Source organism: Marmota flaviventris, chromosome 8 (assembly GCF_047511675.1).
Source record: "Marmota flaviventris isolate mMarFla1 chromosome 8, mMarFla1.hap1, whole genome shotgun sequence".
Lineage (NCBI taxonomy): Eukaryota > Metazoa > Chordata > Mammalia > Rodentia > Sciuridae > Marmota > Marmota flaviventris.
In genome coordinates, this window is record NC_092505.1 from 117,351,067 (window position 1) to 117,495,245 (window position 144,179).

General features: G+C 37.0%; 1 protein-coding gene across 2 annotated transcripts; it reads left to right on the forward strand.

The window, feature by feature from the left end:
- Positions 1-5,102: 5,102 nt before the first annotated feature.
- On the forward strand, positions 5,103-94,326 carry Plod2 (procollagen-lysine,2-oxoglutarate 5-dioxygenase 2). Of its 2 annotated transcripts, XM_027933833.2 has the most exons (20): positions 5,103-5,345; positions 45,462-45,553; positions 48,292-48,428; positions 60,634-60,797; positions 63,382-63,494; positions 65,974-66,037; positions 67,247-67,344; positions 73,792-73,893; positions 77,436-77,561; positions 79,125-79,246; positions 80,891-80,995; positions 83,098-83,223; positions 85,443-85,584; positions 86,930-86,992; positions 88,066-88,179; positions 90,546-90,611; positions 91,225-91,329; positions 92,452-92,598; positions 92,708-92,833; positions 93,009-94,326. In XM_027933833.2, exons 1-20 carry the CDS (start codon positions 5,234-5,236, stop codon positions 93,162-93,164), a joined length of 2,280 nt encoding a protein of 759 aa, XP_027789634.2. In that variant the 5' UTR covers positions 5,103-5,233; the 3' UTR covers positions 93,165-94,326. The 2 variants fall into 2 exon arrangements, with proteins under 2 accessions (XP_027789634.2, XP_027789635.2); XM_027933834.2 differs by lacking the exon at positions 86,930-86,992.
- The last annotated feature ends 49,853 nt before the right edge of the window (positions 94,327-144,179 follow it).

Genomic DNA, 144,179 nt, shown 5'->3' on the forward strand with positions numbered 1-144,179 from the left:
GCAGACACCACAAACGTCTGCCCCTGACCCTGGAGGATGAGTCACAGCCCAGACGGTTCTGTCCCAATCCTCTCAACTCATCGCAAAATGTCTGCTAGGATCATCTTTAGAGTCCTTGTGCACTAACTGGCTCTGAGTGTGATCCTGGCCTGCACATTTTATTTGAACTTGGCTGAGTTTCGTTTTACATCTGACATCATTTTCCTAGGTACAAGGATTTCACAACTCATGTCTATGTAGGAAAAATTCCAGATGAGCATGCTAAGATGGCTGAAACATATAATCAAGGTTTAAAAAGCGATATTTAGTCTAGAAGTGTTGAATGAGAAACCAGGATATGTGTGTGTGTGTGTGTGTGTGTGTGTGTGTGTTTAAAGGGTGCTTATTTTTTTCCCAAAGACAAATCGGGAATCACAGCAGTAAAATATCTTAGAGGAAAACCTATGCTCCTGTGAGAAGTAACTGAATTCCTTGATGAAGAAATCTACTTGGCCGTTCTTGTGTTAACATCTTCATACTGGATTTGTTTGAAAGGATGTCCAACCTAGAAATAGTCACCTGGTAAATTATTCCCTTCAAATTACAGCTTGAGGAATTTAAAAAGGAAATTGCTGGGGCCCACGGAGGATGCTACAAACCTCTCATATATAAAGGGCAGCTTCAGCTTTGTGGCAACTTGATCACCCTAAAATTAGAATGGCCGCACCCTGACGCACACAGGATTTAGACTGTAGAGTCACTGAGTGAAAGCTGTGCTTCACAGGACGCACCCTGCCTCATCTTTAGATCTGTTCCTACCCAAAGTTTGGATGTTCAGCTTGTGTTCCTAATGCTAGAGATCAATGAGCTTCTCCCAGGCTTCTGACTTTGTCAAACTCCTTTCTTGACTTTTTTTTCTCTCTCCCCAAATTGGTTTGCTATCTCTGAGTGTCCATTCTGGCCTGTCTAGTTGTTTTTCCATCTCATCTATTTCATTTAGCTTTTCCCTCCTTGTCCACCCCCATAGTTATTACATGTGTTCTCTAAGGATAATTGCTCATTCTCCCACAGATGTTCATTGAATAAATATTCTTTTTTTCCCTCATACACCCACTTTCGAACCACCAAATTTTGTTGGCTGTACATTCAAACTTCCCTAGAAATGGCTACAACCTGGTTAATGTCACCATCTCTTGGCTGGGCCATGGCATTAGCTTTCAGATTGGTCTCCAGGCTTTGGGTATCATTTTTCCATCCCTCCTCTAACCTGGCAGATGGGATCTGATCCCTTTCAGACCCTCCTTCAGAGTTGGCTCCTACTCTGTTCACAATTATCCAAACAGTTTTCAGTTCATTCAGAGAAAAGGACAAAGTTAGTAAAGGACTATCTTTGCGCCTGTCTGCCTCTGTCCTGCTTTGACCTCTTGGGCTTCATGTCTTGCTCTTCTTACCCACAGTCCCTGGACCCTCCTTGACCTCTTGCCTTTTTACAACACTCCAGATATATTCTGGCTTCAGGGTCCTTACCTATCCCTGTTTCTTCTGCTTGGATCATAGCTCCCCAACAGAGTGCAGCCACCTCTTTTCTCACTGTGGCCTTGCTTGAGTACCATCTTCTCAGTGGGGCCTCCCAGGGCCCTTAGGGTTTCAGCCTACCCCCTCTTTCTTGGTCCTTTCTGTTTACATTTCCTGATTCACTTTCTGGGTATAACTCATTACCATATAGCTTTATCATCTCTTTCCTCACTGGTGAGTAAATGCTCCATAAAGAGAGTTTTTTTTTTCTCCTTTTCTCTGATATTTAAGGAAGTATCTAATAAACTGTCACAGAGGAGAGAGACTTGCTAAAGGATTTAGAAAGCATAATGGAGAACACTAACCTCTCTATAGTCAGGCAAGATCCTCTAATAAGGTGTGGTGTAGGAGGTGACCCCTGAGCTTGGGAGATGCTGGTCTGTGGAAGGGAGGAGAAGAGGTCCTTGGGTCTTTCTTATAAAAAGGCCTGGGGACTCAGCAGCTGCTGCTGGTGCTACTCTCATTTCTCTACCTCCCTCCTCACTTCCAGCAAGCCAGTCTGGCTTCTCATGGTCAAGATGAGAACATCACAGAAGGGCTGATACACCTTTGAGCAGAGAAAGCTGGGAATGCCTGGGAATTAACGAGTGCACCTGAGCCCTTAAATCAACCACCAATTGGTCTTAGGGGGGATATATATTTATTCTAGTTCTCTTGCTCCCTGGGCAAGCTACTTTTGAGGGACAATCTGTATATCAATTCTTTAGGACTAAGCTCTAGGTGCCCACTGAATTAGATTTACACATGCCTCCAGTCCTGGCCATCTTCCCTTTCCTGTGCCACTCTACCTTGATAACATGATTTCCTTTAAAATCCCACAAACTGCTGTTCCTTGAATCTTGGCTCTGGATTGGCCTCTGGAGGAAGTCAAATAAAGACATTGATTCCTACCCAGATTCTTGAGAATAATGACAGTGAACAATTAGAGAGATAATAAAGGAAACCAGATTGGTTGGGTCTAGAATCTAGAAAAAGATGATTTTAGTTTCATAGTGAAAGAATTTGAGTTGTAGGAATTCGAATTGTTTCTAAATACTTAATGAAACCTTTGAGTTTGGAGGTGAAGTAATCAAAAGGATAACTGAGTATGATCCATGTAATTGATCTAGCTGTTTCATGCAGTGGTACTGGGTTGGGGAAAGGGATAGTCTACAGGGTGGACTGCCGGTTACAGAAGAACCCAAGAGTTACCCCTGGGATACATTTGAGAGTGCATCAGTTAGTGAGGTGACAGTGATAATGGAAAGGGAGAAATAGAGATAAAATGTGAAGGGGAAAAAAATGACAGGATTTAGAGTCCAGCTGCATGAGTTGACAGATGTCTGGGGGTGGGGGGCAGAAAAAGACCAAAAAAAAAAAAAAATGTCGGAAGTCAGATGAGTGATAGAGAAGTATCATTAACAGAGATGAAGAATCCAGGAACCGGCTCTTGTTTGGTGAGTTAAATACACAGTGTGGTTCTGCCAATGGAAGATCCAAGTAGAAATGTTCCACAGACGACTGGACAGGCAATTTATAAGAAGGCAGGAAGAATTTGGTTTCAGAATTCGGGCACTTTCAGAGGATCATTGAAGCATCTGGCTATTTCAAAAATCCTAAAGAAGAACTTGCTTTACACAAGCCTTGGAGGCTTGAGCTTGTGATTCTTAACAGAGAAAAAGGAAGGTCATAGTAACCCGCAATGACAGGCACACATTACAGTTAGAATATGTGCACCTGTGCATGGGGAAAGAGGAGGTGTGGGAAGGCAAAATTCCAGATTCTAGCCATGCATGTTCTCCAAGATACTGGAGAACTCAGGAATCAAAAGTGAAGTTCAAGAAATTCAGCAGAGACGGATGTAGAATTATGGAGATTTGGCCAAATCTCCAGCCATTCCTATTAAGATATTGGGACTCTGAGGACAGTTTTCTCAGCTGCCCTTGCTACCCGGTGAAGGATATTATTAAGGAATCCTTCTCTCCACATTTTCTTCTTCAGACTAAATAAACCGTATTACATTTCTGTCCCAGGTCATAATTTCCATTTCTTATAATTATTTCTACTCTTCTCTGAACTTTCTCCAGTGTTCCTTGTCCTTTAAAAATCTAAAATCAGAACTTCAAAACACAGTAATAACTGGCTCAGTTCTGGGCACAGGAAATTATTCTTCTTCTAAAATGTCACTCCTAGGCAAGGTATCTTAACAGGTTTTACTTTCTGATTTTTTTCTTTTTTCTTCCCCTCTTCCTTGCCTTCCCCTCCTCTCCACACCCTCCCTCCATGGGATTGAACACTGGGCCTCCTGTTTGCCTAGCATGTGCTCTACTGCTAAACTACAACTCCACACCTCTACTTGATTTTAAATCTGTCCATTGATATTTATCTTATCATAATATTATGTTGATTTTAGACAAAATGTGATCATAATGGAATATATCTTTTAAAATAAATTTTTTTGTTTGTTTGTTTTAATCTCAAAAGCTCTGAGTTAGAATGGGTGTTGGTTTCAGAGTCTGTTTTTCCAAGTTTCGGGAAGATTTAGGTGGAAGATTATAATCTGTAATGACTTTGATTCTCTTTTCTCCCATGGCAGGGAACGTATGAAGCAAAGTTATCAAACTTTTGCTGTCATCTGTACATTGGCCCCTGCTCACCTCAATAGTTTAAACCCTGGGTTAGCTATAATGTGAGAGAAGAGAGAAAAGAAGGAACATAGACATTTGTCAAAACTGGAAGCAATGTGGGAGCGCCCAGGAGCGCGGAGCCTGTGCTGGAAGAGGTCTTACGGAGTATTTTTCCATGTGGACGGGAGGGAGATCTTGTAGGAAACAGCCCGAGCTTACACACGCTGGGCTCCGATTCCACGGGATTTACAAGCCTCGTTGCTGGAAAGAGTCTGCAGCTCTCATGGCCCTAGCGGTGTATGATGTTCACTGGACAATAAAGTTTCTGTTTAACAGAGTAAAATAAAAACACTGTCTTCCCCTTACAGGGTGGTGAAGCCGGCCCTCTGAATTAAAGGGTCGGGGGACCCTTTCCATGGCTTAGGGCTTGGCAAGACCCGGTTCAGCTAAGATCACAGCGGATCTGCTATCACCCTGACTGCGGGGGAGCCTACAGGTCCGAGAAGAGCAAACCCTCAGCCTCTGGGGCTGCGGTGGAAGGTTCTGGCGCGCAGGCAGCCGAGAGCGTGGGAGAGGGGGGCGCTGCCCGCCAGCCCGGCTCCGGGGGACTCCTCCCCCTCTCCCAGCCCACTCGCAAACCAAAGTACAAGGTCCTCTGTTCCAGCCAGCAGCGCTGCGTGAGCCTCTACACGTAGCCGCAGACAGCGCTTTAAATAGGGTCCGACTTCAGCAAACAATCCCAGACGTGGAGCCCGGGGGGCCAGCACAGGCGACCGCAGCGGCGGCGGGTCAGCAGGCGGCCAATAGCCAGGGCGCGGCCCGCCCTGTCACCTCCCCCTTGGGGAGTCTATAAGGTCCCGGCTCCCGCGGCTGCGCGCCTCCGCCTTGCCCGGCCCTGTCTGCTTTCTCCGCGCTGGGGCTGCAGCCACCGGGTGGGCCCATCTTGCAGGACCGCTGGGGTCCGCAATCGCCAGCCTCGGGCTGACCAGGGGGTCGCTGCGTTCTCGCGAGAAGTGCGCCGCTGCTGGGCAGAGGGGGTGCCGCAGCCGGCGCGGGCCCTTCAGGGGCTGAAGATGGGGAGGTGCTCCGTGAAGTCCCAGCTGCTGCTGCTGCTAGCGCTCGTCCTCCACCCCTGGAATCCTTGTCTTGGTGCCAACTCGGAGAAGCCCTCTAGTATCCGGGCAGGTGAGCATCCCCGCAGTCCGCCGCTGCCCCGAGGGGCTGGGTGGGATGGACGGTCCATTGATCTTCCCGCCCTTTTCATAAGGTTGCCAGGTGAGTAGGGGAGGGCCTATCTCTCCTCCTCAGGACCGCCAAGGTGAGTGGGGTAGACTGACCCTCCGCCCCAGGACAGCTGAAGTCATCCCCAGAACTGCACCCGGGAGGCGCTGAAACCCGTGCAAGTGAGGGAACACTCACCCTCGTCTTCTCTGGGAGTTTCTCTGTAAACTGAGCGCGCCCAGATTGTGCTTCGGAATTAAGTTGGGGTTTCCTTTTGGTCTTAGGAATCCCTGGACACTCCAACACCTTTCCTGCTTCTGCTCTCCTTTCTGCTGCTTGGCATGCTTTATCTGGACCAGGCAGTACTCCCTTTGTGACCTAAACACGGGACTCAGTGTAGTTTCTAATTGATGGTGACACATTCCTTCCAGTGCCCTAGGAAGCTGCTGGTAACACCTATCTCTTGCCAAAATCAATGCTCAAAAACCTTGGTTGTTTTCTGAAAGGCTTCCTGGCCACCCAGCACGTCCAGGAGGCAGCTTTCCTCCTTTGGGATTTGGAGAGGAGACTGTGGACATATCTTCTCCTCTTTGCCACCCTTATCCTCAGCCCTGGCTGTTACTTGTGTTCAGAAGCTGAAACGGCAGCGAATAATGCAGTTATGTTCATGTAAAACAAAATATTTTACGTTTAGCCAAGAGAGACTCTGCACATGCTTGTCTAAACACTCTTCTGCTGCATTTGCTGCAAAGGAGAAATCCTTGGAGTTTTTCACTTTTGTACCTTTCTGCTCAACTCTCTGAAACTGGATATTGCATTTAAATGACCTTCCGATATGCCTTTTTTTTTTTTTTTTTGGGAGGTGGGGGCGGATCATTTTGGCATGTTTTTACCCACTTAAGTTAATTGAGTGCTTTTTTTTTGGGCTTGAGTTTTCTATAAGCCTAAGGACAGACATTTTAACTTCAGGGTTGTTTAGAAAGTGAGATTTGGTGTAGAGACCAGGCAATCCAAAGAGCAGTGGTTTGTCTTAATCTTCAGGTGTTTGGGAAAACTCAAGCAGTCTAATCTGCCTATCTTTCTACATTCCCATGGAACAGTACTTGCTTTGTTAGCCTGAGAAACTGGGAACTCAGGTGGATTTCTGTCAGTTACAGAATGCTTTCCTTTCTGTAACTAATACTGATGGTTTAGAAATGGGTATTTGAACATGTATGATTTCTCTAAATGTGAACTAAATTTTGTCATAATTTAAAAAATAATTCACTTAGTGTAACATCTAGCAAACAGAAATGGAGGCAAAACATAAAAATTTAAAAAGTTAAAAAACTTTCCCAGAAACTATTTTGTTGTTGCTGAAACACCCAAGGAAACTTTTATAGGGAAATAAAATAACCACTGAGGGCTTTGTTATTTTTAGAGAGTCTCTTTCAGCCCTTGTATTATTTTATTCCACCTCATTACCAACCCTTCCTTTTGTAGTTGCCTTTAAAGTCAAGATTTGGCTTCTTCCCCATTCTGGATTTTAACTTTCATGAAATTGGACACTCAACTTTTAAAGTTTTGTAACATCAGAGAAAGGGAATTTCAGATATGAATGTTTCTCTCAGCAAAAGACTAAATACAATCTGAGGAATGGTTACTAGGTAGCTGGGCACAGGGAGTTAGGAATTAATTTGTGGGAAAATGTTAATTTATAATAGATGGAGCCAGCAGTAGCCAGTTTGATTACCAACTATTGTATTAGAGGTTCTTACAGGTTATGTAGTAAGCTCCTAAATGCAAAAGATAAACTATTTGAGTACATGGTCAGAATCATGGACTGTGGTCTATTTTATCCCTTAGGCATTACAATTGAAATTACTATACAAATATCAAGCTTTTCCTTAGGATTCTCAGTGGTCCTAGATTAATAGTGGGTATTTAGAAAGATGGCTTCTCATCTCTAACCCTCTGTATGTGTCAGTATTTTCCAGCTAGTCATTGAGAAATGGACTAAATTAAAATTTCTTGGCCCTGTTGAGATTTGGATCCAGGTGTTGGGGGCTGATCTTTGCATTGTAGGATGTTTGCAAGGCTCCTTGCTCTATGCCCACAAGATGCCAATAGTATCCACTTATAAATGTGAGAGCAAAACATGTCTCAAAAAAAAAAAAAAAAAAAAAATGAACAAATGTGTCCTGAGGAGCAAAATGGCCCAGGCTTCAGAATTGCTGGGCTAGATTAATCTATGTATATCTGAAGTAACGCAGAATTATAGTGTTACTAGAATAATAACAAAAACTTGTTTTTTTGAGATTCACTCTTCCTATGTTGCCCAGGCTGGCCTCAAATTCCTGAGCTCAAGTGAACATCCTTGTTACTTGGGAGCCTCAGCCTCCCAAGTAACACTACCAAACCGGGCAGCAACTGTTTTTTCAAGAGCATATATTTATAGTCATTTTCCATTTTTCCACTGTACTAGAGAACATAGTGTTTTCATCACATTTATCCATTTTTGGAATATAGTTTTTCTCAGCTTTGGTGCTATGTGTTGATCAGAGTTAAGAACTCTGCTTTGTGTCACATCTACTGAGAGTTCCACTGTGAACGGTGTTGGTACCCTTTTGGTTTTCATTTTATTTTTAGATGGAGAGAATCTGAACAAGATTTCGGTTTAAAACTCATTTTCTCCTAGAAGTTTTTTTTTTTTTTGTACTGGGAATTGAACCTAAGGGTGCTCTACTACTGAGACACATCCCCAGCCCTTTTGATTTTTCATTTAGAGACAGGATCTGTGTAAGTTGCCTTAGGGCCTACCTAAATTGCTGACACTGGCCTAAAAACTTGCCATCCTCCTGCCTCAGCCTCCCAAATAGCTGGGATTACAGGCATGTGCCACCACCACCCCAACTTCTCCTAGAATCATTTATAGGAACATTTATAGAAATCATGTGTGAAACATGTTTCCTTATGAGACCTTTCCCAGGTAGAACTCTTTGATTCCATCACTGTCAATAAATCAGGTTGAGACACTGATTTATTTCCCCTACTCTGTGTTCTACATGAGAGTAATACGGGATGAATGTATTCTGGCCAATTCTTTGCAACCAGGATTCCAGACCTGGATCAAGATTTGTTTGTGCTTTCTGCGGCACCTTGACTATTTTATTGATCTAAATTGGGTCGACACCAAGTTTTGGGCAAACATGAAGGAAATGTTTTCAGATGTTTCTGTCAAGACTAGTATTTTTCAACCATGTTCATTTATAAGCTCTTTAATTTGCTCTGGTACATTTGAGGAGGACAGGAAAGTTTTGTCCCTATCTACCAATGCAAACCAGCAATTTACAGGGTGGAGAGGAAAAGAGCAATGCTCTGGAGAAATTGCTGGAAGGGAAAAGAGAGAAAGGCTGCTCCCAGGGTACTTTTTGTGTCTGTTCTTGAAATCCTATCCATTGTTGAAGTCTCACTCCTAGAGAATTCTTCCCTTGACTTTTGTTTGGCCCTCTTTCTTTCTAAATTCTTAATAAAGTTGGTTTCTACAAATCCAACCTGCTTTGTATTCTGGGTGTTGTTTAAGAAGTTGTAAGTTCTTTGACATGAAGGACTGAGTTTGATTCATTTTTAGGCTCTTCACAATGTCTGCCCTGTTCTTTGCCACGCACAGATTCTGGGTTCATGTGTGTTGAACCTAGGCCTCGCCCTGAGAATTCTGGAAATGGCCATGCAGTCCATGAGATGACTAGTTGCTCTCTTTTCCACAACTTTAAATAACTTCTTTTCTTTCCTGAGGGACCCAGACACGGCCATGGCCTAGCAACATAACTGAAAGACCAGGCAGGCTTTTGTTTCTGAGCTGTAATTGACAGTTCTTCTCCCTAGCTTATGGTTTCCCTTCTACCTGCCTTACTTGATAGAAAGTGGCTCCTGCACTATTACTTTCAGGAGCTTCAGTGCCATAGTCCTTTCTTGTAGCTGGTGATGTGGAGCCTTGGAATGCCACATCACTTGCTCAAGATCACACAGCTGGACAGCAGTGGACAGCTGGTGACCTTCCTGCAGCCTCTTCTCCCTGTCTTCATTGTTGTTCAGTTGGACTTTTAGGACCAATGGGAGAGAAGGAGGGTTAGGGCTTCAGTAACTGAGAGAAGCAAAAGGAATGCTTTGCTAAAAGGGAAAGCACCTAATTTGTAGGTTTATGTAGATACAGGGGAAAGGAATAGGGTTAGCACAGCCTTTAGGAAAACAAAGGGCCCTGGGCTGGGAGACAGACTATGCCCTTGGGCCAAATCGAGGAGGTCAAAGCCCGCAATCTTTATTTATTTATTTATTTATTTTTAAACAATTCTTATATTGAATTCAGGACTGAACTCAGAGTTTCTTTACCTCTGAGTTACATCACCAGCCCATTTTATTTTTTTATTTATTTTTAAAATTTTGAGACAGGGTCTTGCTAAGTTGTCAAGGCTGTCCTTGAACTTGCAGTTCTCCTGCCTGGGCCTCTGGAGTCTCTGGAATTATAGGTATACATCATAGTGTCTAGCAGCTACCTGTTTTAATAAGGCCTGTGGGCTAACAGTGATTTTTACATTTTAAAATAGTTGGGAAGTATCAAAAGAAAATTATATGAAATTATACAGACATGTGGAATTAACGTCTTACTGAGGCATAGCCACCCTCACAGGCTCGCCTGCTGTGTGGCTGCTTGATTGCATGTGGGAGGAGTCCTATGTGTGGCCTGCGGAGTCCACACGCTTGCTGCCTTCTCCCTGTGCAGGGGGCTGTGCTGACCTTGCCTTAGGAGGTGACCATCCCTTTTATGCTGTGGCTCATGCAGATCTGCTGCTCTGTTGGAAAGAGCTGGGCTTTGGACAGTAGCAGCTGGCTCTGGGCATGTCCAAGGCCTGTTTTTCATTTTAGACTTTGCTAGTGATTCCCTTGGTGTTCTGAATTCAAACATAGAGCTTCTCTGTTACATCATTTTAAACAACAATGGAAGCTCACTAGATATGTTCTTTAGTGTAATAGTGTTCACATGGTCAAAAATAAATAAAGGACTCTTGTAGCCAGTTGGAAAGGCCATGCATATTTTTTCAGAGTTTGTGTATTTTCTACAAATTTGTTCTCAAAACTTGGTTATGAGTTCGTGACTTGCCTTCTCAGAGGAAATAATTAGCACATTTATCACTGAGCACTTTTATTCTTCTTTAACTATTCCTATACATTGGGCTAAATTGAGAAATTAGTGGCTTTTAAAGTGACATAATCTTTTTAATTTTCCTTGCATTTTCTGTGGAGAGCTTATCTGACTAAATTAAACTTAGCAAAACTAATTTTCTTAGCTATTGAGATTGTAGTTTCCAAAAAATAGTTATTCTTGGTAGTAGAATACAGACAGTGGTCTCCTATTTCTTGTCCTTATTACAACCTTAACCCATATAGTCTATCACTCTATATATGACACAGACAAAAGCTTAAACTGAGCAATTTTATAGGTGTCCTATAACATTCCATAGGTTTTTATAGGTGACCTTTATATAGGACGATTGGCCACAACGGGTGAAGGCCAAGGTGTAGTCTATGTTTATAGTGAGGAGAGCTTTTATACTTAGGATCCTCTTCATGAGTTTAAAATACAGTAACTTCAAGCAAGTTGACTATTTCTCATTCAGGATAATTTTTTAAAAAATTACAGTTGAAGGAACATTATACAATAAGGACAAATTTCTGTTACATATTTTCTTGTGGATTAAAGAGGGATATCTATTTTTTTCAATAATTTTAGTTTTTTATAACATATAAATCTCCCTATTTAAAAAGAAAACTTTAATTCAGGTTAGAGCATTTGCATTTCTAGTTACTGGATGACTTTGAAGTTTTTCAAGTCTTGGTTATATAATCAAGTATTAGCATATTGCAGTTTTAGGAAATTCTTTCTTATTCATATTGACTTGACCTATGGATATGTGCCCTCCCCTTCTTGAATTTGCTTAAAGAAGATGTGATTAATTGAGAAAATGCTTCATTTGTGAGTTTGGAAATATAGCTCATGTTTAGTATTATATTCTGCTATATGAAATTTTGTTTGTTTAGGTTTGGAGTTAAATTCTGTGCAACCAAGCAATAAAGAACTATTTTGCTTTTTAAAAGAGCAGTCAACAGTTAAATATTTTTTTCCCACTGCTCTTTTTGATTATCACTTTTCTCAACAAAGTATCAGTTCTTATGCAAGTTTCTGAGTAACACGGATCCCGGAAGGGTCTCCAAGACAGAGCTTGGAGTCTGCTGCACTACCCTTCTCCTTTTGGGTTGTTGGCTTCTATTTCTGGAGAACAATAATCAAAATCTTCACTAGAAATGCAAATAAATAAATAGATAGTTAAGTAAACAAAATTTGGATGCAATTCAAAAACCATGATTATAACTGTAAATAACCTCTAAAAAAGTTTTAATACAAATAAGGTTTTTAGTAAACATACAGCCAAAGTGAGGGGCTGAATGTGGGGGTGGTCTGAAAAGTGCTTCTACCAAATCTGGGAGAGTTTCTAAACTATGCCAGAGTTAAAATTAAAACTCATTTGTTATATTGATGGTTTAATGGTTTAATACTGTTTTTGTTATTTTGGAGGCGTAAGACTTCCTGGTGTTTATAATGTGGGCGTATTTTTTTTTAGCTTGTTACATTCACAAGTGTTTAAGAGGAATTCCCCATTTGCTTTCTAGTTACTGCCAACTTATTTCAGAGTTCCTTCCAGAAGGCATAAGAAGAGAGGATTTTTCGTCTGACTTTAATGCTGTGGTCCTATTCCTATGCCCTGTGCCTTGGACAGGTTAAGATTCTTTATGGGTTGAAGGATCTTGAAGCATATGTGGTCTTTATCTCTCTCGTTATCATACCCAGTCAGTCCCAGGCAGTCAGGTGTAATCCAGAGATGTTAGCTGTGCCTCCTGCCACCCAGCTTGACCCTCCCACAGGCTCAGCAACAAGTAGAAGAGGTATGTGATGCCTGCAGTCCTAGCCTCCTGACATCAGGAAGACTGTCATGGACTACTCGGTTTTAACTGGTTTGAAGCCATGATTTATGGGGCTTTAGGGTGCTAATTACTTAAAGTAGCTGCAAACTTTAGGGATTTTAAATGCATTCTCTAACAGACTTTTTCCTTCTGAGTTGTAGCTGAATACCAGCAGCTATTTCATTTCAAAAAACAAATCTACAAATACAAAATGTAAATCATTTCTTAAAAAAAAAAAAAAGAAGAGACTGGTCAGCAGTTGGCAGGCGAGCTGGAGTGGCCTCCCTGATTCAGTGTCCTGGTGAAGTGTGGCGGAGCCTTATGCAGAGGGAAATGGGGCTTTGATGGGGTTTTTCCAGTTTTTCCTGAGCCAGCTGTGAGGCCCCTGGTCTTCAGAGGTCCCTTCTCCAGCTCCAGCCATGCTGTCCTTTCCTGGCCTTTAGCTGGCACCACCCCTGTGACCAGATTGGCCCACTCTTCCAAGGCCCTCCGAAATTCCTTTCAGCCACGTCTAGAGAAGGACAGTTCTCCTTTTCTTCTGACTTCAGTGTAGACGAGGCTGGAATTTTTTAAACAGTGACTTTACTAGGTAACCAAGAGCAAAACAAAACAAAACCCAAACTGGAAAATCACCAAAGCAAAGAAATGAACAGACTTACCAAGTAGACAGACCGAGTTCCTACTTTCCTGACTTCAGTATACAGTTAGAGCCGCACAATCCTGGCACATTCTTGGGGGGGGGGTCCATAAATTCTGTGTCCTTTTCCAGCTTTTCCTTCTTCACTCCTCCATCTCATTCCTCACTCTTCCCACAAATTTTGTTTTTTGGTACCAGGGATTCAACCCAAGGGTGCTTAACCACTGAGCCACATCCCCAGCCCTTTTTTTTATATTTTATTTTGAGAAAGGGTCTCTCTAAGTTGCTGAGGCTGGCTTTGAACTTGCAATCCTCCTGCCTCAGCCTTCCAAGCCTCTGGGATTATAGGAGTGTGCCGCCAGGACCGACTTATTATTTTTTTTTCTATTCTTTTTCTTTCTTTCTTTCTTTTTTTTTTTTTTTAAACACAAAGATAGCTCTTCTCCATGGTTGGATCCCACTGGGATCCCTGCATAGATAAGGGGTACCAGATGGATTGTATTTTGTAGTTTCTTAGAGGTCAATAGCATGACTCTAACCATTAAGCACTGAGTGGGTGAAAGTTTTTGCCCAACTTTTTAGTTGTTAGTGGTACTGCGGATTGAACCCAGGGCTTGCACCTCCTAGGTAAGTACTCTACCGCTGAGCTCCATTCCCAGCCCTTTTTATTTATTTATTTTGGTTTTAAGACAGAGTCTTACTAAGCTGCCCAGGCCTGCCTAAAACTTAGAATCCTCCTGCAACAGTCTCCTGAGTAGTAGGATTATAGGCATGTATCACCATATCTGACTTCGTAATTCCTTTTGGATTGCTTTCATTCTTGGTTCTGAGTATGAATTTGTAATTGCTTTATATCTATATAATTTAATAAACTCACATTTACTTATTGAATTAACTAAGCTTTAAAAATTCTTCCCTAATATATTTTTAGAAGAGGTATCTAATAGTATGGTAACTATTTTGATGCAAATGTATTCAAAAAATGATTTCCATTGTATAATACTTAAGTGTGACAATTAATATTTAAACTTTTGAGTATTTATTGAATGACTAGTCTGTGTTCTGTTGCCTTATGTGGAGGAAAAATTTAAAAAAAATAAAGCAAACAAACAAAACACACACCAGGCTCAGTTCCCCTTCCACATTGAAATTCTGAGACTATTAACAGGAAAGTAATGCACATGCAAAAGAAGTCTGAGATGGGCTTAGGATGAAGCAGGAGGAAAAGTGTCCAAAGTTGGTATCAGGAACCCTGGGTCTGGGGTCCAGGTCCTCTACCCACCAATCTCGACCCATTACTGAGCTCCTCCAGATGCCACTAGTCACTTGTTATCTTCTGTCTCTGTTGTTTGGAATTTTTTGAGTTCTAAGCATCAGGATGAGTGGTAGAGACAGAGTCCTGCATGAAGCAGAAAAGCAGCTTCAAAGAATCTTGTTATTAGTTTACTTGTTGGGCCAGAGGAAGCATAGGCACATGTTTGGTTTTGTGTTTTCAATTCTGCTTTTGATTCTAGTTGTAGCAGGAGCTGGATTTGGCTAGAATAGTATGTTACTTTTTTGCTAATTAGCTTTTGATTTAGAGGTAAGAAAGAAAAGCCGAGATTAAGTAGAATTAAATTTGCATTATAAAATATTCTGAGTGTTTTTTATATGAGAGAGGAAAACAGTTCCATGTTCATATGAAACTATTATCTGTCTTCTGAGAGGAATCTTATACTATTCATCATATTTAAATATACTGAGCTGTTTTAAAAAATATAACTGCATATTCGCCTGCTTCCTTTCTATTAAAATGATACATAGATTAAAAAAATGGTGCTGGGAACTTTAGAAGTTATAAAACATCTTTTTATGATATTTGCTCTTCAAATTATTACCGAAATCCAATCACCTGCATGCACCTTTTAGATTTGTTGAAAATCTTTAAAATATGATGGCATTTTGTGAACTAGAACCCCGTTAACTAAAAAAGAAAATCTGTTCGAGGGAGAAAATACACACCCATGTGTTCACTAGTCACAGAGATTACTCTTAAACCCTAAGACTAGAGCAGAAAGCATGAATGCCTTTTGATCTGGACTTTCCTTCTTTGATATGCTGCTTGGTCGTTGTCCTCACGGAGTTTGTTTGTCCTGTGTTTGCAGCTCTGGAATGGAAAGTATGTTGTGAGTGATAGCCTAATACCTGCTCCTCAGAGGAGATCGTTTTGTTCAGTGCCTTTTTCTCTTTTTCTGGCTCTTTTTCCTACAGTAACCAAAAGGATTTGATGTAAGTTGAAGGAAGTAGTTCAATAGAACTACTGGAAGAGAAAGAGTGTAACTTAATTTTGAAAACAGATACAGTTATTGCTTTTTCAAGTGAAGTCATCAGAAACCACAGGAGCATTTAGCTAGAGCATTGCTCTTGGGAATTAACCAGGATTTATTGAATAAGCAACCAAACATCAGTAGTTGTTGCTCCTGTACTGTATATTAGGTTAAAAAAAGAGATTGGTTTATTAAAATGATAAACTAACCTTTATGTTACTCTTAAATATCATGTACTTGATAGTTTTATGTCCCTCAAAAGAAAGCAATTTTTTTATAGTGTAGACCATCCATTAGCAGCCAAGCTCCTCTTCTTCATAGAAGTCATTGAGTAGCTCTGTTACACCAGAACAAATGGCTCCATGGTTTATGATTGAGTGGATTGTGTGGGATTTTTAAGAAAAGTCTGAATTCGAAGCCCCCATGCTAGCAATGGGAAATTTTGGATATATAAAATTGTACAGAAATATGATTTGGTTAAGTTTAGGCCTTGAGATTTATTTGTCAGGTTTATCCTAACTGATGTTGTAACATTTCTATTAATCATAACAAATGGAAGGTCCCAGCTACTTTTTGCCATTCCATGACCCTCAGCCTGTGGTGTGGTATTGTTGGGCCCTGGTGGGACATACACCCTGAGACAGTGTGTAGTACTGTGTTTGCTTCTCATTTGGTTGTAGAAGATCAGCTGGCTGCCTTGGCAAGCAGCAGCAAGCACGCGTGCAGGGATGAGCTCCATGGATGTGAAGGGCACTTCACATCTCTTGGTAATTCTGATAAATTGAGGCACATGGGCAGAGGATATAGCTCAGTTGGTAGAGTGCTTGCCTTGCATGCACAAGGCCATGGATTCAATACCCAGCACCACAAAAAAAAAAAAGAGGCACAAGTCTGTTGTAGCTGAATGATCTCGAGATGGGTTCCACTTTCATTCTGATTAAACATTTGACAAAGAATTCAAGATGACGTCACTTCACTTTTCAGATATTAGGACAAATGTAGAAGCAATATAGAAGAGAGTGCTTTCTGGATATGGCCGGAGAAGGTTCTCTGTAGAGGACTGGGATGAGAAAATTAAAGGTACATATGCTCTTGCCTGGATTGCTGGGCTGCATGATTTCTTTTAAGGTCAAATACTCACTAAAGACACCCCATGGGAGATAGTGTAAGGTAGCAGTTAAGAGGATGATGTTTTAGAATCAGACGTATGAATTGAAATACCATTTCTACCTCTATTTTCAGGGTCCTGCCACCTTCACTAAGGTGGTGACAGTTTGGAGGGATGTTTAAGAATAAGCAACTATTCATGGGCTGTTCTTGAAACAATTTTCTTAACTTCTCTAAATTGTCATAGTTTCTTTATAATAGTAGTTGCTTCATAAAGTTGATTTTTTTGTCTGTTTGTTTTGGATAGTGGGTATTGAACTCAGGGGCACTCAACCCCTGAGTCACATCTTCAGCCCTGTTTTTATCTTATTTAGAGACAGGGTCTCACTGAGTTGCTTAGTGCCTCTCTCTTGCTGAGGCTGGCTTTGAACTTGGAATCCTCTTCACTCTCCTAAGCTGCTGGGATTACAGGCATGAGCCACCTCTTCTGGCCTTCATAAGGTTGATTTGAGAATAAAATGTGAGTATACCTCTAAAAAGCTTGGCACAAGGCCTGCAAACAGATTGCTAGCTATGTGCTCCAAGGCTTGTTCTCATTCTGTACAATATAATTATAATCAGCATTCTTCTAAAGTGGAGCCTAGAATGAGCCTAGCTAATTCTTGTGTTCTGATAATGGGGAGAAAAACGAAGGCTATCAGGGAATTCTAAAAATAAGTTCTAACAATTTAAATATAAAGTCAACTTTTTTTCCGGGGGGGACTCAAAGAAAAAAACATCATGAATGTAGTAGTGCAGATCAGTCTCTTTGGTGATGTTCTTTGATGGTTTACTCAAATTCAAAGCTTTAAATTTTTTCTCATTTCCATGATTTATTCTTGATATTCAGGATTGTCATTGCGCCCACTGTTCTCTCTCTCATTTTAAAATTTTCTTTAATCTATAATAGAAACTTTACATGTATATGTATGTTTGTGTAATTATATATCTGAAACAGATAAGGACTTAAAAAAAACATAGTGCTGTTATCACACTCAACAGAGATTCCTTACTGTCCTCAAATATCCATTCAGTTTCACTTTTTCAGTCCAGTCTCAAAAATGTCTTTTTATAGTTAGTTTGTTTGATCAGGATTCATGAAATTCTCTTCTTAAATACCCTTCCAAACTGTCACCACCTTAGTGCAGGCGGCAGGACCCTGGCAACCTGAGAGTCATATTCAGTCTGCATACTGTATTTCAGAAAACTCTTAATTCTTATGTTTTTAAAATCAGGACATTTTACTTAAAAACCTGATTTTCTTTGCTTGGTGGAAAAATAGAAAAGGAAGCCTGTTAGGAACCCTGGACTTGCCTTCCCACCAGGCAGCAAACGTTGGCCCGAAAGGGCCCTCCTGCGGGTGTGGCTTGTGCACTTCTGTCCCTCCCGGTCCCCAGTGCCCACTTGGCTCCTTCACTAATGGACTTTTGCAATCTCTGGTTTGGACATAGATCACCAAATGAGCTAATGATAGTGCTTCTTAAATTGCTTCTCTTTTGTCATCATTGTCGAGTCCAGTGACTCTTAGCCTGTGGGTGTTTGGTAAAGTCTGTGAACATTTCATTTGTCATTAGTAGTGGGTGCTCTCCTGTGGGAAGGGGACAGGCATGCAGCAAAAACATCTTACAGTGCACAGCACGTCTGCCTGCCAGAAAGGACTACGTGCCCCTAACTGTCAGCAGTGCTGGGGCTGGAAATGCTGCAGTGTGGTGGCCCTTGTCTGATTCCAAGTCCTGCTCTCATTGTTTCCCAGTTTGATATTTATATGGGATTTATGATCGGACTGAATTCTTCACTCTTCAGCCAGGAAGCTATGCTTTTGCCCAGCCCTGACCCCTTCCGGGAATATTTCCAGGTCCCTGGACTGTGAAAATTCTACCTATCATTTTTAAGGCCTCCATTTTTAGTTCTCTGATGAAAAAATTTATGATGACATTTCATCACACTATTCTCCAAAATTCCTTTAAAAATGGAAAATTCTTTGAAGATCTATTTTAACACTTTCCCTTACTACCATCCCTGCTTCTCTAGTTCAAGAAACTAAATTTAGAGATATTAAGTCATACATCTATGGTTTCTCCCATTTCATCCATGGTTCTTTGCTCTCTCTTCTATGCTGAATTCTTGCTAAAATATCATCTCTTATTTAATTAGATATGTAGTGGGCTATTCTCACCTTTTCAAGTGAAAACATTGTATTCCTGGGTGGATTTCAACTACAAGAAGACAGAAACAGCATCTCCCGTTGTTGGTATGAAATCTGTGAACTGCTCTGCCTTAGCACCTAAGCATCCAGAAGCTTCTTTGTCTGCTGGCCCCACAGAGGGACAGTGAGATCACTTATAAATAATGCAAACAGTAGACACTTGCACTGGTCAGGGTTCCATTCAGGAAAAAAAAAAATCAGTTCATTTTAGGTACCTTGAGCAGAGCCAGCCTAACAAAGTAGTTATGAAACTGCATATTTTTTGGAAAGCATGGAAGAAGAGTGGACTTTAGGTTGGGTCTGCAGACGTGACTTCCAGAATGTGAGAGAGCTGACCAGATGAGGAGGTTGCTCCTTCTGTTCCAGTTGAAGGGGATCAGCAGGATGCCTAGAAACATGTGGCTCACACATACACTATTATAAATGTAATCCAGGGTTGGGAAGCCGTCTCCACATCTCCTTATGCCCATGAGGCTGGTGATAGACTCTAGAATGCAGAATTAGCTACTGCCTCTGCTATTTATTTGTATGTGTGTCTTTCTCCCTCTCTCTGCCTTCCTCCTCTGCTGCCATGAAATAAAAGGCCAACCTTGAACTACAAACACAGGGTAGTCTTTCTGCCATGCTTACTAAAAGAAAAGACTGAAAGTAGTAGACCAAACCATGTGTCTTTCAAATCTCAGAGGAATGAATCAAAGGAGGGGAGTAATTTTCATCTAGACACTCAGCTTCAGAGGAATTGGGGAAATGCACCTTTAACATTTTCTTTTTTTTTGGTACTGGGATTTGAACCCAGGGATGCTTAAACACTGAGCCACATCCCCAGCTTTTAAAAAAATTTTACTTATTCATTTTCTTATTTTCTCAGTGAGTTGCATAAGGCCTCCCTAAGTTACTGAAGCTGACCTTGAACCCATGATCCTCCTGCCTCAGCCTCCTGAGCTGCTGGTATAACAGGAGTGTGCCTGGTTAATATTTGATTTTCCTGGAAATTTCTTCAGTAATTATTTTTTCTTGAAGTTTGACAAACCTGTCATAAATTTTGGAATTGTGTGGATAAGTCTTTTTGACAATAGGGTCCCCAGAATGGGCTCAGCATTACAGAAAATAAATACTCATCTTATTGACATGGAGATCTGTGACAAAGTGCTAAGGTTATTTCACGCTTTGTCAGTTTAAAAAATTTTTTTGTAGTTGTAAATGGACAGAATGCCTTTATTTTGTTTGTTTGTTTTTATGTGGTGCTAAGGATTGAACCCAGTGCCTCACACATGCTAGGCAAGTGCTCTGTCACTGAGCTACAGCCCCAGCCCCTCGCATTTTGTTGGTTTTAAGAAAAATTGATGAAGAAAGTGATGGGAAAATTAATAAAACTCTAAAATAAAAGTAACTAAATAATAGGGATTCATGTTCCCTCACTTTGGTTTTTAGACTCAGGGATCATAAGTTATATGAGGGACAGTGTAGAGAGACTTATCTCTGTTTACAATTTTATAGTGTCTTTTTGACTTTTAGTAATTTATTCATTTTCTTGTTTTCTTGTGCTTTGCCTTTATACCGCACCCTATTAACTTTTGGTAAATATTTAGCTGACTAATGTTACTTTTCTGAGATGAAACAACCGGGGCTTGTTTAAGGGTTCTGTAATTTGAGAAGGTCAAGAGATAACAGAAAACTTCTGTCTCATTTGGGAAGGAATTAATTTGACTCAGCCTTTTAAGTACATGACATTAAAAATGCCAAGGAAAACTCTTGAGTACCACCAAAGCGGCACTTTGTAATCATCGATTTGTTTTATGATTTTTATTTGAAAGTTTGGTGTTCCTGTAACTGCTTTTTATGTTTGTCGTTTCTTTGCTCATAACAGATACTATAAATAAGCTTGTGGCAAAAATTCCTATTGAACAAATCTGCAGAGGAGGATTTTGCATTGCAATTAGAATTGGTTTTCCTCATATTACTTTGAATTGGGATATACAAGCACGATTTCACCTTACTCAACTTTTCTAGGTTATCCTAACTACATGTGCACATATTTATTTTAAAATTTCATTTGTTTTGCTTATTGTTTGTGACAGTTCCAGGTGGTAAGTAGATATGCCTCAGTGATAAATGAATGAACAAAACTGCATTGGGAGCAGATGTATGAGAATGATTAAAAAATAATTGTATAGTTTTTTAAATTTATTATATTCAGTTTTTTTAAACTAAGGCATAAAAACTTTAAAGTGTATCTATTAAGGGAGTGCCATGTAAGTAATGTTTATATCAGGTTAAATAAGTTCCTTTTACAAATGTTTTTATTTGCTCTATTTATTTATATATAACAGTAAAGTCTATTTTGACATATTTATAAAAACATGGAGTATATTTTATTTTAATTAGGATCCCAGTTTTGTGTACATGATGTTGAGATTCACTGTGGTATATTGATATATGTACATAGGAAAGTTATTGCAGATTCATTCCACTTTCTTTCCTATTCCTAACCCCCCACCTTTCACTTTATTCCCTTTTGTCTAATCCACTGAACTTCTATTTCCCCCCCATCCCTCCTACACATATCAGAAAGAACATTTGACCTTTGATATTTTTTGGGATTGGCATATTTCACTTAGCATAGTAGTCCACAATTCCATCCATTTATACTGGCAAATGCCATAATCATTCTTCTTTATGGCTGAGTAATACTCTATTGCATATATATATATATATATATATATATATATATATATATATATATACCATAGTTTATCCATTTATCAGTTGTAAGGCAACTGAGTTGGTTCCATAGCTATTGTGAATTGACCTTGCATAAACATTGATGTAGCTGCATCACTGTAGTATGCAGATTTTAAATCCTCTGTATATATACCTAGGAGTGGAATAACTGGATAAAATGGTGGTTCCATTCCTAGTTTTTTTTTTTTTTTTTTTGAGGAATCTTCATGCTGCTTTCCAGAGTGGTTGCACCAATTTTCAGTTCCACCAGTACTGTATGAGTCTTTCCTTTTCCCCACATCCTTGCCAACATTTACTTTTGCTTACATTATTGAAACATGTCTTTTTTCCAAACATTTATTAATTAATTTTGACAAAAAACTTTCAACATTCTTTCTTCTAGCTTTTTGACATAAAAAGGTCATTATTGTTATCTATGATCAGCCTACGGAACAATACCACATCAGAACTATGTGTTGTTTCCAACCAAAACAGCACCTATAGATCAGCACCCCACCTCCCCAGCCACTGCTAGTCACCATTCCATTCTTGACTTTAGGAGATGGGCTTTTTTGAATCTCATGTGGAAGTGGGCTTCCCTTGTGATTGTCTTTCTTTTCCTGAGTATTTTACTCGGCACAGTGATCTCTAGTTCCATCCATGTTGTCCTAAGCAGCAGGATTTCATTCTTTCTATGGCTGAATAGTATCCCATTGCATGTGTGTGCCATATTTTCATTATTCCCCAAAGTGATTTGAAGACTTAAATGTAAGACCTAGGTAGGTTCAAAATGCTGCTATATAGCATATTAGCTTTGTGATTGTGTGTGTGCGAGTGTATGTGTATGTGTGTATTTAAAATGGTACATCTCAAATTGCTTTCATTTTGATGAACATGATAATAAATCTTGGGTGAATGTAAATTTATTTCTGTGATGTGCCTAATACTATAACACGTGTCCATTATGTAGGCTTTTCATCTCTAAGTTGCTGTGAAGACTGTTCTAAAAAAATCTCAATGCACCAATAGGAATCAGTGAAAACAAGAATGTAACAGATTTGATGATCATGGTCTAATTTCATTTAAAAATTGTACTTTTTTTTTTTGGTACTAGAAATTAAACTCAGGGGCACTGGACCACTGAGCCACATCCGCAGCCCATTTTGTATTTTTATTTAGAGACAGGGTCTCACTGAGTTAGTTGCTTAGTGCCTCCCTTTTGCTGAGGCTGGTTTTGAACTCGTGATCCTCCTGCCTCTGCCTCCTACACCACTTGGATTATAAGCATGTGCTACCATGCCTAGTTAAAAATTATACTTTTGATTGCAATAAAATGAATGCTTATAACTGAAAACAAAGGCAGTAAAGAATGAATAAGTCTGTCAACGGCCTTCCCATTAACTTGTAAACAACATAAAATGTTGTGATAATTTTTTCTATGTCTACATCTTCATCTGTCTTTATAAGCATAGGATACACACACATGGATGAGCATTAAGAACAATTTTGTGCTCTGTCTTATTACGATATTGTAAGCATTTTTCCTATCATTTAATACTTTTCAAGCCGTGATGTTAAAGTAACATTTTGACATCCACCTCTGGATGATAACATAGATTGTACAACTGTTAACCCACTATTGGCTATTTGGCACTAATGGGCATGATATTGTAGGGATATTATTGATTGTAGCTTTGGGTTTCTGTCTTTTACTTATTTGCATAGGATTGATTAAAAAACTATTGAAAGCAAGCAGGATTAATCCTTTTTTTATGTCTCTCACTAGGTATTATTGAGTTGTTCTCCAGAAACTTGCGTGGATTGTGGCCCCAAGCCACAGTGTACGAGATGGTGTATTGTATGGAATTCTTGGCAGCAGTACTTTTCAAAAGACTTTATTACAGTTTTTAGAGGAGAATAGTATTGGATTCTCTTTATTTTGATTTTTATTTGTTAAAGTTATAGTGATTTATTCATATCTTTGCCTGCCAAAATAAAACCCCTCTTTTTTTCCCCTTGCCTCTTCTGTGAGTGGCAGCTACATTTCAGGGGAGTGTGCAGTCTAGTCTGGTGAGAAAGCTCAGTAAACGAATCAGAAGAAGGGGTGGGGACAAGGGGGTCGGGAATGTCATTCTAGTAGTTGTTAGGGAAAGGTTTTCTTGTTTCTTTATATTGGAGCAGAGGCTTGCAGAAAGAGATTGCTTCCTGGAGAAGAGGATTACAGGAACCTCACCTGCACTGAGCCCAGGGTGTGCTCTTTTTTGTCTGTGGATGGCCAGGAGTCCAGTGTGCCTGCAGTGGGGGCAGGGAGGGGGCACTTGAAAAGGATATCAGATTGACAGATCACTAGGGACTTGGGCATTGTGGTAAGGAGAACAAGACATCCCCCTGGAACATTCTGAGGAGGGAAGAGACAAGATTAGTGCAAATAAGAATATTACCTATGAACATACGGACAGTGAATACAATACAGGCTGGATTTCAACGCTTCTTCTCCTTGGGGCCCTCTGGAAGGTGTCTTTGGTGTTATCTTGTTGGGTTGTATTATAGTAGAAATATGGGATCAGAAATTAGTAAAAAACAAACTGAAAGAGTGTTAAGTAAATTGTTAGAGGAAGGAGGCATCCCAGTAAAATCAAGAGCAGTCAGGGCATACGTTGATACAATACAAAAATGTAGCCCATGGCTTTTTAAGGAGGAGTTGTTAAATATATCACAATGGAACCATCATGGTGAAGATTTAAAAAGAATAGAAAAGAAAAGCCCAGGGACTCTGCCAGTTGGCACATTGCCATTGTGGACGTTCGTATCTTGTTTGCTTAGTCCAAGGCCTTCAGTTCAGCCAATGGTAGAGGAAGGAGAAGACATATTGATTCAAGTAAAAGAGAAGGTCTCTCAAGTTAGTCAGACAGAGGAAAAGATTCAAGTAAAAGAGAAGGTCTCTCGAGCTAGTCAGACAGAGGAAAAAATTCAAGTAAAAGAGAAGGCCTCTCGAGTTAGTCAGACAGAGAAAGAAAGTGTAAAGCAGAAAAAGCCATCAGGGGGAAAGTTACAACAGGAGACTGCTACTAACACCTTTCTATCACCAGAGAGTGTAAGTGTCCAACCAACAGCACCACCTCTACAGGAGACTGCTACCAACACCTTTCTATCACCAGAGGACGTAAGTGTCCAACTAACAAGGCCACCTCCATATGTTGGGAGGCCCCCAACCCCCGCAGTTGATAGTTGGGATCCTGAGACAAGATCTCAAATATTAACATGCCCTGTATTTGAGGCAGGAGGGCAGCAAGTTTACCATGCTTTAAATCTCAAAACAGTGAAGCAGCTAAAAGAGGCTGTAACAACCTATGGTCCTCAAGCACCCTTCACTGTAAGCATGGTCGAATCCATCAACAACTTGAACATGACGCCAGCAGATTGGGCTAATATGTGTAAAGCTGTGCTAAATGGAGGACAATACCTGTTATGGAAGGTTGCCAATGAGGAATTTTGCAAGGAGACGGCTAGGCGAAATGCAGCAGCTGGTTATCCTCAGAGAAATCTAGATATGTTGTTAGGAAAGGGGCCTTATGAGGATCAGCAGCAACAAATTGCATATGATCCTGGTGTATACGCACAAATTGCTGTAGATGCAATTAAGGCATGGAAGACTTTACAAGGACATGGAGGTTTACAAGGTCAATTATCTAAGGTAATACAAGGAGCTAATGAACCTTATGCTGAATTTGTAGATAGGCTTATTCAAACAGCTACCAGAGTTTTTGGGAATACAGAACAAGCAATGCCATTACTAAAACACCTGGCTTATGAGCAAGCGAATCGTTGGTGCAGAGATATCATTAGACCATGGAAACATGAAGATTTAAACACATATATTAAATTATGTAGAGACATTAATGAACAAGAGCAAGTCGTGGCAGCTGCAGTAAAACAGGCTTTAGATGCCAGAGACATTAATGAACAAGGGCAAATTGTGGCAGCTGCAGTAAAACAGGCTTTAGATGCCAGAGACATTAATGAACAAGGGCAAATTGTGGCAGCTGCAGTAAAACAGGCTTTAGATGCTAGGCCAAGAACATGTTACAATTGTGAAGAAACAGGACATTTTAAAAGGAATTGCCCCATAGGAGGAGGGTTTAACAAAACTAGGTATCAAAGGAGTAGAATACCAGGTATTTGCCCACGATGCCGTAGAGGGAGACATTGGGCTAATGAATGCCATTCTCAAACCACCATAGAGGGAACTCCATTATCAAAAAACGAACAAGGACCAGGTGTTTATCCACGATATCGTGGAGAAAGGCATCGGGCTCCATTGCCAAAAAATGGACAGGGGGGCCCAATGCTCCGGGGCCCAAAACCACAAATATACGGAGCACTGGAGGAACCCAGCAACCCCATCAGGGTAGTGCCCAGGACACATTGTCCGTCAGATCCCTCATCAGACAAACCAGAGGGAGCGCAGGGTTGGACATCTGCGCCTCCGCCAGAGCAGTACTAACTCCAGAGATGGGAGTTCAAATCATTCCCACAGGGGTAAAAGGACCTCTTCCCAAAGGAACAGTAGGCTTATTATTGGGACGCAGCTCTTCTACTCTAAAAGGACTTATGATAAGTCCTGGGGTAATTGATCCCGATTATGAAGGTGAAATAAAAATTATAGCCAGTTCTCCAAAGGGTATATCAGTAATTTCACCAGGAGATAGAATAGCACAGTTACTAATAATACCCAGTCTACATGATAAATTTTCCAGTCATACTGTAGAAAGAGGTTCCAAGGGATTAGGCTCCACAGGTGTAGACTGGGCTATTCTTTCTTTAAATTTAGATTCTCGCCCCATGCTAAAACTAAATATTCAAGGACATGAATTTAATGGGCTACTGGATACAGGTGCAGACCTTAGCATCATCTCTTGTCAAGAATGGCCAAAACATTGGCCATTACAACAAGCCACTCAAACGCTTCGAGGCCTGGGAGTGGCGACTAATCCCCATAGAAGTGCAATGGTATTAGATTGGAAGGAGCCTGAAGGATGTGAAGGAACTATACAGCCATATGTATTGGATCATCTTCCCGTAAATTTATGGGGACGAGATGTCCTAGATCAATTAGGTTTGACATTAACAAATAACATCAACCAAAATGCACCCACTATTATGACTAGACAAGGTTTTAGGAAACGAAAAAGATTAGAAAAACAAGAACAAGGTATAGCAGCACCAATACAAATAGATCAAGGAACAGACAGACATGGGTTGGATTTTCAGAAAGGGCCACTGAGACAATAAAAATTACTTGGAAATCAGAAAGACCAGTATGGGTTCCTCAGTGGCCCCTGACTAAAGAAAAGATACAAGCAGCCCATGACCTGGTCAAACAACAATTAGCGGAAGGACATATACAACCTTCTGTATCTCCCCATAATACTCTCATTTTTGTCATCAAAAAGAAATCTGGTAAATGGAGATTATTGCAAGATTTAAGAGCCATTAATAATGAGATGGTTATTATGGGACCTGCTCAATCAGGGGTTCCTCAATTGTCTGCTTTGCCAAAAACCTGGTATGTTTTAGTTATAGATATTAAAGATTGTTTTTTTTTTTTCAATTCCAATTCATCCTGAGGAGCTGTTTTGTTTGGCGTGTTTGGTTCTAAAAATAAAGTTAGTTTCTTTTGACAAGTGGCTCCTGATTGTGCCCAGCCAGACTGGGGCACATTACAGTTGCTAAACCGGATACATTGTAGCCCTGAGTTGATACAGTGGTTAGCCATATCATTTTGGTGGCATGGTAAAGAATAGATTGATTAGGGCAGGGTTAAATTCAGGGAGAGCCTTTAGGAGACGGTGTCAGTAAATCAGAAGGAGATGATGGTGCCATATTTAAGCCCGGCCCAGAAAAGGTGGTCTGGAGCAACTGGGTTCTGTAATGCTGATAGAATTTGCCAGCAGATTGGTTGGGAATGTAAGAACGCAGGAGTGACTGAGGACTCCAAACTGTGTACGTGAACAGCGCAGTCAGAAGTTTAAGTCTGCATTACGTCCTCACCAGCTGGAAAGTACACACTGCCTGCCACGCTTTCTAGGCTCACAATCAAGAGATGGGAAATTTTTGAGGGTCTTTGGTGACTGTTTTACTGTCATTTTAATAATCAGTGTTATTAAATTTTATAGTCTTTCTTGTATATACAATATTATCCAAGTGTTTATTTAGTAGAGTGCTAGTGTTGAAAAACAGACTTCTGAAACAGAAATCCTGCAAGGGAAGTTGTAGTGTTAAACTCTAGGACAAAGGCCAGCACAGCTGCCGTGACTCATGGGGCTGAGAGTTTGGGAGACAGCGTTCTGTGAAATGTTAGTTCTAGCGCTGAAAAATTACAGAGTCCCTTGAAGCAGACTTTTAAGTTTATAGAATTGTCATATAATCAAAACAAGAAAGAGGGGGAACAAACGAGGGGGGCTATCTGGCTCTCTGGCTCTAGGATCAGTGGTGCAGCGGAGCCCCTGAGTCAGCTGTGGTTTGTGCGGAAGCATCAAGCGTGTTTGATTTGATGGGAGATGGGAATGTGCTGACCTTGCGCCTTTCTTATAATCTAATGCAGTATATTAATTAAAAAGTTGTATTTTGAATTCAGCTTCTATTTCTTGTTATTTATTATGGTTGAATTATGTTTAAATGCAGGCACTGGGAGATTGATGTGTTTAAACTGTGCCTACGGGCAAGCTCTAGGAGACTCAAGTTCCTGGAAAATACTGCCCCCCCCCCCCCACTCTTCATTAAGTTAAGTGAGAAGATCAGTCTTGCAATGCTGGAGGGTTGGGATTCGCAGTACTTATACTGACCATCCTTCTCATAGAAATTCAGCTACCTGAAGTTGAAAACGAACCTTGCTCATTTTGATTTGTGCTACCCCCACTATTGAGAATGAATAGGCAGAGATGAAAATAAAACAGTAGACAGATAGACCAGGACGGAATAGGTTAATTCAGCCAGACAGTGAATTTGGCACTACACTACTTTGCTGAGTTAATCAAACAGGGAAATTTGTTGGGTTACATAATTTTCTATTTACTGCAACAAAGGGGAAACATCCTTTTCATATGGATTTAGGAAATATTTTTCTTGGCAACAAAGAATGTACAACATTTTTCACCTTTTAATAAAGGACATTAAATAAAACAACTTCAGTTGTAGTTTATGTCGAACTACTTTCTTTTTTTTAATATTTATTTATTTTTGCATTACAATTTATCCTTACTATTTACTGCAACTCCCACTTCTACTTGAGCATTTATTTGCTTACACTGTTCCATCCCCAGTGGATGGTAAGATCCATGAAAGCAGGGATCAAGCCTTTCAGAAACAGATGCTGATTGCTCAGCTGTGAGAGTTCAGTGTTTGGGACATTGGGTGTGTACCCTCTCCTAAGTGCCAGGTCTTGCTCTGCATCTCTAGTATGAAGCAGTGCTGCTTCACAGTGAGCTGGAGTGACTGATGCAAGAATGAAATGAGAGCCCATGGAGGACCCTTTGCGGGGCTGCCTGTGGAGTGGCGTCAGGGGTTAAGCATGCAGTGGAGGAAAACAAACTTCACCTGAGGCTGAGGACTCCTTTGCCCCCTCATAGCCTTGCCTTGGGTGCCACTTGGGTGCAGATGATTTTTTCTCCCTGACTGTGGTGATCTTTTCTTCTGAAAAAGGAAAGAGTAGAATAGCTCAGAGATTCTGAATTATTAACTCATCTGGGTGGGTCCTAGGCATCTGTACATTTAAAGCATTTCTGTAGGAGTCTGTGTTATGGGTGAGTGTTCGTAACTGCATTCTAAGGGAAGAAGATGGCATTTATGTGTGTGGGTTCTCTTCTCTTCAGATACCTACTTGTTTTGTTTGGGTAGAGGAACTGGTTGTGTGTGTGTGTGTGTCTTTCTACAGGGGTTCTGAATTTTTTTCATGCCATTAAAATAATTATCAAAGCAACTCAAATTTTCACCGAATGCCATGGAAGCCTGAGGGATTTCTCATTGCTTCAGCCTGGAAGAGTTTTAGGTCAGTGTGACTTTTCTTTCCATTCAAACCAGGACCTCCCTGGGTTGTATCTTTTCTACAAACAGTGTTTAGGACTTGCATGCAGTTTGAGTAAGCCACAGGATTAAATCTCTGAAGACTCTGTAGGGAAGTGGTTTATTTATCACTGGTAAACATTCATGGAATTTTAATTTTAATATAGTTAACTTTGTACTTTGCACATAACTGCATATCAGCTATTTTTAATATTATTTATGACTAAGATAGGAAAGCTATTTAGTGACTTAATTTAATATACAGTGTGAACAAATGAGCTTGCTGCCTCTGAGGCCATTATATATTGTAAACATTGTAAGGGGCAGCGAGGGAGCCTGCTAGCACACTAGCCTTGAGACACTAGAGTGGAGACCTAGAAACTAAATGTCTGAAGCAGCGGGTGAAGAGGCTTCGGTCTGGGGCCTTATTATGGGGCTAAGGACCCTGTAGGGTTTGATGCATTCTGGGGAATTACAGTGGCACTGAAAAGTAGTCAGAAATGATCATGAGACCTTAGGAAGAGGTTGTATTGATTTGCTTAATTGTGGCATGTCACAGAATGATGCCTATTAAAGATTGTTTAGAAGGAAGTCAAGGGCATTGTGATTTTAACTGGTTGGAATGTTTTAGAATGAAAAATGCAGAGGAATTTGTGAATTTGAGAGATTTTTCTATTCTTATTTTAAGCCATATTGCATATTTCTGAAGAATACACACCATATAGTTGAATCTTGATAATGTACATTATTTCCACATAGATTCTTGTGTGTTTCCTCCTACTTTGAGAAATTCTGAGATTGAGATGTATTGGGGGGTCATTGAGGCTAAAGAGATACCGAGTGCTACCCCTGCCAGGTCACAGTGAAGCCAGACTTCATTTGGAACAGTTATCTGATGAGTGAGGTCATGAAGCCTTTTAGTAATGGGACTGTTTGCTTATTTGACTCTCTGGTGTCCAAGTCTTCAGAGCGTAGGTGTTTAAGGAGCTGTGCTAGGAACTGGCCCCTGTGATATCAGCTGAGCTTCCCACCAAGGGGCTGCCCGCTTCCTGCTACAGAAGTTCCCTAAAGGAGCTGCTCACTCTCTCTCTCCCTTATAAGATGCAGAGCAGCCTGACCCAGCACATGGGGAACATCCTGCCCTGTATGGATTTATACTGGTGAGATTAGTTTGCATTCAAAGCAGAGCTATCTTATGAACATCTGCTTTAAATATGTGTTTTGTTTATGACTAATTAATGCCTTGCTATGTTCTTCTGGAGCAGTCCTAGGTTTTGAAGAAACAATTGGTGAGCCACTCATCTCTAATGTGCTGCAGTGAGGAATTAATTGAATGTGACTGGATTAGGCACAGAGAAAGGAGGGAGGAATGAAGACAGGGAGGTATAAGTCAGCTTTTTCACAGTGACCTCCTGCTCACAGTGCTCTTTGCCAAAATAGTTTTTCTCTCCCTCAGTTATGTTTCAACGTACATGTTGTAGCCCTTTTAAGAAAGTTCTTCCTAATGACTTCAAGTGATGGCGTTTAGACAAGAATGTGCAACTGTGGGTTCCCTTGTTCTATACATTGTTTTAAGAAAAGACAGAAACGTCTGAGTATTGATTTCTGCTTAAGTTTAGAGAAAATCCGAGTAAAATATTGTGAAGTGCAGAGCAGTTTTACATTTTAGGATAAGCTCAGTCATTGTCTTGTCTTATGCATTATAATCAAACTCTTAGTATACACGTAGGTTGTCCACTACTCTCCCAGGAGAAAACAAGTGTCAGTGGGAGAAGTGATAGAGACTGTGTCCCCTTTCAGGTAGAGGATATGGCATTCAGATTTCTTATTCTCTACAAACTCACAGTAAGTTCGTCTGATTTAAACATTTTCTTCTCATGCTTTATCCAAGCAGAAGGCTCAGCTTTGCAGGTTAGTCATTTAAATACTTCGGGAGTCATTCGTCACTTCTCTCCTTCAGTCATGAAACTGGTCACTTTTTACCTCCTTCACTATTGCTCTTGGTCCATGGCACCATGATCTCTATCTGAGAATATTGCTAGGAATGCCCCCTTCACCTAGCTCCCTAATTTTCCCTTCACTTCTTTCAGTGAAACCAGAGTAATCCTGTTAAACTTCAGTCAGAGGAGGAGATGCTACATGGAAATTAGGAGCACAAACTCCTGAGCCGGGCTGTCTTGGGTTCACATCCGGGCCCTGCCACGTACTCTATATTGCATTTTGGCCCACACATTCAAATGTATAATTTGGAGAATGGCAGTACTTGGAATGAGTTCGTTAATAGTATTTGTACTTCGTTATTATTGCCAAATCTTATTTTAGAAGCTGTTATGTTGTTCCTTTTCTTGGAATCCTCTGACAACTTCCTGTTACTTGTTGAGTAAAGGCAGAAGTCTTTGCAGAGATGCATCCATTCACTTTGAGTTTTGCACTTATCTCATTTTCTCTTGTTCAGTTTCTTCTGGACATTTGGGTGCCTGTGGTGTCCACCCCTCTCTCTCTCACTGATATATGAGTCCTGGACCAGAACCAGGCACCCCGAGATTCTTTGTATTTATGGTATCCTCCTCCTGGGATGCTCTCCCCCAGGATCTGCTTAGCTCACTTCCTCTACATCAGGCCTCCCTTGCAGAGAAACCTGGAAGGAATTAATGAGCTTATGACACTCTCAGAATGTTAATTCTTTGCCCAAAACCTAATGTGCAGCATCTTTTCCTTGCAGAGCCCATGAGTTCTCTGAGCTGTGGCCTTCACGGCCTGCCTTGTCGGGGCTTCCAGCTGCTCTCTCACAGTTCCAAAGGGTGATTTGCAATTAACCATTTTCTGGCTTTTTGAATACTGAAGATGGTAATATCCCCCCTCCAATTCTGAGTATCTATATCTTATCTTTGAGACCAATCTAAAATTGATTTCTTCTGTGGTGTAACCCCAACTGTTGTTGATTTCTTCTTTGTCTGTGTTATTGCATCTCATTGTTTAACCTCCTCATTGGGCTGTTATCTAGAATCAAAGATGTCTAATGGTGGTCATTCATTGGCATATTTAGGATGATGGTTCATACATCCTAAAGTCCTTAAGATGACTCATCTGGCATTCATCAGCATATCTAGGATGCTATATTTACACATGTATCTAGGATGGTAGTTCAGCATCAGCATAAGATGTTGCTTAGGCTTGTCTTCAGAATTTTTGCCCCAGCACTTCTCATAAATACTGAGTCAGAAGCTTTAGGGCTGTGACCCAGCAATCTATGTTTTAACAAGGATTTGGGTAGTTATATTGCCTGCTCAGGTTTGATAACCACTGAATAAAGACATTGCATGATAAAGGAGACTGGGAAGATCTGAGATAAAGGTCCAGTTGGTTTGTCAGTGTTCAGCAATCCCCAGGAATGGAAGGAATGTAAAGATTAGGAGGGCCAGAGGTACAAAGTTCAGAGACTGAGTAACAAAATCACATTTCACTGAAATACATCAGAAACTGAAGATACAGATACAGGATCAAGAGCATCCAGGGGCATGGAAATCTATTACTGGGTGCCTAAATCTGTGATTTCAACTTTCTTGTTTTGAGTAAATGTTGAAAGTAAATAATTAGCGTAGATCTTAGAAGATCTGAGGGTTAGCTTTGGGCAAGTCTTGCGAATGGTAAGCCTAAGAGTGAGGCAGCCCAATGGCCTGTTCTGAGAGGTGAATGTCTGGGGTACCAGCTCAGAGATTGGAATGTGATCACAGAAACTAATCATTGAAGAAGAGGTTACAAAACCACACTCCAGTCCTCTCTCAAAAGATGATGTCATGATAGAAACCAGAACCCTGATGGAAGAAAGTAAAAGAAAGGCTACCGACTTACTAAGGAATGGGGTACATCTCTGCAAAAGAGCATGGAATAGGAAGAACACACGTACTAAGAGTAAGGTCCATGTGTTCCCCTGACTAAGGTTAAATGGCCTCTGGTGTGGTGATTAGAGTCTAGAAGGGCAAGTCATTAGGGTCACCAAAGTATCTTGTTAGCTGCACATCAGTTTAAATATTTTACTTGAAAAAAAGGTCATGTACACATTAGACATCTTACTATCTCTCTGGTGCCTGGAAGATAATGGTCTGAAATTAAAAAATGGTAGTAATTTTCTGTGTATGAATATAAATCACATTTTAATCACATGTGTTTTTTTACTATATAATTCCAGATTCTTTGATTCTCTCCTTTCTAATTAATAAATTAAATAATTCTGTTCTTCTTACATCTGATGCTGTCCTTCAATGCTCCTGTGTCCACGTCGAGGGGCATGCTTACCTGTTCCTCTCCATCCAAATCTCATGGAATTAGCCTAGATCTGGGAGTGTGTCCAGCATCCCAGGGCTGATGAACCATGCTGGGTGAGGGAGGCCTTATTGGGTTGGGGGTAACTTTCTCACAGTTCTAAGACCATTCAGACACAGAGCAGAGTTGTCAGTGAGAGTTCATATTGTGTCTTTTCACATGTGCTCTGGCTCAGAATTCAAGGAGGGCACTATTGAAAACTGAGTGAAGAAATAGGAAGGGAGGAAAACCAGGCACTTGGACAACAGGGAGCTGATTGAATCAGGGAGTATTACATCTTAGGGGAGTTTTTGCAAATGTGACAAATGGTGATTGTTCCCCAATCAAAATAGTTTTATAAAGCCACTTTCTTAGAAAGGAACTGACACATAACTGAGTTATATTATCTTCTATTATTTTTAATATTTCCAGAGTTGGTATGCTTGGACACATAAAATACATCTTTTAAAAATTCTATTGTTTAAAAAAATGCAGAGTATCTTGTAATCAGAGTTGAAATGAATAATATTAAAATTGTGACATACTAATTCATCATAGGTTTGACAATTCATAAAAAGACTTCGTTGTTTAGAATGAGGTAAAGACAGAGTAGTTTCAGCATTTTGTTTTTTCAGTATAAACATGTAATAAAAAAATACCTATCCAAAAAACTGAAACTCTAAAAATGCTAGAAAAAAATACAGAAGAATCATTTTGTAATTGTAACACATGGAAGGTCTTTCTGAAAGATGAGGCACAAAATCCAGAAGATGTAAGAATCATTGACTGATTAAAAACAATGTTATAAAAAAAGAAATTTCTTTCTGGCGAAATTTGTGCAGTAGAACAAAAAATCAAAAGCTAAATGGTAAATGGGAGGCAGATACTCTACCTAGGAGTTCTACTAGTAATTTATTGTATAGATATTGTCCTATATGTAAGAATTTATTTTTGTATACCATTATCAATTATAGTTTTTAATGGATATGAAACAGCTTAAATAAGTTGCTAGCATAATGGTTAATTCGATTATGGTTCCTACATATAATAGAATAGTGTGCTCCTGTGCTGAAAGATATGTAAAATTTAAAAAGGAAGATATAGATTGGTGTACAGAGTATGCTACTGTATGCTAGTATAAAATATTTACTTGTATATGCATTGAAATATCTCTTGACCATAATCAGAACCAATATCTTTGTTATCTCCTGAGGGGAAGTCAACCAGAGGTCTGGAAAATAATATCATTTTTTTTTTTGCTTCATTATCTACTCCAAAAGTTAAATGACAAAGAAGGAAAAATTAGTCATGTATATGAATATATATTTTTAATCTCTAGCTTGGCACAATGGATGCTGGAAGTTTTCTAATGTTTTCTGGGATATACTCCAAAAAAGACAAAACTTCTTACATAAAGATGAGAGTATAAGACAGTTTGTAGCATAAAATGAATGAGGAGATATTTTGTGCAGTCTTAGAGTAATTCCATAAAAGACCATATCTATTAGTGACTTCATACAATCTTCATTAAATTTTAAGTCCCCAAATCATCTAATATGGCAATTTAGTTTTTTAGTAATGACTTTACAGACCACTATAATCCTATAATCCCTCCAACAATGTGGAGAACTACCAAATTGTTGAGGGAGAATTCAGAGCTGCCCAAGCAGACACCATAAAACTTTAAGTTGGGCTTAGGATGGGCCACCACCCAATTTAAATTTTATGCAAGGTAGAAAAAATGAACAATGTCACCTTTTACAAAACAATTTTCTGATGTGTTCAGGGCAGTGTGGAGTGGAAGAAAGTATGTTTCCCTATAACTGAAGATGATAAATGCAAGCTGCGACTTTTCTTTTATTCCATTTCAGCCACACTATACTTTTGTACATCTGCTTTTGATTTTTCTTCTCAGATTCATTGCTTTCCATTCCTGTAGGTTAGGCAGACTTGTACAGAAAGATTTTTCTCTTTCCATTAAGGAGAAGTGAAGGTTATCTTGGTTGAAGCCCATCACTCTTAGAACTTTCCCTTAGAATGCGGCTTGCTCAGCATAAGTCCTACTGCAGGTGGCAGAGGGCAGCTTTTCTTATCTGTGTGTGAGGGGGCAGGTGTCCTGGTTCCTAACGTGACTCTTTGCGTATGAGCATAGGAAGTACTTTTAGTACCTGTGCAAAATATGGAATAATCAGTAATAGATCAAGTGTGCTTCAACAAGCTACATAACCTTGCTACCAGATTTCTGGGAGGGAGTTCACAGTTTCTGATAAAGCATTTGGCCAACAGATGGGTTACCCCATCTCGGTGGAATAAGGTTCTCATTACTGATACATCTTTCTATTTGCTGACATCTTTGAACCTTTGGAATTTAGCAGAATGAATTCCGTTCTGTCTGTGAAGGTGGTAGATCTTTTTTTTTTTCCTTTGACATTAAAATTATATCTAGTATATAAATTTCAAAATATATGGAGGGATCAAATGTGGGCTCCAAGTCATAAGTTCTGGAAAGTGGTCTTCTGTGCTTTAATGTTTATGAAAAAGGAAACATGCTGCTTTAGCCAGGACATCCCATTCATCTTGGCTGTTTTTGTATTGTACTTGGTATGGATACAAAATTTGCCTTCCCTTAATTATTTCCCCTTCCAACACCCCAGCCAACTCTCTTTTCTAAAATCATATGGGAAAGCTCATTGTTTTTTTTTTTTCCTTCAGATGTGATGAGTTGGTTGGGAGGTAGCATATCTGCTCCCCTCCACACACACACCCTGTAGAGAAATTTTTTTTTTAACTATTCAGTATATGATGTGATTGCCAGATCTATTACTATGCTGGCCAAACTCCATGTTGTCAAATGTCTCTTTAGTATAGTGTGCCAGGTTCCCATACTTTTCACAGGCTATGGAGATGACAGTGGGAGCCACCTCTCCTGTTAGGATCTCTTGGTTCTGCCTTTGGTTTGGCAGACCAACAACTGTCTCAGGTGTTGGCTTGTTTTTGAATTTGTGTTCAAGTGAGGCCCATACTATACATTAAATTTTAACTCAGGTTTTTCTGACTCCCATTGAAACCTTCCTTGGCATGAGCATTCTTGGTTGTTTGGATCTTATGTCCCCCTTTGGAACTCTGGGAGGAATTTGCTGGAACTTTGTGGACAGTTCTTGGCTGCAGTGCAGTCCTTGTGTTTTATCTCTATGTTTCTGGGAGGGGATGATATGGAGGTGGAGGAACGAGTCTCCTTTGTACTCATCTGTCTTGTTTATGATGTTTGGATTGAGTCCTTAGCAGTTAAGTCATCATAGTTGTTGAGAGCAAAGAGGGGTGGCTAGGGACAGTGAAGAGAGTTATTACATGGTGCTTCTGAATAAAGTGTATTTTTTGCAGATTAAATTATATGATTTATATGTCTATATTAATGACTTTCTAAAGTGTGTAGATGATTTTTGAAGTGAGGAGAGAATAAATTTATTTAATTTATTTAAATTGGTCACTGTACTCTATCAGGGTATTCAAGTTATAATTTCCTTGATCGATGTTTGCTGTGATTAATATGGTTGTGAAAAAGCCCATGATATTTTATATTAAAAATTATACCTTGTACTATGAGAAATTGAATCTCTTATTTTGGAGTTTCACTTTTGCCTAGTAATTATTCAAATTTTATTGGTTACAAATACCTTCTGACTTTTTGTAATATGAGGATCTACTTTTATGTTTCTCCTAAATGCCTTTCATAGCACTGTGAGGGTTGCTAGCTACTAGGAATTCTTGATCATAATATTAACCTTGCTTTTAGCTCTGACATGAAATGTGTCTTCCATTCAGTGTGTGGTTGCCCAGTAGACAGAATAAACATGTGCATATAACACCAGAAAATATGGTACCATCTGCCAAAATCAGGAAATCTGAAACAAAGTCTTTAATGTTAGTGTATATTTAGTTTTTATTTGAAGGTTTTTAGGAGTGTTTTACCATTTGAAGTTTTTGTGAGGTTGGGGATGGTCTCTGTGGTCTTCTAGATGTCTGTCACTTCTGTAGCCTTAATTGGGCCCTGTTTCCCTTGTTAGCTGGTGTTGAGCTGGTTCCTCGACTTTGCCTCCTCCAGGATCCCTCATCCTGCAGTGTTTCTGGAAACACTGGAGATTCTTGTCCCCTAGGCCCACTGCTGTGTGACAACCTCCCCCTGGTCTGCCCAGGACTCCCCTAGTCATGAAACTGAGTGTTCTGGGAACCTGCTCAGCCCCGGCACAGTGGGAAGGCTGCTCTTCCTGCTGACCCACCATCATCTCTCTTCATGTTCTGTTTGTCTGTCCATTGTCCAGAGCCAGCTCTGGAAGCCCAGGCATCCAGTTGCAAGTGCGAAGATGCCCTGTGCATAGGAAGTTGTTATTTTTGTTATCTTTAAAGCATTTCCTTTTCTCCCCCGTTTCATTCAAAAATGCTAGGGACTTCTCTGAAGTCACTCTGACACATCCTTATAGGGTTTCTCCTTGGTGAAATTATGACATGAATTGCTCTTGAGGAATTTTTGTCTTGAATTTGTTTCAACAATTCCACAAAATAAAATTTGCTCACTTGCCACCTACACTGCATGGTTTCAGTTTATTTGTCAGAATGCTTTGAGTGACTCAAAGCATTTAATAAAACAACACATTTGTACAAAAAGCCCTAGGAAAACCGTATTTTTTAGTGGTTGTGAATCTCGAGTTCAGTCTAAATTGGTTGCCATCTAGCTGTAGGATCCTGGACAAGTCTTGTTTTCTCCCAGGAGTTATAATTCACTTGAACCCATTAGGTACCAAGATTTCAACTCTGAAAACATGTAGATATTCAAATGTTATTTAAAAGTTATCATATAATCTTTCTAAGTGTTTCTCATCCAGGACAAGAGGGACAAAATGGGTTGAGATGCCTTCAGTGGAGGAGATGACTTCAGTGGAGGAGCAGAATGTGATTTACATCTGGGTCAAAAATTCCTTTTCTTGAGTCTGTTTGATTCCTCTCTATATCTTTCTAGCATGGTTTCTGAGTCCAGAACCCGTGCCCAACCTTGTATCACGTACATATCCAGTTAGCCCTGAAGTGCCTCTTTGAGACGAACCTTGCTGCCTGTTGCTAACAGTACGTCAGGAATCCTCCAGACATGCCTGGATTCAGTGATGTGCTGGGGCCGATAGAATTCAGCATTCATTGTACTGCTGTCTCTATATTTCAGCACAAGGATACAAAGCAAAACAGACAAGGGAAAAGGTACATGAGAGAGGTCTGGAAAAGCCAGGGATAAGCTGCCAATAGCCCTTTCCTGGTGGAGTTGAACAGCATGTGCTTAATTTCCCCAGCTACTACTTGTGACAACATGTGTGAAATGCTGTCTATCAGGGAAACTCAGTAGAGAAATGGTGCCCACAGTTTTCAATGAGAATTGGCCACATAGGCAACTTGTGTACCTCATTTCCAAACTCCCAGAAGAAAAGCAGTTGTTTAGCATGAACTGCATTGTTTGTACTGTTAAGGCGCAGAGAGCCATTCTTATCTTGGAAAAGGGGAAGCTCTTCCCATTGGAGAGCCATCTGGTAAGAATCTCAGATCCGACTCTCCAGATGCCAGCCAAGGACCAACCCTGTGAGCAGGTCATTCTGAAGACAGAAGTCTCAGACTTGTCTTTGTACTTCACACACAGAATAAATCTCAAAGTTTGCTTCTAGCCCCTTGACCTTTTGCCACGAAGTAAGTCCACCTGATATATTTGAAAAAAATGCACTTTGAAGGATAATACCTGGTTCTGCTAGTAGCTTGTTAGATAACTTTGGCTAAATTATTGACGAATTTAAATCTTTACCTCCTCATCACTGAGTCTAAGATAAACACTAATTATATGAATTTTTTAAACTCCCTTGTTTTATACACACGTACACATGAGATTTATATTATCACTTGTTCCTGAATTCATCATTGAAAAGCCTGAACATTACACAATGTATGCTTATATCCAAACATTGCATGACACCCCATCCAGGTGTATAGTTTTATGATTTATGTATCACTTTAAAAATTAAAAAGAAAAAAATGCAAAGACATTACTGTGTGCTGAATACTGTGAGAACTATGCTAAGTACTCCGGAAAACTAATAGTGAGAAAAAAGGCATCCTGCCGTTCTGAAATCGAGTTGGAAATAGAAATTTTAGTCTTAAATATTAACTGTACAGATTACTTTGTAATTACAGTTTCTGGTAAATGCTCTGGAGGAGAGGTAGAGAGTACTGTGCAATGAGTAATGACCTATTCCTGTAAGTCGGGGAGGGTCAGATGTCTAAGAATTGGTTTGTGGTTAAGAATTTCAAGTATGTGTGGCTCCCATCCAGAGATGAGGGAGGGACATTAGTTGATGGTCTTTCACTCACTCTTCTCTTGGGTGGAAAGAAGCAGACAATGTTGGGAAAAGAAAGAAAGTTCAGTGTGGTTGGAGCAGATCGAGCAAAGGGAAGAGAGGAAGTGGATGAGATTGGAGAGGAGAGAGGTCATCAGGGACCCCATTGTGGTAATGGAGTTTTGGCTTCTGTCCTAAGATCAATCAGTGGAAAGCCATTTGAGGGTGTTTAGTAGCAGGGTGCCTTGACCAGATATTTAGGTGTTCTGAAAAGACCTCTGTGGTAATTTTGTAGAGATATGATTAGAGTGGGCAAAATGGGCTTGGGAGGTTATGGTAGATGCCTAGGCAAGTGATAATTGTCATGGGTTTAGAATTATGGCTTGCTGATAAATGCAAAAATTTCTTCTTTTCCTCCTCCTCCTTGTCCTCCTCCTCCTTCTCCTCCTCATTCTCTTCCTTCTTCTTGTGGTACTGGGGATTGAACCAAGGGGTGCTCTACCACTCAGCTCTTAAGTCTGCTTAAAAACCCCAAACCAAAATAAACCTTAGTTGGATCTCTGGTAAAGAAAGAAATGGAATTATAACTTACTGGGGTTTTCAGATCAGCTACAAATATCTTACTTGTGCATCTTTTGAGTAGAAAAAGATAATGAGATTCTGGAGAGTGTGTCATTCACTATCTCACATAAAGAATGAAAAAGAGAAAGAAGTAAGTAGAAAAGTGTTGGAAACTCTATGTTACCCATAGGCCTAAACTAGTTACTGTTTGATCTTTTATAGCAAAATCTTGCTGTTAGTAGAAAATTGAGAACCATTAACCTTTACAGATGAAGGGTGTGTCTCACCACAAGATAAATTAGTTGTAGAGTGAAAGCAGTGTTCTCAGAGCTCTGTGATAGGAGTATTATTCTTGATTTTTGCAAATTAAAAATCAAGGTCTGTGTGTAAAGATACTTTGAAAGATAGGTATCAAAGGCAGGTGGGCTAGTGCTGAGCTACTTAATGGGATGCCATCATTAAAACAGTGGATTTCAGCATCTCGTGACAGGATGTGCCAGCAAAATGACTTTGTGTTTTATACTCATAGTTCATTTATGAAAAGGGAAGTTAGATCACCACTGGGTATTGATAAACTCTCCCCTAATAGCAGCATCTGTTTGGAGGAGGACAAAGAAATGGTTCTAACAACACATGCCCATCTCCTCTGAAGCCTGTAGTGCGTTAGTAAGATATAGTGCATTGTGAAGTAGTTTGCATTTGGTAAATGATTCTTCAAATCTACTTCACTGTTTTCATGTATTTCTTACCCACGCAAACTATATTGATCTATTTTTCATGGAGTCAAAAGGCAATGCCAGAGGTAACCATTACAGTTGTGCTTCATTTGCCTGTTCTTTGAGGCTGGGAGCCAGGTTGCCAAGGCCCCATCTCTTAGCCGCAGCTGTTAATTAAGGAAAACACCAGACAAGGGGTGAAGGAGGTTTGAGAAGAGACAAACAGACACACGTAGCGAGAAAAAGCTGGGGTTAGGTGGGTCATTAACCTCTGATGGAGGATAATGACTACGAACTAGTGCAGCATATTTATTATATAGATTTCATCAAAAGGTTATTTTGGGGAAGGTTTTATCAAAGCAGTCGATCTGAAGGATGCAGGACTGGTAAGACATTGGGGTTTTCTTGCTATGCTCAGAATTCTATGTCCCACGAGTTGGTGCCTGAGATCAAGGTCCAGAATGATGCATCTCTGCACCTTTGCATGGAGCCTTGTTGGGCTGGGTGTCACTGTAGCAACTGGGCCAGCTTGACCTGCAACTTTGCACTCAGGAAGTTCCCAGCACAACACAACCACAAGGCAGGCAGAGAGACCATGACTCAAGTCATTATTCTCCACAGCTGTTGTTCTTAAGATGACGGTAATAGAGGTTGGTAGGTTCTTACTCTGAAGTCCATTTCCTTGGTCATCTTATTTTATCTTGTTTTGTAGAGGATGGATTGGGTAAAGTATTAATTATAGTTGTTTAAATTATAATCTTGTTTGGTTCTAACAGTTTCTTTGTGCATTTCATCTTTCCTTTTTCTTAGGTGATTCAGACTATTAACAAAATTGTAATACATACTTTTCTCCCAATTTTATGTTTGGAAGATGAGAAATTTCACACAGAAGTTGAACTCTTTGTTTTGTAATTATAGGAATTTGCAGACATGCACAAAACTAACCCAGTTCCAGCAGTCATCACGTGCAGTACAGCCAATCTTGTTTAATCTTTATTTTCTTCCTTCATTGTTGCTTATTTGCCATGAAGTTGTAAAACAGATCATGGCTACTATACCTTTTCATTGGGTAAATACTTGAGTATGCATGTCTGAATATGACTTTAAAAAATGTAAATGCCTTCAGCCTACTAAAAATAAATTATTTCAGGTTATCAGGAAATATTTAAGTTTTCCCAAGTCAGGGCTCAGTTACAGTTCATGATTTTTAAAGAGCTGAAATGTCTCTTAGTTGTAAGTGAATACAGGTTTTCCTTCCCTTTTTCCCTTTGGCCATTGATTCTATATGTCATTTATCCTGTAGAAATTCTCATGTTCTGGATTTTATTGGTGGCATCTCTTTTCTGTCACTCATCATTGTCTGTCCCTTTATTTCTAGTAAATTTGAATTTACCCTTCCTCAGAAGGGTGGCCAGGGTCTCAAGTTATTTTGGAACCTAAGCAAGTTTCAAGTTTAGGTTAATTTTGTTTTTAAAAGAAGTGGGCTCTGAATTGACTGATAAGAAGTTGAGAGTGGAGCATCTCAGCACCTTCTTCAGCTGAGTAAGATTATTTCTCATGAGAAGATGAGAAAGATGATGTGCAGAGATGCAGGTGAGGGGTCAGCTCATATACAGTGTCATTAAATGTTCCTTTCTTTGACACAATTGCATAGTCTTTTTGTTTTGTTCTTCGTGTGTAATTAGCAACAGTTCTCAAATGACAGAGCCCTTATTTGGCATAGGATTGCTAGACACTGTCAGACTCTTTAAGTTTAAGCTTTGCCTTCTGAGTCATTGAATTTGGTGACATTTTTGTCATATCATGGTCTGGCCAACATTACTTTCCTATTAAGGATGATGAAATTCTTGCTGTTAATTTTATACTGGAAATGATTAATGTAAAACTCTGTCCAGTAAAAAAAAAAATCTAATCGTGTAGTTAATTCTTATGATTTATGTAGAAAAAAATAAATAAAAAGTTATCTTTAAATAGTCTTTTTATTACAGAGAAAAGAGACCTTTAAAATATGCTCCTTCCTCTCATAAAATATGGTATTTCTTAATTTAAAATTATTATGACTGGTACCATGTCAAATTCTTTTAATCTATTAAGGCTTGTTGGGAACTCTATAAAGGATAATTTGATTTTTTTGTAAAAACAATGGGTAATTTGGGTTGGGGATGTGGCTCAAGTGGTAGCGCTCGCCTGGCATGCGTGCGGCCCGGGTTCGATCCTCAGCACCACATACAAACAAAGATGTTGTGTCCACCGAGAACTAAAAAAAAATATATATATATATTAAAAAATTCTCTCTCTCTCTCTCTTTAAAAAAAAACAATGGGTAATTTAAAAATATTTAAAATATGTACTTGACAATGAAAATGATTTTATTTTTCTTGGAATATTTATTTCCTATGTTAAAAATTATTTAAGTGATCACCTCTTTTTTGAAAGAAACCTAAGAATGTGGATATTTATTTTCATTGAAATGATTTTCTTATTTGTTTGACAAGTGTATATTTGAATTTACTATTTCTTTTCTTTTTTTTTGCCTACCAGGGATTGAACCCTGGGTGCCTAACCACTTAGCCACATCCCTAGCCATTTTTGTATTTTATTTAGAGACAGGGTCTCACTGAGTTGCTTAGGGCCTCATTAAATTGTTTTGGCTGGCTTTGAACTTAAGGTCATTCTGCTTCAGCCTCCAGAGTCATTGGGATTATAGGCGTGTGCCACTGTGCCCAGCTGAATTTATTATTTCTTTATGTGTATTATAGTTATTTATATTGTATTGTTTTAGTTATTTTCAAAACTTGATGAGGAATTACCTTGGTTCCTATATAATTATTTTAACTGATTATATGATGCAATTAATATTGACCAGTGGCTTTATATTGCTTAGGGGTTATGTAAGAGTTTCTGAATATTCCCTAATGGACAGGGGAAATCAAAGGGTATAACTCACTGTTTAGAATATTGAAGATATTAGTTTTTTTTTTTTTTTAAATATTTGTAGGGCTGGCCTTGATCCCAGGGATGCTCTACCACTGAGCTACATCTTCAATCCTAAGCCCTTTTTACTTTTTGAAATTTTGAGACAGGATCTCACTAAGTTGCTGAGGCTGACCTCGAACTTGTGCTCCTCCTGCCTCAGCCTCCAGAGCAACTAGGATTACAGGCATATGCCATTGTATGCAGCAACTTTGCCTTTCTTAGTCCAGGGATCCTCCTAAATCTTCAGACTGAGGGGAAAAAAAAATGGCATCGCAGCCCATTTGGCATTTGCTGTTGTTTTTGTTTCTTTTATGCATTCCCAACATGCCTTTCCTAATAGGTCTTATTCTTAGTGGCTTCTGTAGATATTAAGAACTAGCTCCTTAAATCTACCTGATTCTGCTAAGGAGAGATATTAGGTTGAAAGTAATAATCTTTTATAACATAGTAACTCAAAACTGCATATCTACTAATTCTTTAAAGGAAAAAAATAAACAATAAATAAAAGATGCAAATTTTGTGGCTTTTGAGACTTGTAAAGAATTCATGGTTAAGAAGGAAAAATTAAGACTTTGTTTTTAAATACTTACTTCAGATTTGTTGTGGACTCGGATCAGTCTTATGATTAGATCTTTTCTTTGTTTGCCACATGTCTGTAGCAAACTGTAATCGTCTGGTGCACCTCAGTGATGTGTGTCATAAATCTGGGAAGATTTACAGGTGACAGTGAAGCTGGGGGATTAGATAGTATCTAAGGGTCTTACTGTTAACAGATTTTTAAAATGTGCATATAATGGACTTTTTTTTTCTTCTTAATGTTGAAATACTCCATTGAGGACATGCTTTTCCTCCAACACTAATGAACTTTTTCTTTACCATTAATATAATTTGTCATTGAGGGGCTAGTTATTTGAATTGAATTTGAATTGCCTGGTTTTCAATAGCCCTGTGTTTCATCTTACGTAGAATAACACACCAGAACATTCCCATGGGTTAATGAGGTTTCTAATCACTATATTGAGTTGTAAAGTGTTAGCATTTAAACTCTTGGTAAACCTACTTACATTATTTCCTTCTGTCTTTGCAGATAAATTATTAGTCATAACTGTAGCAACAAAAGAAAGTGATGGATTTCACCGATTTATGCACTCAGCCAAATATTTCAATTACACAGTGAAGGTATAGTATATTTTTACTTTATAGAGGTGGTGGGATATGTGTTCAAAGTACATTTTTCATGTCAACAACAAAATCTGTAATTCCTTCAAGGAAGATGAAATTTGTTTGCATCATTGCTATTTCTATGCACATTGAAAGCTATATTTTGGCCTTACTAATATTTGCCATGCAGACAATAAATTTGTTAATATTTGCTAATATTTGACATAAGCATGTTCTATAAAACACAAAGAATATGTAAATGTGTATCTGTATATGCATATATAAATAATTTATTTTGCGGGGCTGTACAAAGATTAGACAGTAGTGTTCTTTGGTGACTGAATAATTTTTTCTGTTATGGGTTGTCCACAGAGGTGGTTTCTTTACAGGGAATTGGAAGCATGGCTGTGGGAGGGGAGACCTGTCTTGTCCATCACTAAGAGTTACTTTTCCTTTCTTGCTTTGTTTCTGTATCTGTTTTAGAGGAATTTGGGAACACTAAACACATTTAGAAGACATCTCTAGGGGACATTTTACTCATATGTGATCAGAGGAGACTTGAGGAGGTTGATAGAACTATTAAACTGAGGAGGGAGGGTCTTAGTATTTTTACTGATTTATTCATTTGATAGAAGGATCTGCTAGCCAGATATTTTCTCCAAATAAAAGGAGAATAAGCAAGTATCTAGGCAGGAAATTAAAAAAAAATAAATAAAAGGAGGGGAAAGATTGCTTTGGCCTGGGGAAAAACTGAGCTATACTTACATGTAATTCAATAAAAGGTCGTATTCCTTAGGCAGCCTCTGGAGTAGAAGGTACTGATGGTGATGCACAGCAGCTAGTCAAGAGGTGGAATTTGCAGGGAAAGAGGGTGGTAACAAGGGTACAGAGTACAGTGAAGGTCAGAGGTACAGGTGCTTGCTTAATAAAAGATCAATGAAAATATGTTCAAAGTACGTTAAGAGAGACAAGAAATATAGTGATATTCACTGAAGTCAAAGAAGAATTAGGATAAAACATTTCTGAAGTCTTTGAGGAGGATCTTTTGGGTTCAGACTAGGCTGACAAAATAGACTGTTATGTGCAAGGCACCTGACTAGGAACTTTCCATATGGTACCTTCTTAGTCATTATATGAACAGTGTAAGGTACATATTTATTTATGGGCAAAGAGAACCTGCTCCAGGGTCCATAGCTATAACCTGTGAGGTCTTAGACCACAGCCCTATTTGACTGGCTCTGGAGTTCATGCCCTTTCTGCTGGCTTCCCATTTTGTAATGCAGTGATTTTCAAAGTGTGGACTTCAAACCACAGTACCCTCATCACCTGGGAACTAGTTAGAAAGGAAACACTCAGGCCACCTCAGAACAGCTGAATAACAAATTCTGTGCTTTCTCCAGCTGTCCACGGATTCTGGTGTGATTCTGGTGCACCCTGAGGTCCGGCGCATGCTGCATGGCCTGTCACTGTACTGTATGACCCTCAGGTGTGGCCAGGGCAGTTGCTATTGCAGCATCAGAGCCTCCAGAAGGGTTGTGAAACCAATCAAGTAAAAACCAATAATTCTGCTAGATTAGAAATAATTTGAATCCTGATCCACACGAGTTTGAGTTTTTATGGGTGGAATATTCCTCCCATTCCTCATTATAGGTAGAGATGAAATGATTCTGAGAGATTTGAGGCTGGGAGTCCCACTGGCTTGCTTTGCCAACAGATTTATATTTGGCTCTGTGTTAAGGACAGTGACAACTCATGGTATTTATTTATTTTTAGTTTACTTTCTTCATTCGTCTTTATTTTTAGTTATGTTCTCAGTTATGTTCCCCCTAGTCTCCTAATACATCAATATTTTAGCACCTTCAGACACTGTTTTGAGGAAACAAAAGATAAAACTGTGTATGACAGGAGGGACACATCTTATGCTCCTCTTGCCTCAGGGCCAGGTGTGTAAACAGTGTGTTTCCAACTCAGGAGGCTCTATGGAGACTCATGTGCCAGTGAAGATCCAGGGTACAGGTGTAGTTCTAAGGGTACAGGTGCACAGTGAAGATCAAGGGTATAGGTGTAGCTTCAAGGGTATAGAGTGCAGTGAAGGTCAGAGGTACAGGTGTAGCACTAAGGGTGCAGGTGTATAGTGAAGATCAAGGGCACAGATGCATAGTGAAGATCAAGGGTACAGGTGTAGCTCCAGTTAATTGTGTGCAGGCAGTTTCTTGCATTGATAAATTCTTAACAAGAACGAAGACATTTGAAGATTTAGAAGGTAAAGAAAGTGCCCTGTTATTTGATGGCCTCTGCATTTCCCTGAACAATCCATTTTGGTTTGGTAGGAAATTCCTTCAGGGCCAGTCGAGGAGAACCCTGGGCTTCAGGGGATTTCAATCTTGATCTTACACATTTCCTACCAGATTGAAAAAAAAACTGATATGGAAGATCTCTTCATTTTCTTTTTAATTTTATGCTGAACAAAGAATAATAAGATACAAGAAATATTTCCTCAGTCCAGCTGCATGCAGTAGACTCAAATTTTGAAATGATAAAATTGGGAATGGCATTTTTGGGGTGGATAATATTAAAGAAGTATGACTGATCCAGTCATTAATTTCTTTTTTCTGGCATCATGATTTAATGTGACACGTGGAGAGTGGGTTATGGTGTAGGACTGTAAAGATGGCAATGATTTTAAGTTTTTTTATGGTGTTGTCATAATTTAATCTGAGTTTTGCTTAGGGTTGAAATGTTGATTTCTTTGATAGGTCCTTGGTCAAGGAGAAGAGTGGAGAGGGGGAGATGGCATTAATAGTATTGGAGGGGGCCAGAAAGTGAGATTAATGAAAGAAGTCATGGAACAATATGCCAGTCAAGATGATCTGGTCATTCTGTTCACTGAATGGTAAGAGACACACCCTGTGGATTTTTCAGTCTATATTAAATTATTTTTTTAAAAGGTTGAGATTTATATCTATGTATTATTATACATTAAATTATCTTATTGATAAGGAGTCATTGTTTTAAAAAGTATATTTTTCTCATAGTTATAAAACCATGGTCTGACATAATTGTGTAATATGTTTAAAGTGAGGATTTACACCAGGTGAAATGGTGCACGCCTATAATCCCAGCACTGTGGGAGGCTGAAGCAGGAGGAGCATAAGTTTGGCCATCCTGGGAGACTTAGTGAAGCCCTATCTCAAAATGAAAAATACAGAGGACTGGGGATGCAGCTCAATGATAGAATGCTTTCCTAGCATGCACAGGCTTAGGGTTTAATCCCTAGCATTAAAAAAAAAACCCAAAAAACAGTTGCTATGGACACTAATGAGAAAACATGGTATAGGCTAATGTTTTTGTGAAATTCATGTTTTAGTGAAGAAGTTAAGGTCATGTTGAACTTTTCTGTTAAGAAGGGTGGCTCAACCGATTCTGATTACCCTGGGGTGGAAAAAAGATCATGTAAAGTTATAAACACAAGTGAAATGCAAGAAAGCCAGTGTTGTGAGAGAAGAACCTTCTCAATGTATAAATATCTTTTTGTTTTGGTGCTGGGAATCAGCCCTCGGTTTGCATTCAAAGGATGCTTTAACACCCAGCTATCCCCCTAGCATATAAATACTGTATCCCCCTAGCCCATAAGTACTGCTTTTTGTATACTCCACTGTCCTGAATAATTTGGAGTATCTGCAATCTTCTCTTAGCTTCTTCTTATATTAAAAAAAAAATAGATCAACTTGTCATGAATCTTTCAAGTTGTCACTTTTCTTTCTCACATTCTTTGTTTTTTTTAATTTTAATTTTTATGTTTTTGGTTACTGATCACTCATTTTAAATCCCCTTGTATTTTCCTCTTTAACTTAGAAAGGACTTTCTGTATCTTTTATTTTGAAAAAAGTTAAAAGGACTCTTATTTGCTGATGAAAATAAGAGAGCTTTTAAAAATATAAGGATGTAAATAAGAGACATAAATGTGAACATGAAAGTAGAAATAATGAAGTTTCCATAACATCAGCACCTGAAAACTTGGAAAGAATCCATAATACTTGTATCTTTGGAATTTTCCTGATGTCTCCCAGGCAAGAAATTACATTCTGCTCGTGTTTACCTTTTTGGGCAAGATGTGCTTTGGCATGGCATACCTCAGAAACCCTGTGGGCTGAGCTTGTGTACTGTGAATTTTTCTACATTGTCTGTTGTTATGTATTTTTCCCTAATAAAAATAAAATAAAATAATTCATCATAAAAACTGTTTAGATTAAATATTGGGTATATTTTGTTTTAAAATTACCATAGATTTCCAATAACTAGATCAGTTAGCTTGAAGTTTCCAAATGTACATTTGGGTTTTGACTGTGAAGCAGATTCTCCTTGTGAAAGCTTCCACATATGAGCCAATAGTGATTTCAGATTCCTCAAACTCTTCATGGGTTTTCGGAAGAATCCTATCCTTTTCCCCTCACCTATCATCCCTGTTCCCTCTCCTGCCAATCCAAGCTTTTGCCTTGGGGAACTGGTGAAGTGAGGCCAGTTTGTTTCTAAGGAGACTTGGGTCTCCCTGTGATCTAGAGCCAGCTGGATGTTGGGTTTGTGTATTCAGATGATATTTAAACCCAGCTGGACAGAAACAATGGTCGTATTTTAATAGAAGGCCAGTGTCTTCGAGGTCTTAGTGTTTGATATTGATCAGTGAGTCAGATGGAAGCCATGTCTCACACCTCTGAGAACAGCCAGCCAGCTGGAAAGACCTAGGCCCAACTCAGCTAAGTCCTTGTCCAGAAGGAGTCATTAAAGTTTTCTCCACCATCACCCAGTGTCCCCATCTTGTGGCTCAGCCAAGGGTGCAGGGGAAAGTAGCCAAGAGGGCACAGAGGGGCGGAACAGCTGCTGTCATTTTAGGGTATATTTTTCCTCTTATGTTTTAAAACAACACTTCAAAAAAGCATTGTATACAGTGTGTTGAGTATAATTGAACATTATGTCGGTATTGTGTACTGGGCCCAGGAGAATTGAATTCAGCTCTTTATAAATTATTTTAAATCCATTGCCTATTCTATTTTTAAAAAATTGCTCATCTTTTGATGAAGGGTCAGAATTCAAGATACATTCATCTTAAGCAAACAAACACCTATTTTTCATGTGATTTTTTTAAAAGGATGATTCAATTATAATAGTTTTGTAAAAGCATAAGGCACTACTATATAAAAATGCACAGATTTATGTGATTATTTGTTTACATAGGCCTTTAAAATAATTTTTATATCATGACTTGTGTATTTTAAATGTAAAATTTAGTGATTTTGGTATACTGAACAAAGTTGTATAATCATCATTACTATTCAATTTTAGAACATTTCTAATATATGATAAGGGTCCTTTGTCCCCATTTAGATAGCATTTGTGCATTAAATTAGAAACAGTTTTATGAACTTGTGTCACGAGAATGTATATTCTGAATTAAATTTTGGAACATCTAAAATAAGAGGCTGGATCTTTTAAAAAACTCACTCTACAGAATAAGATTTATCATATTTAATTTAGATAAAAATTAATATTTGTCAAGGTTTTGAATTCTTTTCAAAAGAAAACTAAACCTGAGGATCTCTACATATGAAATTGCCTCCAATATTTTTTAAAAAGTTATTTAAAGTTTTTTTTTTTTTTTTGTGTGTGTGTGTGTGTGTATTTGTGTGTGTGTATGTGAGTACATGTGTTTATTTGCAATTTATATGGCTTGATGATCTCTTGGTTAGAGCAACTATGGACATGTGCAATGCATTTAGTGGCTTTTAAAGGACAAAAATTATTCTTTTGAAGCAAACTAATGAAAATTTGGAGGATAAATATTGTTACTTGATAGCTGCAGATTCCCTTAGGAAGAGAAATTATCCTAGATGGTTTTATAATACCTTTATCTCTCTGGAAGAGCATTTATAAGGTACTTTGTGTTACTTTTAGAATTGCCTTATAAAGCATGTATTTCTTTTACTGTGTTCACAATGAAGACAGGTGAGCAGCTTTAATTTTTCTATGGGGACCACATGTTGTTTCTTTCTTTTGTAGATACAGTGCATAAACTAAACTGTAACAAAAAGTGGTGTTCTTGGGAGTAAATTTGATACTCACTGAATATCCTCACATAATGCTTGCTGTGCTGTACACAGTGCTGGAAGCCAGCAGCATCCCAGGACCTAACGTAAGCACATGGTGGAACCATTCTACCAGATTTTTGAGTGTCAGATAAGGTCATTTAGTAAAAATGTTGACACTTTTATTCTTATAGACTTGAGAAAATTTCTTTTAAACTAAAAAAATTATGTTGAAGAAAACTAGTTAGAAATAACGTCAGTGCAGTTACTTGAGTTTGAGTTAGGGACAGGGCAGAATTTCATTGGCAGTAATGTGTATATCTCAATTAATCAGCACTCGAATGTGCTCGGTTTTAAAGACCCTCAGTATATGTATTATTCACAAGATATATTTGGTGGTAGTTATTGGCCTTATGAAAAAGGAGTATTTTCTTTTGTGAAAGCATCTGCTTAAAATATTTTGGTATGTAGAAACCTTCCAGTTCATCCATGTATTTGTTTAAACATGATTAAGCCTTTGACATAAGATAAAGGGATTGGCTATTGCCAATTAAAGACAACGTAAGGAAAACTAAACTTAAAAAAATTAGAATGGGTGGGGCACAATGGCGCACACTTGTAATCTCAGTGGCTCTGGAGGCTGAGGCAGGAGGATGGAAAGTTCAAAATCAGCCTCAACAATTTAGCAAGGCCCTAAGCAACTTAGCTGAGGGCTTGGCTCAGGGGTTAAGGGTCTTTGGGTTCAATCCCTGGTACCACCAAAAAAGAAAAAAAGTAGAATGGTAGTCAGTGCTACACCATGAATGCTGATATATATGATTAAAATAATCTAAAGTGAAGTCATTATTTCAGTAGTTTCCTAGGTGGCTGTGATATGGGAAGTTGGTCCAAGATAAATAAACTGTGGCTAAAAAAAATGGAGGAGCAATCTAATCACACCAGTCTGTGCTGTGCTACCTTGTGCCCTATCACTGATCCTCTAGGCTGAATTTAGTTGTTTGCTCCACACTGTGACGTTGGTTTATTTATGTATTTGTGTATTTTCTGGGCACCATAGCAAGGGATCCATAAATACTGGGTAACAGTGTATTGCTTCACAAGGAGAAACAGACCTTTTGAAGGGGAGAAATATGATGACTATTTCCAAACTTTTTTCAAACTTTTTTCTTTTATTTATTTGAAAAATAAAATGAATTCTAAAGTCAGAAAGACATTTGGAACTTTGTAAGGATTAAAATTATTAAAAATTGACTTCTAAACAGAAACTGTGAAAAGGATGCTGTTGCCTCTTCTGATCATTCTTATGTCAACCAGTGTTTGTTTCTTTTGGCTTCTCACTGAGCATTATTTATTGAAAAAGTGAGTTCACTGAGCCAGTTTTTCTCTCAGCACTCAGTGTGCGTGTATTGAGCACAAAATGTGATCTAGGCATTGACAGTAGCACTGTAGAGAAAGAGCCATGTGCAGATTCCCAGGGAGTTCTCACTTGTGTCACACCTCCTCAGCCACCAAGACTGAACAAACTTCAGGATGTGTGTTTTCAAAACAACCTGAATGTTGGCGTCATCTTAACTTTAGCATCATTTACTTTAGTAAATTATGCAAAGATCATGTTTTAGTGGATCACTTGGTGAATTGTTTGTTAGAATATTATTTTTCTGATTTTATTCTTATTATTATTTGGTACTGGGTAATGAACCTAGGGGTCCTTTTCCACTGAATTATATCATCAGCCCTTTTTATTTTTATTTTGAGGAAGACACTCAGTAAGTTGCTTACACTTTCACTAAGTTACTGAGGCTGGCCTTGAGATCCTCCTGTCTCAGCCTCCAGAGTTGCTGGGGTTACTGGTGTGTGCCACTGCAACCAGCTATTATTATTGTTATAAAAGTGTAATTTATGCACATTATTCTAAAATTAACAAGATCTATTGTATTTGTTTTCTAGTAAACATTTTATATCTCTCATAATTCAAGTTAATGTGTACCTAGTATGTCCACCTTTGTTTTGTCTTACACAGTTTATATAGAAGCAAAACCTTCCAATATGATGTCTATAATTTTAATGGTAGATTTATTTAACAGGCTCCTCCTCCTGGGCTGTGAGGCAGGTGGAGTGTGCAGGCACTGAGAACCCAGTCATTAATGAGGGACAACATTTCATTATGTTAGCATGAAAGAAAGCCAAAACACGTCAAGGTTCCTGTTTCTATACTGTTTCATTCTTTCTTTTTTGACAGAAAGATTTAAATCGTCAGCTGTCACTCAGATATATTACACCGTCTTCTTGGTCATCTGGGAAAGAGTACAGTGTGCTTAGGAATAAAGTGGGAAAGGAGTGAATCTGGGTTTTTATTGCTGATATCTGCTGAGGTTTGAGTGGGCGCATTAGTGCCCCATAGGTAGGAATGAGGAAGAAGGAGCATGTGACTTAAAAACACAAAGGGGTTTTGGTGATCATATCAGTCTTGGTTGATTGTCCTAGCCGGTCTCACGTGTGATTGCTCTGTATGTATTCCCAAAGCAGACTGTCTACTCTTCACATTTTTAAATTTTTAAAAATTTGTTTTAATTAGTTATACAAGACAGTAGAATGCACTTTGATACATCATGCATTTTGAAGTATAATTTCTTGTTCTTCTGGTTATACATGATGTAGAATTCCACTGGTTATATAGTTATATATGTACATAAGGCAATAGTTTCATCCATTCTGCTATCTTTCCTACCCCTATATCCTCTCCCCTGCCTTCACTCCCCTCTATTTAATAGTGAGTGGGTCTATCCTTCAATTTTGCTCTTCTTAGTAAACATGTATTCATTAAGCACCTATATGTGCAAAATATGGTACTAGCTGCTGTGGCTGGGGACACCAAACGAGATGGAAATCCAACCCTCTGGGTACATGCTTTGCTCAACAGTTTTGTGTGTGTTGTATTTGGCACATCCCAGCTGTGTCACACTAAGTGTAAGGAATTTAAAAAAAAAAGATTTATTTCTTTATTGATCCATTGAACACTTATGCACTAAATGTATGTCAGCATTCAAAGTGTTAATGTTTTAGAGATAAGCTTCATTATTATTTTAGAACTGGAGGGGAATTTTTATTTTAATTAATCTCATCATTTCCCAAATAAAGAGACTGGTGCAGAAGCAGGTGAAGCCTTGTGCCCCCTCCCCGCAGAGAGCTGCCGCTGGAGCGAGCCCACTAACGTCTTTGCCACTCCTCTCTCCCTGGCTTCTCTCCCTGCCAGAGGTTTGTCCAGCACTTGGCTGCAACTTTCCAAAACACGGTTTGTGGGAAGCGACCTTCCAACTAGGCAGTCTTCACTGACCCTGCCTCTGCCCGACCTCATGAAGTGAAATGCAAATGGAATTATATGCCATTAGGAGGAAAATTTACCAAACAATATTTGATTTTTAAAATAGTCCCCCAACTAGCTCCCTTTTCTTCTCTCCAAAGTGGCTAAAATTTATGTGATAATTTTCTACTGTGATTTGATCATAATTTATTCTGCAAGTACCTGTGGGTGGATATTTTAAATGGGTTGATTGTGTGTGTGCCTAGGGGCTGTTAAAGTATGGCACCTTGGTGTTGGTTTGTGGTGTTAATTTTGTCTCTGGAAATACAGATATATATTTGAAGTGAAGATGTGACAACAGAATTTTTAGGGTTTTTTTTTGTTACGCCTTCTAAAGCTTCAGTTTATGAGACTTTATTTAAGCTTTCAGACACTAACTGCTAATAGTTTAGATGATTATAACTTTTATTTAAGTTTATGCTAGTGATGATAATGAAAATATTGGATTGGGAAATAATAAGTCACAATTAGGGGAGACTTCTGTTGCTTTATTTTTCCGGCTGCATGGTAGGTTTTGCTTCTTGATGAGACTTGGAGTGATTCATTCATTCACTAATTCATTTATTTGTACAACAAATATTTATTGACTATCTTCAAAATCCAAGGCCAAGGAGATATATAGAAGAAAAAAGACATGGATCTAGCATTTGAAGGAGAAACATGTAGTCTAATCTGAGGTAAGCATTCTTAGCTTGAAGGACAGAAAACAATACCTGTGGTGAAGGCGGAGAGGAGAAGAGCTGTGGGTGATAAGAGGAAGGAAATGGTGTTTTCCAGTAATGGTCATCAAGGAGAACTTTGTAGAGGAGGTATCCTGGGAAAGGACACTGAAATGTGTTGCTTTGGACCCAGTTGAGAAAATAGGTACTAAGAGGAGGTGCCATCATGAGGAAAGGTGCAGATGACACATCATATGACTCAGTTTGGCTGTTAACACTATGCTGATTCATTTAGATTTCATTCTACGGGTCAATAAACTGTGGTTCAGCCCATTGCCTATTTTTTTTTTTTTTTTTGATTAGAGCTGTATAGTTGGTTTCATCCTGACAAACTCACACGTGCATGGAAATCGATTTCAGTTCATAATTCTCCCCTTTCCTTCCCAGCTACTTTGCCCTCTCCCATTCTCCTTTCTCTGTTCTACTAGACTTCCTTTGGCTTGTCTTTTAATTGATATTTATTATCCTTATCTTCTCTTTTATTCTAGCTTCTGCATAAGAGAGGAAACATCTGACTTTTTTTTTTTTTGAGAGAGAGAGAATTTTAATATATATATTTTTTTTAGTTTTCAGCGGACACAACATCTTTGTTTGTATGTGGTGTTGAGGATCGAACCCGGGCCGTATGCATGCCAGGGGAGCGCTATACCGCTTGAGCCACATCCCCAGCCCAACATCTGACTTTTAAGTTTCTGAGTTTGGCTAATTTCTCTTAAGCATGATATTCTCCATTTCTATCCATTTACCAGGAAATGCCACAATTTCATTCTTTTTTATGGTTGAATAGAACTCAGCCATATGTTTATATATATTTATACACACACACATACACACACACACCACAATTTATTAATCCATTCATCTATTGACAGGCATCTGGGTTCATTCCATAATCTAGCTATTGTGAATTGTGCTGCTACAAATATTGATGTGGCTCTATTGCTGTAGAATGCCAATTTTAGATCTTTTGGGAAAACACCCAGGAGTGGGATAGCTGGGTCGTATGGTGGTTCCATTCCTAGTGTTTTGAGGAATCTCCACCCTGCTTTCCAGAGTGGGTGTATTAGTGTGCAGGCCTCCCAACAACATACAAGGGTTCCTTTCTCCCCCACAACCTTGCCAGCATTTGTTGTTGTTTGTATTTTTGATCATTGTCATTCTGACGGGAGTGAGATGAAATCTCAGTGCCGTTTTTCCTTGCATTTCCCTGATTTCTAGAGATGTTGAACATTATTTCATATATTTGTTGGCCATTTGTGTTTATTCTTTTAAGAAGTTCTATGTTCAGTTCTTTTGTGCATTTGTTCATTGAGTTATTGGTGTGGGGGGGTTAAGTTTGTTGGATTCTTGGTATATTCTGAATATTAATCCATTGCCTGCTTTGTAGAGCAGTGTTCTGGGAACCCAGCCCTGCTTGTTCATTTACATACAGTCTGTGGCCGCTCTTGCACCACAGAGGCAGGGTTACCATGTTTGACGGAGACCATGTGGCCTTCAGAGCTAAACTATTTTCTGTAAAAGGTGAGAGATGGAGTGAATATTTGCTGACTCCTGCTTTAGATCATAGTTGAAAAGCACTGATTGGGTCTGGGGACGGGCACTGTGAAGAGATGTCAGACAGTCCTAATTAGAAGTGGGTGATGTGGAGATGGGTGATGTGGCAACCCATAGGATGTCTTAATGAGTCTAGGCCAGTGCCTTCTAGTGATGCTGTAGAGGATCTGAATGCTAAACAGATTAAGGAGATGGAATCACTAGTGTTTGGCAGAAGATTTAATGACAGGCTGTGAGAGGGAGGAGTCAAGGCTACATGAACGTTTTCAGTCTGGGAATCGAGTGGCTGATGGGACCATAGAACCAGGGAACACAGAAGGGCAAACACGTGTCAGTCTCAATGACCTGTTGGAGATGGGGCTCTGACATGTCTGGTACAGGACTCAATATGACCACGTAATGTGGAATCTATGGCTTTTGCAGGACTCAGGAATATTTACCATAGTTAACTGTGGAAAGTTTTATTTTATTCTTCATATTTAAGTGGCCTGAGTTCCTATGAGAATTATTTTTATGACCTTTGTGCATTCTTTGTTGAAAACAAAATTTGAGTTTTTGTGGCCAAAATGATTTTAAGTAGAAAAACTTTCTTGCCCTTTGAGAAGTCTTAAATAGATTCCAAAAAAATGTTTCTAAAGTACTCAAACACAAAGGAACAGTGCTACTAGATTGAAAGGGGAAAAATTTCAACAACTTTATATTTTTATACAATCAAAATTTACTTGAATTATATGAAAATAATTTTCCCTTCACTGTTTTCTTTAAAATAATTGCATGTTTTAAATGAATTCATGCTTATGAATTAATTATTCAGGTGAAAATTGCCACAACTCCTCCATGACAGAATGTTGACCTTTATAGTTGCCATACAGTGTGTATAGGTCTGTACTGTTCACTGGGATTTCAAAGATTTAGTATTCACTTTCCAAAATTGCATTTATAGCGTTTAAATAAGTGATGCTACCTGAAAAATTTCTGAATTAATCTGGCGTAAGCCTTTGATCATAAGATTCTCTAAGCATACCTGCTCCACCTTATTTCCAAAAAATAGATTGGGTTCCTCTTTTCTTTGGAGGTCTATGGCAGTTTCTATCTCAGAGAGACAGCACTCACAACCCAAATAAGAACTACTCTTATGTCTTAATATTCAATATTTAAAAGAATTATCAACAGCTAGAAGTTTGAAGGAAAGTACCTGTATTTACAAACACAGAACTGAAGAAATCCGTTGTGCTTAGAAGAAAAAGAGAAGAAATTTGTTATTTTCTTTTTAAAGTCAAATTAATTCAGTTGTTGTTATTGTTTTTTAATAAATAGGAATGGAATAGTTGTTTTGAGGTTTTAATCAGAACAACTTTATATTTTAAAAAATACCTACCTCTGGATAAAAATTAAATTATTTTAACTTTCAGATTGGCATAAACTTAAAAATGAGGTATCTTCTGCCTCTCCTGTGATAGGAGCCTTCTTTTTTAGTTAATAATGGTTTTAGTTTTGGATAACATTGATGCTTACAACTTCCAGGGTTTGTTGTTAGTTTTTAATCTCTTTTTACAAGTGATTGATGAGATCGATACTACTTCTGCTCCATTTTATAAATAAAGGAACTAAATCATAGGGAGATCCAATAAATTGTCCATGATTACTCTTAGAGCAAGTGGTAACACTGGCTTTAGAGACTCAACTGGCAGACTTCAAACTGTGTGCTGTGAGTGATGTTGTGATAAGGCTATTTAATACGTACTTTCTTGCTTGTTGATCCTGGAAGGAAAAAAAAAAGTATGTACCACTATATATATGTGTATATCTATCTGTTTCTACATACTCATATGTAGATATTTTAATTTTGAAATGATGATTTTCATAGCTAAAGTAAAAACAAATGATAAATTTTATTCCTCCAGAACAGTTTGAAATAAAAAGAAATAATCTGTACCTCTGATCCCAATGCTGTTATTATTTTAAAAATTACATAAATGAAGCAGCAAAACAACAAAATTTAGTTGTACATTCTCTACATTTTTAACTCCCTTTCTGGCTTTTTCTCTTTTCCTAGAGTGAGAATTGAATATATAGTGAGGGTGTATAGGTCAGGGTATTTTTTGCACTTATGAACTCTGGCTCTCCACAAAGAGGGGAGGGCAGCAAGTTGAAGCAAGCAACTTCCTTTTTAAAACAAAGGACCTGAGACTGTCTATCCAAGTTTTACCTGTATTCCCTTGAACTAAATAGGTCATGAGGCCACATGGAGCTTCACTGTAGCTTCTAAGCAGGATGGTCATATGTCTTACATTTGGTGGATTCCACTATTAAAACATGGGCCTGAGAATGTATAATGGAGGTCATTTGGCATCTCTGCTACAAGTTTAAATAATAAGTAAAAATTTCCAATACTCTCGCTAATGTGTTTAATTTTTTTTTTATCCAAGAGATAAACAATAGTGTGTTTTATTTTGATAGAATTATTCATATGTAATGTTATAATTTACTAAGTATTATGTCATGCCCAACTGTTAGCCAAGCATATTAGCTAGCTCCTTGAGAATGAATCCATCTGTAATATTGACTCTGAGGAAGACCTTGAGCTGGATTTGAGAGCATTTGTTCCCTTGGATTGCTTGCCACCTGGGATAAGTCATTAAATTATTATCTTTGAAAATGTGTGGCCTTGTGATACACTGATATTAAAAAAAATGCAAAGGTTTTGAGGTTGTAGTGAATAGGGAACATACCACAGAGCAAAAATATTTTAGACAATGGCTTTTACATTGATCGTTGTGATTCTTTGAATAAATGATGAGAAATAAATCCATTCATAAATAAAAGTTAAATTATATTATCTATTACCACATTTTTTCAGATTTATTGAGCTGTAAAAAATATGCTGGTCAGAACAATTTTTTTAAGATTGCAGTATATATAATAACTGAAATATTAAGTGTATATTCATGATATTTATTCATAAATGATAGTGGATTAGTACAAATTGAATTGAAATATTAGGTAGTTAAAGTAGCAATGTTGTTAAAAGATTATGTCTGTATTATTAATTTAGACAACATGTAATAATTTATAACATTTCAATACCATTTTAGAGCTTTTTATTTTGGTGGTGATTATTAAATAATATCAAGACTATCACTGCAAAAAAACTGTCTTTTATTTGAAATTCTATTTGGCTAATATATAGTAAACACTAAAATTCAATACAATCCATGTAGTTTAAGTCTGGGGAAATTTTTTGATGTGCTCTGTAAATAGCTGGTTAATTAATCTTGTGTTGGATTCTAAATCCTGATTTTTATTAAGGACCTTTTCTTGGTGTTTATATACCTAAATTCCAGCATATGTATTTTAAAACTCATTTTTTCTTTCATTGAATAGCTTTGATGTTTTATTTGCTGGTGGTCCAGAAGAAGTTCTAAAAAAGTTTCAAAAGACAAACCACAAAGTAGTCTTTGCAGCAGATGGAATTCTCTGGCCAGATAAGAGACTGGCAGACAAGTATCCTGTGGTGCACTTTGGGAAGCGCTACCTGAATGCTGGAGGTGGGTGACACCTGGGGAAAATGTTTAATGCCAATCTGAATAAATTTTAGGTACTGATGTATCATCATTTAAAAAAATATGTAGACATGAAGTTCTAAATAACTGTCATCTTATGACTGTTATAAAAATATCAGTGTAAAATCCACAGCACATTTTAGACTTGACAAACGCTTTTCCCATAGATTATGATATTTGATACTTTTGACAATATTAGGCAGTGTAGATGTTACAATTTCTGCATAAGTGAGGAAACTTATGTCCAAATTTAGTCCATTTTTTTTCCATCATTGCAAATGTGAAACACCTATACAAACTTAATTGAGTCACAAATATACCACTACGGGAACTTTGAAATAGTTTTTGAATGGTTATTTTGTTTGCAGAATTAACAACTTGGAACTTAATGAGTTGAGGAACTTTCCCTAAAGACATTGGGTTGTTCAGGAAAAAAAAAACAACAGAGATCCAAGTCTGATTCTAATTTTACTGAGAATTTTCTGGCTCTAGTATAATAGGTTTAGTAAGTTTCCTTTCTTGGGAAAAGGTTCATTTTCAATCTATAATCATCATGTAGCTTTTAAAAGTGGGCATTGTTTAATTTGATTATTTTTGAAATATATCGGAGTAAATAAGTGATTTGTCCTGTAATCAGTAATCATGTGATTCTTCATTGAACATCTGGGTATACTTAGAGTGTTGTATTATCTATGCCACCATGAATTAAAACACACATTATCACACCCTCCCTTAACAAATAAAAATAAATTGACCTCAGATAATGTTGACTTTAAAATATGTTTCTCTTAGATGGAGTTTAATATAAATAAATGGGCAGAAGACATACCAAATAGGACCAAGGACTTCTTGGATAGTTCAGTTGGATGTGAATTGCAAGCCATAATGAGAAAAGGGAACTTTTTGGGTGATCTGCATATGTGTTGCTGACATAGTTTTTAAGTGACAAAATGATTGTTAAGGGATACCAAAGAATCAGCCTTAAGCTTTTTGTAGTCAAAATTATTAGATGATAGAAAATATAAATATGTTAAATGTTTGTATCATTTCATGGGTGATATATTGAGAGTTATTTAAGGGATATGCGATATATTTGTAGATGTGTCAATTATTTTTTATAAGATTTTTAATAGTTTTTTTTTTTTTAACCTGCGCCTTATGGGTATACATAATTGTGAGATTCTCTTTGCTATATTCATGTATGTACATGAAAAAGTTAGGTCATGCCCTTGTCTTTCCTTGTCCCACCTGCCCTTCCTTCCCCTCAATTCCCTTTCTCTACTCCATTGATCTTCTATTTTGATGGAATTCCTCCTCTTGTAAATTATAATTCCTCCTCTAATAAAAGTAGTTTTAATAATAAAATATAATCATATAAGGTATATATCACATATTATGAAAATATATTTCTTTTTATTTGAGGATATTCCACTTTGTAAAAATGATAAGGAAACATGATTTTTCAAAATCAGACATAGAAACCATTGAAAATGTTGTGTATATTTAGTATACGTCTATTTAGTATACGTCTCTCCACAAACTTGTAGAAATTAAAACACACATTATCTGTTCTGAAAATTTTAGAATTTTTTAATTTGGCAGGAATAACAAAAAATGAGAAACCAGTGGTGGTTTTGTCACTTTTTCATTTTGCTTTTTCTTCTCTAGGTAACTGTAATATTCCTGAACCTATTTCTTTGAATTCCTTTATTCCTGTGAGAGAATTTTAATTTTAATAATAAAAATTACATCTCCTTTCTATTCAGAGGAGTAGCACCGGTCCCTTTTAAAAAGTATTGTGTGTCAATAAAACACAGCAGCTTGCCTGCAGTTCTGAAATTCAGAGGTGGATCAAATGGGAAAGCTGATCCTGTTGTCTATGGCTTTTTCAGACAAATGTTATTGGAGTAGTTAATGCTCATGCTCAAAGGCCAAGGGGAACAATCCAATTTTAGACTTCCTTTTTTCCAGACTATGACATAAAAACCTAGCCAGAAAATGTTTTAGCAGGCACAGTAATGAGTCGGTCAAGTAATGGAAAAATTACCCAAAAGTCCTAGGTATAAAATTTCTTTGGGATTTTTGCAATCAGTGACAAGTCCCACATTCCTTCGATTGCATTAGCATCCCTGGCATGAACATTAAAACCACTGTCTTGGAGACTTTCTTCTTTCAGAAACAGTGGGTTCTCTGCAGGGGCTCTAAGAAGAGCATTTTAGAAGGTCACAGAGAAAATTTTTCCGTCTCGTTCTATTCCTAGTTTTGTCATTTTCCCTTAGTAGCACTGGAAAAAGTTAGTTCCCCTTTTGTGTCAATGAATATGGGGAATGTGATTATTTATAAAGCGTCTGATGATTTTCTGTTCTGTAATTGGTCAGGAACTTGGCTTTTGTCACTGATGTATAAGCAAAGGACACTCAGGAACTCCTGTTTGTTTTGTGGTGATCTGTGAACCTCCATCCTAAGGTTAAACCTCAGGGCTTCAGTTCTGTGCAGCTGTTCGGTGGGACTAACACAGCATAGGTTTTGGGCTTGCAGTTCTCCATTCTCCGTTTCTGCTCTGTTGCAGGATTTATTGGCTATGCTCCATCAATCAACCGTATAGTTCAACAGTGGAATCTCCAGGATAATGACGATGATCAGCTCTTTTACACAAAAATATACATTGATCCACTGAACAGGGTAACTAATCGCCCACCCGTTCCTTTCTTCCTAATTCCTTTTTTATTGTTTTGGTTGCTGTGTCTATTGCATTTTATTGTTCCTTACATCCTATTGCTTTGGTTGCCTTGTTAATATGGAGTGGTCAGAAACAAAGGACTTTTATGGACAGAATGGCAATTGGAAAACTGAATTGCAACACGTTCTTGCCAATTACATATTTTAAAAACAAAGTCAAGGAAGCAAACAAATAGTGCCTGAGCCTGGGTCCTCCCACCTGGAAAAGTACCAGCTAAACTGTCCTTTTGCCTCCCCTTTGAGGCCAAGTCAGCAACCTTGTCCAACTTGGGTGGGTCACCGAGAAGAAAAGTGAAAATACAAACTTTTGCTTTTTTGTGTAGTTTATTGAGACACATATTGAAACAACCTGATAAAAGAAACAAAAGGGAGGCCTCTCTCAGCATTACAGCTGCCCCTCCACTGGGGTCCTACCAAGTCCCTGGCTGCCTCTCAGTAGCAGAGTGAATTATGTCATCACAGCTTCTGAGGCTGGAGATTTAAAGAGGCAGTAATAAAGTTCCAGAGACTCTTGGGAGAATGCTTTTGTAAAATTTTCAAATAGCTGTCATTTATTAAGATACAAAGAATTAGGACTGTATATCCTTTTATATTTAGCTGTACTCTTTTTTTTTTTTTTTTTTTTTTTTTTTGCCTAAGATACTTTGAAGCTATTGGATGCCAATGTACTTTTGTAACGTTAAAAAAAATATAGTACATTCTCGTTTGTCAATCTTTTAGCCTTTCAAAGGTCTCTTTGTATTCCTATGAGCTTCTTTGTTCCTCAGTAAGTGAGAAGCCAGACTGTGTATCCACACTTCACTCAGGGATAAACAGGCCACAGAGTAACTGTAGGAAGTGGATCTTGGGTTTCCTGAATACCCAAATCAAGATTTGTTCTCTATTTCATGTAATAGCAATATTGACTTAATGTACTCAGTTGACTAAATTTGTAAAATGACACTTTTTTTTAATGCTTTGAAATGACATGTGAAGAAAACCACTTAAAAGACAGTTTTTAATTTTATAGTTAGTTGTGATACTAGGAAAGACAGGGACCTCCCTGCGAGACTTGAAACATGGAGATTGAGGGTATAGGGGAAACATTGAAGACAGAACCCTAATCTATGTTGAGCGGTTCGTGGTCCAGAGTGGGTTGTCCCTACAGATATGGTTGGTTGGTGTGATCCTTTGGCTGGAGCCCCAGGGAGCTTTATAGCCCATTTCAGTCTGTAGAATTTTTGAGACTATGGAACCTTGAATAAAGAGATAAAAGTGAAGTCCTAGAGAGGTTAGGGCCTGAGCATCCACAAGGCTATGGTGTAGACAGAGTCTTATGCCCTTTTTTAGTAAAAATAATTGTCACACTGGGCATGGTGGGACACGCCAGCAGCTCAGGAAGCTGAGGCAGGAGGATCACAAGTTCAAGGCCAGCCTGAGCAATTTAGTGAAGCCCTAAGCAATTTAGTGACACCCTGTCTCTAAATAAAACATAAAAAGCGTTGGGGATGTAGCTCAGTGGTTAAATGCCCTTGGTCTCAATCTTCAGTACCTTAAAAAAAAAATAGAATAACTGTCACAAAGAAAACAATTTAAATTAGCAGTGGCCTAAATAAGATAAATGTTTTATCTATGTGTTGATATTTTTCCCTTTGTCATAGTAAAAAAATTAAAAGGTAGGGAGCACAAGACTGTCGGGGTGCTTTTATGGTGTCAAGGTAGCTCTTTGCTGCTCAACTGGGAGCCTTTATCTCTGATTTTTCAATGTAACCTCCTTATCCCAAATGCCAAGTGGAGCACCAGCCATCGCATCCATATTCTGGGCAGTGAAAAGGCAGAAGAGTAAAATACGGGTCATCTCAGTTTCATCAACTCTCCTAGTAGCCTTTTAGAAGTCCCACAAAATACTTTCTCATACTTTTCTATGATCAGAACATATTTATGTAGCTGCTCATGACACACGAAGGGAATTTTGCTCTTTATTTCAAGCAAAATGCCGCACTGTGTTCTGAGTCTGCTGTTGGGGAGATCACTGGGACAACAGTTAATCTTCTGTGGGCTTTTGCCACTCTGGAAATCGACTTAAATTACAGTTTGATGCAAACTGATTCAAGAATATGCTTTCCCATATTTATATAACACAAGCTAATGTTTCATAATTTATATATATATGTAATTAATATAATTTTTTAACATTTATGGAATTATGTATTTATGGTGTTGTCACTGGGAAACAAATTTGATTTAAAACTGTATAGCAGTGATTTGCACTTAGTGCTCTCTGTCTCAGCTAAATAGTTCAGTCATTTCAACATTTTCATTAGACAGTCAGCATGAGCATTTTAAGACATAAATTCCCCAAAGAGCAAACTATACTAACATGAGAATGGTATTTGCTGTTTTTCTTGTGATTTTCAATATTATTTTTATTCTTAATTTTTAGGAAGCTATTAACATCACGTTGGATCATAAGTGCAGAATTTTCCAGGCCTTAAATGGAGCCGTAGGTATGCTTTCTAAATGCCGGATTCCTATGTCTGAAAACAGACACCTGTGTTTTGAACTGTCTTCCCTTTGTTATATCCACTTTGGGGTGGGGACTAAGGTCTGCAGTGTACATATTACAACATTTAAAAAATATTTAATTTGAACTTAGCTGGATAAAGTTCAAAATATTCCATTGAAATCATTTCCTAAAACTAGTGTGAAAATATAAGCTTCTGGTCCTATATAACTTGAAATTTAATCTCTTACCCTCTGGGAATTGCAAATATATTTATGAATTAATTACACCTCATTATTACACATTTTTCAGTTTAAATTCTTTGTACTGTGAACTACTTGGAAGTATTAGAGTAGCTCCTTTGGACTCAGCTGCTGGGTAACCAGTAAAACCTGTATAACTAGGCTGTGGAAGAGTGTGTGTGTGTGTGTGTGTGTGTGTGTGTACGTACCCATGTACACGCTTGCACATGCAAATCTACCTGCGTGTGTTTACCTGGAGATATGTCTTGATAAAAATACATTAACACATTAAAATAATTAATGAATACTTTTTTAAATCAAAGTATCTCAATCCATTGATTCATTCATACTTTAAAAGTTAAAAATAGATTGGAATTCAGTACAGTTCATACGGTAAAACGATTCTGGGAATGGAAAGCCTGAGTTTGGCATTCTCAGGAGATGGGAATCTGAAACACAAAAGGAACCTGAAACCAAAACCTAGCTTCCCTTCCTCTGTTTCTTGTGTCTCTCTGGATGATTGTATGAAATCTGATTTTCAAAAACTGGAAAAACTACCAATGCTGGCCAGTGAAAACCTTACTTAAGGCAGGAAGCTTTCTAGTCTCCACACACTTTATTGTTTCTTTGCAGTAACCCTGCAAAGTAGGCATGGGGCCCGTTCTGCAGATGAATGGGCTGCTCCCTTTCTTATCAAAGGGTCATTTGGGGGAGCACTGTGAAGATGCTTTGTTTCCTCTGCACAGCCCAAGGCTTAGCACCACGCTCATTTTGTCAGAGGGAGTGAGGTGCCCTGGAACAGGTGTGCATCTCTGTCATCATCCTCCTTCTTTGTGGGGATCTGCTGACATGGGATGGGCACCATTTCTAAGTGTCACAACATATGGTGTGTCTTATCTACAGCAAGTTTTGTAACACACACAAGCACACACATTGAATGTCACTAAACCTCTGTTCTCTTTTTAACTCAGATGAAGTTGTTTTAAAATTTGAAGATAGAAAAACCAGAGTTAAGAATACATTTTATGAAACATTACCAGCAGTGATTAATGGAAATGGACCCACCAAGGTGAGTTGCGGTGATTGCTCTGTAGTTTTTAGGAGGTGGACTATGGAGATGTATGTGGTATGTCATCATCTTTAAGAAAAAAGAAATCAAAAACTATATTTTGATGTGAACAATTGATTGGCTTTGTCTTTTATACAGTATATTATCTGATTTAATCAACTAAATTGAAGGTTTCTCCTCAACAGGGTGACAACCTTTTATTCTATCTACATACAGCACATTGAATGAAAGTGTTCTGTTTAATAATGCTGGAAGAGCTAGCTCGAGAGGGTTTCCATCTCTCCATCATTCCATATCCTCTGAACAGGAATTGCTCAGGCCATTGAGGATCATTTGTTCCCCATGATTTAATATTTTTAAAGTTAACAACAGTGTTAAGATCGAGATGTAACTTGGAAGTTTCCTCTTGCACTCATTTTATACCAAAGTTAATGACAGATATAATTTGACTAATGAAACTTAGCATGTTTTTCTTTTTCAAATACATATAATTGAGCTTGCTGAAAATGCTATTGACCACAAAATATATGGATGAAAAGTTTGCATGTGTCCAACCAAAGTGGAACATATATTGCTTTGAGAAAAATATATAAATTCTGTACTAAAAGTAGTGCTGGACATGCTGAGGTCCTGGCTTACTCACAATACCTGGAAAAGAGATCCACAGGTCGATTTGCCTTGTGGGAAGAGAGGTGGGGTGTAGCCTGCCTTTTCAGAGGAGGGAGGGACCCAATGCCCAGAGCAGCTACACAAGTGGCGGGAAATTGAAGGAAACTTCTCTTCCCTCAGAATGGAAGGTGTGGATCTGCTCCTCTAGCTGAGGATTCCCCTCTGCCCTTTGTCCATTCCACCGTCCTATGGAGCAGTCTTCCCTATGGACTCTCTTTTCTGTTTCATAATAAGTTTTCCAAGCTCTGTTCTCTAGTTGTCAGTTTTAATCACCCTCAAATCTTTCCTTCTAATAAATAAAACAAATAAATGGGGGAAGAAAAAAAAACCAAGTTGAAGTAACCCCCACCCCTCCCACCCCACGTAACATACACTGCCTTCCACCCTGCTCCTGGCTTCTTCTCTCCTCCTCTTCTTCCTCTCCTTCTTCTCTCCTCTCCTCTAGACTTCTTAGAAGCACATGACTACTGTCCCCTCTACCCTCTCCCATCACACCACAAGGGAAAATGCTCCTGTCCTGGTCTGCTGTGGCATGCCATTGAGTCCTGGAGCTCTCTCCACCGGAAGTCAGCATCTGAGAATGTGGATCCTCCTGGGTCCAGCCTGAAGCACTTTCCCATGATGCTCTGCTCTGTCTACTAATTTCCTGTTCTTTCCTCTTTAGTCGCTTTCTTTTTCTAATGCACATTATGACAGTTTTACATCGTGTGAGTGTGAGTGAGCGTGTGCGTGTGCATGAATGGGTGGGTGAGTGTGAGTGTGTGAGTGCAATCACATGTGGGTGAGTATGTGCGTGCACATATGTGTGTGTGGGTGTGGATTCTTTCCCTGTGCTCCTTTAGTCGATGCCCATAGGTGTCAGTCCAAGATCTTCCTTTTCTGCTCTATACATGTTCCTGAGTATTTTGCTTCCCTCCCCGTCAGCAAATTCTCTCTTAATGCTGACAGTTTTTCAATCCTCACTTTCCCTCCTGTTCTTCCAGGGCTCTGGTCTGAATGCTCATTGGTAGATTCCATGTATACTCAGAGCTCAAGCCTCCTTTCATCTGGGCTGGTCAACCAGAATCAGAATCTGGTTTTTGTGTTGACTCCCACGCCTGGAGCTCCCTAGTCGAATTCTTGCACATAGTGTTTTTTATCTTATTTTCTCAGTGCCCATAGCAACTTCCCTGGTTCAGGCAATTGGCAACCTGGAGCAACTAGTTGTACAATGCCTCCTGCCCCCAACAACCTGAAACTAGAATATTCTGCTGAAGCAGAAGCCCCACCACATCCCTCTCTGCAGAGGGCTCTTCTGTGGATGTAGGTCTGAGTAGCATATCTGATCTTGTCATAGTAGGCCCTTTCTTGTTCTCCTGCTTAGGAGGCCACCAAATCCATTCTCCCACCTATTCCGGAATCCTCTGCTCCTGACTCCCTACTTGTGACATCCTCCTGTTCATTCATTAGGTGTCAGCTTGGTCTCAGCTCTCCATGCTTGCTGTGTGCTTCTGAAACACCCGACACTGCTTCTTTCATCACAGTGTATACCAGACACTGGACAGACATGGGATTTAACAGTGTTCCTATGGGGCCTTTAGCCTAGGAATCACAAAAATCATATTAGCCATTCACTTTTGTCTCTCCCAGGTCCAGCCACAAGTAACATATATTAAGCCTTTCTGCAGATTTTAACTGAATGTCGGAGTCAATAAACCATCTCAATGGCCTAACATTATTCTTGGGAGTGATAAGAAAGTTCCCCCCACCCAGGCAAAAATGTCATAAAATTTGAGAAAATTTGACAAATGGGATAAATTCTGTTTACGGAGTCCTTTACTGTCTGTGTAATGCCTGTTGGAATCTTCATTGTAACTTCAGGGCCAGTTAGGAAAGGTCTGTTACAACTCACCCTTTCCCATGACGAGCAGTTCTGTTCCTTCTTGAGGATATGATATCTTAGTTAGATTTAAGTGTCTTTAAAGAGTAAACTTGGTCCTCAGAATTTAGTGATTATGCTCAAGACCTGATTGATGCTCAGTGATTTTGGTGTGTCTCAGTTCCTTCAAAATTTCCAGAAAAGTGCTACCAGTCAAAAGCTATATAAAAGTGGCTTGTCACAAGCACAGGAACAGTGCTTCTCCATTGTTTAGAAAGATCTATGACCAAGATTTTTTAGGAATTCTGGAAACAGTTTCAGTTTGGGTGATTAGTATTTCCAGTATTTCAAGCTCTGTGGGGGATCCTATTGTATTTTCTCTGTCATCAACTCATCTAGTTTGGGGTACTGGGTGTAGAACCTGGGGTCTCGTGCATACTGGGCAAATGCCCTGTCCTGGAGTCATACCCACAGCTCTTCCCTGTTGTTTCCTTTGAGACAGGGTTTTGATGAGTTTCCAGGCTGGCTCTGCACTAGTGGTCCTCCTGCCCCAGCTGCCCAGTACCTGGGGTTGAAGGGGTGCACCCCACACCCAGCCTGTCCAGTATATTTTCTAATAATTCTACTTGACAACAAAACATGAAGTAGGTTTCATTTAAAAACTATGTTTGGTATAATATAAAAACTTGACAAAAAGTTGCATAAATAAGCATTTGGCAAACAATATTTTATTTCATACAAGTGTGTTAAAAATAAAATGCAGGTACAAACAGGCTATTGAAAACTTTATTTCACTGTCACAAAAGGTGAAAGAATTTTTCATGTGAATTTTTATGTTGGCTTTACTTTTTAGTAAAGTATGATTATGGTGTCAATAGTTTTGAGCCATAATATTGAACTAAATAATAATTTAAGCCATATTTAATTTAAGAAAAATGTATTCTGTAAATGAGATAGTACAAATGTATATAAAAATGATTTTTTTCTTTCTTTCTCTAAATCTGATGTTTTAAGAATAATTTAAAAATTATAAGTAGTTTTAAAAATCACCTGTAATCTACTACCCTACAACTATTTTCAGATGTAGTTGCTTTCTGTGCCCTCTCGGTGGCTACCCATGAGTGTTCATGTTTTTATTCGTTTTTTATAATAGTGTCTAAACAATTTTGTGGCTTTTTAAATTTAGATTTTTATTTGAAACACATTTCTGTATTTATTCTAAATAGTTTTTGTGCCTTTCTAGGTACAATCAAATATAAATTGATGTTTCTCAAATTGATGACTTTAGTTTGAAACTTTACATTTTTTTTTCCTGAAGCTCATATATTGTTAGTAAGATGCCATAGGATGTTTAAGACTTGCCATCTAAAATCAGATAATACACATCTAAAGGTAATCATCATGAAGTGGGTAGTACATTTACATACAGATTAGGTAAACAGGGCAAGATCAAATCACCTGCTTTGCACATGACAGCAAGTCATTTCTGCAACTGATTTGATGTGCAATAAAGATAGTGAACTTAATTTTATGAATAAAAACCACAGTGCTTGGACCACTGTGACCTTGAATAATGCATGGCTTTTTAAGAAAAAGAAAGCAAAGAAGCAAAAAAGGAAAGAACTTGTCTGGAAAAGTCTCTCTGCCAATGACCATGACATCATGCCTGGAAATATTTTGGTATTGTGAAAGAAGAGCCAGTAAAATACTACCACCTCGTAGCCGGGAGTGCCCAGAGCAGCCCAAGTGCATAAACAGTTCTCTGCCCCTTCAGAGCTGCCAGCAGAAATGTCTGCAGTTTTTATGAAGAAAACAGATGTGAATTAGGGTGGCTGAATTGATGGTGGGTAACCTCAGCCTGTGTGGCGAGAGACCCGAAAGAGGGAGGTTTCCATTCAAAAGGACTGCTTCTAGAAATCTTAATTACCTGTGAAACAAGCTGAAGTACCCAGCAGAGAATGGACAAGTTACAAAATCAAATTTTAATTCAGAAATCTCAAGGCAGTGCCTTTTTATGCTCTCATTTCTTAAAACTATTGATCATTTCATATTCACATAGGGATTCCAGCAGGCTGATCAATAATGTGTGCATAAATATTTGTTTTTCTGAAGTGTCTTGAGATGGGGAAAGTGTCATTCTTTATATGTGATAGGGATTTTAAGTATATCCAAGTATATATGGGGTCCTTCCCATAAAAAATTCTGTCCCCAGCTATTTTAATAAAACTATATTTTTCATGCTTGCTTTTTAAAATCTCTTTTGAAAATAATGCTCAATAATGGACCCATCTTCACATAAATCTGTTGTCTTTCTCCCAAACCATCATATTTTGTAGGACATGAGTAGTTAAATTAATGTTTCCATTTGTCATTGACAGTCAACAGTACACTTTTCTTTCTGTTTTTGTTAGAGAAACACAGTAGAATGACCACACTGACTCTTGAAATGTCATTAGTGAATGTCATGACCATATATTTCCTGCTTAGTAATTTGTTTTCCAAATTATCGTGTAATCCAAAAGAAATGTGAATGAGTTACTTGTCCATGTCTTCTGATTTTACTGCAGAGATTAATTGAGGCTGTATCTATAGTATCTATAGCACAAAGATTTTCCCCTTTTTATTCATAGTGTATTTACTTTAGCAGCATTTATGTCGAAGGTTCAGTTCAATAGAAGTGTTTGGACAGAATCCCAAATATTTGGGAGGAATCTGTGAAATTGGCTCTGGACTCATTACTTCAACTAGTATCTCTTTTAGGATCTTAGGAAGTTAGAAAAATCTAGTTGGCATTGCTCTGATTTTTTTTTAGTCTTTGTGTTTAATACATAGATATTTTTCATTTGATTTTATGTTGCTTTTCAAATGAAAAATTAATTATCATACAAACATAACGAGGATTTAGATGTTTTAACAGTAGTATAAAATTACAGCCAGAGTTCTATCATAGCTTCACTGGCTGGAGGTAAAAAAAAAAATCTATAAATTTATAAATACTTCTGCCACTACTGGTATGAAATTATATAAGGAGAAGTAACTTTGTTTATTATTTATGTATTATCATAATTTCCCCTAAAAGATTTTCTCTGAGCCCTAAAACATCTTTTAGTCTGTTTCCTTCTCTACCCCATTCACTTCCCTCAGTCCCACCTTCCCAGAAAAAAAAAAATTGCATACAAATACAAAATCACAGATTTTACAGGTAAAATAAATGTCAATACAGGAAGCCATAATTTAATTTATTATTGATAGGACTTGTTGATTGATCTCTTTTAATCCACAGTGCCTTACTTTATCATTGATGGGATTTGTTGATAGGATCTATTTTAAAATTTTTAAAATTTGTTTTAATTAGTTATACATGACAGTAGAATGCATTTATGCACTTTGATATATCATACATAGATGGGGTATAATTTCACATTTTTCTGATTGTACATGTTGATATGATCTGTTTTAATCTTTTTCTGAAACAGTGCCCAGAAGTCTGGTAAGAGGTCCCTTTGCCCCTGTGAATGGGTTTCTGTGCTAGCTCTTTAAACATATTTACCTTTTTACTAACTTACCATTCACATGACTCATTGTGGTTTTGCTAATAAGTTTAATTTGTTATTTAAAGCCATATTTCATTGTTTGACATATTTTTATTTTATCTTTTCCATTATCGTTCCTTATATGAACTAAAATGACCTTCATGATTTATACCATGTCTTGACATTTCTAGACATAGCCTGCCCTGCCTAATGGTTCCGTCTGACAAAATTACTGTTTATTGTGCACGCTAAGTGATAAATATTGGTAGAGTAACTAAAGACATGTACCTAGTGCAGAAAACACTCTGAAGTTAGATGACTATAGAATGAAAGCACTTTGATGGGTAAGACTTACCTTTTTTCATCTCATTTCCTATCCTTTACTAGATTCTCCTGAATTATTTTGGAAACTATGTGCCTAATTCATGGACACAGGATAGTGGCTGCACTCATTGTGAATTTGATACAATTGACTTATCTGCAGTTGAGGTAAGTAGAATGGACTGTGTGAAAAGGAGTAATAGAAAGTGCATTGTGTGAAAATGCAGTGATCTGTAGGGAAAAAAAGGCAAATTATTATGTAGTTTTGATTGTATAGTAGGTAATGGGCTTATAATGTTAAGCCACAGTGATTCAGAAAATTGCTTGATTAGTGTTCCTGAACTGTTTTTGAAGACAAAGTCAGGTAACAGCTGAACTCAGCAAAAGGGACTTGATTTTTAATACCTAAACTAATGATTGGTTGCTCTTGTGTTATTTTAGTTTGTTGATATGGTCAAAGCATTGAGTTACACTGCTTTGGAATTTTTATTGACTAATTTTTATCTGTGCATGAGTTTTAGATTTGATCATGTCAAAAATAACATGATTATCTAACAAAGGGCTATTCTAGGTATTTTACAAACTAACTCATTTAAACACCGTAAATGCCTAAAGTAGTACTAGTGATTCATTTTTTCAGATGAGAAATTGAAGTACATAAAGGTAACAAGTAACTTACTTAGGGACACATATGAAGCATGGATTTGAATTTAGGTAGTGGAGCTCTAGGCTCTGTGCTATTGATGCTTCATAGTTTTTGTGTTTGTCTTTTGTTTTGGTTGTTTGGTACTGAGGATTGAACACAGAGGCATTTTACTGCTGAGCCACACCCCAGACCTTTTTATTTTTTTATTTTAAGATAGGCCCTCACTAAGTTTCTGAGGGCCTTGCTTAGTTGCAATGCTGTCCTTGAACTTGCTGTCCTCCTACCTCAGCCTCCTGAGCTCTGGGATTGTAGGCGTGTGCCACCATGCCCAGAATATCATGCACAGTTTTACCTGGATGTCATACTACACACCAAGCTTGGTGTTACTTATGGATATTTCACAGTGAATTGTAGCTATAATTTATTGCTTATATCCAAGCAATTGGAAAAATTTTATTATTTGACCATAACACATTTTTATCCCTTGTTCCATCATTTGACAGAGCAATTTTAGAACATCCTGTACTAACATTATTATTTCACAAAATTGCTCTAGTAACTTGGAAGAATATTATGAGCATGAACAATTGGATTCTACAGAGTGATTTTACCATTAAGGCTAATTTTCCCCTTCATTCAACCTAGGTTTATTGACCATCTCCAGCATGCCCACTAAGTAAAAGCAATATAAGCCAATAGAAAACTCCCGGGAATATACTTCTGATACTTCATGGGTCTGTGCAAACATAGAATATTTTCAGTTTAATGTACTCAGGCTTCTGAATTAAATAATTTCTATTTAATTCACCGTCTGAAGGGAGGCTAAAGACTAACTTGTCTACATTTAGGAGCTTCTGAATAAAACCCTGTTTTACTTGAAAATAAAACTTTTTGGCCAGTCTTTCAAATCACAAACTGAATGTTTCCTATCCGGAAAGACTGCCAGGATATTTCTGAATGAGGCTGCATCATGAAGATGTTTAAAAATTTGTCTTGATCTATTTTGCAGAAAGTAATGTTCTTTGGAGGAAGAATTAATGCTTTTTATCTGTTTTGTTTCCTTTTGTGTACAGTTTCTGGTGCAAAGACAGAAAACATTTATATTAATATTTTTATTTTTAATTTTTTTTCATGTAGAAGTAGGTCACTTGATTCTTATGCTATTGTGTCTGATAGCCTGTTTAAATATACTAGAAAGAAAAACTAATTCTAAATGCAAAACAAAAAAATCTGTGCATTTTATGTGTAGTATTATGCAGTAGTGTATACAAATTAAAATTGTGTGTGGGAAGCTAAGATCCCAAGTGTAGCATAATTTTAAGTATGAGCCACAGGCAATTTCTTTGTATGTAAAAGTAATTGTGGTCATCCCAGAGGGTTGGTAAGAAGGTTAAATGAAATTTTACACACATATATGATGCATCTATATGAAAAATATATAAAATAACATTTTAAATGTACATTTTATATAATTTTAATAAACCAAACTATTGTCATCATTATTATATAAAAATAAACAGATTAATTGAGCTGTAATGTGTATAAGCTCAGCTCTTTACTAATTTATGTGTTCTGAATATTTAACTTTTCCAAATCCCATTTTCCTCGTGTAAATTTGGGATAATAAATAACCTCGATTCGAAGGCCGTTATGAAATTGAACAAAATGCATGAGAGAGGTATGATCTACTTTTGATGAGAGGGTTGGGATCTACATTTTACTTATTCCCCTCATTATATAGAGAACTCTTAGAGGGTAGATGTTTTTAGTTTTTTTTTTGTATTTATTCATTTAATAATAAATATCTTGGTGTGTTGATAAATCACTGGATTAAAGGTTTGATGAGTTAACAAATTAATAGACAAAAGAAGTCTAAAGTGTACAAGGTACTTCTGTGCCAGCAAATATTAAGTTATAATACAGACATGCATATAAGGATACAACACATATGGTATTAAAAGAAAATCTATATTCTTTAGGCTGGGTAAGTAAGTCAGTTCTAGAGCACTTGCCTAGCGTCCCTGAGTCCCTGGGCTCAATCCCCAAGACAGGAGAAAATAATAAAAATGAAAATAAAAATCCGGTAATGCTTAACTTCCAACTTTAAGACATAATTTTTAAAAGATGCTATAAAGAAGCCTTCGTACCATTCTGGTATTAGCACCGGTACATGGTGATTGACTGGGTTCCTCTTTCCCCATCTAGATGTAAGTTTTTCAAACTAGGAACTTTTGTTCCTTTTGCTAAATGTTGCCCATCACAAATACTAACATATACTATAGGTACTTCAGAAATTTTCATATGATGAATGAAGGATAAACAGTACACTAAAACATACCTAAAGGGGATCTAAGAAAATGTTTAAAATAGAATGCATTAAGATAAAATATACTAATGAAAGAAAAATAGCTTTCCTCATATTTAATATAACAATGAAAGAATGTAAAAACCTGTTAGTGGAATGAAACAAAAGGGAACATTCGAGGTTAGAAATAAAGCCCTCCATGATTGATTTATTTGACCCACAGATTAAGTACCTGATTTTGAGCCATGTGAACAAAACGGAAAATGCAATCCTCATTCTGGCTGCTTAGATGCAGAGACAAAATAACTTCAGATCTGAAGAAGTTTCTTGAAGGGCCATCACTGACCAGAAGAGTAGACTGTATCCATAATTGTATCCGTGCAGTGGATAGGATAGTCTCCTCTTTAAATACAGCATGTGCTTCAGATAAATCATTTTGACAGAGACCTTTTCCCCAGTGAGAGAGAACGACCATAAGGCAATTAATTTATTTTTATTTTTAGTTCTTTTAGTTGTAGATGGACACAATACCTTTATTTATTTATATGGGCTACTGAGAATCAATCCCAGTGCTTCACATGTGTAAGCTAAGTGCTCTACCACTGAGCCACAACCTCAGCCCCCGGGGCAGTTCAAAGTTAGCACATTATCTTGAACTGAGATTCTAGTATTTTTTCTGTGTTACTGAATAAGATTTTAATAAAGTTTAAAATAAAACCACATTAATAACTATTTGTTTTTGTTTGCTGTAAAACAAAGGTCTATCCAAATGTAACAATAGGTGTCTTTATTGAGCAACCAACCCCTTTTCTACCTCGATTTCTGGACACACTATTGACACTGGATTACCCAAAAGAGGCACTTAAACTCTTCATTCATAACAAAGTAAGTATTTGATGAATAGATATTTTATTTTAAAATTATTTGGGAAGTATTTGTTATGTGTGTCTAACAAAGTTTATTATTCTAAATAAATTGGAAGTCCCCCCCCCCCCACCGTAGTTACTGCTCTCTCTCTTTAGTACCTAAGGACTTTAAAGTATTGAGCTACAGAAAACTGCCAATGTTTGAAAAAACGGCTGATTGTTATTCCATTTTTGTGTGGCTGAGCTTAATATATAATGAAGATATATCAGAGGGCCTTATATTGCTTTGTATTTTGATTAATTCTGTTGCTTGCTTTTATAGAATTAACTTTTAACATGGGATACTACCTAACATCAGAACTCAAAACAGATTCTAGATAGAGTATGGTTTTGATTAATCTCACAATGGCCTGCTCTTCCCCAAGGGATGTTGATATTGTCATTTCCTTCAAAAATATCCAGAGCCTCCCAAATACCTCCCACATATAATCTAAGCTTAAAGACATTTTTGTCAGTTTTTGTCCCAAGTATTTATCTCCTTCCTGTTAAAAGTCAGTATTGAATATCATGTAGAAAAATAGTTGTGAACTCAATAGTTGTGAAGTATTTCATTTCCCTTTCTTTCATAATGCTTTTTTGTTTATTGTTGGTCTTTCTTCCCAATTTACATGTCAGCCATCCATTTATTTTTTCCAGAGAATTTTTAAATTTTCAGAAAGCCAGCTTCAATGAGTTTAAAAGTGTGCAAGATTGAATATTTACTTGTGACGTGTGTTGTAATGTATGTTCTTACTTGAAAGTGTTTTATTTTTAGGTATTGGTATATTTTCTCTGCTTTCATAGGGCCTTTAAAGTCCTTGATGGCAGGAGTTTTTAATCTTCTTTTATTTAAGATGAACATTGTAGATTTTATGTGATAAGTGATTTTAACAAGCTGTGAAAAGTATCATTCAGAAGTAAAATTTTGAATGTTGAAATGTTGTAGAGATATAGATATTCTTATCCAAATTTTAGCATGTTTGCATCACACTAAATAAATAACTTCTAAGTTAGTGGTTTTCCCATTATTTATATTTTCAATAAGGTTTTGCTGAGACAATTATTATCTCTGCTTCAAATAATATTATAACATTTTATTTTATAAAATGTAATTATATGATAGATTAATATCATTAGATTTAAATGACATTTCTGAATATTTTAGAACACACATCTACGATTTTCTGGCTGCAAGCTATTTTTTCCTGCTTGAGTTAAAAACATTTTTTATTATACAAGATTTAGGTATTTATGGAGTGACCTGTGGGAATTTAAATATTTACATAAGGACTTGTCTGGGAATAGACACTTAAAATCTTTTAAGTATCTTCTTCTTTGAGAATATTGATATATAAATATTTTAGATTCTTCATATGCTATTTAGGGGATAAGGAAGTATAGCATATTTAATATGGTTATCAACTTGTGCAACTGAATTGTGAGTTATTAGAATATATGACTCTGGAAGCATTCTCTACATATGCATAGTTCAGACATCTTATTGTCTTATTTACTAATTTTTCATTTTTAAAATATGTTACAGGAAGTTTATCATGAAAAGGATATCAAGGTGTTTTTTGATAAAGCAAAACATGAAATCAGCACTATGAAAATAGTAGGACCAGAAGAAAATCTAAGTCAAGCTGAAGCCAGAAACATGGGAATGTATGTCTTATTACATTTACGTTAAAAAGTAAAATTATTTTACTAAAGAAACTTTAAGAAAAATCAATTGTTCCTCCAAATTAATCTTCTAACCTTGGGAATGTCAGATATTTGTGCATGTGCCATGGATACAGTAGCAGGAGTCTCCTATTAGACTTCTGGGTTTGAGTGTATTTGTGTGTAAAAAGCGACCAAAGCTACTGGCAGTTTTCTTCTAATGACAGGAGCTGACATATTTAATTAAGCTATGAACTGAACTTCAGATCAAGATTAAAAAGGAAAAATCTCAGATAAATGAAGAGTATGACTTGTTTGGCAACGCCTGTTGCATTTGACAATGAAGGTTGTGGGTGATGAAACCATGTTTTCAATTGTGGGGGAAAAGGAGGGTCCCACTTTCTAGTTGCTCATGATCTAGACAGGCCTAGAGTCCTCAGTAGACCTACTGTAGGTCCTTTCTTTAGCTCTTTCAATACTTCTTTTAATACTTACTCTAGCAGAGTAAGAGCAACCATTTATTCAGTGAAAATTACTGAATCAGAAGTTCTCAAAGATAATAAGATGATAATAAGATGATAATAAGATGATAATAAGATGGCGCCTTCCCATCAGGAGATATTCCTGTCTGTTACTGGCCCTTAGACTTTATGCTGTGGAAGCTCAGGGGCAGAGTTATGGATTCTGTCTAGGCTTGAGGTGACAGGAAAGGCAGGAAAAGAGAACTCTAAAAACAACAACAACAACAACAAAAACAGAGAGATGCTAGTACTAATGGTTCATCCATTGGAGAATGTCTGGCATACACCTTGGAAACTTATTCTTTTTCTCTCTTTTTCTCTCTCTCATAATTAATACAGATCTTCCTGCCTGGTGTCCTGTTTGATAATTGTTTAGAAAAAAAAAATGTAGTATGGAGATACACAGCATTAAGAGCAGATAAGAAGGAACAGCAGTAAGGGGACAGAACTGAGAACTAAGAAGGAGATAACCCCAAATGCCAAAGCCATCACATGGGGAATTCACATATGTTGGTAGTATCATGAGCAGTTTGTTCTTTGGAATTCCTGCTGATAACACTAGAGACCAGCTAGAAAATCAGATAGCACATTCAGGGCCTCCTGATAAGCACATAGGGAGTAACCATCATAGAAAGAATTCCATGAAAATCAAGTTTAAAAAGTATTGATAACTAAAGAGTCATACACTTAAATCACAAGATTCGCTTAAAACTGGGTGATGCAAGATTTCATATGTGCATGTGTGTATGCGTGCATGTGTGTGTGTGCACGAACATGTCAAACATATTTTGATTGGTGAGAAAAGAATATTATAAGGGTAAACACATTGGGGTAAATTATTTTCTCTAATATTAGAAAGCATTAGATACTAAACTGCACATTACCATTGGGACTGGATGTTTTATGCCTTAAAAAATTCAGTGGCTTAAAATGTATTTTGCCAGACCTACAGTTTTACTTTTTACTCACCTGTGAATGTCTGTGTTAATAAGTTGGACATTTTAAAATTAAATTCTGATTGGAAAATGTGTTGGAGAAGCCTTATGTTGCGTGTAAATGCAATGTTAACATATTTCAACCAAGAGACATTTATTTTATTGAACTCTCTTTTCATTTTCAACTTCAGGGATTTTTGCCGTCAGGATGAAAAGTGTGATTATTATTTTAGTTTGGATGCAGATGTCGTCTTGACAAATCCAAAGACTTTAAAAGTTTTGATTGAACAAAACAGGTACTAAGATTTGATATCACTATATTATTAAAATGATAATGTTCCACATCACTGTGGACATGCCTTATTGTGTTTAGTAGACTGAGAAAAGTCACATTGTTTTCTATACACCATAAACTTCTTTTTTTTTTCTTTTTCCTAGTTTTATTGATGTATATTTGAAAAATTACAATTGTACAAATTCAGGGCTGGGTTTGTGGCTCAGCAGTAGAGCCCTGGGTTTGCTCCTCAGCACCACATGTAAATAACTACAACTAAAAATTAAATATTAAAAAAATGGGAAAAATAAAAACAAAATTTTTGTTTTGTGTGATTATGTACAATTTATTATTTTAATATTTTTATTGCTTGTCATAATGGGATTTGAATCCAGGGCCTCTCACAGGCTAGGCAAGTGCTCTATCACTGAATTGTATCCCCCATCCCTTGTTTAAAATTTAAAAATTTTACTTTGCTAAGTTGTTGCAGCTGACCTTGAATTTGCAATCCTCTTGCCTCAGGCTTCAGAGTAATAGGGATTACAGAAAGGCCTGTGCCACCACACTGAGCAGTGTATGTTTATTTTATTTCACTTTTGTGCATGTAAGAGAAAGAGCCCAACTAATCATCACAAGGTTGGAGTATTGTAAAAGAGGTTTTATGTGGGGAATGGTTGCCCCCAAAATTTCTTGGAGGAGTTGTGTGAACTCTTCTTATAAAGCACCACTGCATTTAACAAGTAATTGTAGCTGGATGTGATGGTCCTCAGCTGTAATCCCAACAGCTCAGGAGGCTGGAGAAGGAGGATTGCCAGTCTGGGGCCACCCTGGGCAATTTAGCTACACTCTGTCTCCAAATAAACTTAAAAAAAGGGCTGGGGATAAAGCTCAGTAGTAGAGCACCCCTGGGTTTATTCACCAGTACCAAACTAAATAACTAAATAAATAGATAGTAATTCCAGAGGAACCTCAGGTTTTGTTTTCTCTTTGGGGAAACATTAACATTGTAATTAAGTTTCCCTAGATGAAAAGCTTGTACATTTTGAACTCCTAAAGTGTACTTGTCTCAAAGGGACCACTTTCCTGTTACATAGAGAAAGGGAACACTGGGGTAGTGTTTTAATTCATTTCCTGCTGCTGTAACAAAATACCAGAGACTAGGCGAATTATAAATAATGCATGTTTATTTGGCTCACAGCCCTGGAGGCTGTGAAGTCCAAGACACAGGAACTATATCTGTTGAGGACTTTCTTGCTCCTTTGTAACATGATAGAAGACATCCTATGGTGAAGGAGCTTGAGAGGAAGAGAGAGAGAGGAGAGAGAGGGAGGACACAGAGCACAGACCCCCCCCCCCCATTTATAGCTAAAGTGCACTCCCAAGACCAGGGCCTTCATTCATTCATGGAGTGGTGCCCCCTTGACCTCACTACTTCTTAAAGTCCTCCTCTGAGCACCATCATCACAGTTGCCGGTTAAGTTTCAGCATGAGTTTTGTAGGGGGATGCTCAGGCCTTTGCAGGCAGTCACCCTCTATTTTATTTTCTGAAATAAATGACCAGAAAAAATGTTCCATGTTGCCAGAATTGCCTTATAATAACCACAACCCATTTTAAAAGTCACGAAAAATGGAAACATATCTAAAAGTAATTTGGGACTTAATTTTAGGAAAACTGGACTATGTACAAATGTCTCAGCCCATCCTCATTATTTTTAATTCAACAAATATTTATTGGATACCTGAATGCCCCAGGGGCTTCTCTGTCTGCCTAATAAGAAGGAAAATATTTGACCTCAATTAGTATAATTTCTGAAATGCTGGAATAAAAATAAAATAATAGCCATATGAATAAGGTAGTTTCTAGGATGTAAAGTCCTTTAAAAGTAATTTTTATCAACATTTTAAATGACATTTTCCTTTTTTGCTGCACTTTTTGAAAACTAGCAAGTACCCATGTAAGAAAAGATATTGGGAAGAAATTTCTCTTTTTATTTTATTTTTTCTTTCAGATGAGCCATATGTATGTTAAATGCACTTTATTGTGTTATGTGTCATGTTAAGCTCAGAACATGTAACCCGTGGCAATTTAACAATAGGTAATGATGTTGATTGATCTCCCTTTAGAAAAATCATTGCTCCCCTTGTCACACGTCATGGAAAGCTGTGGTCCAACTTCTGGGGAGCTTTGAGTCCTGATGGCTATTATGCCCGATCTGAGGATTACGTGGACATCGTTCAAGGGAATAGAGTGTACGTTACTTGATTTACTTTTCTAACATATAATACTATAGTCTAGAAATGTGGGCGTGTTAACGTACTTCAGATTTTTTACGTATCTTTTTTTTTTTGCTGTTTGTTTCATGGAAATTTGAGGACCACTTGGGATTCTGAAATATTCATGTAAAACTTAATATCTTAAAAAGTTGTTTTAGAATTTCTGAATCTTTAAAGGAACAAAGTCATTATTAAAGGTATACTAAGAGACAAAGTATGGTTAATGTGTGTATCTTATGATAGATATCAGAGTAATACTCTTTAGTATTGGAAAGGGAATTTAGTTTAATTAATTTATTTAATAATTGAGATTAAGAGTTTCTTTGACTTTTACACAACTTTTTAAAATTCATATATAAGCTTTTAAATTTTATATATAAGCACACAACAAGAACACAGAAAACCAAAACTTTCTAATACTCCTACACACACACACACACACACACACACACACACATTAATGTGAAATAGTTCATCTTCTACTTTAAAGGCAGCTTTATTCACAAATATCTAATTTCCATTTCTAAATACTGGCAAGAATATACATGCTGCAGAATGTTTGCATGAGTGGTATTTATTTCAGGGATGCTGGTTGATATTTTTTAAACTAAAAGTTATCACAATTGAAATGGGTTTTTGCTAAACCAATACAGAGAAGAATGCCATCTTTTTTTCCATACAGATAGTAGACTGGGATATTTTGCACTTTGCCTTACTTTTAAACATGTCAGACCAAATGAAAAGGAGAAACATTTTTATAATTAAAAAGAAGAGCTATTTTTAAAAAGGACACCTTTTTTTTTGTTGGTTAGTTGAATATGAAAAGATGCTTTGCTTGTGAAAATACTAATTGGTATAAAATCTTTGATTTTGGATGATGTAAATATATAAAGGCTTTTGCTTGCTGTAATTAAAAAGCATGAATAGGCTAAGAAAACTGTATTAGATCTTAGTTTATTGCTTCAAAGTACTTATACTGACTCTGATGATCATGTGTCTGATATGACTCATGGGTACAGCTGAAGGGAAACAGATACAGAGTAGAGAGTTCATGTCAGTGGTTTCTGGTTGTATGCCATTGATTTTGCTGCAGACACTGGTGATTTTCTGTGTCATCTTCCTGTCATTGTTGTCTCGAGTGTAAGAATCTGGCAGAGGCATTTGATCCAGTTCATGTTATAGGGTACTTCCTGTCTAGGAACTGGGAGAAGGAATGATGACTCAGGATGTACATGTGTGTATTTGCATTTCCCGTTCAGACAGAGACACTTCACACTCCAGCCACGGTTAATTTCTGAATTCAGCTAACAGATTGCATACCTCTTGAGATCATTTTCTTTCAGGCTGATCTAATAAGACAAATTCTATTTCTTGAATGTCTAACTCCATCTCCTAGGTCAAGATCTTCCCTTTCTCTTTTCTAAAAGCAGCAGGCAGAGTCCTTCAGGCAAAACTATTCTTATTTCATTTCATTCCTAGGAAATGAGTCATGTCCAGGGTGAGGAGGTAGGTGTTGGAAAGAATGACATGGGAGAGACTCCCAACACTCACAGGCTTCAGCTGTATTTCTTCATATCTTCCTTTTTCTCAAAAGATTTGACACAGTTTACTATTCTTTAAGAGAATATAATTTAGGGGAATTTTAGGCTCTACTCCATGGAGTGCTAGTAACAGCTGGCTCTTGGGAATGAGGGAATTCCCCAATGTTAGTGTTTTCCATTTCCGTGGTATAAATACTACTGTCCTGTCTGATGTCAAGTTTGCAAAGTGAAATCACAAACCATTGATTTGGAACTAATGGTCAGCTCTAGGGGCCAGTGTGAGTGAGCTCTAGCACACCACTGCTCTTTGTGTCTGTTTCTCTATCAAACTTTTAAATCACAAATAGAAACATTCTATAAAACAATATATTATGATCCTACTGCCATAGCTGTGACCCAACAGACAAAAATGCCAAGCAGATATCGCCCTATTTAAATTGAAGTTAGAGAGTCATTTGTCTCTTCAATCTCATAAAACATATGTCTACCAAGTAATCTTTTATGTATGTTAAGTATCAATGAATGTGTTTGTGTGTTGATTCTATAACTTATATATGCAAAATCTAAACGCACACAAAGCATTTGTTTTAAAAACGTAAGAAAAATGTAGATATTTTTGTATCTGGTATTTTGGAGTGTCTTTTTTACTTTCAGAGGACTATGGAATGTCCCATACATGGCTAATGTGTACTTAATTAAAGGAAAAACGCTCCGTTCGGAGATGAATGAAAGGAATTATTTTGTTCGTGATAAACTAGATCCTGATATGGCTCTTTGCCGAAATGCTAGAGAAATGGTAAGATGCACAAGTGGCTGCTTGCTTGAATGTTTTCATGAGACAACTTGCTTGGCCAATTGTGTTTTCATACCTTTTTTTCCTCTCTAATATGTAAGTACTAGCCAATTTTTTTGGTACTGCATTGAAAAAGTTGAGAGTAGTTTGGGGGTATTATTTTTAAACATTAACCTGTAGAAGTGGTTTGAAAATTTTAATTGAGGCTGAATCATACCCATCACAGCAAGATTTAATAATGAAGATGGAATTTTTATGGATCAGCTTTGGTCTTAAGAATACATCTTCTCTTCTATTTGAAGTTTTGTAGCTTTCACTCATCCTAGATAAAATTAGTTAAATAAGGTTTATTAGGTGAAATAATCATTACATATTTAAGATGTTTAGAAGGTGGTGCCTGCATTTTTTCTAGCTGGGTGTATATTGTAGTTCTCAACCTCACATTCTTGGAAAGACAGTGGAATGAATCTGACATAAGTGTCCTGTTTACATACATGAATACACCACAGTGAAACTCCACACCATGTACAAACCAAAACTGGATCCTGATTAGAATAAGATGTATTTCATATTTGTACAAACATATCAAAATAGACTCCATTGTCATGTTTAACTAAAAAGAACAACATCAACAAAAGAGGTTCCTTATCACAGAATTAGAAAAAAGGTCAAAATAAGTAGAATATTTAATCTGATGTCAAAAATTAATGATACATTGCTGTTCTACAAATACAATGTCAGTATAAATATTAAACAATTATAGGAAATAGCTTGCCTTTTCAGGATATTTCAAAATGTATTTATATGATTTCCTATTTTAGAAACGATGGAGGTGTACATTAGTCCCAAATTTATATAAGTATTTGTGGTTTAAGAAAAATCAGAAAAGTTGGCAAGTATTTTTTTCTTATTTTAACAAAGCATGATTTGTTTGAATTTGTTTGTTTTTCCTACAAATCTATGTGCCTTGTTATTATTGAATATCCTCAGTACCTGTGATTGTATTTTGTGCTCATGTTTGGCTGGTTTCACTCAACAGCGCATCCCGGAATGGCATCTTATTTATTTTTTCCTTTGTCTTAAATATGTCTCTAATGAATTTTGCTTAGAAATGAGCTTGGATGTGTGTTTGACTTCCCCCCCCCCCAAAAAAAAAAAATGGAAAGAAAAGGCTGGACATGTTTCTTTGTGTGCGCTATAAGCTTTGCTTGTTCTGCATGTTGTCTGTGAAGGACATGTCAGAATGTCAGCTTTTCATCAAGAGCCGCTTTTTTTTTTTTTATTTACCAAAGAATACCCAAGAGAGTGGGTGTGCAGTCAACTTACCCAATGCTTCTCTTCATTTTAGACTTTACAAAGGGAAAAAGACTCCCCTACTCCGGAAACATTCCAAATGCTCAGCCCCCCAAAGGTGTTATTTTTATTTATTTTTTATTTATTTTTTGTTTATGTAATTAATATTAAATATGGTAAATTGCATAGAAGTAAAGTTTATTTAAGAACCTTCTTTGCATTTAGCTTTATATAATGTTGGTGTTCATGGGTTAGTAATCTGAATGTGTGTGTGTGTGTGTGTGTGTGAGAGAGAGAGAGAGAGAGAGAGAGAGAGAGAGAGAGAGAGAGAGAGAGAGAGAGAGAGATCTGTGTGATTTTGAGCGGGATATTGGAAGTTAACACTTGGATCTTTGAGCTGATTTATATTTTATAGTTGACAGTTGAAAAAGTTAAACCCAAGTTTCTTGCACTCGTTCTTTTGGGTTTTATTTTGGTGGGTGACAGGGAGAAGAGGTAGAGGTGGATATACAGTGCATCTTGATTAAAGAAATGAGACTTGGGAGCTCTTCTTGATTTATTTTATTGATCGCTAACCTTTTTACCACTAAAACAGGTACAAAAATCAACGTCCTTGCATCAGTTGTGTTTGCCATGATTATTTGGTTTATGGCAAGGATATGAAACGCACTTTTTTTTTAGCTGCCTTTATAATGCATGACTAAGTTTTGTGTTCTGTCTTTAAACATTAGAACAACAAAAGAATGAAATGCAGTGATGCACTAATGACATTTTTAATTCTTGTTTAAAAATGTAACACTGTCTTCTTTGAAAGGGAAAGAAGCCAAAAGAAGGTCTAATCCATTGCATTTTGGTGTCTCAAAAATATTTCTGCTTTCAAACAGGAATTTTTTTTTCCCGATGTCTCCATCTAGGACCAAAGAGAAAGGCATAAAAACAATCCATTCATCTTCTTTTTTTTCAGTTGAGTGTCAGTGCTATCTGTTAGTTTTGTGTGGTGTCTGAATTTATAATCCAAATTTTCTTTCTTTTATTTTAAATCATGCACGTTTTACTTGAAAAATAAAATGCATGTTTATGAATGAAATTATAAAAGTTGAAATTAATATACCATACTATATATTTATCTATGGTTAAACTTATATTTTGTACCTTCCTCTAAGATTAACACTCCTATTTTTTGGCATATAGGGTGTGTTTATGTACATTTCTAATAGACATGAATTTGGACGACTACTATCCACTGCTAATTACAACACTTCCCATTATAATAATGACCTCTGGCAGATATTTGAAAATCCTGTGGTATGTGTTTCATATTCAACTTGTTTTATTACTTATTCTCCTGTAAGTCTAACTGGACATAAACTAGTTGGCTAATAATACGAAAATATGATAAGAGGCGTTTAAAAAATGAAATAGTTAATTGTATTTAATGATCTATAGAGTAGATCTAAACTTTACCAAGAACTTGTGTCATAAAGATATATTTTAGGCTTGAGGAACTTAATTATCAGTTTCTTTGGTTTCTCATATTTTCTGTTATATATTCAAAAGTTCTATACAATCTTTAATCACCATTTCAGAGAAAAGTTTACAAATAGTTTGTGTATAATATTTTGATTTTCAGGAAGAAAAATTCAAGAATTAGCTAAGGAAAATACACAGTATCTCATGATTTTGTTAATCCGTTTTGACAGTTTTGTGAATGTACACCTGAGAGAGCCAGAGAAAATTGAGGAGTAAGCTCCTTCAGTGTAAAAAAAGTCTTAAGTTGAAGAAAGGATTTACTTTCTAAAGTCTAAAAGACGTGTTCTTGTTTTCTTAAAGATTTCATCAGATAGTAAAAAGCTTCTGTTTTTGCTTTATAATGATTTCTTTCTTTTCGTAAGCTCCACACATTTATTCAAGGGACATGTTCTCTTACTCTGCTGTTTTTAAGATTTTCCTCCCGGCAATAGTAAAAGTTTTCAGTTACCAAGACTCACTTCACCTGATGAAAATTGTCTTTTATTTTGTGGGAGAGTTCCAGAAATGGTAAATTTAATAGTTCTTGAATACTCTCCTGAATAGAGAAAGAATGTTTTTTGACATTTTGATATTTTTAAAGTACTTTTGCCCCGTTTTAGCTGGATGTCTTTATCATTCATGGGAGTAGAATTGAAAAGAGGTCTATTTTATGTGAGGGTAGAATTCATATTTTATTGAATCTCTTAATGTTTTGAGTGTAGAATTATTTGGCTTCTCAGATAGCAGGTTAGCTTCCTGGCAAGATGCCCTAAATTATATCCTGAATTGCACCTCTGTGTAAGAGTTCCAGTCTCTGGAGAGGATAGGATGAAAATGTCAGAACTGAACAGAAATGACTTTTCTTTCTATGGCTTTCTTTGTTTTTTTGAAACATTAGTCTAATTGTGGATATGCTGAGTGCTGTCTCATGGCAAAATACTTAGTGATTGACCCATCATCAAAATTCCTAAGAAATTAGTACAATCACAATTTGCTCAATGACTTGAAAGTTTGCCTAAAATGAAAAGTTACTATTAATACCCAAATGTAAAATTCTTGGGGATTTTGTTTTCCATAAACTTTAAAGAAATTTTTTAAAAATGATGCATAGGAAAAAAATATATTCTTGAATTTCTTGTTTGACTATTTATATTTAATTTTTATCAAATTTTAGAATTAGAAAATGAATAAATATTAGAGAAATAATGAAATAATGCAGAAAATATATCATCATATTTGTACACTATGTATAAATGACATTCCTTAAAGAATTTGAAGATAGCTTTGGCTTCTCCACATCAAAAACAGGCTCCATATAAACATACAAAACTAAGAATGGCATATAAATTTAGCATGATATAAATCATCTGCTCTGCCAAAATCCAGCCTCAGAGATATATTTAATATAAATATTTTTGGAAACATGTTTTTATTAAAATTATTTAGAGTCTGTGCTTATGCTGTGACTTCCCATATTTGTACTTTATAAAAAAGAAAGTTAAAAATTTTTCAAGAGTCTAAATGCATTTAAGAAGATATTGGGGAGATACCTAATTCACTCCATATTTCATCATAAACTTTCTCATTTATGCCAGAGATTGGTCAAAGAGAATAAAATTTCTGAATTAGATGAAGAGGAACCTTTTTCAATATAAGGACCTAATTCTTAACCTTGTTAGTTGAATAAGACCCTAGTTAATTAATTCACTAATGGTTTTTTGCTATTATTTATTGGTACAATTTTGTTCCTTATTTTATCCTTCTTTTTTTTTTGTTTTGGTCTTGGGAATTGAACCCCAGGCCTCAAGCATACTAAGCATGTGCTCAACCATAGAGCTAAACCTCTAGCCCTATTTTTAATTTTTAAATGCCACACATTTAATCATTCTAAAACTAGTCATTGTAGGATTATTAAAGTCTTAATATTCTGAGGCATGAAACATAATAAGTTTTTTAAAAAAATGTTTCCTGCAATGATGTGAGCACATACAGAATTAGGAAAAATTGAAATATAAACTTAGTTTCTGAAAATTCCTGTTCTGTTGAATATACACAGCCATTTCTAGTTGCTTAATTCATAAAAAGTAAATACTTTTTATTTGCTAGTGAATTATTTGTGAAAAAGATATTTGTGTTAATATGTACAATTCTTTTTTTGATAGGACTGGAAGGAAAAGTATATAAACCGTGATTATCCAAAAATTTTCACAGAAAACATAGTTGAACAGGTTTGTATTAATAGCTACTATGATGTATAGAGCATTTTGCTGTATTTTCCAGAAGAAAGCATTTCTAGTGTAATACTACTTTAATGGAAAATGTGAAATAGAGAAACTGGCCTTTGGGTAAAATTCACATGGCTTATTAGCAACTCTGCAGCCTTGGAATCATACAGATGTGAAAATGGAGATTTAACAATATATTTTAAGATAATACTTTTGGAAAAAAAAATAATGGTCCTAAATTTTCTGGCTTTATGATACCTTTCAAAATAAGGAATCATTGAAAGATTTCTGGTATGGAATTCTTTCAATAAACATTTAACTTTGAAAGACATTGGGCTCTCTTTCTAAGAGATTTTTCTCTGAGAGACCTTTTTTAAAAATGAACTCTCTTTTAGATGTGTTCAAGATTATTGCTCTTACCTGTTCTCCAAGTATAAGCTATCCTCATTTCCGAGATATGCCATTATCTTATGTATCTAGAGAAAGAAAAATTAAACTATGATGATATTTTCTTGTCATTTAAATGCTTAAAATTTTATACATATCAAAGAGTTGTTTAAACTTTTTAAGACACAGATATTATTATGTCTTCTAATGGTGGCGCCATGTTTTATAGCCTTGTCCAGATGTCTTTTGGTTCCCCATATTTTCTGAAAAAGCCTGTGATGAATTGGTGGAAGAAATGGAGCACTATGGCCAGTGGTCTGGGGGGAAACATCATGTAAGTTACTGTTTCACACAAAGAGCTAGAATGTGTGTCTGTCTGGGCAAGGTCAAGATAGATATTCAAGTTCAGAAGGGATATATTCTAACTTTTTCCTTGGCCTAACTGAGCGGGCCAGGCCATCAGGAGAATGCTCTTTTCAGTCTGTCTTGAGGAAAGCTGATCCTTTAACACCTAAGAAGTCAGTTATCTGTCTGGGCCCCAGTTTCTCATTTATGCATGTAATTGCAGAGTGTGGTCTGTAAGGGCCAGTGTCCCTGTGCTGGAGTTGCATTAGGTAAGACATGTCTATAATGATTGGTGTCTTCTCTAAGATCACCTTTTATTCCCTGCAGTGAAAATGCTAATGCAAACTTTTTTTTTTTTTGTGGGTAAATATGGAAAAGAGGATTTGTTTTGAATGCCCTCAGTGTAATCCTGCTTTGCATTTATGTTCATGTGTGAATACTTGGCAGTGATTTTTATGGGTGTGGGTTCCATGTGTTTCTTTTCCCCTGAAAACCCTCAGAGGCCAGGGATTGTAATGAAATACTCTGGAATATCACTGCCTCCACCCAGTTAACATCACCCCAGCTACTTACTTGATGAGGGAGAGAAAAGTCTGAAATATTAGGAGGAACTTGAAGTCAGTGTGTTGTGGGATGATGGAAGAAAAATCACTGAAAGATTTGGGATTTCATAAAACGAAAGCAAGGGTCACGGCGGGGAAAACCTGTTTTCCGTAGTTTGTAATCCGGGGGACACATATATGCGGAATGCGTGCCCATCAGGCAGCCAGGACCCCAGAGAGTCATGATACAAAGTCATTTTTTAGGGCCGATTTGAGGCTTTGGAAAGTCTGTTTTAGTAATTGTATAATTAAACCTCCCGTATACATTTAATATGTAGGAAAGGGGTCTACTGACTCTGCAGTAATTTGCTTCATCACCAATACATTTGCAAAGCTGTATTGTCTGAGTACTTTTGACCATTTTATAATTAAAGCAGATGGTACACCACAATTGAGCAACTGTTATTTTTATTGTCTATTATGAGCTGTGTTTATAAAAAAATACCAAGATAATGGTAATGTGAATTACACACGGGCTCCCCTTTATGGTGTGTCAATGCTGTTTCCAGGATAGCCGTATATCTGGTGGTTATGAAAATGTCCCGACTGATGATATCCACATGAAGCAAATTGATCTGGAGAATGTATGGCTTCATTTTATCCGGGAGTTTATTGCACCTGTTACACTGAAGGTCTTTGCAGGCTATTATACAAAGGTAGTTATCCTCCCACTCCTCCTGCATGCTCCCTGCCACATTCTACATGAATAAGCTTTTTTATGTTTTTATTGTTAAACAAATCTCCTGACTGACTTTGCTTTTTTAGGGGTTTGCACTATTGAATTTCGTAGTAAAATACTCCCCGGATAGACAGCGGTCTCTACGTCCCCACCATGATGCTTCAACGTTTACTATCAATATTGCTCTCAATAATGTGGGAGAAGATTTTCAGGCAAGTATGACTCATCTGTTTAGAGTTTTCTAACTAAATATGGTGTTATCAAGAGGGATTTACCTGTTTCTTTTTTAGATTCTGCTAAGATGGCATAATTTGAAATTTTAACGCTGGTTAAAAATTGAAAATAATAAGCAGATACTTTTTTTTTTTTTTTTTTTTTACATTTTAGGGTGGTGGATGCAAATTTCTAAGATATAACTGCTCTATTGAATCACCACGAAAGGGCTGGAGCTTCATGCATCCTGGGAGACTTACCCATTTGCATGAAGGACTTCCTGTTAAAAATGGAACAAGATACATCGCAGTGTCATTTATAGATCCCTAAGTTATTTACTTTTTATTGAATTGAATTTTCTTCTGGAATGGATGACTGGCACGAACACATCTTTGAAGTTGTGCTTGAGAAGATGAGAGGAATATTTAAATAACTTCAACAGAAAAACTTCACTTTGGGCCAAACATTCAAAACACTTTTTGTAAAAAGTTGTTTGATGTTTCTTAATGTCTGCTCTGAGCCTTAAAACACAGGTTGAAGAAGAAAAGAAAGAAAAAAAAGTAAAAGAAAATATTTATTTCTATGCTTTACTGTCTCTGAGAATAATGACAATTTTCTGGATTTGTGTTTCAAGTTGATAAAATATTCAGGTACAAATGTACAAGTAACAAATAAGCCTAATAATGTTTTCTTATTTAAGAGGAGCCTGAGAAGAATTTTATTTATCAACATGTAAGGGAAATGTAGAACGAATGGATATAAATGGAAAGTTTTGAAAACCTGGGTTTTGAAACCTGGGGAAACTGATTCTAACTGAATTTGGGTGCAATTATGTAAGTTCTTTCTTGACCACCTATGCAATAGGTCCTTGCTCTAGTAGTTATGGGATGAAACAAAGAAAATAACAATGTTTTTCTCAAGAAACAGTGGAAACACAACCAAAGAGCAAATCCATTAGAAACATTTTTTTTTTCTAGAGCATTAGATGATTTTACATTTGTATTAGAAATTAACCCCATATTCCTTCCCATGGACCATCTAAAGTGGGCAATATTAAGTAGACACCAGATCTAAAATCCGTAAGTGTCCTTATGTCAAAACAGAATTTTTGTTAGTTTCATTTTTTTTAATTGTAGAAAATGGTAAAGAAAAAGAAAAAAAAATTGAGACTAGTCGCATTTTATGATTTTTATAAAACTTTTTAAGTACTTGAATTTTATATCAGGAAAATAAAGTTGGTGAGCCTGGCTTCTTCCCTTTTGCCCTTTGTCTCTCTTCTTAATCTTTTTGGGGAGGGTTATTCATTTTTTTTTCCTTCTAACTGTGATCTCTGTTTTATCCTTTTTAATCTGTGAGTTCTTCTCTACTTTACTCTAACCCCCTTCCAAATTTGTTGACTTCATTTATTACCATTTCTCTGAGTGAGGTGTAAATGTCCTTCTTGTAGCTACTGTTTTTAATTTAAAGGTTAAACTTGAAGTTTTTAATCATGGTGCCAAAATTCATTTTTCTAACACCATGTGTTAGAAAATTTTGAAAAATAAAATTATTTAAAATAAGAATTTGTTGTTTTCTTTATTATTGGTGATTTATCATTAGAAGTGAATAAATGATGGAATAGCCTGAAATAATATCTGGATACAAAGACTGTCGTTTTTTTTTTTTTTTTTCAGTTTGTTTTGTAGCTTTGAAAATATAACATCAAGACTCTATTAGTTGGATTATAAATTAATTGTGAAATCTTGGTCTCGTAAGGACTAGGGATTGGATGTGACTCATTTTACAAGTGAGGAAATAAAGGCCACATGATTGTTCCATATTTAAGTATATATTTGGTGGCGCTTTTGTGTCTCCTGTGGGCTCATTTGTGTTCTATGCACTGAGCACATATATAGGGATCACCTGAATGCTTTTGTTGCTGGGAGATGGACTTGGGAAATCAGCAAGCTGCGATCTATCTCTGTTCTCTTCTTTGGTGTCCCTTAATACCTAAAGTAAATCCCTACCCATCAACAAGGTGAGGAAACATTTAGGTAATGATTTGCATGATAGTTTATGAATTACATAATTGTACTTCCAGGACAGCAAATGATGTGTCATGGACCCCAAGCAGTCACTAGTGACCCTAGAGGCAAAGCAGGTGGAGTTCCTTCAGCACAAGCCCTCACGTCTTTGGGTGCATTTCGAGGAGAGATGCCTACCAGGTGCTTTTCAGGTGGGGTGTGGTGGGTGGCCACCTACTGTAATTATTGTCATATCATGCCCTGTTTCCAGAAATTGGATCAGGGCTGTGGACTGAGCACATTATTCTGTCTTTGCTCTTATCACAGATTCTCTGAAATAATATTAAAAAAGTACTTTTTACAAAAGGAAGATTCATAGTTAGTGAAGGACAATGAGAAAAACTCCTATCAGTAGATCAGAGAATTTGAAAAATAGGAAACTAGTAGGTTTGGAAAGAGAAAACTGCAGCTCTGGAAACAGTAGATGACTCTAGCAGGAATCATTTCTATAGTAGGATTCACTCACTTTGCAGAGTATTAAAAAAGCCTTCCAAAAAAAATTTATATGTATGTAACCCACACTCAGATATCTCTAGGAAAGAATCTTTTCTAGAAAAGAACATACTCTGAATAGTAGTGTGAGATTATAGAGGAGGAAGTAGAATTTATGCTTTTTTCATTTTGTATTTCTATATCATTGAAATTTTTTATTATGGAAATGTGTTTGGGTATTAATTGTTCCATAAAGGAAAAACAGGAAAAAGAAAAGGGGGGAAGTTTCACAATTAAGTTTGAAAAAGTGGAAGTATATGAATGTCATTAGTAATCATTCATTTTTTGGGGGGCTACATGAGCAGAGAGGGCTGTATGTACTCACCATTCTGGCACTTTTCCTAATCGTACCTTTTTTCCCCCTTGGTGCTTAGAATTGAACCCAGGATCTCCACAAAGCCTGCCGTTGAACTTGAACTACACCTCCAGCACCATTTTCTTGCTAATTCTTTTTTTTTAAATATTTATTTTTTAGGTGTAGATGGACACAACACAATGCCTTTATTTTTATGTGGTGCTGGGGATCCTCGAACCCGGGTCCTGCCTATGCTAGGCGAGCGCTCTACCGCTGAGCCACAATCCCAGCCCCATCTTTCTAATTCTTAATAAAAAGGAATCCACATGAATATTTTTTCCTAGCGTAGATACTCCAGTAATAATCCAGGCTCTTCTCCATTTTGCTTTATCTTTGAAAAACATAGTCATTTATTGGTAATTTACCTAGGAGCTGAATGCCCCCTATGGAATAAAAACACGGGAAGCTCTACATGTGTGAACCCAGCCATCCATCTTAGTGATGACTCTGTATTCCCTCCTCCTGCTTTCCTGCTTCCTTATGCACTTATCAGTTTTCCTGCTACCTTAGTCCTAATTCCCATGTTATATGATATTCGGGGGAACTGCCATTCATCTGGAATATGGAATAATTTATACAGCAGATCTTTTCAAGTTACAGAAAAGTCACATAAAATTTTAAAATTCTATTCACAGTTGAGATTCTGTAAATCCCTCTCTTGGATCCCGTGTTGACTGTTCGGAAAATTAATGTCTTCAAGACTTTGTGAACACTAGCTTTGTCAAATACCAGCTTTCCAGTACTCTTAGAAAACAGCAATTACAGGCTTCTGTTACAATAACTGTTAAGAAAAAAGGCCATTGGGGTGAAAAATAGAAATGTATGAAAGTTTTTAACAAAAGCAATGAATTTTAAAATAAGATGAAGAATAAGTAATGAAGAGAATAGAAAACTATACATGTGGATACATTTTAAAAATGCAAAATACTGTGTAAATTATTTTGACAAAATGAAATAGAATAATTGTAAGGGTGAAAATATAGGCTTAGGATTTGTGGACTTCAAAATCTTAAATTTCCCTGACAACTTTTTATTTTTAAAAATTTAAGGATTGGCTTTAATACATTTATTTCCTTCTTGATAGAATTAGAAAACAGTTATTTCTGAAAGTGGTTTCATTGATGACAGGTGTGAGTAAGGTGGTGATAATATGCATTTATTTGAAAATAATTTGACAGTGATTAGTTTGGCAAGCTGATCTGTCTTCACTGTAAAGTGTTTGGCTAACAATCTGAATGCTAGATTCTTTTCAAAATTAGAAATGGATTTCTTCATACTTCACAATATAAAACACACAAGTAGTCACCTTCAAAATGATTGTAACAATTGAAATGAAAAAGATCATGACATAAACAAAGAAACAGTTTGTTTCAAATCCTCCAAATAAGGAGTAGCTGGCATATTTCCAGTTATTTCTGATGAAATGGCTTGTTTCATGGAAATGTAAGATATGAATGTAAATATTAGATTACAAAACAGAATTAAGGCAACTAGGAAGATCAAAAAAAATTATGTATTGTAATGAATAATGGACTCATGTAATTAATTATCTAATAATTTTAGCAAAATTATTTCTAAAGACATTCCTATTAATACTGGTCTAAAATTTGGTGGCTCTTTTGGGAATGTAATCCCTAAGGACATCACAGGGTGATACATAATTCCATACTTGCTCACTACAGTTTTGTGTTTGACAAAGCTTAATGAGAAATGGACACGTTGAAAGCATTTTTTGCTGCTGATAATTAATGATTAAATAATTAATTAATTAATTCACAATATTGCATATTTGAAAACTTATCTTTTTAAACTAAATTATCTTTTTAAACTAAATTATTTTTATCTGTTTGCATAATTAATGTATTTTATAAATATTGCCAAATTGTGACATCATAGCCCCACCTTGTGGTCAAAATGGATACTAATAGAGTCTAAATTTTAAACAGAATGCAAGATATTTATTTTTTTTTTCAAATCATGCTTTCAAAAATTTTCTTAAAGGGTAATATCTGTAAAAATTATAGAGATTGGATCTTTTTAGAAATTCGTGTATTATCATACATTATTTTAGAAGGAGGAATTGTAACCCCTTGTTCTGAAATAAGCAGTAGCTAGCATATTTCCAGTTAATTCTGATGAAATGGCTTGTTTCATGTAAATGTCAGACACGAACATATCTAATACTGAAATAAATATATAAGTAAGTCTAATTATAACCCCCAAAGCAATTGGTTTGCAGTAGACCAAATATCTTACAAAGTACTAGAGCAACTCCACAGGTTCTATCATAAAAACAATTATTTTTTAATTGCCATGTGTCAGGGGAAAAAAATCACAATCATTTTTTACTTCAGAATCAGCACAGGGCTTGTGATTGCTCCCTGAGGACAAGAATCCTGTGGCAAAAAAAAAAAAAAAAAAAAAAAAAAAAAAAAAAAGGGGGGTGATTCAGGTACTGAGTGTTATAATTTCTGTTATTGACTTTTTCAGGATTAGTGAAATGTGTTTCTCCTGATGTTATTGACCATCAGGAAACAGGAACAGGAAGTTCACTAAGGTAGTTCCAGTTTTTGCCAGCTTTTAAAAATTCAAACGTTCAGCACACAGAATTCTCCCTGATCACTCTTCCCTTTCCATGGGGCATCCTGTGCCCTGGCTGCTTGCCTGAATCCTTCTTTTTCATGTTGTCCCAGGTCAGCTTCCCCACTGATCTTCTATAAGCCCAGAGGAGAGGAAATGAAAATTATGTTTTAGTGAAATGATTTGGTGTCAGGAATAGCAAGTGTCCAAACACAGTCCTCCAGGAACCACACCTCCCAAGCTTCCTCCAGTGTCTAGTTCCCTGTGGGCCCCATGGAATTAAATACTGCAATCAAAACGACTCTGTATAACCTCTTCCTTCACTGACTGGAGGCTTCCTGGCTCTGAGTTCTTGGAACACCTCTTGGGCACTCCCTCTGAACCCAGCTGCTGTGGCTGCTATGAGCCCCTGCAGCATGGGAGGGCCACACCCAAGAGTCCAGCCGCTGAAGAGGAGCTCCCACACTAGGGCCTGCCATGTGGATGAAGTAAGTGGATAATGACCTGATCTGACCTTCTGGTGAACATAGTCCCTGTCAACGTCTGCCCACCCTCAAACATGAGACCCCAACGCAAGCCACCCAGCTGAGCCCAGTGAGCCCATAGAGCTATGAGAGATAAGGACAGCATAGTTTGAAGTCACCAAGCTTCCATGTGCTGTTACACAGCAATCAGTAACTGAACAGAAATCCTTGTCTTCACTGCATCTCTAATGGGCCCTCTTTCTCTGAGTGATTAACACACCACATTGTTTATGTTATGTCTACACAGTGAGTTAGGAAAAAAAAATTCTGTATTTTATCTTAGCGTTAAACTAGAAAACATTTCTCAAACAGTAGTATGGGAAGAGCGTAGGTTTTCAAATGCCAGGGAAGGTGTGGCCCTGTCCTGTGTTTACACTGGCGCTTGGTCGCTCCCTGGTTACAGATTGCGTTGCTCACTGGGTGTGGCCTGTTGATTTCCACCAAATCTCTTTTTAACAACCTCTTCTGTAGAATCTTAGAAATTGGATAAATGACAGGGTTTAAATTTTATAATTTCAAGTAAAAACATGAAGAATGGATGTACACCTACATCCAAGTTGGCATAGGTGAGAAGGGTTTCATCTACTAATTTGGGGCGTTTGTTTTGGCTTCAACTTCAGGTTATTATTTTTGGACATCATAGTGTCTACACTACATTTCAGACAGTTTCATCCTCCAACAGACTTTCTTGCAAATATTAACCGAGGATTACACTTTTTTCTTTTTATGGTTAGGAAAGAACAAGAATTATGAAAGCAGTGCTTGTCTCTGTGACATAATTAATTGGTATCCACTCTTGGGTGCTTATAACTGTGGATCTTAATTTTAGGTGAGATTTACATGTGCTTCACATTTCCTGACCAGCTCAGTAAGGTGGGGGCCATCTGACTTCCTTTGACCAGTGGCCAATGAACAAGTGATAGTCATCACTCATTAAGTCAACCACTTAAAAGCCCATTTCACAGACCCTTAAAGCCCGTATCTTGAGAGGCCCAGATCTCTGAGTCACTATTTGGAAGATGTTGCCCTTCAGAGTTTCCAGGCCCACACAGATTTGTGTGAGAAATGAAGTTTTAGGTTAAGCCATAGCTTGTTATTTTGACTTATTTTAAGCTAATAAAGCAATTACAGGTTATGAGAAGGCACATAGGGACAGTCCACGGCTGAAGATAATTCAACTTAATGATTTTTTTTAACTTTCTGATGTAGAAAAGCAATATGCATTCAGTAATATGCATTGAACTCTACTTTGAACTTTGAATTTTTTTCTTTTGCCAGGCTAATGACAAGCAGTGCCATATGCTCTGTTGAGCAGCAGTAGGAAGCCACAACTCCTAGCCAGCATCTCAAGAGTAAAGAACAAATCCTCTCCAGAGGTTGTGCGGCAAACTATGATCCTAAGTAGGTTAGCTGAACTGAATGTGTTTTCAACTTAGTATATTTTCAATTTGTGATGGGTTTATTGGGATACAACTCTGAACTTTTCATAGAAGATATATTGAGAAACACATTCATATTCAAATAATAAAATCTTAGGGTTCTTAGGATTTTCTGATTTAATTTGTATTATCAACTAGAGAATCTGAGGATTGAAGTGGTCCTCCCAGCTGTCCCTCTCCTCAGTCTACACCCAAAGGACTTAAAAACAGCATGCTACAGGGACACAGCCACATCAATGTTTATAGCAGAACAATTCACAATAGCTAAACTGTGGAACCAACCTAGATGCCCTTCAATAAATGAATGGATAAAAAACATGTGGCATATATACCCAATGGAATATTACTCAGCAATAAAAGAGAATAAAATCATGGCATTTACAGGTAAATGGATGGAATTAGAGAATATAATGCTAAGTGAAGTTAGCCAATCCCAAAAAAACAATGCCAAATGTTTTCTTTGCTATAAGGAGGCTGATTCATAGTGGGGTAAGGAGCGGGAGCTTGGGAGGAATAGACGAACTCTAGATAGGGCAGAGTGGTTGAAGGGGAAGGGAGGGGGCATGGGGTAATTAATGATGGTGGAATGTGATGATCCTTACTATTCAAGGTACAGGCATGAAGACATGAATTGGTGTGAATATACTATGTATACAACCAGATATATGAAAAATTGTGCTGTATATATGTAATAAGAATTGTAATTCATTCTGCTGTCATATATAAATAAAAAATTACATAAAAAAGCTAGATAGTCCAAGCTCTGTCCTGCCCTGCCCTTAAACAAATCCCCTTTCACCATCCCTAGTTGTTGGCTGTTCAGATTCCTCTTGAAAACTTCCTTTAGCAAATGCTTATTGGGTGTTTGGTAGGTGCCCATCATTGTACCTGAAGTTTTAAACATGACTTGGGCGCCATCTTGTATTCCAATCCAGTGACAGGCAAGCAGAAAACTTTTTTTTAAAATTTATTTTTAAAATTTGTTACTTTTAGATATACAGGATAGTAGAGTGTATTTTGACATAGTGTACATACATGTAGTATAACTTATTCTAATTAGGTTCTCATTCTTGTGGTTGTACATGATACAGAGTTTCCCTGGTAATGTATCCATATATGAACATATGAAACTTATGTCCAATAGGAAACTTTATTTGTTTGGGGGTAACTGTTGAAATCTGTCTTTTGTGACTTCTACTTAAAGTTTATAATTGTGCATTTGGGAATCATATAAAAAATGAAAGCTTTTCAATATGGGATTAGAAGTACTTAACAGCAGAAGTCATAGTCATTCCCTTCTTCCCTTTATCCTCCTATGCCTCACCCCATCATCTTTTCCACACTTAGGAACTTCATACTCCTTGCTAGTCTTTGTCTGCACACCTTGGGCACTCCTCCTAGGCATGGCTTGCTGAATTTACAGTGCTAACATAAGACACACAGCTTTGTCAATGGGTCCACTGGTTTTTGGTGAGATCTGAATTCAACATGGCAGGTAAAGCTAGACGTAAGTGGTCCAGAAACAAAGAGAAGGATTACTCATGTTTCATATTTTTAATACAATCTCATATCCAATTACTTTTGGTGGGGGATGGGCAACTTTATTTTACTGCCCACAATTTGCAGTTTATCAGGGAAAATCTCGTTATGCTTAATATTAGAAGCTGGGTAGCCAGAACTTCACTTTACAGTACTTACTTTCTTGTTTTTGTTGAGTCAAGTATAAAAAGCTATTAAATTAAATTTTACCTTATTGGCTTTAAATGATAAGTTTTAGGCTGTTGCAATTTTTGTAAAAGCTGACTCTAAATTTTTACTAAGCATAATTTTGTCAGTCTCCTCCTGGCTCATGTTCCCTATGTGATGAGCAAGCTTTTCATAATGGTATTTCTTTAATTTACAAACCTGTTCAGCAAGACCAACCTCAAGTTGATGATTTACCAAGTTCTATAAAGCTTAAAAATGTTCTTTCAGATTATTTTTGCAATATTAAAGAAAAGATCATATAGTCCAGCCTCCCTCTCCATGTCCATCGCAGAACACTTGATTTCAGCGTGAGTATTTTGACGATTTCTCATTTGAGCTTAGAAGGCTCTTCTTCTCAGAATGCTCTTTCCAGTATCAGGTGCCTTCCTAACTTCCATTGGGTCCCAAGTTTTTTTTGTTTTTTTTGGGGTTTTTTTTGTTTTTTTTAAGAGAGAATTTCAATATTTATTTTTCAGTTTTTGGCAGACACAATATCTTTGTTTGTATGTGGTGCTGAGGATCAAACCCGGGCCACACGCATGCCAGGTGAGCGCGCTACCACTTGAGCCACATCCCCAGCCTGGGTCCCAAGTTTTGCCTCATAAAGAAACATATACCAGACTCAGTTCCTCTTCTTCTGTTAGCAATGGATTATAATTTTCCTAAATCTACTCTTCAAGATAAACATTTCTGGCTTCTGCAACCACGTCACCACCATGTCCTTAGGTCTCCCTGCTTCTCTCTCCTCAGTCAGTATCACACTTGATGGTGTGCCACCTGAGTAGGACACAGAAGCACCTGGCTACTGCAGTGGCCCTGGTGGCCTCCTTTGATATGGTCATTATATTTGTAGAGATAAAGTTACAACTTCATCATCTTACCTAGGTGTCATACCACATTGATTTATAAGACCATTGGTTTTCAAGTCAGACTGCACATTAAAATCTCCTGGAGAGATTTAAAAAAAAAAAAAAATATATATATATATATATATATATATATATATATATATATATATATTGACACCCTTTTCTAGTCTTGACCAATTAAGTCAGAATCTCTGGGGGTAGGGCCTAAGAAAAGATATTTTTAAAAGTGCTTCGGTGATTTTTTTTTTTTTTAGTATCACTTCCTATTCTTGGGGTTGTACACAGTGTGGAGTTCCACTGGTAGTGTATCTATATATGAACATAGGAAAGTAATGTCCAGTTCATTCCAATGTCACCTCAGTGATTCTAATGTGCAACCAAATGAGTTTTCCTCTTAAATGAGGTTACTCTCAAGGTGTATGTAAATATAAAATTTTTGGCTAAATTGAATATAAATATGAAACTTTCTTTTCCAATTTAATTATGTCTGATGAAAGTATTTCCAGTATTTCCAGATTGAACCCAGGGATGCTTAACCACTGAGCCACATCCCCACCTCTTTTTTATTTTTGATTGTTTTGAGACAGAGTCTTGCTAAGTTGCTTACGGCTTCGCCTAGTTGTTGAGGCTGGCCTTGAATTTTCAATTCCTCCTGCCTCAGCTTCCCAAGCCACTGGGATTACAGGAATGCACCCTTGGCCCAATCCAAATACATTTTTTTTTTTAAGGTCAAACTCTGACAAAGTTAAAACTTAAGTTACTTTCTAATAGTAACTTTGAAAAGTTTTGAAAGAATTTTGAAAGAATATGAGGATTAACTTAACATTTTTTTATATTGTTTAGTCTATGTATAATATAATTTGGATGCTATGTACTGTAAATAATAGTATTTTAAGATTACACTGAGAACAAGCTGGAATGATTGGCAATGATGATTTAACCTAGTATACACTGGATAGAAAAGTGACTTTTACAAATTCAAGATCTTTCCAAATAAAACAAGATTCAATGCTATGAAACTTGGTTCACTTTTTACTTAAGACCCAGAGTTATAAAGCATAATAAAAATAAACATTTTTTTTATTACTTCAACTTCTGATATCCTTCAGCTGTTAAAGGAGTGTTTTAGGAAGTTTGGCAGAAAACTTTCCATCTGTCATATCTAAAATCAATCATGGTATTGCATAAGACTTAACAGGAACAACCACAGAGGTTCAAATTTTCACCCCTTAGTCATTGGGCATCACTTGGGAATCACTTTTTTTTTTCCAGAGTTGTTAAGAAAGTCTGCAGTACAGTGAATAAAATTTCATAAAAATTGATGCTATTAGCCATTTATAAAAAAGGCAAGGAGCGGCCCACATATGGCACCCCTGTTTTGGAATACCCAACTGAGTGTGTTGATCATGATCATGAAGTACAATTCTAAAGGCAATATTTTAGGATCTGAAAGTATACACTGATATGAATATAGCAGGAGACATCCACTTCAGATGAGTAAGATAGTCCAAAGGAATGATGTTAATAGTATGAAAATGAAGATAAGAAATGTCAGAAAGCACTTAGTGGAAATGATGAAAACCTTACTATAATTTTACCATAACACTTATCACTGAGCTCCCTAGATGGCCAACTCAAGAGAAACAGTGGGTCATCTCTCTGGAGGCCCCTTTCCACTGCCCCAAAGCTGTTCCTCTCTCCCTCCCAGTCACCTATCATCTTGTCTCTCTGTGCTTCACTTACTGGAACTTGATTTCTTTCATCCCTTTTGTCGGATCACCATATGAGGTGTCCTGATTCTCATAACTGTTACCCTAAGACTAGGTCCTATTAGGGTTGAGAGGTCAATCAACTTGTGCTTTACAACAACCCCCCCCCCCAAAAAAAAAAAAAAAAAAAAAAAAAACAGACTCTTCCACATAAAAGATGACATAAAAAACACAATGCCTTTAAGTTCCATTAATTTAACCTCATGGGTTGCTGGTCCACTGGGCTCAGTTCCGTGGGATTTTCTCTGCTGTATGCCCCTCATCTCCCTCTCAGGCCTGGTTGAATAACCCTGGCAATGTTTTCCTACAGGAAAAGTGAGCACAAGTGGAAACATAAAAGGCCTCTTTGGGTCTCGGCTTGGAACAATTACTTGCCAAAGCAAGTAATACAGCTCAACGCAAGTAAAGGGTTGGAGAAATAAACTTGGAACCTTCAGTAAGAGAAAGTGCATTCACTTGGCTGAAAATTGTGGAAACAAGGAATATTGTTGAAAGTATAAAGTGTTATTTAAAATACATCAGGACTAAGGTGTGGCTCAGAGGCAGAGCCCTTGCCTAGAATGTTTGAGGCATCACACAAGAAAAAAAGTAAATGAAAAAAATAGTGATTAGAGAGGGAAGTTGAGGTAGGAGGATCCCTGAGCCCAGGAGTTCAGGGCCTGACTTCCATACCAGTGTAAAAAAATTGTCAATTGCCCTATAATCTTCCTCATACCTTTCTAGAACTCCAAGCATATAAATGTTAGCACTTCTGGTAGTATCCACAGGTTCCTGAGACTCTATTTATTTATTTTTTTTCAAACTTTTTCTCTCTTGTTCAAATTGATAATTCTATTGAGTTAGCTCCAAGTTCACTTTTTCATTTAATGTCTCCATTCTGCTGTGAAGAATTTTTTATAAAAAAATTAGACTCTAGAATTAGCAGTTTTGTTTTTCAGTTATATTTGGTTCTCCTCATAACACCTATGTCTCTGATGAGGCTTATTGTTACCTTTTTGAGCATTTTATATATATATATATATATATATATATATATATATATATATATATATATATATAGTAGCTTCTTAAAAGACTTTGGAAATTCAACATCTGGTTCATATTGGGTTCATGATGTCTACTGGTATTACTGTTATTTATTTTCTCTCTCTTTTTTTTTTTTGGTCAGAATTCCCTGGGTCTTTTATATGTTGACTAATTTTGGATTGAATGCTAGACATTTTAAATATTGAGTTATGAGTCTGAGTCTGGAGTAATTCTTGTGGAGATTGCTGTGCTCCTGGTCTATTTGTTTTGGTAGGCCACTGGGTGCAGTTTCTGACTTGTCTTGGGTGGACTGTGGGTCAAAGGTCAGTGTGCTTTTCCAATCCTCTGCTGTGTTGTGCAGCTCTCCCTGGCAATGCCGGACACTTGGTGAACAGTCTCAGACGTGGGTGGTGGCCTCCCTAATGGGTCAGTGCTCAGAACAATTCAGGAACACTCTTTAGGGTCCAATCTACCATTTTTCTTAGGGGTGTTCCCTAAGAACAATGAACTTAGAGGTTCATATAAAACTTTGGGGGATCTCCTTTCTTGAGTTCTCTCTTCCCCATAATCTCCTTCAGACTGTCTTACTCCTAGGGTCCCTCCTTCTTGGCTTTCTGGTTAGTGTCCTCACTGTGCCCTGTATGTCCTGAGACTCTTTCTGCCTCCAGAAGCAAGTGGCAGGAGGATAAGAGAAGAAAGGGGCATTTTCCTCCATGGATTTTGGATGCACAGTTCTCTTCAGATGCACAAAGCTCTTCCTCAGAGCTTTAGGCCCTTGCCTGGCTGCCACTGTCCCAGCCACCACAGGTTACAGATTTGGGAGTGGGGCTTGCTGGGGTCAAAGCTGAGAGAGAAACCAGAAAAGGCCAAGGCCTTTCCCCCCTTCTTCTCTGCCTTGTAGAGCCTTCACTTCCCAATATCGAGACAAAAAGGAGGAATTTCTCTTGGAATTCTTCCTGTGCATACCTGGTGCCCTGACCTAAAACATGCGCTGATTCAAAGGCAAAAGGGAAGAAAAGGAAGCTCCCCTCTGACTGCTTTGGGTTCCGCTATTCTTCCCTGAGCCACCTTCCACCATGTATTTTCAGAGACCTCGTGCAGCTGGTCCACAGGTTGTGGGTCTGAGTGACACTGGAGTTGTTTACATCACTCTGCCCGGATCAGGAACCCTCACTTCAGTTTAGAGGATATAAGTTGCTTATTCTTGAAAATGGGTGAGCTCACTGTGTGCCCTTTGTAGTCCACAGATGTTTATGAAACAGTAAATTTGAAAGGTTTTGGTGGAGTTCATGATTGTGTGGTGGCCATGACACACTGACATTTTAACACAGAGACTTCATCGGAAAACGTTTTTTTCCCATGTCCACTTTATCATTCTCAGCAATTCCCCAAATACACTGCCACATCTGGAAGTGCTCCGGTGTCTGGAGAGTTGGGAGACTCCATGCTAAATGCTTGGCATACTAAATGTTCTTGTGCTGCAGGACTTCCTGAAACCTCTGATAGGTTCATGTACTTGGATTTCCCAAGGGATGATTGAACAGATTGAGGGACTTATCTGTCAGCTGTTTTACTTGATGCTAGTTTTTAAAACAGAAATAAGTGTAGAATTATTATTCCATAAGCATTCTAGAAAATTCTTTTCTGTGGCATCTTCAACATGAATCAGATTATTGTAAAGTTGGTCTAACCTTTTCTCCTCCTTTGAGTCAAATCCTCAAGATTTGCTCTTAGACAGACATGTGGTTATAAAAAGAAGAGGCATTTTGGGAGAATCTGGGGTTATAAAGAAACAGATGAGAAACAAAACATTACACAATGAGACATCTTTTTGAAGTTTCACTCCAGTAAAAATGTTCTATGGCTTCATTTTTCAAAGTATGGTCCATTAGTGAGGAGTAGTTGGGATTCTTAGAATCTGGAATTGCAGTGAGAATCCTGGCTATGTCCTTGTGCTATGTTGATACTAGAGATATAACTTCTGTCTTTAGAAAAGTGTTATCTGAATCCTCATTTATTTACACTTCTTCTTTCTTTTAGTAAGAAAACAGTTTTTTAATAATTTGGGGGCAAACAACAATGTCTCATGTATGTAACCTCATTTTACTGGTTGGACTCTTAATTACTTCCCAGTGTTAATTGTTAAAATTGACATAATTCAAAAGAATTCATCTCTTTCCCTTTAGACTTTTGGTTAATAAGTTTGTATTAACATAAAGTGAAAGGTAAAATATGTATTCCTTAAAAGATAAAAACGATCTAACTTCAGACAATGAAGACTTTGACGTCTTGAACATAAAGTATAAACCTGGCTTCCAAATTAGTTTAGAATCTCAGATTCACTAAAATAGGGTAATAATTCTAGGAAAGAGCCACAGAATTTTTGATGTCTTGATCTTGATCTTGTAAAAGGTAGTAAACAAGAAGAGAACGTTTATATTCACAAGTCTTGAACTTTGACCCAGAATCCACTTTTGAAAAGGTAATCATTACACATTTTATCACATTATAATCTCGTTCTAATTGTGGCCTCAGTTCACCACTGCTTATCCCTGGAGAAACTCATCAGCCCACATGTGCCAGTGGGCTGTGCCACGCAGAGTATGCTGAGGTTTTCTATCCATGCATTTTTGAGAACACAGAGTGCCATTACTTGTAAATGTATAAGCCTAGGTTAAATACAGTGTAGAGGGCAGTAATTCGAGCTTGCCCACAGTAACAGCACAGTCACATTTGGGGTAAGTCTGGATATATCTAGCATCTGACCAGCATCTGGCTTGTGTTACTGAGAGCTCAACTGCATTTTCCGGAGAATGTTTTATGGACACTATCATAAGAAACTGTGCATACACCACACTATATTTTTATTTAAATGATTTACATAGTTCATCTGTTTCCTGTTTTTTTTTTTTTTATTAAAGCCTACATTTATGAAAAGCTAATATGCTCTGCATTTGGGAGGAAGAATTCCATTTCTAGATAGTAAGTTTTGATGCCATGTTTGTTTCATCATGAAATCATCCAACTATCAAAATTTATGAACAGATGTGGGCTCACATTTCTCTTCTTCCCCTATTGAGACTGAAAAGTGGAAATATTCAATTTCCAACCTTTTATTGGAATTTCCATGGCAGTCTTGGATGAAAAGCCTATTATTATGGAGAGTGGAATTTTAAAAGGTTGTGAAGATGTCCTCGATTCTGTATCCTGGTGTATGTAAGATGGAACAAAAGATATGGTGTTTTTGAGGCTCTGGATTCAGGCAAGCATGAAAAGCTTTATTTTCTTTGAATAATCAATATAACATTTTTTTTTATGTGAAACCACTTCATATTGTTTTAAACCTCACTCAGTTTTAGTTTGCTACTGTTCTTCCAAAGGTAATCATCTGTGATAAGAGACACCAGCTATTTCAGAAGGCGCCTGCATCAGAAAACAATTTGTTAAGAGCTGCAGGTTGTTAAATTTGCTCTTCAGGGCCGCAGATGAAAAGTGCTTTGGGGCTTCAAGATGAGTTTATTTTAGAAGCCTCCTAAGGAATCAGAGGGCTGAGGCTGGGGCAGCCAATCCCATTTTGTAGTAAACAGTAACAAAATTTGGAAGAAATCTCTAACTGGCAGAAGTTTACTGTGTGGGTCCTTTTATGCAGCACGAGGCTAAACTTTTCTGTCAGCTTCTGTCAATCAGGAAGGGAAAGGGAAAGGATCAGAACTAGTTGTTGAGCCAAGGCAGTTGATATCACCTGCTCTTTGGAGGCCTCTTCAAAGTCAGGTAAAAAGTAATAACTTCTGGGCCTACCTGAGTTGGTTTGTTTTTACTCAGTTAAGATATAATAAACTTATTAAAATAACATAATAGGCCTAGGAATGTAACTCAGAGGTAGAGTGCTTGCCTAGCATGCACAAGACCTGGGGTTAAATTCTCACTACCTTCCCCAATTAAAAAGAATTAACTGAAGTGTATTAATATAAACTGATAACTGAAATTTGCTTAAAAAGTCAGACAATAAATTATTTTATTTAAAAAATTTTTATGGATATTTGTATTTAATTTGGTGAGTGATAGAAATAAATACATTGAACTTTGAAATAATATATTTTGGTTAATACAAAGAAAAGAAAAATAATTGAAGTGTAACTAATATGTTGTGAAATGTGTGGATTTTAAAATGTGCAATTTGCAGTTTGATACACGTATGTCATTCACACTGGGTCAATATGTAAAACATTTCAAACATTCCTAGGTGATTTCTGTCACTACCTCTGCACACACCAAACACTCAGCATTGCTTAGTTAGTTCTCTTGCCTAGACTTCATGTAAGGGAAATCATTCAATATATACTCCTTTGTTCCTGACTTATTTGACACAGCAAAATATTTATAAGATTCTTACATAATGTTACGAGGAATTATTAGTTTTTTTTTTCCTACTGAATATTAACCCATTATATTAAAAAAAACCTCATTAATCCATTCACAGGTTTTGGTTGCTATGAATAAAACTGCTATGAAGATTTTTTTACATACATTTTCTTGTGGACATATATTTTGTACAAAATCTCACTCAGTTTTAGTCTGCTACTGTGTTTTATATATTTTGTGTTTCTCTTGGTTAAATTTACCTAGGCTTGGAATATCTGGGTGATAGAGGAGTTAAATGATCAATTTCATAATAAATTGCATTTCCCTGATAAATAAAGTTCTCAAACACATTTACCTGTGTTAATTGGCCATTTATATTTTTTTCTTTGAGAAATGTCTAAGTCTTTTTCCCATAGTTGAAATTCGATTAATATTTCTTATTATTAAGTTGCCATAGTTATGTATCTATATCTATATCTATCTATCTATCTATCTATCTATCTATATACACACACACACAATATTGTCTAATATAAAATAAATATAGTCTTGGCTCATGTCAGCAGGGCAAGTCATGCAGGACTTAAATTTTACCTTAAGAACACGGGAAACATTTGAAGGTTTTTAGCAAACGAACACCACCAGCGTTATAATTTTTTAAGGTCAATCTGCCTTCAGAAATGAACTAATTATAGAGGGTCTTAAAAAAGAAATGAAAAGGAGACCCAGTTAAGAAGATACGGCAAAAATTCAGACCACATCCTGGCACTCCAACATGAGTCTGAGAAAATTTGGCCAACTACAGGTAAACGAGATTGCTGGATGAAATCAGAATGAATAGTTGATTGGAAATCATAGCACAGGGGAGGAAGGGCAGACAACACTTATAAGCCAGGTTCTGTTCTGGGCCACTGAGCAGATGGTAGTTCTGTTCACATACTTCTGTTCAGGGGGAAATGGTGAGATCACTCTGGTGAATCTGGGACTCCTCTGGTTCAGGAGAGGGGCTTTTCCTACATAAGGATGGATCTGTGTGGACCCAGTATTAAGGTGGTCATTAGCCATGGCAGGTTAAATGGCACCTTTCCTCCAGGAAGGGCATGAAGCTGTCTCCAAGGTCTGGGTTAAAACAGAAGCTGAGGAAAGACAAGAATGGGAAACGAGTGTCTCAAAGGAGCAGCAGCTGTGGGAGGGCCCTGTGTTCATCAGTCATCCTGGGAGAGGCTGTACCTCTCACACAGGTGAGCTGCAGGCCACTTCAAAGGTAAGCTAGGTCAGAGGAAGGGCCCTCCCTGAAGGGTAGAGTGTAGCTCAGTGGTAAAATGCTTGCCTAGCTCCTGAGAGACCCTGGGTGGGATCTCCAGCACCACTCAGCCCAGCAGGAGACAAAGAAACAAAGGAAAAGGTTTGATAAAAAGGTATTTTGTATTTTGAAACACTTTCATGTCCTACCTATTTGGTGGTAATGAAATTTCTGGAAATGAATTTGGTTACTGAAAATGCAGAATGTTTGCTTTTACTAGTAGAAAAAAATCCTTCTAATTCCATTTCCTTGTTACTTGGACTTTTGTTTTCCTCATTCAATTTCAATAGTAAGTACTACATGTGTCCTCTCTTTCCCCAAACTTTTGGGTTTTGTTGATTAACATGATCAATAATAGCAGACAAGTCTGAAGATTTGGTTTAATTAAATTCTGTTAGTTGAAAACACATGAAAGAAATTCCTTTTTATGCATGACTCCTTAAGGCTTTTACTGAAATCTCCAAGGCTTTGGAGGAGACCCCTGATGATAGTCACCATATCAACCCCCAAGAGGAAAGTTGTACTGTGAACTTCCGGGATCAGCAGTTATCACATATTACCTAATATTTTCCTCCTCAACTCTCCCAAGTGTTTAGACACTAGTCATTTTTTTTTGGTACAAAAGCACACCTAATATAAATATTTATAATTCACATTAGTCATGAATCTTAAGATTCTCTAAATATTCCCTAAGCCAAGTCCCGTGTAGGAGTCATTTCTAGGATATAAACAGATACATGTGGCGCTGGGTGTTTGTGAACAAATGTGTCATTGAAGGAGCTAAAAGCCGTAAATGCATTTCCACTTATACATTGTTCCTTTTCAACAATGTCTTAAAACTTCCTTTTCTCTTGTATGATTGAAGGTGTTTTGAGGTATTTCCTTACTACAGAAGGAAACCATATTTATAGTACAATAAAATAATATGACTACCTAACAGTGTGAAATTCCTGTTTATTCTGGTTATCTGATGTTTTGTTCTCATTTTTCACCAACTTACTGTCCCTTTGACCAGTTGTGATCTTTGTTTCATGCAGCATCTTTATGAACCAGTAGAACTTTGATTCAAGAACTTTTTTTTCAAGGAATCCTTGGCTGTAATTTGCACCTGCCACAATTTAAGTCAGAGTACTTTTTAGGAACTCTGATCTTTGATAAATCTTTATCTTCCTGGAGCTACTTTTACATTCGGCTCGGCACCACCACTTTGAAGTGTTCAATAGAAAGAAAAGACAGATTCTAAGACATTAAGCCTGGCATGGAGTAAAGATTTCTGTTACAATGACTTCAATTCTTTGGACCTCCATAAAACATTAAGTGTTTAACCTTCTCTGCCAACTTGAGGCCTAAATGGAGGGAAAATTGACTTGATGGACCAGAGCATATGGGCTGTGGAGCTGGAGGTTATCTGGAGACTTTTCAAACTATCTGCCAAGGGCGTGGAAGCACACAACCAAGGCCACTGCCAAACTCACAGAACTGTATGAATTTCAGTATGAATTTGTGAGGACTTTGGAATCTTCAAAAGCCAGGGGGCACTGAGCAGGCAGGAAGAGAACCTTCCTCCTGACGTGCTCTTGGCTCTCCCACGAGGTAACTGTGTCCTCAGGCTACCCTCTTCTCTTCCCTGGTCCAAAGGCCTTACCTCTGAAATATTGCATGGGCTCAGAGCTCTGGTACCCTAGATGCAATTTACCTGATTTGCATAACAGTTGCCCCTCCCCCACTTTCTTTCTCCTTTTTACCCTTCCTTGGTGCCTGTAGTCAGATCATCTTGAGCAGAGGTGAAAGGACACTGGTGCTGCATTTTCCTTGGCGTTCAGATGCATCCAAGATCCACAGTGGCCAGGGTTCCCTTCGTCATCCATGTCCCGGACCTCACTGAGCACTCAGGTTTGTGACCTAAGGGAGTTTAGGCTTGTGATCTCTCAGTTACTTTCCTTACATCTCAATCAGTCTGTAATTCTCAACGGGCAAACCAGTAATTACATCTTATTTCTATTTCCATTTCAGTAGCCTGGCAAACAAGCTGGAAAACCTTAGTACAAGACCAGACTTAATTAGCATAACCAGAACTTTTTGCTTCTCTAGATTTTCCTTGTAGGTGGCAGCCTTCCCACACCGTGTATCTTTCCACATCTTAGGTGCTGGTTTTCCCCTTTAACCATCACATCCTTAAAATCAGATGACTGACAAAAAAATATTGGCCTCCTGCCCTCCCTTAGAACTGGATTTTCTTTTATTGGTACTGGGGATTGAACTCAGAGGCACTTGACCACTGAGCCACAACCCCAGCCCTATTTTGTGTTTTATTTAGAGACAGGGTCTCACTGAGTTGCTTACCGCCTCGCCCATTGCTGAGGCTGGCTTTGAACTCTCTTTGATTCTCCTGTCCCAGCCTCCCGAGCCACTGGGATTACAGGCATATGCCAGTAATCAGCACCTGGCTGTGGATTTCTTTTTTTGAAATGACAAAGTATGTAACTGTAAAACTCAGGATGCCAAAACTTGAAAATTTAACCAACTCCAGCTCTAATAAGTTTTAAAATGATATACGATATTGTAGGTAACAGAAACTGGTGGGCTTTTTAGTCACTTCATTTTTTTTTTTCCCATGGATTCCTCCATTTTCTCCTCTCCTGGTTTTTCATTTAATGAATTTTTCTTCCTCTGATCTCTATTCAGACTCCTTCCTTCTCCATGTTTCTGCTTCCTGTGACCTTTCCAAAGTCAGTCGGACCTTCTGTCTTCCTGAGTCACAGGAAGAACAAAGAGGAAACAAGGAAGTTACAAAAACCCACTTCCAAATAGCTTTCCATGTTTCCTGTTAAGCTCAGGGATGCAAGAGCACTAAGCATGTTTAAAATGCATTCTGTAGCATTATAGATCTGATTGAAATTGGAGTTATGAAAAGTGTTACTTAAGGTGAGAATTTTTCTATTAACAATTTTACAACACATCTTATGGAAAGAATCTGCACCAATTTGGCAGAAAGTTTGTTTTTGGAGGGAGGATTTGTGTTTAGGGCCACGAGTCTTATAGGAAATTCTTATTCTGTGATGGTGTCAAGGCTGCAATTGGCTGTCTGGTCTTTGTTTCTGAATGCTTTTCCCTTCTGAGATAAATTATCATTTCTTGTTCTTCTTGTGCCCAAGGTCTATGCATTATGAAAAGAGTTCCATTTGGGTATATCAAACCTAAGTGAGAGTGACATTAAGAATGACCTTCCCACTGGTTCCAACTTGGCTCCAGCGTAGTCTGTGTTGGGGTACAGCCATCCTTCAACTTGGAGCAGGAGCTGATGTCTGAAGGTGCTGATGGTGGCTCCCCCTTGCCACAGCTCAGTTGCATTGGGTTACATTTTCATAACTCAAACAAACACACCCAGATTCAGGCTCAAGGACTAACTATGCTTATGTTCTTTCTCATTGGCACCCTAAAATTTGTAAAATAGGAATAAAAATACCATTTCACAGGTGAGGAAATTGAGTCTAAGAGAGATTAAGACAGTTTATCTCACATGGATTGGTAATTATTTTATTTTTATTTATTTTTGATTTATTTTAGGTACTAGGGATTGAACTTGGACACTCGACCACTAAGCTACATCCCCAGCTCTATTGTGTGTTTTCATATTTAGAGAAGGCTCTCACTGAGTTGCTTAGTGCCTCACTTTTGCTGAGGCTGGCTTTGAACTCATGATCCTCCTGCCTCAGCCTCCTGAGTTGCTGGGATTACAGGCGTGTACCATCACACCTGGTGGTAACTTATTTTATGATGATCAAGGAATATTCTTTTCATGCCCAATGTATGAAGGTGCTATTGGGCCACTTATTAATTTTCAACATCATCTACAAACGCTTTCTTCATAATGTCATTTCAAAAAAGGACAATGAAATTTATAAATGGTCTTTTGTTTAAAAAAAAATCAATTTCTCGACCCCCTCCCATTTTCTTTTTGCTTGATTTGGATCAATCAACACCATTCTAGGATTCATAAGTTATTTCTAATCTGCATCTCTCTTTGACTTCCACTAACACAAGTCTGCCACAAGTCTTAGGAGAATTTGACTCATTTCTATCTAATACCCTTGGTTATAAAACCGACAAGGATTTTATTCTTCTCTTAATTAGTGCAACATTTCCTTTACTTCCTAGCTCACCACACCTACCAGATATTTACCAAGTATTTTTAAATTTTTAACTTAGATAACATACAATACTCAGTAAGTGAAATTACCTTGGAATGCCCGTTCAGGAATTGGTCAGACTCAGTAAGTAAACTACTGATTTATCATGATGTTGCTCATTTTTATGTGGTAATTGCCCATGCACCAGAACACAGGGTGGTCTAGAGTCAGGAAGGTTCAGAGCAGACTGACCCATGGAGGAAGTTCAGATATGAGATAGTCGTGCTAAGAATGCTGGGGATAGTCGTGTGCTGCTATTCAGAATTCTAGGAGTCATTTGCATCTTTAAAAGCCTGTGCCACAGGAGTAAAATTTCTTTGTTTCTTTTTTAAATACTAGAAATACCATCTTACGGCTTTTAGTCCATGGGAGGGCAATGTTGAGCTGTAGGAAAATCCCTTTAGTTTTTTCGCAAAAGAATATAGAACCGATTCATTTAAAAATTAATGAATTGAAACAAATTAACTAATTTAAACATACTACAAGATGACACTTATTTAATAATGTCCTGTGTCACATACTGACTGGCTTCATGTTTTTCATACTGGCTGTTAATTTGTAAACCGATGTGAATTATCCTTATCACTCAAAGCCAAACCACGCCTGTCCTTCTCGAGAAGGCTGCATTCTCCTCAGTGCAGATTTTCTGTACTCAGATGTTGGAAGAACTGAAAGTATTTACAAAGAGAACATATTTTTATGCATGACCTGCTGCTGCTGGCTAGGCTTAAGGAGATAAGGATTCTTATCATTCAATTTCCCAACTTCTGTGACACTTGTCCTTGGGTCAAAACTTGAGGCTACTTGTAGCCAAATGCCATTTTAAACTCTCCATAGCAAAAAACTAACCCAATGGAATGTTTGAGGTGATTCTAAAGAACAAGACAAAAATCACATTTCAGTCAAATTTCAAGGCATGAAACTTGGTCAGATTTCAGAATTATTTTCATAAAAGGAGTCATGGGCCAACGCTTCAGCCAAGGGTCATTTCAATCTGTATCCAAAGCAAGTCTACTTCAAAATTTGGAAGCAAACATTGTGTGCAGAATGTTATATAATTATGAGTTTCTGTGGGAAAGGAACAAGTTTTGCATTACCCTGACTCCTAGACTTGGAAAGCCTTCTCCTTCTGTTGAACCTCTCTGACCCAGAACATAGTGATAAGCCAATGGTGCTGTTACCCTAACATAATCTGGCTGCAGAAGCAAAGGGCATTAATCTAAGTTGTGGTGCCCGAGTTCAAGGATGCCATTAAACCCTGGATCAGAAACAACAGCAGATGTTGATCAGACACTTTATATGCCAAACACAGTTATCTAAGTATTGTTATTAAATTAACTTAAACTTTATACTAATATTGTAAAATCTAACATTAACATAATGTACTAGATGAGGAAACTGGAACCTCAGAATGAGTAAATTGCTTATCTAAAGTCACAAAGCTTCCCAAGGGACAAAGTCAGTCACCCTCCAGGGGCCTCGACCTTCATCACCACTCCAGGTTGAATGTGGAATGGAACAAGGACCAGGGGAGGTGATTGGAAATGGGGGAACAAATTTGAATATTTCTCCATTATCTTGTGCTTAATGTAATGTTTCTAAGTTGAGGTGGGTGGGTGGGACTGGAAAAGGGTGTAAAATGAAGAACATAGGATTTACTGTTGATCTACCTGCATGTCTTAACATTTATGACAGTAGGTTTTTTTCTTCTTTTCATATTGTAATATTATGATAAAAAATTTGTCATCTCCCAAAGGATAGAAATTGCATCTTGAAAATTCTTTTTATCTTCCCCTGTTCCTAATCCAATAGCCTAGATATGTGGATATGGTAGATTTGAGAAAATAAAGCATTGATAACTGAAAAAAATTATGCAGAGTTAAGAGGCAGTCATTTACAAATTAAAGTTCAGAAACCACTACACCAATATTTAGTGCATGCTTTAGATCTGAGTAATATCTTCAAGGATTTATTCTGTTTATTTACAACCAGAAAGAATAGTTTGGGTCTGGACTTCTGTACAGATGATTCACTTCAACCTTACTAGAGAAAGTGAATTTTAGACAATTCTCAGCAGTTTTTTTTTTTTCCTGGCTGTTTGCTTTAAGAAAGGTCTCTGACTCTCCAGTCTGAACTTTAAGATGATATGATAATTTGAATCCCAAATAATTTTCCAAATTAACACTGTTGACAAACATGTAGAGAGTTCTATTTGACTGTTATTTTAAGTCAATAGGTTTTATCTAGAAGAAAGTAATACTTATATATTTACTATAAATTTTAGTCAAACACTGAAGGCTCACCCTTAAATAGAGTGTATAATTATTCATCGCATGAAGTCTAGAATGCTGCATAAATAACATTAATTTTTTTTTGCAGTGCAGGGATTGAATCCAGGCCTTTAGGCATGCTGAATAATTGCTCTAACAATTGCTCTATTAATAATTTCTATTAATAATTGCTCTAATAATTGCTCTATTGTTAACTAAGTAACACCCCAGGCTCTAAAACAACAGTTTTAGAGGTATTTCACACAGGAGAAATGAGTAGTTTAGTATAACAAAGTAACTCTTCATCGAAAAGTAAACATTGGCACAACTCTGGTATGTGTATGTGTATTTATGTAGGATTCAACACAAAGTAGTTGTATCAGCTTTTCAGAAAGAGAAAAGGTAAAGAAAGCAAAATATTTTGAGACTAGTTATTGAAGGCTAAGAGGAGGAAGGTCAGACTGATGAAAGTAATTTTCACAGTAATTTTTCCATCTCCTCTTTCATTGTTGACCCATTAATAAAGGGCTCTGGTGGAATACGAGCTATAATGGCTGCAGGTCACATGTGACTCTGGTGGATGCACAGTGGTCTTCGAGCTGCTGCTGAGTCGCCACTCACACCAGGCTGAGGAGGGGGGGGGGTGTGCTTGCACTTCTGGCTCTTCCCACCCAGCAATCAGCGCCTGATGTACTTGGAAACCTCCAATTCAGGCTTCTCTCCAGAGCATTGCGAAATATAGAAGAAAAAAAAAAAAAACAACATGAAATTTAAGAAAGAAGAGGGATGGACATTGGAAGAAAGCAAAGGGGAAAAGAAAGAAATGATGGTGGGGTCCTCATCCTAAGGTTATTCAATTGAAATTTGAATTTAGTTTTATGAGAATGGTTAAGGATGCAAATGTATATATAAAATCCTAACCTCCATAATATAAAACAATTCCTCTTCATGATCTCCACTCTGTACATGCGTTTATACAAGTGAGTTAGCAATGACTTTGAGTGAAGTCATTTCTAGCATCCAATTGATTTTCTGGGGCCTGGATTAAAATTCATTTTTTATAGGTAAAAATCAGCAAATTTTTTATCCAAATTTGATTAGTTTCAGAACTGTTCAAAGCTGAGTTATCTCCACTGAAGTAATGGGGGCAACATAGTTTCATATGCTTATACTTTACTAATTTTGGCCTAATTTCTAAAAACTCCAGATTTCAGTGATTTCTCAAGGCTAATTGAAACAACAAACACCAATACTAATGCCAAAAATCTTTCTCAGAGTAAAGCCCCTGTTCTGTCTGCATGAAAGAAGATTCTAACCTATGTGCTTGTCTCTGAGGTCAGGAAAAATTCCTAGGAGGTTAGGCAGGAGGTGAAAGATCTGCATCTTGCTTCACTGGCTTACAATTAAAGAATCAGGACATTTTCAAAGAGGTTATCAACTTTTTAATATTTAAATAAAATTTTTATCTTAGAAGTTTTAGATTTACTGAAATCTCTTAAAGACAGTGTAATAAGTTCCCTTACATACCATACTCATTTTTCTCCCTTCTTAGCATCTTGTCTTACTATGCACACACTTCATGGGCAAACTCATGAATACATGATGTATGATATAATACTATTTACTGAGCTCAAAAATTTATTTAGACCGTATTAGTTTTTCTATAAAGTTCTCTTTTTGTACCTGGATCCTATTTAAGATGCCAGTGGCCATTTGGTTGTGTCTCCTTTGCTTGCTTTGAGCTGTGATGGTTTCTCAGCCTTTCCTTGCTTTTACATGACCTTGACAGTTTGGAGAGGTCTTAGTGTGGTATCTTGCAGAATGAACCTCATTTGTTTTATTCTAATGTATTTTCCCCCTCGGATTAGGTGGGTTGTTATTATTATTATTATTAATTAATAATTATTATTGACAAGGAGGACACAGAGATGAAGTACCATTCCCAACAGCTATCAATGATGCATACTACCCATATAACTTATGATCTATGTGTGAACATGGGCCACCTGGAAATCCTGGCGTTTGTCAAACTTCTCCAAGTGAAGCTAAGTTTCCCACATGTGCGTCTCCATTCTGTATTACCTGGACACAAATACTAAGAATGGCCTATACTTCCGAGTGAGGAGTTGAGCTTCACCTCCACTAACGTCAATTATTTAGAATTCTTGTGGAGGGAAAACTTGATTTATCTATCCAATTCATGTATTTATTCAACCATTAATTTATATCAGCATGGATTTGGGTTTTATTTGTTTTATATTTTGAAATACAGTGAAATGTGATATTATTTCAATTGTTTCAATTTTGGCCATCTGGAGCACTTCAAGTTGGTTTCTGTTTTTTTTCTTTTGCACAGTTTCTTACTTTTCTGTTACAACAAAATGCTGCAGGCTCATCTTGCCTCAATCATAGAAACAGTCCTTTCCTCAAGGAAGAATTGGAGAATAGTATTAGAAGCCAAGTTATGGGAACAAGTGACTTTTAAGTAATTGTTTTTTTACTTCTTTATAGCATGTTATTTTCTATTACATATTTTTGGAATATTTAGTGAAAGCTTCTATCTGCCTCCAATCTCTGTGCCCTCAATGCCAGTAGAGTGCTCTAATCTTAGTCACGAGGTAGCTGGGAAGACAGAGGCCTCTTTGCAATGTATTTCTGCAGTAACAGCAGCTGGGGGAGGTAATTGCACACTGGCTCTTAAAGCCTCTTCTGAGAAGTGACACTTCTCCTCAAAACCCTTTGGTTTAAAGAAGCCTTTTGGCCACACTTAACTTCAAAGGGAGAGAGGGCGCGCCATCCTACTGGGCACCATGAAGGATGGAAAGATGGATTTGTTCTGCAAAAATCATGAATATGTATTGTGATAAAACTAATCACATATTCCCAATAGAAATATGACAGAATTTATATTTTTGTAATTCTTAATTATCTAGTATCCACATTAGGAAAGTACAAAAAATATTGTTAAATAATATCCATATTTTATTTTACCAAAAATATTCTAAATATTTTGTTTTACATATAATTATGTAAAATTATTTTAAAAATTTTTTAGTTGTAGTTGGACACAATATCTTTATTTTGTTTATTTATTTTTATGTGGTGCTGAGGATCAAACCCAGTGCCTCGCACGTGCTAGGCGTGCGCTCTACTGCTGAGCCCCAGCCCCAGCCCCTCATATAAAATTATTAATGAAATCTTTTGCATTCTTATTTTTTCATTCTAAGTCTCTGACATCTACTTGTAGTACAGCTTCAGCTTGAACTAGCCACATTTGAAGGCTCAAAATATATGGGCAACTTAAGGGTTAATGTCTCTTGAACAGTGTGTCTAATCACAGTAGACATTCAGCAAAAGTGGGCAAAGTGTCAAGTATTATAAATGGTAAATATTTGTATAAATATTTATCGTAAGAATAGTGTTTTGCCCTTAGGTTTTATCTTCTCAAATTATTTCCCCCCTGTGTATTTCTCCCACTTGAAATATAATCTAAATTTCAGGGATGTTTGTGAAAATTAAATTTTAAGACTTTCATCAGAAAGCCATTACAGGTATCTTACATTTTCGTATATTTATCTGTTGCTACTTTTAATTTTATGTTAATTTCTACCACTACTTGCTACATTCTCTGTCTATGCCAAATTTAAGTGAATTTAATGAAGCTAAAACATATGGCTTTCACCCAAATTGATGTTAAAATGTGAGAATTAAATTCAAAGGTAAAATTGAAGAGATTATGAAATGCTGAATTATAGTTCTGAGGCCTGGGAGTATGTCTACAAGTGCCAAATAAAATTCCACAGTGTAGGATAGCTTTACATTTCCACAATGCCCTCCCTTTTTCTTACATTTTTCAAAACGTAAACAATCTGCCTGTTGTTTATATTTGTTTATTCACGAATGTTGGGATGTGTGATACAACATTCAAAACAAGCACCAACTTTCTAAATGAATAATCAAGGTTCTGAAATATATGAGCCACAGATAAGGAATAAACTTCATCAAAATTTTCTTTTAGAAAGTCCAGCTCAACCTCCATGTTTAGAATTGGTTCATAACAGGGATTGGATAAGCAATATCCTGTCATTCAATAACAACTCTTTTCTAGAAAGGTCCTAAATTGTACATTTCCAGAAATCTTTGTGTGAAAAGAGTTAACATAATGTGGCATTGTCTTCAGCTTTGTGTTATGATAAAAATAAATAAATAAATAAATAAATAAAGGGCCCATGGTTTGGTAAATGATATTGAATTGGGTATACTTCTAAAGTATTACTTATGTAAGAAGGCTTATTTTAATGTGATGCCGACTTTATTCAGTGTTACAATATTGAATAATTGTAATCAGGGAAAAATGATAGTTTGGGGAGCATGAGAATGTGGTCACTGTCGTCCAGATACAGGAATGTAATTGCTGAGAGATGCTGGCAGCTGTGCTGCTCTGGATCTTCCCAGACTTCCTTCCCATGGGCTGTTTGCAACCCATGCTTGAGCATGGCAGGGGTGGACACCGCACTCCCACAGTTCTCCAGGCATTGCCTGGCTCCTGGCCTGTTTTTTTCTCACACAGATATTTCTTTGAGCAAAATTCTAACATTAAACCCATACTTCACATCTGCCTCTCTCTTGTAAGACCTGGATGAATAAGTCTTTGAGAATCACTTGCCTCTTTTGACTTTTGAATGAGGACATCCTCCCATCACAGCAGGGCGGAGGAGCCATGGGAGAGGGAGTCCTGTGGGTGTGGTGGCCTCAGCTGGTGTGTGGTGTTGGAATCAGTGGGGCAAGAGGAGCTTCAGTGGAGGAGGTCAATGCAGTTTGCAGCAGCTCAGCATGGAAACACAGATTGGGGAGGAAGGACAGTGGAAAAAACTGTCAGAGGCAGGAATTAAAAATGTGCAAAAAGAGAACGTTATACAAGCTTGAGGTGATGGATTCATCAGTGTAAACTGGCAGTGAGAAAGTAGTTGTAAATTAGCCTGTATGCACAATACATGTTCCCTAGTTCTGTCTGAGATAACAATATCCCAACAACAATACGCATGCCCTCATGAAGATGCTGACTTCTCTTAACACTCTTCATCAAAGGAGGTGGGCCTCTGGAGGCTACTTACCAGGGGAGGGAAAGCACCCCAGAACAGTATTTTGTGTCAGAAAGAAAGAAAGTTTCAAAGAATGAAAGGGTGGTCTCAGAAGGACCCAGAATCCACCATGGAGAGATTCCCACTGACCTACTTTGGGTGATTTTGGATGGGGTTGATAATAATGGATTATAATCAAGAGAATTAAATCATCTCTGAGTACTTACTAATATAAAGAAAGGAAGGGAAAAAAAGAGCCATTCTTTTTCTTATGATGTTAGCTAATAAGTGTAGAAGTATAATAAAAGTAGACAAATCACAATTCGAAAACAATCAAAATAATGATTAATTCAGCCAAGAAATATCAGTGGATGTTGAAACTCTGGGTGAACATTTAATGAGAACAATATGTTTTTAAGTCTCAACGTATTTCCCTACAGATACTTAACTGTCAAAAGAATAGACATAGCGTGAAGAAAACCCAGCTGAAGCCCCCTTAATCAGTGGTCAGAGCTAATGTCAGAAATGGGAAAATTCAAAGTTACGCTTAACTTAAGAGGATGATGACAACTTAGCGTAGCATCTTTTCTGTGAAATTCCTCCCCAAAATGTTTAATGTGCTTCTCATCGTGAAGCAACATCAGAAAAAAAGAAGAAAAATATAACACAATTGGAGCTGCATTTAAAATACAAACAACTGAGAGAGCCCAGTTAAAATTTTCTTTATATTAAGCAACTTAAAAAAAGAAGAAAGTTGTCACTGATGTGTGCTCAAGGACCTGATTTCCGTTTGCTAAAGACAAAGGAGCAAGTGTGCATGTCAGGTTGGATTTAATGATGAAGGATATTTTCCTGCACACAGCACAGCTACACAGAGATTCTTTACTTGTTCCTTCCCCCAAAGGGTTAATATCTAGAATTTTCTTGTGTTTATAGAAAAGGCTCAAACTCAATCTGAATAAAAACCTTGTAGGCTTAAATTTCTATGCTTAAAATTGTCTAGCGTTCATCTATGTCGTAGAAATACATTTTTCATTATTTCCATATTTGTTACTATTTAAAAACTAAGATATTAGGTAATAGATTTGAAGGGTATCAGAAAAGAGATTCTAGAAATAGCTATAATAAGCCTTTCCTTTCATTTCCCCACTACTTCTCATATATTATTTTTGGAGGGGTACTGGGATTGAACTCAGGGGCACTCGACCACTGAGCCACATCCTCAGCCCTAATTTATATTTTATTTAGAGACAGGGTCTCACTGAGTTGCTTAGCACCTCGCTTTTGCTGAGGCTGGCTTTGAACTCGAGATCCTGCTGTCTCAGATTCTTGAGCTGCTGGGATTATAGGCGTGCGCCACCACATCTGGTTTCTTGTCATATATTTTTTTTAAAAGTCAGGAGAAGAAGAAGGAGCAGGAGAGTAGAGGCAACAGAAATAAGAGGAGAATATGAGGAAAGCAAAGTGGACAGAAAAAATAGGAGGAGCCCTGAAAGGAGAGAGAAAGCATATTTATCAAGGGTGCTCCATGAGCAAGAACAGAATGGATGGTCATTCCGTTTATATTTTGTGCCAGATACTATTCTGGTGCTTTCTGTGTTTGTTAGCATGAGGGAAGAAAAGGGGGGAGAATAATTTAATATCTTGCTATATAGTTAGGTAGCATATCCAGATATGAACCTCTCTCTCCCTTTCTCTAAATCTCCATCACTTTTTCCTAAATGATACTGGTAACTAGTTAAGATGCTGTTTTACAGCTGAAATTAAGGGTGGAAATGCCCACCAGGTGTCAGAGTCTGTGTAATTTTATGTGTCTTTTAATATAGTTTTTCCTTATTTAAAAATTTGAGCAAAAAGTCAATGCAAAGTTGAGCTTATACTTTCATATAGGGTATGTGAAAATTTTACTGTCTTCAAAGTCCATCAAAGCTACTTATCCTGACAGTGGACTTTGGTTCTCAACACTGCTTTCCCCTTTGTAGTACACGTTAGCCATGAACTCAGGATCTCATGTAAGAGAGGTGGAAGGAAATCATTTATGTTTTTTAATCACTAGCCATGTGAAAGACAATAATACATTAAGAATCTAAGTTATTTTTTGAAGACTTTGAAGACTCTCTTTCTTTCTTTCTTTCTTTTGTCATTCAAATGAAGAATCTGAGAGTTTTGATTTGACTTCAAGTTTGTAAAAACCAGTGACAGGCTGGTGATTTCTCTTTCACTCCTACTTTTCTCTTCCCTTTGCAATTTGAAGCTGTGATATATTCTCTGTGTCAGTATTGATATGCTCTGTATCATTTTGTATGTAGATGTGATAACAAGGAACACAGAAAATAATGCACTTGTTGCAAGGTAATAAAAATAGAATAATCATTGACAAGATGGACAGACTTCAAAGGGCCTGAGGACACCTGTTTTGAGCCAATGGCTAGTAATAAATACAGCTATCTATACAATGGACTTTCAAAGCACGAATAAGAAATCCATGTCCATTAAGTGTTTTCTTGACTTTGACTCCAGGAAATTTAAGGACAAAATTGGTAGCAATGTCAGATCACATGGAAAGAATTTTCACTTAATTTCTAAGAGTCAGATGTTTTGATTTCATTGTTGAATGAGAAAAAAATCTTCATTCATCTTTTCATTAATTAAAATTTGCCCAAGTGACATGAACACTGGCTTATGGGGTCTGATATAGAATGGTGTGATGGTTAATCTGTATTGTCAAATTGACTGGATTAGGAGATGCTTAGAATTAAGAGATTTGTGGGTATGTTGATGGGGGTGTTTCCAGAGATAACAGGCATGTGGGGCAGCAAATTGAGGGGAGACCTGCTCTGAACATAGGTATCCCAGTTCCATAGACCAAGGCCCCAGATGGAACACAAGACAGGGGAAGAAGGAAACGAGGCAGATGCAAGCTCAAGTCTTCCTGAATGGGTACGCTGCTGCCATCACCTGGAGGACATTGAACTCCAATTCCTTTATCTTCCAATGTGGACTCTGACCAGTAATTCTCCAGAGAGTTCCCAGATCTTCAGTCACCGAGTGGGTGCATCTTTGGTCCCTCTTGTTCTGGGGCTCAAACTTCTTCGACTGAGCAGCTCCTGGGTCTTCTGGCTCTCCAGTGTTCAAAAGGCCACTGTGGAACTATCCAGCTTCTGAACATGTAAGACAATCGAATAAATCTATAAAATCCCCCTTTTATAATTATACATAGGTACATATCCAAACCCTGACTAATAAAGATGTTTATATACATACAGAAAGACACAGAGTGCATGCACAGGTTTTGTTATGGTTATGCTTTAAGCAATATATCTTTACTTTAAATATACATTAAAAAAAGGGAAAGAATAAAAATTAGATCCTTCTTTAGGTCCCAACCTCGAAATGGAAAGTCATAGCTGTTGATTTCAAGATATTTTGCGGTTGTCTTTATATGTTTGGTATTAATTTCAAGTCTCAAAAAAAAAAAAAAAACACTAAAGATGTAAATCATTTATAGCATATTTTCTGATCATAGTGAAAACAAGTTGGAAATTTACAACATAAAAATGGATGATCTCCAAACATTTGGATTAAGTAACAAGCTTCCAAAGAACTCATGAGTCAATTAAAAACAATAAAAAAATCAGAATGTAAGTTAGAAAATGTTTTTGACTGAACGGTAGTAAAAATATACTCATTTGTGCTACCTGAAAGGTAGCAGAATACAACAGTCACTAATATGGCATTATGTAAAAATGTGGATGTGTAACCGATGTGATTCTGCAATCTGTATTTGGGGTAAAAATGGGAGTTCACAACCCACTTGAATCTAATGTATGAAATATGATATGTCAAGAGCTAAGAGCTTTGTAATGTTTTGAACAACTAATAAAAAAAAAGAAACTATCAAAAAATATACTCGTTTGGGGGATTCACCTAAATTAGTGCTTTAGAGGGAAATTATTGCTTTAATGCATATATTAGAATTCATGAAAGACTGAAAGACATAACCTAAGCTTAGAGTTCATAAAATTTCAAAAACAGTAAATTGAAGTCAATAGAATGAGAATTCATAAAATAATAACAGAAAAAACCCCAAATATATAACAGAGAAAATTGACAAAGCTGAAGTGTGCTCTTTAAAAGTTTGAATAAACCTGACAGCTCCAGCAAGACTGATAATTTGAAAGTAGAGGGAACAGAAATTGCTCAGCTGAGACATAAGAGAGGTAATGTCACTACAGAGGGTAGAAAAAGAAAATGTAGCAGGAATGTGCTTTGATGTTCAGAATTAGTAGTAAACAAAATGCAGATCATAACCACATTATTAGGATGACTACTAAAAAGAAAAAGGAAACAAGTACTGGTGCAGAAGGGGAGAAATGAGGACTTCTTACATTGCTCTGATGGAAATGTAAGATGGTACAGCTGCTTTGTTTGGCCCTTCCTGAAAATGTTAAGCACAGTTAGCCTGTGACTCAAAAAACTCCCTTAGAGATTTATCACAGAAATTGAAAAGATGTGTTCACACAAAATATTTTACACAATTTTCCATAGTAACAGTATTTGTAGCATCCAGAAAATGGAAACCACCCAAATGTCCATCAACTAATGAATAAACAAAATGTGATGGACCCATTACAATGCGATGTTGGTGGGCCATAGAAAAGGAACAAAGTAGTGAAACATGATATGACACGGTGAACCTTGAAAACACTACACCAAGTGAAAGAAGCCAGACTCAAAAAGTCATAGTGTGTATCACTCTATTTATATGAAATGTACAGAAAAGCAAATTTATAGAGACAGTAAGAAGATTAATGGTTCCCAGAGCCTCAGGGTGGGGGGGGGGAGGTAATAATAGTGACTGCTGTGATCTCTTTTGGGATGGGCAGAAAAGTTCTAGAGTTCCTAGTGGAGATGGTTGCCTAACCTTGGGAATGTTCTAAAACCCAATGAATCTTACATTTTAACATGAAATTGGAAAGAAGACAATTATATCTCAATCACAAAAGAACATATTATGATGGCCGTTTTGCTAAGATATTTGCAAACAAGTGAAATACATAAATCTTGAAAAACACAACTGGCATGAGAACTACTAGAACATTTAAGTAGCTTATGTCTGTCCAAGAAATTGAATTCATGATTTACAAATTTCCCAGATATGCACAAAAACTGGAAACCTGGGTAGCTTCACTGGTGAATTCCTCCAAATATGTCAGGAAGAAATAATGTGAATAATATCACTCTTGCACAAAAGCTTTCAAGAAATAGAAAAAAGAGGGGATTATTTTCAATTTCTTATATGAGACCAGGATAACATTGATCCCCAAATCATACAATAACCTTTCAAGGAAAGCAAAATAAGGCTAAATTCTTTTACCAACACAAATGGAAAACTCCTCAACTAGATAATACAAGTGGGATTTATTCCAGGGACGAATGCAAGATTGATTAAGTATTAGAAAATTAATCATGTAGTTTCTCTTTGTTTTCAAATAAAGGAGAAAAATCACATGATTTAACTCCATAGATGCAGAAAAATAATTTGATAATATCCAATGCCATTTTAGTATAAAAACAGCCAAGAAGAAATAGAGATATCTTCCTTAATCTGATGAGGTTATCTAAGACAATGACAATATACAGCTAACATCGACATAGGGATAAAATACTGAACACATTTTCCTGAAGTTGGTAATAAGAAAAGATGTCAACCATTTGTGCTTCTATTCAATATCATGCTAACATTCCTAAATAGCGCAAGAAGGGGGTGGGGAATAAAACATACAGTCTGAAAAGAAAAAAGATATCTTTATTTGCAGATATAATGATCATTTGTGCAGAAATCTGTAGAGTATTAGAAGCAATAATCAAATTTAGTTAATTCACTGTTAAATAAAGTACATTGAATGTTTGTTAAACAATTAGGAAATTAAAACATAATTTTTAAATTTACAACAAAATGCCATACCAATTGCATGGAAGACTCACTTTTATTAAGATGTCAGTTCTGCCCATCTTCATCACAGACTCTCAATTAAGGGAGCGATCAGCATTTTTTCTTGTGGCAAGTTAATCTAAAATGCAAAAGATTTAAAATATCTAAGGAATTATTTTTAAGATACCAAATACTGAGCTAATTTTAAACCACAGTGGTAAAGAGAGTGCTGCATTGGTGCATGGTAGAAACTTCACCAGCAGAAGCAAATAGATCTTGTGAGACATGTTTATACTCTTTTTTTTTTTTTTTCCCATTTCTTTTTTTTTTTTTTTAGTTTTTTTTTATTGGTTGTTCAAAACATTACACAGCTCATGACATATCATCTTCCATACATTTGATTCAAGTGGGTTATGAACTCCCATTTTTTACCCCAAATACAAGTTGCAGAATCACATCGGTTACACATCCACATTTTTACATAATACCATATTAGTGACTGTTGTATTCTGCTACCTTTCCTATCCCCTACTATCCCCCCTCCCCTTCCCTCTCATCTTCCCTCTCTACCCCATCTGCTGTTGTTTAATTCTCTCCCTTGTTTTTTTTTTCCCCTTTCCCCTCACAAACTCTTATATGTAATTTTGTGTAACAATGAGGGTCTCCTTCCATTTCCATAGTTTCCCTTCTCTCTCCCTTTCTCTCCCCCCACTCGTCTCTGTTTGATGTTAATCTTTTCCTCATGCTCTTCTTCCCTGTTCTGATCTTAGTTGCTCTCTTTATATCAAAGAAGACATTTGGCATTTATTTTTTAAGGATTGGCTAGCTTCACTTAGCATAATCTGCTCTAATGCCATCCATTTCCCTGCAAAATCCATGATTTTGTCATTTTTTAGTGCTGTGTAATACTCCATTGTGTATAAATGCCACAGTTTTTTAATCCATTCATCTATTGAAGGGCATCTGGGTTGATTCCAAAGTCTAGCTATTGTGAATTGTGCTGCCATGATCATTGATGTGGCAGTATCCCTATAGTATGCTCTTTTAAGGTGCTCAGGGAATAGACCGAGAAGGGCGATAGCTGGGTCAAATGGTGGTTCCATTCCCAGCTTTCCTAGGAATCTCCATACTGCTTTCCATATTGGCCGCACCAGTTTGCAGTTCCACCAGCAATGTACAAGTGTACCCTTTTCCCCACATCCTCGCCAGCACTTATTGTTGCTTGACTTCATAATGGCTGCCAATCTTACTGGAGTGAGATGGTATCTTAGGGTGGTTTTGATTTGCATTTCTCTGACTGCTAGAGATGGTGAGCATTTTTTCATGTACTTATTGATAGATTGTATGTCCTCCTCTGAGAAGTGTCTGTTCAGGTCCTTCGCCCATTTGTTGATAGGGTTGTTTGTTATCTTGTTGTTTAATTTTTTGAGTTCTTTGTATATTCTGGATATTAGGGCTCTATCTGAAGTGTGAGGAGTAAAGATTTGTTCCCAGGATGTAGGTTCCCTATTTACCTCTCTTATTGTTTCTCTTGCTGAGAAAAAACTTTTTAGTTTGAGTAAGTCCCATTTGTTGATTCTAGTTATTAACTTTTGTGCTATGGGCGTCCTATTAAGGAATTTGGAGCCCGACCCCACAATGTGTAGATTGAAGCCAACTTTTTCTTCTATCAGGTGCAGAGTCTCTGATTTGATATCTAGGTCCTTGATCCATTTTGAATTTACTTTTGTGCATGGCGAGAGAAAGGGGTTCAGCTTCATTTTGTTGCATATGGATTTCCAGTTTTCCCAGCACCATTTGTTGAAGATGCTATCCTTCCTCCATTGCATGCTTTTAGCGCCTTTATCAAATATAAGAAAGTTGTAATTTTGTGGATTGGTCTCTGTGTCCTCTATTCTGTACCATTGATCCACCTTCCTGTTTTGGTACCAGTACCATGCTGTTTTTGTTACTATTGCTCTGTAGTACAGTTTGAAATCTGGTATCACTATACCTCCCGATTCACACTTCCTGCTTAGAATTGCTTTTGCTATTCTGGGTCTTTTGTTTTTCCATATGAATTTCATGATAGCTTTATCTATTTCTACCAGAAATGCCTTTGGGATTTTGATTGGCATTGCATTGAACCTGTAGAGAACTTTGGGTAATATCGCCATTTTGATGATGTTAGTTCTGCCTATCCATGAACAGGGTACATTTTTCCATCTTCTAAGATCTTCTTCTATCTCTCTCTTTAGGGTTCTGTAGTTTTCATTGTATAAATCTTTCACCTCTTTTGTTAGGTTGATTCCCAAGCATTTTATTTTTTTTGAGGATATTGTGAATGGGGTGGTTTTCCTCATTTCCATTTCAGAAGTTTTGTTACTGATATACAGGAATGCCTTTGATTTATGCGTGTTGATTTTATATCCTGCCACTTTGCTGAATTCATTTATCAGTTCTAGTAGTTTCTTTGTAGACCCTTTTGGGTCTTCTAAGTATAGGATCATATCGTCCGCAAATAGTGATATTTTAAGTTCTTCTTTTCCTATTTTTATGCCTTTAATTTCTCTTGTCTGTCTAATTGCTCTGGCTAGTATTATACTGATTAAAGAAAATTGCAGTGATAATGTAGTTGAAAGAAGAGTTTTTTTTCAACATATAGTAGTAAATCAGTTGCTATTCACATACAAATAAATCCTGATCACTATATATACTAAAGTTATTTTGAGATTCATTCTAATCCTAATTCTTAAAGGTAAAATAATCTAGTTCCTAGAATAAAATATAAAAGTATATTCAGGACCTGGGGATATAAAAAAAAAAATACTGACTTTGCTCCAAACAGCACTAACCTAAGAAGACTGATAAAATGGAATATATATTTTTAAAGATACTGTTATATTCATTAATGAATATTATTCCTAGAGTAACCAGAAACATCAGACTGGGAGTAGACATTTTTAAAATACAAATTTTACGAAGTACTATTGCCTAGTATATCAAAATAACTTTTTTTTTTTTTTAAATTTTATTGTGTGCTAGTCCCAGGGCCTTGTGCTTGCTAAGTATGTATTCTAAACTTCTACAGGTCTTTGAGATTGACAATACAAAGATTTTATTAAGTCCATATGCAAAGAGATATTCAAATATTAAAGAAATATGAAAATATGCTTAACACCCTCACTCATCAGGGAAATGCAAAATTAACCATTATGCAATACCATAATACATCCACTGCAATTATTCCAATTAAAAAGACTGATAAAATATCTTGTGGAGAATGAGGAACAGTTGGAACCTTCACACAGTACTGGTAGGAGATGTAAATGGGTTCAACCGTGCAGGGACACTAGTAGTGTGGTATGATAAACATACTTAATACCTATGATCTGGCATCACTGCTCCTGAATGCATACCCAAGTGAAAAATGAAGGTACTACATCTAATCAAAACATGAACATAGTCATAGTATTCACAATAGCAAACAAAACAAAACAAAAGCCTGGAAACAGCCAAAGATCACTGGTAGAATAAATTGTGGTACATTTACTCAATGGAAATCTACCTGCAGTAAAGATCTGCTGCCGTTTACAACAGCAAAAATATCATACATATAATGTGGTATAAAAAAAATGTTGGTAGAATAGTAAAGAAATTTACACAAAGTTAAAAACCAAGCCAACTATGTAAAGGCAGAATAATGGAAGCCCTTAGTGGAATTATCAACTGGCTGGGAGCACTAGGGGAGCCTGTGTTTCATATCATATTTATGCACAATTATTTACCCTTGTTACCTCAAATTTGCATTATTAAATGATGCAGAAAGATTTTTTATAGTTAATTTTGGTTGGTTTAATTTCCCGTGAGAACTGAACTAAATAGCATGAATCTGTTAGGAGAAAGAATGCTGACATACTAATAATTCATTATGGAGAATGTTCATGATTTAAAATGAGGAATCTCAGACATTTGGTAAGTCCTAATTGATGCTATTGACATGTTTTGATGTCTCTGTCTTGGTCTAATGAGGACTCAGAAATGCTGGCTGGCAATCTCTGCCTCCATATATGAATTGATTAGAAGTGTAAGACTAAAAAATCAATTGTCATATAATATTACTTAATATTTATATACAACTATAGAACATTGATTCCAGTATACTAAATAGCTAATGACTGACTTTCTAACAGTTTTCTTTGAATATCACTTAAACCTCAGAGATGAAATAAAGTAAAATATACACACGTACATCCCATAAGCTTTTGAATTATATACACATTCAAAGTTATAGGCACAAAGTTCCATAAGAGTGAATCTTAACAATGCATGATAAATTTTTAAAGCCCCTTGGGCCAATTTGGCAAATGACTTCAGAAAAACAGCACCCTTAGATTATGGGAAAGTAATATCTGAATAGCTCACTCAGTTCACACCAATGATTTTGTTCTTTTAATTTTTCTCATCACAGAATGCACCAACTAAGCCAATCTACTCAGTCCTTGCTTTGCGTAGTACCATGTTAACTGAAATGTGATTAATCTGAATACTCTCTTCCATTCCCACGGGCTCTGTGGTAACTCAGGTTGCTTACTGAATAAAGCCAGCACACAGACCCAGTGTGCTCTACTTTCAGTTAACAGTATACCCTGAGAAACAAGAATTGTCTGTGATTACTTCTATTTTAGTTTGACATGTTATAAATTAAGGAGGCGGAGATAAATTCTATTTTTCTACTTTAGAATTAGAAATTTAAAAACCTTGTCAAATTAGAAAACAGTTGCCTTGTGTTGATATTGAAAAACATCATACAAAACCTTTTTCTGATGGTTTAGAGATTTTTTTAAAAGATGAGAAATGTCCTTTTTTTCTACATCTTGTTCCTTATTCTGAAAATTTACACTGCTAATACATTGGAATTTCTAGAATTTTCTTTCATGTCTAAGAAATGACCCATAAAAACCTTATGATGGTCTTGATGTTGTTGTGAAGTTGAGCCTGGAAATTGAAGTTTCCTGTGTAGCTATGTAGAGTTTCCTTCTTTTTACCTTTGATGTTTATGTGTTTGTGTTCATTTTAACAAATTCAGAAACATAGAAAAGATTGAATAAAATACCTTTATTGTCGAGACACAAACATTTGTAAACTACAGTATATGATTTCTAGATAGTTTTCTACTCATCAACATCTTTGAAAAGGCCATGAAGCCATTCACAGTGGTGCACTCCTGTTATCCCAGTGACTGGGGAGGCTGAGGCAGGAGGATTGCAAATTCGAGATGACCCTCAGCAATTTAATGATGCCCTAAGCAACTTAGTGAGATCCTATCTTAAAGTAAAAGAAACTGAAAAAATTGGGGGGGAAAACGGCCGGCCGTAGAGATTAATGCTTACGTAAAAACTCAAGACAGAGTTATGAGTTGTCCCTAGGACTTTATTTACTTGCAAATGTCTAAAAGAGCATTTATTTGTGGCTAAAATCTATGTTACTATTGATATTGAGTATTATAAGAAACACTCCATCTAGTATATAATTTGCCTTAATATTTAAATTCTAAAATCTTCTATGGACTGTGTTTGAAGGAACCCAAAGGCTGAGATTAATTCATGTTAGTATTCACTATATATGTGTATTTCAGGGCCTATGAAAAAGGTGTGCCAGGATGGAAACTGCATAATTGATTGTCTCATTAGTTTTATAACTAATATATTTATTAAAACCACAATGCTTTAGATTACTACTACTTTGTGGTACATTTTAGTGTTTAATTGGGCAACTTTCCTGGTCGTCCATGTGTTTGACTCCAAGCTGCTAAAGGAGATCAAAATTCATGGATCACTTAATCCATTTTAGGAAAAGAGATTGCAAAAGCTGCAATTATCTCTTGAAAATAGAGTTGTTTGTATGACTTTAGAGAACTTGTTCAACTTAAGTATTATGTTTATTTATTTGATTTCATTCTTATTTCTCTCTATACTAGATCCAGTGATTTTTTTCCAGATTCTTTGTGTATGTGCTTCTTTCAGATTTCTTTTCCTTCTTTAGTTTAGTAATATCATTTTAATTTATTAATTGCTTTGATTTCTTATTATGTATAGCTGTAGTTTAAAATTAATTAATTTTGAGAATATAACAATTTTTAAGACTATATATATAGTGCAACCACAAAAATTTAAATCGAATTATAGAAAATGTTAATCTCCCCTACCACACACACACACACACACACACACACACACACAATCTCTTTTACCCATTATCAGTCTCTCCCGGAGCTTCCATGAGCCCACCCAGTAGTTGCTGTTATACTTTCTGTCGACTTTTCTGATTCACCTACTTCAGACATTTCAAAAATGGACCAGTATGCATTATTAAATGATGCAGAAAGATATTTTTATATTTTTTCATACCTCAGTATGCTATCTGAGCTTTCATGTATGGCTTCTTTCTCATGGAATAGTATTTTAAAAATTCTTCCATGCTGTATCTTATATTGTACTTCATTATCTCTGTATCTGAATATTATTCCCATTGTATAGATACACTGCATTTTCTTTATCCATTCAACAGTTGATGGACATTTTGGTTGCTTCTACATCTTGGCTATTATGAATAATGCTGCTACAAACATTTGTATACATGTTTTTGGATCCACCTGTGTTTTCAATTCTTTTGAGTTTTATATACCTAAGGGGGGAAGTCAGATGGTGACTATTTAACTTTCTAAAAAACACCCATACTGTTTTGGAGAGCAGCTGCACCATTTTCTATTTTCCCCAAATGTACAAGTGTCCTATTATAGTTTGGATCTGGATTGTCCCCCCAACTCTCGTATGTTGACAACTTGGTCATCAATACAGTGATGTTCAGAAGTGGGGTTTTTAGTAAATGATTGGGTCATGAGGACTCTAACCTCATCACTTGATGGATTAATAATTTGACAGGACTATGGGAGGTGGTGAAAATGATAGGAAGGTGGGGCATGGTTAGCAGAAGTAGATCACACCGAGTAGGCTCTTGAGGACTATATCTTTTCCCTGGTCCCTTCACCCCACCTCTCCTTCCCAGTCTCTCTCTCTCTCTCTGCTTCTTAGCAGCTATGAGCTGAGCAGATTTCCTGTGCCATGCCCTTCCATCACGGTGATATGCACCACCCCTGGCCCAAAACAATAGAGCCAGCCTACCCAGGGCTGAAACCTTTGAAACTGTGAGTCAAAATAAATCTTCTGTAAGCTGTTTTCCTCAGATATGTGTCTGCACAACAATGAAAAGCTGATGAACACAGGTCCCAATTTATTTGCTTTCTCATCAAAAGTTATTATTTTTATTTTATTTTTTTAAAGAAAAAGAGCCATCCTAGTGGGTCTGAAATAGTATATTTTTTTGTGGTTTGGATTTGCATTTTTTCCCCTAATGGCTACTGATGTTGAACATCTTTTTTATTTTCTCTGTAGCAGCATCTATTAAAATGCCTTGTTCATTATAGAATTGGACTATTTTTCTTTTCTATTGAGGGAAAAGTCATTCGTGTATCCTGAATTTTAGACTCTTATCTGAAACACATTTATGAATATTTTATCCTATTCTGTGTTGTTGAGAGCTGTCCATGGGCTACATGTGGGCTGTCCTGCATCACAGACTAACGAACAGGAGAATGTGATCTGGTGTCTGGGAATTTCCATGGACATTTCCAGACACATTGTGAGCTCTGTTCAAGCTCTGTCAAAGGTTCCATGCAGCACCAGAGATGGGGTGACCTGCTACAGCTGATTCCGCCAGTTACCAGTGATGAGTTCTGCTCCCTCATATGTTGAAATATAACATTGGAGAAGCATACCAGGCAAGCATATAAAGCAAGTTTTATTTAAAAAGCATTAACAAACTTCTCCCAGGAGGGAGAAGGGGACCATAGCTGGTATCCTGGACTCCCAAGAAACGAGGGTGTCCTGCCTTTTTACAGTAGCCCCAGGAGATGCTCAGTGGGATGGCCAAAAGGTAAGAATCACATGATGGGTAGGGGAGATGGAGCAGCCCAGGACACTTTGATTTCCAACTTTTTACAACTCCTTGTAGAGACGGACAATTCCTAGGGCAGGTTACCTTAGGTTGGAGCACGGGCAGGTTATCTTGACTAGGGTCTAGAAAGGGCTCTGAAGCATTTAATTCTGGCTTTACAACCACCCAGCCACACAGCACCTCAGAGATGGGTGTGACCTGCCAAGATGCCAATCAACCTGCTGACCCAAAGACTTGGAAGCCAGACTCCTCCCTTGAATCCTTACCCCTGCCTTGGATGTTCCCCCTTAAATAAACCACAGGAGCCATTTCTAATTGTCTAGTTCCAGCTCCTGTGTGGACTGGACCTATCAGGGCTCCATCTTTAAAACTATCCTTTCTGATTCTTTGTCTTTTGTTCTTCACTAATTATTCTACACTTTAATTTGTCAGGAGGCTTATTGCTCTAAACAGGCAAGAATTCCCTAGTGAGGTGCTGGCCACCCTGAGATAATATATATTAAAATTTTCAATTGTTGATAATATTCTTTGATGCTCAAAGGCTTTTAGTTTTTTTACTGTTATTTATTAACATATATTAATTGTACAGATTAATGGTTTTCCCTGTGGTCTTTCCATTCATCCAAGTATTGTGCTTTGCTGGTGTCCACACTCTGTTGTCTCCCAATCTTCCCCTCACTCACTCTCTCCCCTCCTCAGGACTGTCTTCCTAGTTCCTAATAGTCCCTCTTTTCCTTTCAGCTCATCGTTTTTGGTTTTGTTTGTTTCAGTTTCCACTTGGAAGAGAAAATATGCAATACCTGTCTTTCTGTGCCTGGCTTATTTTACTCTGCATGATGTCTTCCAGTTCCATCCATTTACCAGCAAGGGACAGGATTTCATTCTTCTTCACAGCTGAATAATACTCCACTGTGTATATATACCATAGTTTCTTTATTTATTCATCTGTCAATTACACTTAGACTGATTCCAGTTCTTGGCTGTTGGAACAGAATCATAATAAATGTAAGCATGCAGGTATATATTTTGTATGCTGACTTCATTTCCTTCAGAGGTATACCCAGGAGTGGTATAACTGCATTGTATGGCAGTTCTAGTTTATCTGTTTGATGAAACTCCAGACTCTGCTTCTCAGTAGCTCTACTAATTTACATTCTCATCAACAGTGTATAATGTTTCCTTTTTCTTCAAAATCTCCCCAGCATTTATCAGTTTTTCTTTTTTGATAACAGCCATTCTGACTGGAGTGAGCTGGAACCTCAATGTGGTGAACTGGAATCTCAGCGTGGTTTTGATTTGCTCTTCCCTGATGGCTAAAGACATTGAGCATTTTTTTTCATATATCTATCAGACATAGGTACTTCTCTTGGGAATTGTCAATTCAGATCATTTGCCCCATTATTGACTAGCATATTAATATTTTGATATTCTGATTATTGAGTTCTTTATATGTTCTGGATATTAATTTTCTGTCAGATGATTAGTTGGCAAGAATTTTCTCCCACTCCATTGGTTTCTCATCACTCTATTGATTATTTTGTTTGCTGTGTAGAAGTATTTTAATCTGATGTAATTCCATTTGTCTGGTCTTGCTTTGATTTTCTGAACTACTGCAGTTCTGTCCAATCATTCGCTTTTGCCAATATCTAGAAGCATTTCTTCTAGGTTTTCTTCTGATAGTTTCAAGGTATTAGGTCTTATATTAAAGACTTTGATCCATTTTGTGTTGAGTTTTATGCAGAGATAGGAGAGATAGGGGTCTAGTTTCAATATTCGACTAGTGAAAACCTAGTTTTTCTAATATCATTTGTCAAACAAATGTCCTTTCTCTAATGTATGTTTTTAGCACACTTGTCAAGAATTAGTTGATTGAAGATGCATGAATTTATTTCTGGATCCTGTAGTCTCTAGCGTCAGTCTAAACATCTGTTTTATTCCAGTACTATTTTTGTAACTATGGCTCTGTAGTAGATTTTGAAAAAATGTATTTTGATGCTTCTAGAATTGTTCTTTTTGCTCAGGATTGCTTTGACTATTTGGGGTCTTTTGTACTTTCATGTGAATTTTTGCAAAGTTATTTCTAGCTCTGTGAAAAAAAGTCATTGGCTGATGGGAATTGCATTGAAAGAGTAGTGCTTCACTTTGGGTAGCATTTCCATTTTAACAATATTAATTCTCCTAGTTCATAACTCTGGGAGGTCTTCTCAACTTCTAGTATCTTCTTCAATTTCTGTCTTCAATATTTTGTAATTTTCACTGTATACATTTTCATATCCTTAATTGGGTTTATTTCCAGGTGTCTTTTGTGTGTGTGTATATGTGTGTGTGTGGCTATTATGAATGGGATTGCTTTCCTGGTTTCTTTCTCAGTGAGTTCATTTGTGGTGTATAGAAAAGCTACCTTTAAAAAAAATGTTTATTTTGTTTCCTGCTATTTTGTTAAATTTGTTTATCAGTTCTAATAATCTTCTGATGTATTGTTTAGATTTTTTATATATAGAATCATACCATCAACAAATAGAAATAATTGACTACCTCCCTTCTTATTTTTGCCATTTATTTATTTCTCTTGTCTGATTGCTCTGGCTAGAATTTCTAAAACTATACTGAATAAGAGTAATGACAATGGGTAGCCTTATTTTATTTGTGCTCTTAGAGGAAATGCTTTTAGTGTTCCCTCATTCAGTATGATGTTGGCTGTATGTTTGTCATATATATATATATATATATATATCACTTTAAGTTCAGGTGTGAACCTTCAACTTATTCAGGGATTTTGTCATGAAAGGTGTGTTTTCTTTCTTTTCTTTTCTATTGAGACAATTAATTGACCCTCACTCTTTGCTTTATTTATGTGCTATAGTATGCTTATTAATTTGCATATTTTAAACTACCATTGCATCCAAAGAACAAAAGCAACTTGATCATGTGCAGGATGTTTTTAGTGTGTTATAGAATTTGATTTCCAAGTATTTTGTTGAGGATATTTACATCTATGTTCATCAGGAACTTTCTTTTTGTTTTGTTTTGTTCTTGACTTTGGGTAGCAGAGTAATTCTGGTTTCCTATAATGAATTTGGAAGGGTTCCTTTCTTCTTACTTTATGGAATAATTTGACCAATATTGGTGTTAGTTCTTCATCAAAAGTCTAGTAAAATTTAGCAGTAAATTCATCTGGCCCTGGGCTATTTATTAAATAGAAAACTTGTAATTACCGCTTTAGTTTCATTATTTGTTATTGATCCATTCATGTTTTTTGTCAACTTGATCCGATTTTGGAAGGCCATATGTGTCAAGAAATGTACCCACTTATTTTGGATATTTCATTGTATTGGCATAATTTTTCAAAATATTTCCTAATGATCTTTTGAATTTCAATGGTAGCTGTTGTAATTCCTTTTTTTTAATCTCTAATTTTATTTATGTGGTTGTGCCCTCTCTGTCTTCTGGTTAGTTTAGCTAAATATGTCTCAATTTTATTTATCTTTTCAAAGACTCAACCATTAATTCCATTAATCTTTTTATTGTTCTTTTTTTTTTTTTTTTTGTACCTGGGATTGAACTCAGGGTCACTTGAACACTGATCCACCTCCCCAGACCTATTTTGTATTTTATTTAGAGACAGGGTTTCACTGAGTTGCTTAGTGCCTCGCTAAGTTGCTGAGGCTGGCTTTGAACTTGTGATCCTCCTGCCTCAGACTGCTGAGCCGCTGGGATTATAGCCGTGCACCACCGCATCCAGCTGTGTTTCTCTTTTAGTCTTTATTTTATTTATTTCTGCTTCGATCTTTATTTTTTCTTTCCTTCAACTGGTTTTTGGTGCGGTTTGTTCTTGATTTTCCAAGACTTTGAGATGGATAGTAGGTCATTTATTTGAGATTTTTTTTTAAAGTTTTTATTTTATTTTATTTTTTATGCCTCTATACATGTACTTTGTTGGTTTTTTTTTTTTTTGCATTACAATTCTTAATACACATTTATACCATAATGTTTCACATCTATGTTTGTATATAAAGTATGTTGATATCCAATTCAAGTCTCCATACATGTACTTTGTATAAGGATGTCCATCACATTCCACTAATGTAAGCATTCATTGCTATAAACTTTCCTCTTAGTACTACTTTTCCTGTATCCTGTTTTCGTTTGATTTTCCTGTTTCTTGTTTTTATTTGATTCTGGGAATTTCTCTGTTTTCCTTCTGACTTCTTCAATGACCCCCTGTTCATTCAGCAGTATGTTGTTCAATTTCCTGGTGTTTGTAGAATTTTTGCAGAGTTTTTTTTTAACTGTTGATTTCTAGTTTCATTCCATAGTGATCAGATGAGGTACCAGAACTTACTTCGGTATTTTAAATTTGGGAAGACCTTCTTTGTGGTCTAATATATGATCTATTTTGAGAGAAGTTTCATGTACTAATAAAAATAATGTGAATTCTACAGTGTCGAATGGAATGTTCTATAGGTTCCAGTTAAGTCCATTTGATGAGTCATATAATTTAAATCTAAAATTTCTTAGTTTATATTGGGTCTTGATGATTGTCTGTTGATGAGAATGGGATATTCAATACATCCACTCTTACCACATTGTGGCCTGTTTCCCTTTTTACATCTATTAATGTTTGTCTTATAAAATATGGTGCTCTGACATTCTGTGCAAAGATATGTATAATTGTTATGTCATATTGATATTATTCCCTTGATCAGAATATAATGACCTTCTTTGTTGCTTTTGATTTTGTCTTGAAGTCTATTTTGTCAGGTAAAAGTATAACTTTGCCTACTGCTTTTTGGATTCCATTTGTTTGAATATATTTTTCTATCCTTTCCCTATGGGTCTGTATGTCTTTGCAGCTATGTGAGTTTCTTGTATGCAGCAGTGTGTTGGGTCTTGATTTTTAAGCCTCTCAGCCAGTCTGTATCTTTTAACTGGAGGATCAATTACATACCATTAGAGTCACTCTGTATTTGTTCTTGTCATACGAATGGCATTTTTCCTCATTGTTTTGAATATTCTGTTTGTTTTTTCTTTTATTCGTCTTAGAATTGATGGTTTGCTGCCATGGTCATGTTTGGTTCTTTCCTATTTCTCATTTGTGTGTCTAGTTTTCTAGTGGGATTTATTCTTTCACATGCTGTCTGTCTTTCTTCAATGCACAATGACCGTCTTTTTTAATGCTGGTGATCTTAAATTCTTTAAGTTTGTGCTCATCCTGAAGGTCTTTATTTCTTCTTGGATTCTGAGGGAGAAGGTTTCTGGATACAGTAATCTTGGTTGGTAGTTCATTTCTTTTAAGACTTGAAATACATCATTCCTTGCCCACCTTCATGTTAGAGTTTCAGCTGAGTGATCTTCTCCTAGTGTAACGGGTTTAACTTTAAATGTGACTTGGCACTTGTCTTAGAGTTTTTGACATTCTTTCTGTGTTCCGTACTTCTGTCAATATAACTATAATAAGTCAAGGACAAGTTCTTTTACAGTCATCTCTCTCTGAGATTCCAAAATACCAAGATTTGGGGAATTTTTCTAACATTGTTTTAACAAATAGGTTTTCTATTCCCCCAGCATATTGCTTTTCTCCCTCCTGGATACCAATTATGTGATATTGATCTTTTAATGATGTCTCAGAGATTTTGCATGTTCTCTTCATTCTTTCTTACTTTTTCTTTATTGCTATCTGAATTTCCACAGTCTTGTCACCAAGCCCTGATACTCTGTCACTGCCTTGGTTTAATATATTGTTTAAGCTTTCAAGTGAGTTTTTGTCTTTTTGTTATTGTATGAACCAGAGGCAGTTCAAATAAAAACCAGCTTTACAACTTGGAACTTCCAGTGTTCCACAGCTTTCTGTGAATAAAGCCAAAGAAGAACCTGTTAGAGAATGTATATTTCCCATTCTGCCTCTTCTTGTGGATATCTGACAGCTGGTTTATACTGCCATTGTGGGTTCATTTTCAAGGATGTCTTGCAGCTGAAAAGCAGGCTGGGATTAGGGGAAGTTAAAATGTCACAAACCTTGTTCTGAATTATGGAGATACAGTCAATTTCTTCAATGAATGCTCTGTGAATTATTGCACATCTTTGATTAATTTCTAGATTTCTCTCTTTTTAAAATTAATTTTTTGTGATGTGTGTATCAGAAGGATTGAACTCAGAGTCACTTTACCACTGAGACACATATCTTGCTTGTTTTATTATTTCGATTGACATGGTCTCACTAAGTTCCTTAGGGCCTTGCTAAATTGTTGAAGCTGACCTCAAACTTGGAATCCTCTTGCCTCAGCCTCCCAAGTCACTGGTGTGCACCACCATAATTTCCAGATTTCTGACAAAGTTAGTTTTTGCCAATTGTTAATTGCTTTTGTGGAACAGAAAATTTCAGACCTTAGTCCATGATTTTTGCTGATTTTATCCCTCTAAAATAAATTTAAGTTTTTACTGACCCCAGGACAGGAGTCAATATGGAAAAACTTTAAGAGGAAATTAAGGCTTTGTATGTGGCTAAAGCCACCAAATATTGGTTCTAGAGAATGGTATTTTCATAGTGTCTTCAGAGAAATTAATCTTCCATTCCCTGATAGCAACCCATGACTTATTTTTTAGTCTCTTCTTCATTCATATCTAGATTAGAATCCTTACAACTTCTAGTATTCCTGTACTGAGATCATGCAGCACCTGGGATAGTCCAAAGGAAGTTGGATCCACTAGTAATATTCATTAAATTTTTGCATTATTTCTTTACAAATTCCATTATCAACAAGCAAAAATTTCTAAGAATGAGAAATGCAGTATGTTATGTATTGTGGTGTACATAGGGACCTCATTTATCTCTCCTTAATCCTATTTATCAGCATGATTGAGTCTGGTTAACTTATTTGAAATATCAAATTTTTTTATAGTTATGAAAACCAATAACTTTACACGAGTTTTTATAATTAATAATTTAGTTTGGTTTTTACCACTTTGTCTAAAATATGTTTATTTTGACAGTGGAAGTAAAAATAAACTTTACCATTTTATGATTTTTCTAAACATGCTACATGGATCACATGTAAATGTGGTATCATAAAGTGTTACTTTTGTGGCTGGGGTTGTGGCTTAGTGGTAGGGCGCTCGCCTAGCATGTGTGAGGCCCTGGGTTTGATCTTCAGCACTACATAAAAATAAATAAATAAAATAAAGATATTGTGCCCAACTATAATTAAAAAATAAATAAATATTGTTACTTTAGTAATGCAACTTCAAATATGACAAATATTTAGAATATGTAAAATAATACTGTGAGTGATTTGATTTGAAAAATTGTGTCATGATGTTTAGTAAATGTTGCTAATTATATTTCAAGG

Coding starts and splice junctions, on each gene's coding strand:
- Plod2 (XM_027933833.2), top strand. CDS start 5,234: ATGGGGAGGTGCTCCGTGAAGTCCCAGCTGCTGCTGCTGCTAGCGCTC. Junction 45,554..48,291: donor ATTTCAATTACACAGTGAAG/GTATAGTATATT, acceptor TTTCTTTGATAG/GTCCTTGGTCAAGGAGAAGA. Junction 63,495..65,973: donor ACATTGATCCACTGAACAGG/GTAACTAATCGC, acceptor CTTAATTTTTAG/GAAGCTATTAACATCACGTT.